The sequence below is a fragment of the Puma concolor genome, chromosome C1 (genome assembly GCF_028749965.1).
Source record: "Puma concolor isolate L17-30 chromosome C1, mPumCon1.1.hap2, whole genome shotgun sequence".
In the NCBI taxonomy this organism is placed as follows: domain Eukaryota; kingdom Metazoa; phylum Chordata; class Mammalia; order Carnivora; family Felidae; genus Puma; species Puma concolor.
The window spans coordinates 157253386-157397564 of NC_141674.1; the positions used below are offsets into that span (position 1 = coordinate 157253386).

Below are 144179 nucleotides of genomic sequence, written 5' to 3' on the forward strand. Positions count from 1 at the left end.
TTCACCTCAGTGACAACAGGAATGCCTTATGTTCTCTATCTTTGGGTTATGTTTCTATCTATGCTTTGTGTTCCATCTTCTTTCCCCTCTTAGGAATTTTACATCATTATTTTTCTGTCTCTCTTCTGTAAAGCCAACCTCTCCATCTCACTAAATCCTTCCAGTTGGCTTTTCAGCATATGCAGTCTCTCCCTTTGAAACTAAACTACACAAAATATGTCTTTGAAGTTATTGCTCTATTTCTTGCCTCCACTTTAACACTAAATTATTCAAGAAGTTATGTGCACTCACTGTCTCCCAGTCAATCCCTCACCACTACAATCTGCCTTCCAACCTTTTCACTTCCACCAAAACCATTTTGCTCAACAGTTTATATCCATGTTGTTAAACTCAAAGGACATATTTAAGTCCTTACCTAATTTATACTCAGTAAGAGTTCAATATTGTTACAGATATCCTTTCCTTCTGATTTTTTTCTTTCTTCTTGTCTGCTTCTGCTCCTCTACCGCAAAATTAAGTGTCAGAACTTTTCAGAGCTTGGTTCTGGATTTGTTTCTTATCACAATTGAAGCAAGTTTATTCACATCCATTGTTTGTGTTTCAATTACCTCTAAAAGACAGGTGACTCACAACTTGCTTGTTCAGTTAGGACTTTTCCTCTAAGCTTCAAGGCTACTTATCCAGATGACTTTTGGACATGTAGATGCCCAAATCATGATCTGTCTTTTATCCCAACCCAGCCTTTTTTGGGTGCTCTGACATTGTTTAATGGTACTGCAATCCCTTTCATGTATTTTTCAGAAGGAAAAATTAAATATTTGCGCACGCTCTCTCTCTCTCTCTCTCTCTCTCTCTTTCTCTCTCTTTCTCTCGCCTTAGATTCAATCCATTACCTGACTTGTCAGTTTTGCATCAGGGCCTTAAACTTAGTTCACTCCTTTCTATTTCCATCACCACTCTGACCAGGATGGGCATTGCTTGCCTGGAACACTATTATAGGCTTCTCACTGATCTTCCCATGTATAGTTTGACCTTCCTTCAGTCTAGCCTACTCTAGAACAGTGTGCTCTCAACCAGGCGTGACTTTGCTCTCTGCACAAGATTTGGCAATATCTGAACACACTTTTGATTGTCATGACTATGGGGGCAGTGCTATTGGCATCTAGTGGGTAGAAACAAGGAATGCTGTTAAACATCCTACAATGCATAGAATAGGCCCCCATAACAAAGAATTATTTGGTTCAAAATATCAATGATGCCAGTGTTGAGAAAAACTGCTCCAGAGGTAGATTGAGATTTTCACACTGCAGGCTTGATTATGTCATGTGTGCATATGCACACATGTATACACATACATATACACTTGTGTAAAATTTTTCAGTAATTCCCTATTTGACTAAGACCACAATAGTTAATATGGCCCTCCAGATACTTCGTATTCTAGCTTCTACCTACCCCTACAAGTCATCCAGCATCTTGTTCTCTTTCAGGCACCATGCTTCAGCCCCATTTCTATCCACTGAACTACCTCCCAATGTAGAGCATTTGCATATGTTGTTCTCTCTACCTGAAAAGTTCTTCACTCAGTTAAGCCCCATTTCTCCTTCAAATATCAGCTGAAGATCTTTTCTCCAGGGGAGTTTTGCAAGACCTTGCTTAGTAGTTTGGTTCCCCCATTTGAGGCACTCAACGTTTATATGTCTTTCTTTTCTGACCTGTGTGTAGTTGCATATTTACATTGATTTATGTGCTGTATTACTCTTTGTCTCCCTCACTAGACTCGAAGCTACAATGTTAGACTTTAGTGACTAAACTCTTTTCATAACATATGAGAAAACTTAGATACATCAAGTAACAAGAACAAGGCCACACAGCTTAATAAACAGTGAAGGGGAGGCTTAAATAGAAGTTTTCCATCATTAACTACTACATGTTTTAACTCTAAAAGGATGGTTTTTCAACATTTTTTTTTTTTTTTTTTTTTTTTTGGGACAGAGAGAGGCAGAGCATGAACGGGGGAGGGGCAGAGAGAGAGGGAGACACAGAATCGGAAACAGGCTCCAGGCTCCGACCCATCAGCCCAGAGCCTGACGCGGGGCTCGAACTCACGGACCGCGAGATCGTGACCTGGCTGAAGTCGGACGCTTAACCGACTGCGCCAACCAGGCACCCCATAAAAGGATGGTTTTTTGTATTTGTTTAAGCCTGTAGATTTTTACTCAAAGTAAATCCTTTGTGGAAACAGTGCATAAAACAGATTAAAAGAGATTAAAGCAGATCACTGCTGTGATTAGAGACAGCTCAATTCAACCTCGTCTAAGAAGATCTTTTATGTCCCTACACAGACCCCTCCTTACCACTTGACATAAGGAACTTATTCTAAGGAACTTGCCACCGAATCACTTGGATTTGAAGGTCGAGGCTTAGGAACAGGTCTACTGCATTCATGTGTTGACTCGCTCTGGGGTCTTTTACCACCTCAGTATATGATGCACTCTTGGTGTTTGTGAATTTGAAGTTGAGAATACCAATATAGCAGAAGTTAGTGTCATCACTGGCTGAGATATTTGCTTCAACCACTTCATCAAATTATATATTTCTGTATGAAACAGAAAGGTGGTCTTTTCATGTCATCAATCGAGTCCATGGACTATATTTAGCATTCCATCTTTGGTCAAAACAAAAATTTTCTGAACAGGAGTCACTACTTTTAGGCATCTTCATTTTCTCTTTATTTATCTTATTTTATTTTTACTAATGCTAGGAGTTGGGTTAAATTGCTAAAACAAAAGCAGATGGATACTGTAACCATTTCTTAGCAATCACTTTACATGACAGCAGGAGAGGATACCAGAATGAACTAGGTGAGGACTCTGCATGTTCACTAGCTAAGCTTAGAGCTCATACTCATGCCATGCATGTCTGCAATTGTGTTTCAACAGCATAAACATCACTACAGTTATGAACCTTTGGGTTTTTTATAATATTTGAAAGCACAAATGTTAAGGGCAATGCCCTGAAATAAAGAAAACTCCTTTTTCCCTGTTTTTCTCCTGTGAATGTTTTTAGTTCCAGTTTAGGTTCACAGTAATGAAGATAGTATGCATCATATATTTGGGAGGTATTTGAAGATGAGATGATTAAATACATACCACTATTGTCTAATTATACATTGATATATATATTTGATTTGATAATGTATATGTAAGTGGGTATGAAAATGAAAAAACATAAGCATGCTAAGAGGTTCTTTCCAAAACCCTTGCCTTTTCATTCATATCATAGACAGAGAAAATGTATCTACTCTAAGAAATGTTCTAGAGTTTTTAGCTGTTTCTCAAACTTATTCTTTCAGTGTATTTTAAAAGTAAAAAAAGTGAAGAGCAATTCAGCACATCAGTATTTGAATTGCTTCTGTTTAGAAAATATAACTTCAGGGGCACCTGGGTGGCTCAGTCAGTTAAGCATCTCATCAGCTCAGGTCATGATCTCGCAGTCCGGTCTGTTGAGTTCAAGCCCCTCATTGGGCTCTGTGCTGACAGCTCAGAGGCTAGAGCCTACTTCTGATTCTGTCTCCCACTCTCTCTGCCCCTCCCCAACTCACATTGTCTCATTCACTCTCAAAAAATGAATAAATGTTAAAATTTAAAAAGAAATATATAACTTCATATACAAAAATATAAAACTTATGAGTAGATATTGAGACAATTTTCAGTATATTACTTGTATATATATACTTTTGCTTCTTGAGCTGTCTTAGATCATTTATTAGCTTTTTACCATTTTTTATGCAAAATGGTCTGATTGACTTGGTTTTATATTATATTAATCCATAAAACAAGGAACACTAGCTTCCTATATTTGAAATACACTTTATCCTTTTTCCTTTGTGAAATGTTTCTCTCTTTGATGTTAAATTACTATCTCAAAGAAGTAATTTCACAATCTTTATGAATTGCCAAACTGTACTTACTATATGGTGGCTAAATGGGTTGGTAATTTGGGAGCTCTGTAATTACTAAGATTATCATTACAGGGTGAGCATGACATTAAAAAAAACTCATTTCCTTCTGTCTTAAGCATATAATGTCAATATTTTGCTATTTTTTTTGAAGTCCCTCACGGACATTTCTCATGTCTTAGGAAGTTGCATCTATTAACATATATTACATTGTATTGTGACCCTTATTTCCACTTTCTGTCTTTTATGAGAGAAAAAAAAAAGCCACATGAAAGGAAAGCTAATTCAGAAGTGGAACTAGTGGCAGGAAAGTAAACTATGTGTCAGATATATGTTTGCAGTTCTTGGCTGAGTTATCAAAATTTTACCCGGAGCATATTAGAAAACATCACTCATAGGAACACCCCTCCTCTCTCATCATTGCCTTCTAAACCCCCTGAAAACCACATCTGTTTCCCACTGATAGCTTTTAACATGTATCCCTTTAATGTCTTCTAACAGGAAGTGGAAATTGAGAGAAGTTTATGTTCACCAAAATTTAAGAGTCATCCTGGGAGCCAGTCCGATGATTCTGTGAATGATTCAGACAAGAAAGGCGAGGAAACATCTTTTGACAAGATGTCACCTGAAAGTAGTCACAGCCACATCTTGGAAGGTTAGCACAATATTTTGATGTGATTACTTGGGATCATATATTGTACAACGTGTTAATAAGAATATATAAAAGCTTCGTTTTAAAAATTAATAAGAAAAAAATGAGAGAATATAGCTCAAGAAACACAATTTAGGAAAAATGGTAGTATAATTAAATGTTTCTATCTCTATTTGCTTTAATTTTTAAAACTAAATAGATTTGGGGCTCCTGGGTGGCGCAGTCGGTTAAGCGTCCGACTTCAGCCAGGTCACGATCTCACGGTCCGTGAGTTCGAGCCCCGCGTCGGGCTCTGGGCTGATGGCTCAGAGCCTGGAGCCTGTTTCCGATTCTGTGTCTCCCTCTCTCTCTGCCCCTCCCCCGTTCATGCTCTGTCTCTCTCTGTCCCAAAAATAAATAAACGTTAAAAAAAAAATTAAAAAAAAAAAAAAAACTAAATAGATTTAATTGATTTTAACCAGTACAAAAAGCATTTTCAGTATTAGGCTTTTTGAACAATGCATTTGACCATCATCTGACTTCTCCTTTTGTGAAAGAAAGGAAACATATTTGTGTCTCTGTCTGTGGGATAATAAAAGGATAAAATATAAGTTACTGTCAGTGGCAAAATTAAAGAAAAATAAAAATGCCTTCAGCATCTCTTTTTTCAGGCAATTAAACTAAATGTGCTTAATGAATTTGGAATACAAAGTGACATGAGAGTGTCATAATTTAGGAGAAAACCTCATAAATTTGATTAATGTTTTACAAATGTCATTAAAAAGTTAATAGCTCATATGTTAGAAATTGCACTATTAATATAATTTTCAACTATGACAGAAGTGCAAAGTATAAATAATTTATTGGAAAATACAGATACCATTTATCATTTCTGATTAGTAACATTCTGGATTTTTCCATTTTAGCCAAGTAATGCATATTATACTATTTGTGATATTTGTTAAAGATCATGATTAGTATAGCTTTTAGAATGTCATTTCATGTGTGTGTGTGTGTGTGTGTGTGTGTGTGTGTGCATACACATATGTATATACATAACTGTCAAGTTTCCAGTCAACATCAGCAGTGTGGAATATAATAGGCAGTTCACAATTTGGGAAAGCCAATAATGCTCTCCTTTAAAACCTTGCTATTAGGATGCCTGGGTGGCAGTCAGTTAAGTGTCCTACTCTTGATTTCGGCTCAGGTCATGATCTCACTGTAAGTGAGATTGAGCCCTAAGTCAGTCTCTGTGCTGACTGTGCAGAGTCTGCTTGGGAATTTTTCTCTCTGTCTGCCCTTCCCCTGTGGTTGTGTGCTTTCTCTCTCTCTCTCTCCCTCTCTCTCTCTCTCTCCCTCTCTCTCTCTTTCAAAATAAATAAACTTAAAAAAAAACTTTGCTATTCAAAGTGTCCTCTGTGAATCAGAGTATCAGCATCATCTGAAGGCATATTAGAAATGCAGAACTTTGGGCCCCACACGAGCCCTATCAAACAATAATCTGCATTTTAACAAGATCCTCAGATGATTCATGTGCACATTAAAATTTAAGAAACTTTAAGCTAGGCCCCTCTGGATAATTTACATATGATTCAGCCCATTCTGATCCCAATTGGTTAAGTATTGTAATTTGGAGTGGGAGGTGAGTGTGGGAAGAATAAAGGGGAGTTTGCTAATGATGAACTGGATGGACATGGATTTCTAAATACAGGTAATTTGGGATCTCAATTTCTAGTTTTCATTTGCAGTTCATTTTTGTATGCCCAGTCGATATCCTCATATGATTAGTATCAATCTTAAGGAATTTATTCCATGTATTTCAGGCTTGTGATTAAACTTTAGGAGCACTCGGCTGAATGCAAAAGAATTAGATTAGCAGAGGCCAGAAAAGGGAATTTTTAGGGATGATTTATGTTCGGATGATGTTGACCTGCCGAGATCTTACCATAGGGAGGCAAATATGAGGTTGGCAAACTGACCGGTGTTACATGAGACAAAAACCTTCACTCAACCTGCCTCGCTTCTGTCCTGTGTTTTCTTAGGTTCTCATGCAGAGATTTTCAAAGCCTCTTTATTTTACACACTTAAAAAGATATTGTGGAAGGTAATCATTATTGAGTATCAAGATATGACTTAAATTTAAGAGTGACCTCAGATTTAAATTTCCCAGTATGTTGAAAGTATCAAGAGCTAACCTGAAAAACACAGGTTGTGAGTACTGTACTGGGGATGAACACAGCAGCTAACTTTACTTTTATCTGTACAAGGCACAAGAACTATATTTCTATGTGTCACTACCTGTAAAAGAAAGAAATTTCTTTCATTATGGGATCCTGTTAATTCTTACATGGTGCCCAAAATTTCTACCTTAGATGGGACGATTATGAACCCTTTGAATGCAGACAGTTAGCTTCGACAGGCTTTATAATAAGCTTGACAAAACCTACACAACTAAAAAGTGTATCGATGTTGCTCTTCTATTGCAAAGAGAATTTATTCCAAGAAGACAAACTTGTGCATCTGAATAAAATGAGGTAACAAATATGTCAGAGTATGTGATTATACGAGTAATTGTGATGGCCTCAAATACTAAACATCTTAAGGAGCCTCAAGAGTTTCATACTTGAAGGCAATATTTATTTAGAGCTCTTTCATAAACAGTAGAATCTTAAAATGAAACTTAAAAAAATCATTACAGTGTAGCTACCTAATGTCCTGCCTTCCTAGAGTTTAGTAAAATCCACATAAATTGATCAAAGGATGCATCTCAGGACTCAAGAATAGCAATGGCTGTGGATTAGTTCCTGCCACTTATCCTCAGCTGCAGGTCCTGGGTATCTGCACAGAAAGGCACTGGGATTCCCCCAGATTTCTTTCTACACTTTTCTTACCAATATATTTGTGTCAAATAAATCGTAGTGCTTCATGTGCATGTTGGTGCATTCCATTCACATTTTCTCTGGGATGTATTCTAATTGTTAGCTGTTCCAATGATGCTAGGAAGACTTGGCTCATTTGAAATTAAATGTCAAGCATGAAAAATCCAGAATTTGACAAATCTGGGTGACGTAATAGATACAAGAGAAAAAATAAATTAATATAAATGGTTTTGATTAATGCTACCACAGTGATATAAAATGTCTGTGAAATTTCCTTTAGATATCTAAAAACCAGTTAAACTGGAAAGTGATTATTGGGAGTCTTAGATACTGATTTACATGGTTTGATCTACTTAGGTTTGATCCACCTGTATGTAAAGTAAAAATTTATTTTTTCTGCAGAAAACTTCTGAATCAAAGGATGCTTCACATAGAACAGGTGATTGGTTAATGTTCATCAAGTCTAAATGTTTTAATGGGACAATTACCTACTTTTCACTTTTATTCCCTAAATCATAAGTTTAATATTAATCTTCTTAGCCATCAACATGTAAAATGCTGACAGATTAAATATACATTAAAGTCATTCTTTCAAGGCTTTTGTAATAAACTATAGAAATTACCTGCTGTTTTCTCTTTTTATTCTATTCCATTAAAGCAGATCCATTCTTTATTCTTGTAATGGCCATTCATCTTCCTTGGTAGATTTTACATATCAAACTGAGGGTCCTGTTTTGTTTTGTTTTAATTTTCTACTACTCTCTGAGTAGTGGGATTTTTTCAGCTATTAATGTTTCTGAAATACTGATGGATGTGCAGTATATGTATTTGTGTGTCAACTATTGTTGTTTATATATCTTATTTTTTTCATTTAAAATCAGACATTTTAGAGAAATATTTTCTGTATTATAAAAGTGTTCCATATGCCCAATGTGCTGAGCACTAGCCACTAACCACTGGTGGCTATTAAGCACTTGAAAAATAGCCAGTGCAACTAACAACTTGTTAATTTTATTGAATCCTAATTAATTTAAATGTAAATAGTCACCATTTTGGACAGCCCAAATTTAGCAGATGTCATTTCTCCAAATAATTTATCTACCCTTTTCATAGGAAGAACTTCAGATGCTGGTTGTTCATTTTAAGTTAACCTTTCTCTGCAAATTTATCTTAATTAAAATGTATGTGAATTGGTATAAAGATAATCCATGTTTGTAAAATAAACAAATCAGTAGCAATAATCCACATATTAAAAAGATTGCCTTCAAAAGATGGTGATAGTCTCCTTTCTATGGTATTTCCTAGTGATAAAGAAAAAAATAGTTTCGCCTGTGTTCCCTTTTCAGCATATTGAAAAACAATGCTACTATCATAGGAACAGATATATCTATGCATTTTTCCATAACATCTTTTTTTAAAAAATGTTTATTTATTTTTGACAGAGAGAGAGACAGAACATGAGCAGGGAGGGGCAGAGAGAGAGGGAGACACAGAATCCGAAGCAGGATCCAGGCTCTGAGCTGTCAGCACAGAGCCCCATGCGGGGCTCAAACTCACAAGCCGTGAGATCATGACCTGAGCCAAAGTCGGTCGCTCAACTGACTGGGCCACCCAGGCGCCCCTCCATAACATCTTTTGTAGGGCTTAATTTTCTTGGGAATATGAATCCTTACAGGTGAGGAAGCACACCATTTTCTTAATACCTAAAGTCAACACAGTTAAATGAAATGCAGTAAGTGGATACTTTAAAATTAACAGAACTGTTCCTTTAATAAAAAGGGGCTTTGTTTGAAAACCTGTAAATAAATCAGGCATTTAGTCACAAAGCCACCCTGGTGAAGGCCATCAGCACCACTTGTTCAGCTCTGACTGACTGTTCTTTCTAATGAGACTCAGACAACAGGCTTTAGACTTAGTCTCTGGACAAACACCACCATGGACCCAAGACTCCCAACCCAGTCTTCTGCTTCCAGACTTGCTTCCTTACCCATCCATACCTTCCTTCATGCCCCAGACAATCTCCTGTAAAACAAGCCATGTTATTTTCATTCACATAGGAGACATTTTTAATTAGTAGAAATGTTGTCAGTGAAGTAGAGTTTAAAATAATTCTGAGATAATGCCCTTTACAAAGTGAAGAATCCTTCTGTCATATGATATGATATGATTGATTGATATGATATGATATGACATGTTTCATCTGTTTACTCAGTTTGGGGGTGTTTCTGTCTCTTAAAGTGGGTTTTACCTGCAGTTTACAATGACTCCCACATGTTCCTGTTAGTTGCTTTTATAGTCAGTGAGTCAAAACAAATTCCAGAGTTAAATCATGGGTTCTACTGGAAGGGGCAGCTGGGAGTTTGCTATTCTGAGGAAATTGTAATGAAAGGTCTATTCATGAGGTCTTTCATACGGAAGCTATAAATCAGCACCTTGGAATGCTGGAAAATTTCTGTTGATTAATAATAAAAATCCCAGGATCTCATTTTGAGCTTATGTATGGTCATACTTAATTTTAAAGCACGATGCCATCAAAGAAAGAGAGCAACAAATATAAATGTCCCTCTTGAAACTCATTCATTCATTTTCCTTCCTTGCAACTGGAAAGAACTGTTATTTTTTAAATATGCTGATTATAGAATCAGAATGTATATCTATTCGTAGAGAATATTTTTGATGTGGTATTTTTATTTGTCCATTTATTCATTCAGTAAATATTTATCGAGTGCCTAAGTCTGCCAGGTACTAGTCTAAGTGCTTGGGGACATCAAAGAATAAAACAGACCAAAAAAAAAGAGAAAAAATAAGAAAAGCTCTGCTCTTGTGTAGCTTGTACTATAACAGACAGAAACACACCATGAACAATAAAAATAGTTCAGAAGTAAATTACTTACCAGAAAGTAATAAGTACCATAGAAACTACAGACTGTGATAGGGTGGGGCACGGTGGAGGTTTGCATTTTCAATTAGAATAGCCATGATCAGACACAACAAAAATGTGACATTTAAACTAAGACTTACATAAAGTATTTTCCCTTTTCCTTCATTCCTAAAAGCACACAAAGCCATATTTTTGGTGTGCTCAAGACAAATATATTTGGGAAAATTTGGGGCAGAATCCTCCCTAGGTGATCTTCTTCCTCATAATTGGAACAACTGTATTGCTAGTTTCTATGCAGTTCCTTGAAGCAGAGGAAGGATATACATCAATAAACCCCTGATACCTTACCACTGTCTCCAATGCCAAGTTATGAAACTATTCCTCCTTTTGTTCCTCAATATGTGCCATGCACATTTGGGGCATATTTATTGCTCTATTCTGTCTCCAGAGGACAGACCCAGACAGGAGGCAAGGAGTTCAGGGAGAATGACAGGGCTGGCTGAAGAGCTGGGAGTCTATACATGGGAGCCAAACAAGGAATTGGTTATTCTAGGGCAAGGGACTTGAGAATTACCTAATAGGTTTGAAATTAGAATGTTAGTACAAAGGTGAAACACAAGAACCCTCCATCTTAAACTGAGTTTATGATTCAATGTGTTTATCCAGGTTGGCACAGCTCATATGACCATCAGTGTTCCAAAATAAAGACAACGTTAGAGGTTCACGAATGCAGTAGGTCCATACTGGACAAGTTTAATGACAGGTGTTGGTGATGCAATCCTAGCTGAGTTTAAGGATAAAACACCCTGTCACTAAGGATTAGCACGTGACTAAGAGAACACATTACTTTGAGGCAATAATTTTGATGGAAAGGGAAGAAGGAAATAAGGAAGCAAGAGTGAGAGAGAGAGAGGAAGAGAGAAGGAGGAAGGAAGTGAAAGGGACAGAGAGAGAAACAGGAATGGAGGAAGAAATGAAAGAAGAGAATGAAAAAAAGAATAAAGCAGTTCTATGAAGATTTTGAGAGGTAGCTAGAATATGAAAGAGCTGTTTTTTGGTGTCAGAAACAAACACAGAGTAGAAGCAGTAACAACATCCATAATTTCAGCAAATATTTACTGAGAAGGAAGGGTGAAAATTCCAGGTAGATCTAGCAAAATCATGAGGAGGCATTGAAAGGAAGGAATCTGGGGTGGGGTAGGGGGAATAGGAGTGCTTTCATACGTTTGATGCTTAGCAATTCAATAAATGTCAATAAATTCAATAAAAAATTGAATAAATTCAATTCGATATCTCCATCAGATGGGATAAGAGAAAGTTCTAGATTCTAAATTGGGAGTAAAACAATTCAGATTAATTACACTCAGCTGCCAGATTAAGAAAGATGTCAGGTTTATATGAAAAGGGAACACTTGAATTTTATTCTTTCAGAGTTGATTAAAATGTTCACTGACATGTTGTAACAATGTTTACAAAGCTGAAGGAATGAAATATTTGGCTATTTTTCACCATGATAGAAAATTAACATTCTAGGGGCAATCCTCTGCTCTAGATATCCCCAGATATGGGAAGAGGGGGAAATACCACTAAGTGTATTGTCTAATTAACAATTTTTTTAAATCCAATTTTCAAGGTAGATGAAATTTGTAATGTTTTTGTATTTTTAGGTTTTGAGCCAAATACTTTTATTAAAAATGTGTATTTTCTCTGCATAATTTTTATGGATATTTAATATTAAAAATACCTATTTACTTGAAATCAAAATTAAGTATACTTAACTTATAATCATAACTTCTTAATCCTGATTAATGCAGCTCCACATGCCCTTTAAAATATATAGTGTCCATGATGAATTATAAGAATAACAACCTATTAATAATAAATGTGAAACACAAATAATAATAGCACATGAAACGTCCTCTTTGTGAAGAGCTACATGTTTCTATATTTGACTTTTTATCCACATCTATAAATATGGGGATGGGGCTAAAATAATATTCTATGAATAAATTCTGCATGTCACAGTTAGGATTCTTTATTTGCAACTTCCAAATTGATGAAATACTATACGACGCCTCAATTAGAAGAGTACACAAAGTCCTAGCCAGAGGGTCTCAGGAATCTTAGACTACCAAAAACTTTGTATTGCCTAAGACAAAGGACCAGTTGTAAAAAAAAAAAAAAAAATCCATTCTTACCAAACTCATTCTGTTTAATAGTTTATTTGTTATAATATTTCAGCACTTAACATTCTAGATACTTCCAGATTATTAGTGTATATATAATCATTCTCCGGGGACTTGGTTAGAACATTACTTTTCATATACATCAGAGAAGAATTCAATACAGCACCTCCAACTATTTTATACCATCAGGTCACAATACTTTTGACTCACTGATTAAATTTCTTTATTCTCCATTCCTAATGCTGACATACTGCACTGTGGGAGATGGTATCAGAACATTTGGTTCATTACTTTTATTTATATTACAGATATTAACATTTAATGTTAATTTATAGTGGATCCATGTTGGTAAATGACTAGTAGAAGCAAAATATAAATCCTCTCTGGAGGCATATAACTTCAACTGGGGCCTCAATAAAATCCCAAAGAGAAAGTTCCAGTGAACATGAGCTTACAATCAAAATCACAAATAGATAAGAAATAAGGTTACATAAGAGCCAGCAAGTATAATAAAGCAGGACTATACTTACATAGATATCAGGTATGACTTGGAGATTCCAGAAAGGGAACTCTGTAACCTATGGAATTTAGTTTGTAAAACATATAGCATTTAAGTTAGTTGAAAATGTATAGACTAGGGGCACCTGCGTGATTCAGTCTGGTAAGCATCTGACTTCTACTCAGGTCATAGTCTCATGATTTGTGAGCTCAAGCCCCATTTCAGGATTCTTTCTCTCTCCCTTTCTCTTTGCCCCTTGTGGGATTCTCCGTCTCTCTCTCTCTCTCTCTCTCTCTCTCTCTCTCTCTCTCTGCCCCTTGCTCACTCATGCTCTCTCTCTCTCAAAAAAAAAAAAAAAGAAAGAAAGAAAGAAAGAAAAATTTATAGTCAGTAAACTAGTACTTGGATAATAGTCTGTCAAAATAAATAAATAAATCCTGTGTTTCATTATACACAAAATCTTTTCCAGATTTTGTAAAGTGCCAAACATAAAACTCAAAATTCTAGGAAAATTATAGAAGTATATATTTATACTTTCAGAGAGAGAAAGGAATTCATAAGTAACACTAAAAACAGAAACCAACAAGAGAAAATATGAGATCAATATCATAAAAATACTTCTGTTCTATGAACAATATATTAGAAAATACTTTAGCATATATAACCAACGAAACATTAATTCCAGGATAGGAAGCATCTACCAAAGAAGAGACAACTAAATTTCAAATTGGGCAAAGCGTGTGAACGAAAGCAAAACTATAAATGGATAATAATCATTTGAAAATGTGAAGAGCACTACAAATAAGAAAATAAAATTAACATAATAAGGATCCTATTTTTCACCAAAATGAAGAAAAAAAGTTGTGTAACAATTTGCGTTTTACGATATATAAAGAAATAGACCCTCTCACGGCGCCTGGGTGGCTTAGTTGATTGGGCTTCTACTCTTGATTTCAGATCAGGTCATGATCTCAGGTTTCGTGAGATAAAGCCCAAGTCAGGCTCTGCACTGACAGCGAGAAGCCTGCTTGGGATTCTCTCTCTCCCACTCTCTACCCATACCCGCTATGTACTTGCATATATGTTCAGGCATGCTCTCTCTCTCAAAATAAATAAATGAACATTAAAAAAGAAAGAAATAGACCCTCTCATATGTTGTTGGTGATAGTACAGAAATGGTATCATCTCTTGGAGAGACAGTTTAATGGTGTTAATTAAAATTCAAAATGTCAACCAAAAAATTCTATGTCAACTTTTATCTATTTATGTAAAAGAAACACTGAGCATGACGATAATGATCAATGATGGAGGAAATTTATTGAAGTACTGATTTTATAAGAGAAAAATTGGGAGTGCCTGGGTGGCTCAGTTGGTTAAGCATCTGACTCTTGGTTTCAGCTCAAGTCATGATCTCACAAATTCAAGCCCTGTGCCAGGCTCTGCACTGGCAGCACAGGAGCCTGCTTGAGATTCTCTGTCTCCTCTTTCTCTGCCCCTCCCCCACTCATGCTGTCTCTCTGTCTCTCTCTCTCTGTCTCTTTCTCAAAATAATAAATAAACTTAATTAAATTTTTTTAATTAAAAAAGAGAAAATAGATACAACTTACATGTCTATCAATAGGGGAATGATTAAATAAATTATGGTTTACCCATACCACAAAATATTACACAGAATTGATAAAAATGGGATAGTTCAGTTGGTACCACATAAAAAGCTTTGTAAGATGTAATTAGATTGTTGTGCTATTATGATGTTTTACAGCAAGAAAACATTGTTTATGTATTCTAAAATAGTTTTTTAAGTTTATTTTAGAGAGAGAGAGAGAGAGCGTGTGCACGAGTGGGGGAGGGGCAGAGACAGAGGTGGGGGAGAGAGAGAATTCCAAGCAGGCTCCACACTGTCAGCACTGAGCCTGATGTGGGGCTTGAACCCATGAAGCTGGGAGTTTATGACCTGAGCCAAAACCAAGAGTTAGTGGGGTGCCCCACTAACATAATTTTTTTAAAAAGAAAAATCCTTAAGAGTGTGGCAACTTTCTGATGAAGAAAATTAAGATATTAAAATTTCTATAGTACTATGATACTAAAATTTTTATAGTCTACATACATATGTGCTTAAGAACTATAAAAACCTGTAAAAAAGTTAAGTTTATATTTTATAATGGCAACATAAACAAAAACTATTATATTAAAATATGTTCATTTGGGCAGTGAAACTGGCCTTTTGTTGTTTTATTCCACATATTTTTATTTTTAGTTTTGAGAGAGAAAGGGCATGAATGAGTGAGGAGCAGAGAGAGAGGAAGAGAGAGAGAATCCCACACAGGCAGGGCTCGAGCTCACCCAAACAGGGCTCCAACTCACGAACCATGACATCATGACCCGAGCCAAAGTCGGATGCTTAACTGACTCAGACACCCAGGCACCCCTCCACTTATTTTTAGAGACCACCGTTGTTTCAATTTCTGTTCAGTTTTGTGGCAGATTTTTAGAGATTTCTCATTTTAAAATAATAGTGAATAAAGTATTTTAGGAGAGGTAATAAAAAATCATATAGCTTGAAATAAAATTTATTTTTGAACACAACTCAATTTATGACTTTGAGTAATCTGAAGGACAAAATCTAGATTCTTTATTTATTTGTAAATGAGTGGATTCAGTGTTTATTCATTTACCACTAAGCAACTTGGATTGGGTCCCAGTGGCTATAGGACTTTGTCTAATTTTTTTGTGTTTCAACTGGCTTCTTAATAAACAATTCAGATATATTAAGTGATATTGGAAGTTGCTAATGGCATAAAGAAGACTCTTATTAAATATAAGCCAATAGACTGAATTTCTATTGAGGCCAAGCCAAAGCATAGGATAAGAAACACTAGAAAATGAATTCTGAGGCAGAAAAAGTTTAACAAAAGAAAATATGTCACCAAAAACAGATTCTCTAGGGAGCATAGACATCTATATTTTGAGGGAGAATGTAAACACCAATTATGTGTCAGGCATAGGCACTGACAATGCAAGGATGCATAAAACATCGTCTTTGAACTCTTAAGTCTTATGATCTGGTCCAGAGTTTCTCAAATCACCCTCCTAGCGGGATTACTAAAATTCAGATTTCTCTGTGCAACCTACAGTATAAAGCAAAAATGTAGCTTACTCTCATTGATTTAGACTGTCTGCATATCAGTGCATTTTAATAAACTTTCCAAGTACTTTCTTTGCACTCTGATCTAGTCTGGTAAACAGTATCATCTTGGATTTTTGTTTGCTAAGGGAAATGCCACTGAATTCTAGCATCTCATCTGTACCAAGATCTATCCTGTTTTTGGAGAGAGGCTGGAGTTGGGCTGGAGTGGGATCAAAGTTTCAAGTTTTGGATACAGGCCAGTCAACATGGAAATAACTAACAATATAAGGCACATAAACATGAAAAAGTAATGTAAAAATTCAAATGAACAAAAAATTTCTTTAGACAGAAATAGGAAAAAACTATTCTCAAGTAAGTCCTGGGATCCTCCCTCTTTCTCCATTATAGTCATTCGAGGACACTCCCATTTTATGCTGGAGTGTTTGTGTCAGTGAAACAATGTTGCAGCATCTGGGTGGAATTAATTCACTTAGCACTAAATAGTTGAATATCACTTTTTTCCCCAAATTTTTATTTAAATTCTAGTTTTATTTAAATTCTATTCTATACATATAGTATAATATTTGTTTCAAGAGTAGAATTTAATGATTAATCACTTACATATAACACCCAGAGCTCATGACAAGTGCCGTCCTTTTTTTTTTAATTTTTTTAATGTTTATTTATTTTTGAGAGAACAGTGTGAGTGGGGGAGGGGCAGAGACAGAGGGAGACGCAGAATGTGAAACAGGCTTCGGGCTCTGAGCTGTGACGCGGGGCCCAAACTCACGAACCATGAGATCATGACCTGAGCCGAAGTCAGATGCCCAACCAACTGAGCCACCCAGGCGCCCTTGACAAGTGCCCTCCTTAATGCCCAAGCCATTTAGCCCATTCCCCCCACCCAAGTCCCTCCATCAAACCTCAGTTTGTTCTCTATAGTTAAGAGTCCCTTACCGTTTGCCTCCCTCTCTGTTTTTTTTTTTCTCTTCCCCTATGTTCATCTGTTTTGTTTCTTAAATTACAGCTGTGAGTGAAATCATATAGTATTTGGCTTTCTCTGACTGACTTATTTCACTTAGCATAATATACTCTAGTTCCATCCATGTCGTTACAAATTTCAATTATACATTCCTTTTTTCTTCTTTCTTTTTTTTTTCTCCCTCTTTGTTTTATTTAGACAGAGAGAGAGAGCTGGGGAGAGGGGCAGAGGAGGGGAGAGAGAGAGAATCTTAAGCAGACTCCACGCTTGGCACAGAGCCTGACACAGGGTTCGATCCCATGATCCTGGGATCATGACCTGAGCCAAATTCAAGAGCCAGATAATCAACCGACTAAGCCACCCAGGTGCCCCAAGTATTCATGATTATGTGTGTGTATATATATATGTATATATGTATATGTGTATATATATATATATATATATATATATATAGTATTCATCAAATATATATCAAAATAGAGTAGTTCTATTTTTAACTTTTTGAGGAATTTTTGAGAAATCTCCATACTGTTTTCCAGAGTGGTTGCACCAGTTTCCATTCCCACGAGCAGTATAAGAGGGTTCCCCTTTCTCCACATTCTCACCAACATCTGTTGTTTCCTGTGTTGTTAATTTTAGCCAGTCTGAAACATGAGAGGTGATATCTTATTGTAGTTTTGATTTGTACTTCCCTGATGATGAATGATATTAAATATCTTTTCATGTGTCTGTTGGGCCATCTGGATGTCTTCTCTGGAAAAGTGTCTATTCATGTCTTCTGCCCATTTCTTCACTGGATTTTTTGTTTTTTGGGTGTTAAATTTGATAAGTTCTGTATAGATTTTGGATACTCACCCTGTATCCGATATGTCATTTGCACATATCTTCTCCCATCCCATAGGCTGCCTTTTAGTTTTGTTGATTGTTTCCTTAGTTGTGCAGCTTTTTGGTTGAGTATCTCTTTAGACTAGACTCAGAAGACACAAATACAAGACTATAATCTTGCTTTCGAGGAGCTCCTCTTTAGGAGAAGAGAGATATGTATACAAAAATATTGACATAAATGCTAATAGAGCTACAAAATCACTATTCATTTATTCAAGCAACCAATTCATGTAATAACTACTGGGTACCAGGCATCAGCTACACCATGGTGAACAAAAACATGGTTCTTGCCCATATGGGATTTCCATTCTGGTGGAGAAGCCAGACAGTAAATACGTAATCCCATAACAAATAGGCAATTATAAACTGTGGGAGTAAAGGAAGAAAATTGGGTGCCTGGGTGGCTCTGGGATTACTAGGGACAAAAGAATCATTTAAATATAGTATTAAAATTCAATTTTGAACTGGATTTCAATAGGATTAGCTCTTGAATCTGTCAAGATATTTTCTGTATTGTTTATGTGTTAGTAAGCTGTCAGATGATTGTAGAGATGATATGAACTCTCTTTTTCTGCTGTCATATTTGTAAATCAATTTACAGCAATTCCTGAAGGAAGCTCCTATGCCTGACACTTCTTGCTGTGAGAGGAATGTTTCGACCATGTACTGTCATTTCATTCAGCTCAAGCTTGCTTTTTTAGATCAGCTGGGTACTATTGCTTATGGTTTTTATACCACTAATTTATATATTTATAATTGTTTACTTCCTCACAGCAATAGATTTGATATGTCTTCTATGCCCAACATACATACTCTGGACATGAATAATAAGAAGATAAGTCAAGCTATAGTTAATCAGGACTGGATAGACAGTATAATAGAAACCTCAGCTCTAGATATGTGAACAGCTATTTCAATAAGAGAAAGTAGTCAGCGGAAAATTGTTCACCTCTTTGATGTCCCCCTATGTAATCACTTTATGAAGTACAGGATTCTACAAAATAGAAAATGCTGAATGGCTTAAAGGAAGATTGGTGTTCTGAGCCACTGGCATTTGAGTGACAGATAAAATGATCCCAGAATGTCTTCTTCTGATGTTCCCTCAAATGCAACCCCTCCCTCAAACGTACAACCTCTACTTAATCTATATGATGATTCTGACATGTTATACACAGTGTTATGATTTGTCTTTTCACAATTATGTATCAATATGTGCCTATATGTGGAGGATATATTCAAAATACTTACTGAATGAATATATTACTTAATTTTGAAATACTTAGAATCATCAAACACAGCTGTAATTTGTGCACATAGGAGAGTATGCTTTTTCACATACAGACTCATGTGATAAAATTGTTGAAAATGTAATTTGGTGATGGGCAAATTAAGCACAAGTTAAATCATGTATTTGGCACATTAAAAATTGTGCAACCTTAAGAAGGTTACTTAACTACTATAGCCTTTAGTTTTCTACTTTTTAATACAATAAAGGTAATAATAGTATTTCTTGGGCATGTTGTGGGTATTACCTGGAATATTACATGAAAAGGATGCTGCAGAGCACTCAAAATGGCACTAGTTTCAATGGGAAGTTTAGAACACAGATTTTATTTGCCAGCTAGGGAACATGCCTTCTATAAAACTTCCATAAGATATATTTATAATTGGAGTGAACTATTTTAAAGCAGCTCTGTAAGACGTTGGTTTCCAAGTTCTTTGAATCAATAAACAACTGTAAGTTAATCAAGTGCAGGGCAAGTTGTGCTTGCCTACTCAGTGCCTAGTAGACGCACAAGGAATGTTGTTTGTGTAAGTACATGATTTCCCACTTTGGGGCAAGGTAATCAGCTATGGACTGTGCTTCTGAAACATAAATTTAGATAATAAGCTCAGAAAAAAATTTGTGTCAAATAGCCACAATATCCCATATTTCTCCAACCTATACAATACTAGAAAATAGTAGAATAAAATTTTTGGGTTTTGGGGAGAGGGGATTAATAAATCTATAAAAAAAAACTGAGTTTCTTATGTATATAGACAACAGAAAAATAAGACATAAAAATATCTGGCCACAAAAGTTCATATACTTGTAAATATGTATTGTCTGATGGCAAATGACAGCATGTATTTGAAAAAATTTAAAGAGGGTTTATTGGGGCGCCTGGGTGGCGCAGTCGGTTAAGCGTCCGACTTCAGCCAGGTCACGATCTCGCGGTCCGTGAGTTCGAGCCCCGCGTCGGGCTCTGGGCTGATGGCTCAGAGCCTGGAGCCTGTTTCCGATTCTGTGTCTCCCTCTCTCTCTGCCCCTCACCCGTTCATGCTCTGTCTCTCTCTGTCCCAAAAATAAATAAACGTTGAAAAAAAAAATTTAAAAAAAAAAATAAATAAAAATAAAGAGGGTTTATTGCTTTATTCTTGTTATAAATCCAGTATTTGATTTTTAGGAGACAGAGAAAGTTAAAAAAAATGACTGATATTCCTACTTAGAGTGAAACAGGGGTATTTCCTCCTAGTTTTTTTCTCTATGCATGTACATGCATATAAGCATATAGAAATATTCATTTTTAAAAACGTGCTCTACTAAATGTGTTGTGGTATTCTATATTCTAGATGCGTTGTGGTATTTGATTATGCTTCTATAGTTACAGTCATTTTTTGAGTTTTTCAAATATATAGTCTTGTGATCTGTGAATGATGATAGTTGTACTTCTTCCTTTCTGATCATTATGTCTCATGTTTATTTTTATTGTCCTATTACACTGGTAAGACTCTCCAGTATGATGCCAAAATAAAAGAGGAGACACCTTTCGGGTTTTTTTTTTGTTTGAGTAAGCTCTGCACCCAGTGTGGGAATTGAACTCATGACCCTGCCATCAAGAGTACATGCTCTACCAACTGAGCCAGCCAGGTGCCCCCATATCATTCCTAATACAGACAGAGCAATTGCTTTTTTGTCATTAAATGTGCTATTACCTATAGGTTTATCTGTATGTGCTATTTGTGAAATTTAAAAATTTTCCCTTTATTTATTTTTTTTGTACACAAATGTTCTTAGCTACTTTATTCAGAATAGCCAGCCCACACTGGAAATAACCCAAATGTTCCTCAACAGCTTAATGGATAAGCAAATGGTAGCACATTCATGCAATGGAATACTACCTAGATAGAAAAGAATAAACTGCTTTTCTTAAAATGAATTAGAGACTTTTACAAATCAAACTTTTGTACTTGGTAGTTGGACAACAAATTACCACAAACATAGCAGCTTAAAACAATACCCATTTATTAACTCAGAGTTCTGTAGGTCATGAATGGGTATTGACTATTGTTAAGTATGTTTCTTCAGTTATTGAAATGATAAATAACTTTAATTTTTTTAATTTTTAATTATGGTGAATGACTTTATTTGCTTTGGTTATGGAAATAGATTTGCATCTTAAGTAAAAAAACAAAACAAAACAAATGTGGATATTGGGTATATAATTCTCCTATTTGTATAAAAATAAAAAGCATATCATTTTATATATAGCATGTATTTATGCATATTATAAACACATATGTATGCTTTTATATACAGAGAACATTTCAAAATACATGAAAATTTTAACAGCAGTCTATTGTGTGTATGAAAAAGCATTGTGTGTCTGAGCTAGGAGAAAGGGTTTATTTTATGCTTAATCTTATGCTGTGTGAAATGTTGACTATATATAACCTTGAAAAAATACCTACTTCTATTTCTTGTTGTTATTTATTGCATTTACACTTAAGTGTTTTATTGGTTTGGAATATATTTTGAATTAGAAGGTGAGACTTTGAAATAATTTTTTTCCCCAATTATTTAGTTGAGTTTCCAAATTCTGTTCAGGAAATATCTTCCTTTTTGTTACACTTACTGAGCTATGTTGTTTGATTCAGAATGGTTATTTTTATTCTAATAAAAGGGATGTTGATTTTAATGCTACTTTTACTGCATTTGAATTAATATATCTTTGTAAATTGTAATTTTTGTTGGAGCTAGTATGCCATATTCATTTATCAAGTTTTTTTTTTCACCTCATTCTTTTGTTTTTCTATTTGTATTTATTCTTCTGATGAAATTTAAAACTTGGTCAACACCTTAAGGTGCTTACCCTGACCACTCAAATTAAAGTGTTTACTTTTCTTTTTCATACTACTGATTTCTTCTCCTTCATAAACATATCCTACTTTATATGTATTTGTATATTTACTTTGGCCCATGGATGTTTTGTTTATCTTATTAACACTATATCTAGCACAGAACTTGACATACAAGTGCTCCATAAATATTTGATGACTTATTCACTCAACAAATGAATGCATGAATGTTTAAGTTCCTCAAACTCAAAAAAAAAATTCAACTCAATTTTATTTCCCTTGCTTCTCTTCACCTTCTTTTAAATTTTTTTTAATGTTTATTTATTTTTGAGAGACAGAGACAGAGCACAAGCAGGGGAGGAGCAGAGAGAGGGGGAGACACAGAATCTGAAGCAGGCTCCAGGCTCTGAGCTGTCAGCACAGAGCCTGTTGCAGGACTTGAACTCACAAACAGTGAGATCATGACCTAAGCCAAAGTTGGCCACTTAACCAACTGAGCCACCCAGGTGCCCCTTCACTTTTGACATTTACAGAATCTATTTTAATCTGTGCTTAGAACCCTGAATTATTACATTCTTAAGATAAATGTCACAAATATAAAAATATATTCTTTCCTATATACATTTTTTCAAACATTTTTTTTGCAATTATATTCAGTTTTGTAACTGCATTTACAATATTTGTTTGGTTTCAATTCAAATAATAAGTACTTTTATACAATAAATTTTCTATTCTTCTATTCTTAACTTTGAATCATCTTTGGAGGCTTGCAGATATGTCTTAGTTTCTTCCCCAGTGAGGATAATATTAAGTATTTCCTTTATCTCAGAATTTTTTTATAATTTGGAAAATATCTCTATTTCCCTCATACATAAATAACAGAATCTTGTCTATGAGGAGAATTCTTCATTCAGATTTATGTCCACCATAAAAACAAAAGCAAAACACCTTATACACAATTATCTACTCTATCACAGTATGTAATGTCTTGGTGAAGAACTTTGAGACTAGCTTGTCTTTTTCTCAATTGTTATTTTTATCTTTAAAATTCAAAAATTTAGGGGCGCCTGGGTGGTGCAGTCGGTTAAGCGTCCGACTTCAGCTCAGGTCACGATCTCGCAGTCCGTGAGTTCGAGCCCCGCGTCAGGCTCTGGGCTGATGGCTCAGAGCCTGGAGCCTGTTTTCGATTCTGTGTCTCCCTCTCTCTCTGCCCCTCCCCCGTTCATGCTCTGTCTCTCTCTGTCCCAAAAACAAATAAACGTTGAAAAAAAATTTTTTAAATAAAAAAATAAAATTCAAAAATTTATAAGGGCATATCCAGGTGTCTTCATGAGCCTTTGGTTTTTGTCCTCTCAGATCCTTCTTCAGCTTGAAAACTTTTTAGGTTTAATTGTATATGTCCTTGCTATTTTTCCCCTTCTTCCTTTGAAACAGTTATGTTCCTTTGATCATGTCTCTGTCCTTCATATCCATCATTATCTAGGTCATCATTTTTCATCTTTTGATTTTGCTCCTGAATACAGGAATATTTCTCAAGTCTTTCTCCACTTCAATGATTGAATTTATTCTTTTCGTAAGTGCTCTTTATTCTCTCAAATGCTATTTTAACTTTTCTCTTAAATTTTGCACTTTTTGCAAACTATTTTAGCCTTCATTTTTTCCCCATTCTTTTGTTTAATCCTATTCTTTCTTTAATAACACCCTGTAACAGCTTTGTAGAAGATTCTCCTCGTGAATCTTTTTGAGCACATCAAGAATATAACACATAAATTCTTCAGCCATTTCAAAAATGAACTAATTTTAAAAGCTGTGTTATCAGTTTACCTCATCAGGTCAGTGCCCCTTATTATCCCCCAGCAGGGCCTCTTTATGATATCTTGACCTACTAATTTTACTTGCATTGTGTTAAGATTGATTCAAGCTTGGTATTTCTTTCAGATAGATCAGGCAACATTTTTTCTACCACCACTGAACACTTGGCCCTTATAATTTCTTCCTTTTTTTTAAACTTTTTTTCTTCTGAACTGTGTCTGAACTCTTTAATTTTTGGTCCTATCCAAACTTGCTGAGTAGTGGTTGAAATTTCTACCCCGTACCTTACAAGACTAACAGGTTGTCAGATAACAATGTGTAAACTTTCTTCTGTATAGCAAAAAGTGTGAAAAATAATACAAAGTTCCACCATGTACTTTCTAAAGTGCTTCCTTAAGAACCTGAGGACCCACTTCATCTTCTCCCTTCTATTCTGAGACACGTGGTACATGTCTGGATACATACCGAGAAGGGTAGGAGTGGAGATGAGTTAGGATAGCTTGGGTTGGTCCAGAAGATCTCTCACATGGTACTGAGGGAAGAACTCATAGTTTTGGTCAGAGCAACATGAGTCAAAGTCATTCTCTGTTATTTGGGAAATCTATGTGTCCTTCTGATTCAGAGGGGGCTCTATGCAATGTGTCATCCAAAACTGAGAGTCATGTTCATTCTCAATGATAACCAATATTAAAAATTCTGTAAAAACTTCAGCATATTATCCCCCCCTCCCTTTCTCCTCCTTTTCCTTCCTTCCTCTTCATCATTTTCTTTTTGTGTTCATCTTCTGTCTTACACAAACACAAAAACTTACAAATACTCTCTCTCATTATTAGCAATTCATACTATTTTGTGCTTTTTCTTTTTTACTATTTTAATTAAAATTTAATAAGAAGTCTATCAGAAATATCTGGTATCCTGTCATTTTTTAACCAGGTAGTTCCCTAATTATAACATCCTTTTTTTTCTGAATCAAATTTTATAGATTCCCTGGAGTTCTGTAATTCATTCCAGTCTCTGTTTAATCTAAATTGTATTTAAAAGATAACAGTGATCCACATGCCAAAATACCTAGGAAAGAACTTTTTTCCCTTTTATGCTGAAAGCCAGGTCACTAGAAATCTCCCTGCATGTGTACTCCAGTGGTGAGTCAAGAGAGCCCACATATGGCTTATTGTTGGGTGATTCCATGTCTGTGTTTTCCTTGAACTGTCCCAGATTGTGCTGTTGTGCTAGCATGATTATTAATAGTGCTCCACTCTCAAAAGCACCCTGGTTTGCATGATAAATCATATGATCACCCTACATAAGACTATGAGATATGATTTAAATATGAGTCATACATGCCTAAAGGCCTTATTCATGGGTCCTTAATGACATAATTTTAAGAGGATTAAAATTGAACAGGTGAAAATTACAGTTAATTAAATTCAGCTACAGTTCAGTTACTAATACCCTAATTCCGTTTTCATGACAACTGAATGGGGCATGTCACCAACGGTATCCAAAGAAGATTGCTCAACCCTAACTGATGGTCTTAGATAATAATGCACAATTTGAAATATATATATATATATATATATATATATATCTTTAACTCTAAAAATTCCAGTATTTTTGTTCTTCAATTCTAAAAATCTTAGATTGATCCCCCCCCCCTCATTTATCCGGGGATTACATCTCAGATTACTGAAGTAGAGTTGTCCCAACTTTAAAGCCTTCACTCACCCATTCTTCTGGTCTCTAGAGTGTCCACTCATAGTTCACTTTGCTACCATGCACAGTGAAGGCCTTGCCAGAGCCTACCCTAGGTCCACTGCAGACCTACCCTATGCCTAATCACAGTATTTATTAGTATGTGAAAGAGGTGATTTAAAGTATATCATCCAACATACATAATAGTGATTGGATAGAACTTTTAGATTAAGGTCAGGATAAATAACATATCCCAAATAATCCAGATATTTAGAATCAACAGAATTGAGTCCAGTCCCCACTTTTGCTGATCCTTAACTTTAATCTTTGGAGGAGTTACCAAACTTCACTCATCCTCAATTTCCTTATGTGAAATGGAGATAACACCAATATCTTGGGGTTGCTGTGACCATAAAAGAAAATAAATGTAAATCACCTACTTAAGTTCCTGGCAGAATTCCTTTATTAAATGTAGATGTTATTGTTAAGGGAGAATTAAAGGAAAAAGAAAGATTCACAAGCTTTCCTTGGAAAACTTTAATATTAATGAACAAGAAAAGAAAGTGAACTGAATGAATTCCTAGATGATGTCTTTTTTTTTATGTCAAAGAGAATAGGCTTTCAGCCACAGATGGTAGTACCAGCAAAAGTAGAAAGGGGAACAAATTCAACATGAGTGATGAGCACATAGAATTTTGAAATCCCTTAACCAGATATATCTTATTTCAGGGTATCAAGAATACTTGAAAATGCAGAAATATAGGTCGACCTAAACTCACATATGAGTTTCGCCTGAGAGGAAGGTCTTTAGAAGTAGTATGACTTTATATATTAGTGGCTCTGTTCTGTTCAATATCCTTTATCATAGACTTAGATAAGACATATATTGCAACTATAAAGAGACAACTGTACTGGATGACAGAAGCAAGCAGAGATAAGGGAGTGGCACTATTGCCATCCACTTAGGCATAAACTAAAAAATACAAGAAACTGTAGATGTGGCTTATCACTAACATATGCAAAAAAGAAAAAAAAAGACTTAGATTTTAAGGGACTGTAGCTGTATGACTCAACAATCTCATATTGCTGTAGAAAATCTAGTAAGCACTTTTTGTTTTCAATATAAAATATACAAACCAAAGCTTTCTATTCCTTACCCATCTGTCTTTTAGATTACTAATCTTGTCATTTGCTGCCTCCAATCTGTTAAACTTTCCACTGAGTTATTAATTTCTCTTAATTGTATTTTTAAATTCCAGAATGGCCATTTCTATATTATTTTGTAATTTAAATCTTATTATAAAATTTTCCACCTCTTCATATACTTTGTATGTTATTTCCTATAATTTCTGAAATATGTCTGTCATTATTATTTTAAAGTTCTTATCTGCTAACTCAAATAGCTACAACATCTTTTCCCTGGGTTGTTCTCTCGGGTACTGGTGGTAATGTTCTGTCTTTTCACATGCCTAGTATTTTTTTTAATTGAAAATCAGTCATTGTGTTTTCAAAAACAAAGATGAAAAAGTTCCAGATGATATTATTTTCATCTGAGAGGTTCAGCCTTTCCTCTGCTAGGTAGACAGAGTGGAGGGGGAAAAGAGGCTGACTACCTTAATTTAGGATTTCATTGAGAATCTGTCACATCCTATATTTGTTCTACTTTTCAAAAGTCTTCAGCCTGGATATTTAGCCTCACACCCTGTGAAGCTTCAAAATTTGATAAATGTCTTGAGGGGGAGACTGGCAGTGTTTGAGTGTAGTCAAGCCACCAATTTTATCACCCGAAGCCTGATCAGGTTCCAAAATCTTTTCTGTTTCATCTGTCTCCTGTCTTCTAGGGTGGAAACAGGATCCTCATTCCATCTCTAGCTAAGTCCATGCTATTAAGCACTTCCAGGGACAAAGAAGTTATTGCAGATTATTTAGAGTCATTTCTTCTTTCCTTTGAGGACTTTCAACTGTCTTGTTCTAGAAGATCTTGTTTCCAAAGTATCATGAAAATGTAGGCTATTCCACTTTACTTCTCTGTATTTGGGCTTATGATGGTAACTTCTATCTTGTGAAATGTTGGAACTTAGCAAATGTCTTGGGGAGAAAACTGAATTTGAGGTCCCACTACTCTCCAGTTTTGTCATTCCAGGCCGGTGTGACTGCCAAAAGTTGTGTTTTCCTGCCCCCCAGCAGCAGTGCTTTTCCTGGGCTGAGCATGGATTCTGAGCCTCTAGCTGCATCCAGAATCAACAAATAACCTCCAGGGGTAGCCTCCTACCCTCAGCTCACATTTGAAAGGTTCTTGCCTTTCTTGAATTGTACTCCCTCTGGTTCTTATTGTTTGGCTGATTCCTGATGCCTTACACATATACATATTTTTTTTTTTTGTAATTGATCCAGCTTTTTAAATCGTTCTCAGTGGGGGCACTGGTCTTATGCTAATTACTCCATCTCACTAGGAGCAACATTCTTATGTAGGTTTCAGTTGAGTACAACACAGGTTTTAATAGGTATAGGTATCTAGGCAGTGTGAAGATAATTTAAAGTGTGTTTGTGTATTGGAGAGGCAGGAAAATTTTCCACTTCAACTTTTTAAGATTTATGAGACAAGGAATCACCTTATGAATCTTTCTACCTGTCTATCTACATCTCATCTATCTACCTATATATCTATCTCATCATCCCTGTTTGTCCCCATTTGTTCATCTGTCTACCCACATGTTCATCCATCTTACTTTCATAGTAATTTCATAATAATTGATTCGATTGCTATCAAAGAATTAAAATCAGTGTCTGAAACAACCAAAATAATAAATAGTAAGAATCTAAGTGCTTAGGGGCACCTGGGTGGCTCAGTCGGTTGGGTGTCCGACTTGGGCTCAGGTCATTATCTTGCGGTTCACGAGTTCAAGCCCCACATTGGGCTCTGTGCTGACAGCTCAGAGCCTGAAGCCTGCTTTGGCTTCTGTGTCTCCCTCTCTCTCTGACCCTCCCCCTGTTCATGCTCTGTCTCTCTCTGTCTCAAAAATAAATAAACATTAAGAACATTTAAAAAAAAGAATCCAAGTGCTTATATTTTCATTGTCTTCATGACTAAAATGAATAAACCAAATTGCATGATAGCTACTTAGTTCTGTAACTGCAAATTTTTGCTTGATCTTAGGTTAATTAATTTATGCATGCTACTATAGATCTTTTTTTCAATTTATTTATTTTGAGGAAGAGAGAGAGACCACACATGCAAGCAGGGGAGGGGCAGAGAGAGAGAGGGAGGGAGAGAATCCCAAGGAGGCTCAGAGCTGTCAGCACAGAGCCTGATGTGGGGTTTGATCCCATAACCCATGAGATCATGACCAGAGCCAAGATCAAGAGCTGGACGATGAACTTACTGAGCCACCCGGGCACCCCCAGATCTGACATTTATTGCTCTTATTCCATTACCAACTATTTTATGATGTTCCACCAAGTTTTCTTTTCTTATCCATTATTTTTTTTTTCTTTTAACAATGTATAATCATTGTGTTTTGGGATGATTATAAGCATTAGAAAATTATAATGAGAAAAATATGAAAAAATAATTTTATTTATGTGCATGCATTTAAATCAAATATATTCCTTTGCTGAAAGGATTAAAAGAGGAAATTTGAAGAAAGGTTATCTTAAGTGAAATATAAAGAACAGTTGAAAAAAATACGTCACTCAGTGGAATGAGAAAGCAGGTAGTTTGGAATAAGCAGGGAAAATGAAGAAGCTATAAGTCACATCTTTGCGGAATTAACAGCATTTGGAAAGAATAAAACCACCATAAGCATCACTAGCATCTATATGCAAATATAAGAGTAAAGTTGACTGTATACACATTGGAGGATCCATCTCCTCATAACTTAAGTCGAACTATTGTGATTTTAGATCTAGTGCTGTTTTAAGTATATAGTGAGATAAAGTAATAAGAATCACTTTAAAATAAATATTTTGTCCTAGATTTAGACTAAGGTAAATATTTTATATATGTTATTTAATCTCCAAAGCAACCATTTAAGGTAAATAAACTTAGTCATGTTTAATCACAGATAAGTGAAGTGAAGCTTACACAACATAGGAAACTTGCCAGGTCAAGAGTTTGGTGAACACCAAAGCTGTGTTGAAATCCTCTGTTCTAATTTTTTTTTTTAACGTTTATTTATTTTTGAGACAGAGAGAGACAGAGCATGAATGGGGGAGGGTCAGAGAGAGAGGGAGACACAGAATCTGAAACAGGCTCCAGGCTCCGAGCTGTCAGCACAGAGCCCCACGTGGGGCTCGAACTCACAGACCGTGAGATCATGACCTGAGCCGAAGTCGGACGCTTAACGGACTGAGCCACCCAGGCACCTCTGAAATCCTGTGTTCTAAATCAGCATTGTCTGTAGGATTTTCTGTAATAATGGAAATGTGCTGTATCTGTACTAATGCATAGTCACTAACCACATGTGGCAACTGAGTACTTAAAATGTGGCTAGTGCGAGGGTGCTTGGGTGGCTCAGACAGCTCAGCGTCGGACTCTTGATTTGATTTCGACTCAGGTCGTGATCTTGCCATTTGTGGGTTCAGGCTCTGCATCCGGCTCTGCATTGACAGTGCTGAGCCTGCTTAGGATTCTCTCTCTCTCCCTCTCTCTCTGCCCCTCCCCTGCACTCTCTCTCTCTCAAAATAAATAAATAAACATTTAAAAAATGCCACAATGAGAAACTGAATTTTAAATTTTATTTAATTTTAATCAGTTAAAATTTAAATGGCCACATGTGCCTAATGGCCACTGTACTGGACAGCACAACTCTAAAATAATTGGACTATACTGGCTCCTGGCCCTGAAGGATCTTGTGGAGCATACAGGGATACCATTTTAGAAGGCTTTTCTTAGAGTTAATTAGCTGGGATATCACTCCTTGACTTTTAATAGAAATCAATATTGCACATGGAAAAATGTATATACTGGTTTTTCTTAGTAAATAATATGAGAAATAGCTCACTTGTAAACATTTTGTACAAAATAAACAGTATATAACTGTTTTCCTTAAGTCAAAGGGAAACATCCTCTCTTTTTGGGTTTGCTGTGATGCCATTAATATCCCACTTAACACTGCACTAGGAAAATAATAGAAGAGAGATAGGGGAAGCTGGTTATTTTATATTTACTTAGGAAGTATTAGGTATTGGCATTATGGAACCAAATAGCAATGCTTGGTGACTTCTACTTTCTTCCAGGTCAGGTCATGCTGAGTAAGTAAGGCAGCAGCAAAGGACATTCAATATTATTATCTCAGGAGCATGTGAGGTGACTCCTTCCCCTGACTGTTCTTCCTCATGCCAAGTGATTTTAAGCTAGAATGTCTTCTTACCCCTTCTTTCCTCACTTTTTTAACCAAAAGAGCACTTTCCTTATTTATAGAAACACTACAATAGTGTTTTGCCTTGCATATGAGACCTCAAAAGGCAAACACTTTCCATATCGAAAAACATTTTCTAAATAAAAGTAATACTTCCTCTTCCCGAGGACACTAATTCCACCAGAATACACTGGAACTTTTTCTACATGGTTTATTTTCATATTCTTGCCTCTTGAAAGATTAAAATTATTTAAACCAATGGGAGTAATTCAAGGCCTTTAGTCCCTCCTTTTCCTCATTGGTGCTGATTATTGTTTAGGCTTTGTTTCAAAGTTGAGAATTGGCTTGATGGCCTTGGCTGCGGAAGGGGTTTTGATTGACTGCACATGTGTTAAAACCATGCATACATTACCGAGGACACTGCGAGCCAGAGTGACCTCAGAGACACACTTCTGAAAAGAGTAGTTGACTCAGGCCCCACCTAGACAGAGCTCAGTTCCTAAAAATAGGTGCCAAGTTGCATCCTTTAGACACGGGGCTAAAATAAATTCAGCCGTCCCATCTACTTGCTTGATAGACCCTTCAGTGGAGCCGGCCTCCACTCCACCGACCGCTTTCAGGGGACTGGGAAATTTGCTGTATGTGAAACAAGGGAGGAAACTCGTCTGTGAAGATACATGACATTTTCACGAACTCGGGGTTAAGTCTATTACCAAAGGTATGTGCAATATAGTCGTTGATACATACCCACTTCCTGGGTTGGAATATGTTACAGATCAGTGAAGACCACAGGTCAAATTGAACTTGTTATAAAAGAAAATATTCAGTTGTATTTTGTTTTTATGACAATATTTAACATTACTTTATATTGTTATATTTAAGGCTTCATATATTACTCTCTGCCAGAGAGTTAGCATGTTTCATATGTAGTGTTGAGGAATAATGAGCCAAACTTGAAACTAAAAAGTCATGAGTGAATACTATAATTTATAGCTAAAAAAGAAAACTGAAAAATTAGTGTATCTTTTATGACTGTAAATTAGTAAAATACACAATGAATATACCAAAAAATATAAACTGTATTTCTTGGAATTTGGTGAGGGGAAGGGAGAATTTAAAATATCTTCGACTGTTGCAGCTTGCTCAGAGGAATGGGTTGAAAATTATTCTTTCTCCAGCGTTAGTTTGATTTTGTACTTCATGCCCGAGCTAGTCTCATCTCCTTTGGGAGCATTACTAGGCGTAAGGATTAAAGAATCAGGTTCTTCGATGTTTTGCAGAATTAAGGAAAGCACTGCCAGTTGGATCTGCCAGCCCTAATTATAGTAACTACAAACTTAAAGAGAGAAGACTGAGATTTTACTTTAAAGGCATCATGGCCTATATACTGTTTCAGATGGATTTTTTCTGTCTTCGATTGCCTGTGAACACTTTAATTTGGTCCTGTTGCGCCTTAAGTGTTTAGATGTTAGAGACTGAAGTGATTTGGGACAGGCATTATAACAGAATATCTTAAGACACCAACTACAAGCAAGGACACTTTAAGATTACATAATACAGGGTTTAAATATAGCCAGCTGGTGCTGAACTGAAAGATATTTATTTTTACCAGAGCTCCATTTGGTCACTGACAAGCTGTAGGTTGTTTAAATTATTGGAAAATTTCATGTGCAAAATGCCAAAGGAGTAAAATATTTACCTCAGCTACATTCAAAGCCATGATTTTTAATATGAAAGAGCACCTGTTTTGAGTTTTTTTTTTTTTAATGTTTATTTTTGAGAGAGAGAGGTTGCAGGCTGGAGAGGAGCAGAGAGAGGGGAACAGAGGCTCTGAAGCAGGTTCTGTGCTAACAGCAAAGAGCCCGATGTGGGACTCGAACTCACAAACTGTGAGATCATGACCTGAGCCGAATCGGACACTTACCTCCTGAGCCACCCAGGAACTCCCTGGAGTTTTAAAGATATCACCATTGAGTGGCAAAAATATTGGATCAGAAATGAAGTCTTGAGTTCTATGCTTAAATATTCCTCTACTTCTCTGCCTCATCTTTGAGTATTTGGCCTTCTTAGTATTAACATGTAAATGAACAACAAGTCCCATTTTTTTTTTAATTTTTTTTAACGTTTATTTATTTTTGAGACAGAGAGAGACAGAGTATGAACAGGGGAGGGGCAGAGAGAGAGGGAGACACAGAATCTGAAATGGGCTCCAGGCTCTGAGCTGTCAGCACAGAGCCCGATGCAGGGCTCGAACTCACAGACTGTGAGATCATGACCGAAGTCGGACGCTTAACCGACTGAGCCACCCAGGCGCCCCAACAAGTTCCATTTTTGAGAGCATTTTGGATGTCTGCAAATTTGGCAGAGTGCCAGCCATTTGGGAAAACTGTAGTCCGGAGTTTGGAGTAAATGTTTCTGCTTTCATCTGATGTTGGGCATCTTTAAGATATAACCTCCTTCACCAACCTGAAAATTAAAAGTAGGCATTCATTCTCCAGTGAACAGAGAGAGCTTTGCTTCAAAAGATGTTCATGCAAAAATGTCATCCCAGGCCTCAAGTCTTCTATAATTACAGAGGAAGAAAGGGTTGGTTGCCTTTCCTCTGGTTTATTTTTGGTAAAAAGCCCACAAATTTCATAGATAATTTACAGTTGTCTACCACTGATAGCTGTCACTATTCAGTCAGCTTCCCTGCTCTGTCTCTCATATTTACCACAATCGAACAACTTATGCACATCAGTATTCTTTTTACTTGTTTGGTAAAATATAACTTATGATGAGATGATTTGGGGTTAGACTCTCCTAGTAAGCTTGGTACTGGGAACGATTTCCTCTCCTCTCTCTCTCTCTGTTTCTCTCTGTCTTTCCCTCATACAGATACACAGCTCTGGGCACTAAGAGACCATTTTGTAAGACCTGTTTCCTAGCTGGGAGTCATGTCTAGATTCAGTAATTTATAGAGCAGGGCAGACACTTAATAAGTTCCTGGCATTGTAATGCCAAAACTTTGATTAAACAATCTGTGGGGGACAGAACTTAATTGACATGACATGGTCCTTTTTATTTGCTTCCCACCTCCTATCTGAAAGCATTCAAAAGTTACACTTTGAAACTTAATTAAGTTGTAATTTGTTTATTGTTTGTTTTGCTTCTGACACAGACACTTCTCATTCAAATTACAGTCTCATCCCTTGCAGAGTGGTGGGTAACTTCAGCTTGTTCTGATTCAGAAACGACTTTTGCAGAACACTGATTTATTCCATATAGATGCATGGTCTTTATAGGACTGTGTAGATATTGTACTGGTTTTTTTCCTGACAACAAATATGTGGTGTTTTCTGACACCAACCAATTCTCCAATTCTCTAAAACCAACTCAGTATACAATTTAAATCAGTTTTCATACTAACTTGCAGAGTTAGAGGAGACCCCAGATTGCCCCCCACTTTCTCCACTAACCCAGGAACAGCCAAATAGAAGCGATGCATAGGGCAAAGTGGGGCAGCAGACAGTGGCATAGAGCACCACACTCTCTCTGGGCTCCATACCTGTCAACACATTCACACACTTGGAAGCTCACCAAACCCTGTTGTTTAGGGATTTTATTAAGATGTCATTGTGTAGGATGATTAACTAAATAATTGGCTATTGGTTATTAAATTCGATTTCTAGCCCTTCTCCCCTTTTCAAAGGTGGGAAGTGGGGTTGAATGTTCCAACTCTCTAATCACTAGGTTGTTTTTCTGGCAATCAGCTCCTATCCAGAACTCATTTCTACTTTCCCCCAACCCCCACAGAAGACCCAGAATCATCTCATTAGCATACCAAAGACACTGCCAACCAAGAGATTCCAAGAGTTGTAGGATCTGTGTGCTAGAAGCCAGGGACAAAGACTAAACATTTATTTTTTATTATGTCACATATGTCTACAAAATCTCTTCTCCTTTGAAATGCTACCTATGAACTCCAGAGTAAAACTTTTATCCTATATACTTTCCTAATCATTGGAATCCATAACTTGTAAATTTAACTAACCTGAGTATTTTTTATTTGTACAGTATAATCAGTAAAAGCACAAAGGACAACAATTAGACAAGGAAAAAAGCAAAGATTTTATTTTCTTGAAAACATTGAAAGTCAGCAAATGCAATGATTACTCGTATCTCTTTAGATACAACAGATGATGGTGTAGCTATATTTAATGACTCTTTATGAGCCTAAATGATGGCATAAAAATAATCTGCCAGTGAGCAGTACAGTAGATAATCCAAATTCCTGGTAGAGTAGCTGTACTTCTTAAAATATTGTCAAGAATAAAATGAATTTATTACACAGAGGACATAAAGAACCTCAGTGACTATTGGTTTAACACTTTTAAGTTCTAGATAAGAAAACTGAGGCAAAGGAACATTAATTAGTAAACTCTTCTTAAGCACAGAGAACTAGAAACCAACTCTTTTGACTTTTATTTCATGCTGTATGTCATTCCACAAAGCTTTATGCCATTAACATCAACCCAATCCCACTCCACCCCCATGACGTGGGATATCTTTCCAGGTATACCTTGATAAAGTCCTTTTTTTCCAACAGTAGGTTTTTGTTGCTTTTCATTTTGCATTTCCTGTTCTCAGAAAATTATGAAAAATTGTGTAAAAGGAGACCTGGTCCACATATTTAGTTAAAATTCAAAATATGATGGCTTTATTTTTTAATTTTACTAAGCATTTAAGTTTGCTCATCCTCTGTGTTAGAAGAACTCTTCCCCCACCCCCACTGTCTTGTCATTGGCACATGATTTTTCACTGCTCTTTTTGGCAGACCTTCAAGTAGATCTGTCTTCTACATTCTTATAATCGTATGCAGGATATATCCTGCTGCCTGGTGAATTGAACACTTTAGATATATCTGATGGTTCAAAAGTAAGTAATTGCCAAATTGCTCTAGACATACACATGATTTAAGATAAATATAATATTAAAAGAATTTATTTTGGGAAATATCTCTGTTTGTACAAGATCCAATAGCATCTTCCTAAAGAATCTGAATAGATCAGCATGTGTATTTCTAAATGTGTCAACGTGGTAGTTACCAACACTGAAGAGCTAAAAAAAAAAATTCATATCACCATTAATTTTACAAGCAAAATCCAGCATTATAAATGATTTCCAAATATGTTCTCAGTGTTCTTCATTGAAAGTTCAATGAATGTGACTTAACATAAACTAATGTTTGATTATCATTTAATGTAATTTTTAATTCATAGGAAGTTAATTGCATTGAAATAAAACGTAGGTAGAATTCACATTATAAAGTGGCTGGGTTTTTTTTAGCTATGTATGTTACATTTTGATAAGTAGAGTCCCATTTCCTGATGAATTACATTATAACCTCCTAGGTGCTTTATCACTGTCTATGTTGTTTACGGTAATTTTGTTTGTTTGTTTTTAGTCTGTACTGTCATAATAAGAACTCAGCTTTACCTTATCTAGCCAGGAAGCCTTTTTGTCAAATAATTCCAGGTTCATAGGGAATGGTAAATAACAGCTTGAAGGAGACAATGAAAAAACTTTTTGTAAAGCTAAGGGCCACCTTTTAATGTATCTGTTTTTTAAGTTAGAATTTTTGATTCTCCACACAAGGGTTGTACTGCTAAGTTGGAATATTTCTGGGAAGGGACAAGAATAAAGTGAGTTTTTTCACGTGATTAAAGGTTGTCAATTACAGCTACAAGCTCTTTATAAAATTCACTGCCTCTGCTTCTGTTGGATCCCAAGATATTTCCCTGCTACAGGGAGGAAGTCTGCTGGTTTGCTATGAGGGTAAAGCCCAGCAGCAGTTTTCAGGTAGAATACAGGGGCTAGAGGTAGGGATGCTAAAGGGGCAAGTGACGGCCATCAGCAGCCAGCTTAGTTCCTTCTGTCCTATGAACCCTTCCAGATGCTTGAGTGGGAACAGAAGCTCATTACAGCCCCACCTTCTTCAGGAGAAACTATGCTAGCCCTCTAAGTCCCAAAGCACTCAAAATCGTATATTTTTAGGAATGTAACTGTATTAGTGCATTCCTGCTTCAGTCACTGACTCATTCTGGAGTGGGAATAATTTCAGGATGCATCATCATCCATCTGTTATCCAGAACTGGACAACAGCCCCAACTTTGACTCTGTAAAATATCAGAGAAATGAAATATGAAAGGAAGGCATGTATTTGTATTTAAGTTACATTTTTTTTCCTGAAAAGATCTAGTCCGGCTATTGCAGTTATCAACCCTAAACTACTATTTATACTTTCTAATAGTCCACCCTTTAAATAGAAGCAATAAATTACCTCAGGCTTCAGTGTTCACCTCTTTTCATTTACCTCACCATTTCAACCCAACTGGCCCCAGTTTCTTGACTGTGTCATTATAGTACGTTATTACCATTTCTTTCCATTATTTTCCATTATGCTCATATTTATCTCTATATATTATTTTTTATAAAGTGTGGTGTTACTGGTGTCTCCATATTTGTCTTCCATTTCTTTCATATTCTTGAAGTGCATTTGGATGTTCAAATAAAGAAGAGTAGTCTTCAGACAAGAACCAATAACCACAATATCATCCAAAATGACATTTCTTTTTACTCTTTGCATAACATTGAACCTGACACAAAATTTTGTAAACATTTGTATCAAGAAAGTGTCAAACATCCTTACGACAACAACAACAACAATAATAATAATAAACATAAACATTTTCTACAGGATACTTCTCCCCTGGATAGATTTATGTTAAAAGTTCCAGGAGCTGATATGTAAAACTTCATTTTTTATATCATCTTTACATTTTAATCAATATCTGAATAGTTCTTGAAATCAGAAAGATTTCTCAAGTGATGCAATATCTTCTCTCTCTTTGCCTTTCCTCTTCCTTCTTTTTTAATCTCATTTCCATTAAAGACCTCTGGAATATATTCCTTAGTATATTATCCTTAAGATGTATGCAGTGCCCTCAGTTTACCAGAATCACAAAAACACCATCTCTGAGGGCCAAAAGAGGTTCCAAATGAACCCTAGATAACACTTTATTGGGAAATCAGAAAATGCTGTCAGGTGAACCCTAATTAGTTGAACACAGACCTTGGAACCAGACTGCCTGGGTTTGAATTCTGGCTCTTATACTTACCACCTGGGTGGCTTTGGGCAAATTATTTAATATCTTTGTGCTTATTTCCTCATCTGAAAGTAGAGACACTATTAATATCTATTTCGTAGGGTTGTTTTAAGGATTAAATAAATTAATATTTGTAAAATGACTACAATAGTGCCTGGTACATGGTAAGTGTTGTATAAGCCTTTGCTGTTACTGTTGTTTTTGTTATTATTATTATTATTTAATATATGAGGCTAGTATAACATAACCATTATCTCTTTCCCAGAGAGGAAGATAAGAAAATAAGGTACCAAGTTTTCCTAGATGCTGAACATTCAGAAAAACACCACACTAAAAACTGTTTCAGAGAGAAAATCATCTACCTGATTTAATAGGTTGTTCTGTTGTTAAAGTCATCCTTACCTTTCAGAGATGCACTTTTCAGCTCAAATTAAATTTCTGTCTTCTCTGGAGTTGTAGAAAGCTGTTAAGTGCCCTCTTTCTATTATAATAATTCCAACACTTGAAACTAATAACCTTCCTATTGTTCTTGATGTCAACATCACATTTCTTCAAGAAATCGAACTCTTCAACTACCTCAACCCTAATGACTCTGTCTCCTTTCTGATAGAGCTGCTCACAGCCACTTACTGGACCTTTTCATTACTTTGACTTAGTTCTTGGACTCTCAAAGTATTCTCTTAGACCACAGTTTTCTCTGTTTTCAACTAAAACTGATCTTGGCCCTCAGCATAATCTTCCTATCTTCAACACATCCTGCCCCTCAGCTTCTCTACTTTTCTTTGCCTCATCTCTCTATAACTTGGATCCACTTGCAGTGTCTGAGTAAAGATGGAAGGAGAACACTCACTGAGGGGGAAGGCACTGAAAGATGGGGCTGTAGGGACCAGACTGTTTATAAAGGGAATCTGAAGCAGCAAAGGCCAACAAGAATCCAATAGCTGAAAAGAAAGCAAAAGATCACGAGCCAATGAAAGGTGCAATGAATCAGATTTGAGGAATGTAGCTAAGCTATTAATAGGAAAAGAAATGGCAAGGTCAGAAGTAAGGTGGACTAGAAACAAGGTGGGATTGGAGCCTGTGATGGACATCATGCCTGCATTTCAAACTAAGGCCCGGAACAACTCAGGAGTGTTGGATACCTGGAGTTAAGGGCTCCTGAATCCAGGCTTCAGGGATAGGTCTAAGATCTTAAAGAAACATGCTTTAGACCTGATGCTCACTCAACTGGGGCCCCATTGTCAGCTGCAACAGTAGAGTTTTCATTGACCCCTCTCTGTTTCATTTGTCCCCACATTCTTGAGCTAAATTTATCTCACCAGAAACCAATTCAACATTTTCCCCTGATGTATTATTTGTACTCCCATTCCCAGGATGCTTCTCTCATTATATAATATATAATACATAATATATAATATATAAATATTGACTCCTTATCACATTTCCCATTATTCCCGAGAACCCCAGATGTTCTCTATTCGAATATACATCTGGAAAATTTGAGAATAGAAACAGGTTTGTGAGTAATGCTTTTTAGAAAAGGGCTATGTTGAATTTTAAAATGTTTAACAACATAAAATTAGGGCTTAGATAGTCACTAGAGATATGCCCTTGGTGTAACAGAGATGTAGCCGAGAGCTGATGGAGTGTGTGTGGTGAGACAAAAACAGAAGACTGGGGATGGAGCCCAGGAAACTAGATATGGTTGGGTGTCGGGAATTTTTCAGGAGACTGAAAATGATAGAGCAGATGCGTCTGGTCTAAGCTACTCACCAACTCCATGCTCAGTTTATAAAGAATAAGACAGAGCATGCTGCAAAGCATCAACATTTTTAATTCCTCCTTCGAGATACTTTCTGTAATGGCAAGTGTCAGGCTTGGTGAGGTTTATGACGTTTTCCTCAGGCCCTGCACTGCTGGTGAATGGGACGTAGGGCTTTCTGTCACATCTGCTTTTCTTGGCAACCTTCCATCTCAGAAGTGCACTGGGACACCCTGAATACCTACTGAGGTCCTTCTCCTAGATCTCAGAAAGCAAATAGGATACCACTTGTGATTAGATGTTCCTCCAAGGAAAAATGTGAGTGTGCATCAGTGTCTGCGTGTTCTGTCTGTAATCCTGCTTTTAGCCCTCTGGCCTGAGAAGGCTAGTTCTTTTCTTCTGGACTGAACTGCGATGGAGACATAAATATATCTGGAATTTTTTAGCTATAAAATTTTTCTAATTGCTTTCTGCAGATATGTAATAACAGAAGAATTCCTGGCAGAAATTGAATTTGGCAGAAAGCCCAAAGTTGACTGGTTTTACTTTCCAAGCAAACATTCTTGTGCAGTTCTAATTTTCACTTGCTCATGCGGTGTCCTGTGGAGCAGTTTTGGTGATGAGCTGGATTTCATTGTGGGAGACTCACGGGTTCACAGGCAAGAAGTTTATTTTTGCTCCCTCCTGGAAGCTGTAATCCCAACTTTCACATCTCCAGGCTGCTTAAATATCTTCTGTTGCAGAATTAGGAACTTGTTTTCTACTCTTTAAAAAGAAGTAAAAGAGAGAAAGTAACAAAATCTATCAACAGGAACTATCGAAAGATGGGCACTGGATCTTGCACTATTATTTCAAGACAAATTCATTTGATAAATGCTTAATGGTCATCCACTGTGTATACATTGTGATGTCAAACGTTAAAACAAACAGTTAGCTGTTTTCATCTCGACTGCCCATTTATGTCTTGGGAATCTAGGAATTTTAGTTCCGAATAATAATAAAAATGCAATAACCACTTCTGCAAGAATGTTAGGACAGGCTCTGCCACTCGTCGTTACGGAAAGCACGAGCAGATCATTCTTAGAAATGCTTTAGACTCCTCCTACTCCCAAAGAGGGCACATAAAGAGCATTTCTGGCCACTTTGTGATGGCCATTTTGTAAACTGATGAAGCTAAGAGAGACTGACTGAAATCATGGTAGATACGGTTATGCAGGCAAACAAAAGACTTAAGAGATGGAAACCGGTGCTGAGCTCCTGGCCAGTGGTTGATGGCCTGCAGTTGTGGTTACATGTCTAAAATTTTTAAAATAGTAATTGCTGACAAACAAGGAGTTGCTTAAGTTTACCGTCTGAGTTCTTCCCTATCAGGTGAGGTGTCCTAATACAGTGGCAGGTCACACTAAGCTGAAATGACTTGTCCATCTGCCCAAGACTTTTGGTGTCTAAAAGAAATAGTCTGGGGAACTTAATCCAATTTAAAGCTTCATATGGAATTTTACAATGAGGCCCAATATATAATTTTAAAATTGCTTCTTACAATTCACTCCCCCCGACTTCCCACCTCTCACCTTCTCTTACACTTGATCTAAAATACCATTGGCCTAGGAAATCTTTTGTTTGCAAGTTTTAATTAAATTCTTTGTTGTTCACAGATGTTACTGTCTTTTTTTTGTTGTTACTGTTTTAATGTGCATAGAAAAGAGCAAGTTTTAATCTGGATAACATTTAAAGAGTGATTTTTACACTTCACCCTTTAAAAACAAGAGTGAGGGGCGCCTGGGTGGCGCAGTCGGTTGAGCGTCCGACTTCAGCCAGGTCGCGATCTCGCGGTCCGTGAGTTCGAGCCCTGCGTCAGGCTCTGGGCTGATGGCTCGGAGCCTGGAGCCTGTTTCCGATTCTGTGTCTCCCTCTCTCTCTGCCCCTCCCCCGTTCATGCTCTGTCTCTCTCTGTCCCAAAAATAAATAAAAAAAAAGTTGAAAAAAAAATTAAAAAAAAATAAAAACAAGAGTAAAATAAAAACAAGAGTGAAATAAGCAGCATAAACTGAGTTGCTCCACTTATGGTGCACTTAGAGGATTAGGTTTTGACTCTAAGGGAAAAGAAACAAATGCCAATGCCAAATTTTTAAAGATAAATAAGTATAAATAAATTAAGGGATGATGAGACTGACTAACTATGTACTTCATGTGTATCTTAAGCAGGGCAGACTATTAAATTACTTCCCCTCTTTGGACTGTCCCTAGTACCTGCATAGCATTAGGAAACTGACATCATCTTTTTCTTTTGAAGTTACAGTCCACATTTATATGCAAAGGGCATGTAGGTCACGTTAATTGTTGGTGACAGAATAACCTAGGACCCGACCGATTCAAAGTTTTGATACATTAAAATTATTACACTTTATAAACATCCCTGTTCTATATTGAAAAGACTGTTCAAAATATATAGAGCATTTTTAGCGCCCCCTACAATTATAGGGACAGTAATGAGAAAGTAGTTGTTACGATACAAACATTTGAACAAGATGCAAATTACCTTTCAATTTACAGCACATTAGTAGAACCTATAGCTTTTGTAAGAAAAACATGGATTCATAACATTTCTTTTTTTTTAATGTTTATTTTTGAGAGAGAGAGAGACAGAGCACAAGTGGGGGATGGGCAGAGAGAGACAGAGACACAGAATCCAAAGCAGGCTCCAGGCTCTGAGCTGTCAGCACAGAGCCTGATGTGAGTCTCAAACTCAAGTTGTGAGATGATGACCTGAGCCGAAGTTGCACACTTAACCTACTGAGCCACCCAGGTGCCCCAGATTCATAACATTTCTGCTGAACATTAGCATTTTTGTCATCTTACCCAAGGTTAAATGATTAAAGCCCACATTGTTTTGAAAGTATTCATTTTCTTAGAAAGTGGAATTTTTCTAAGAACATCACTGCTCTGGAAGACAGAATTTATTTCCAGAGGAGTCAGTTATTCACCAAGCAGTATGTTACATTATTGAAGCATTTTCTCTTTTCCCTCGACTGCTTAGCTTTTCCAAATAATGTTCAGTAAAGAAAGTACGTAGAATTAGTGTGGTTTCCCTTTTTTGATCAAGCCTATCGGCCATTAGTTTTAAAAGAAAAAATAACATATCAAAGGATACTGTAGTTTGTAGACTTAGGCAGAGAAAGCACTTTTAAACAAAGACTTCCTTAAGGTCATTGAAAAGAGTTGGTGTAAATTTGGAACTAAATTTCTGTAAGACAAAGGCTTAAATATATTTTATTACTCAAAGGAAAAGGGTGATTAGTAGGAGAAAAGCTGCCACAGCATCAGTTGTCTAAATTGGTAAGAGTCAGAATTTGATGATTTGGGCTTTCTTTTAATATCCTTTGTCACATGCTAACCTTAGAAGAGAGGTGAGAGTTAGAAAGAGGGCGAAGTATCGGGGAATTCCTAAAAACAGATCCAGAAAACTCTGGCTGTTCCAGAATGCAACTAGCACAGAAATGAGTTAAAGTCATAGTCGGGAAGTAATTAACTTCCCTACCTCTGCCTCCTACAAACAAACCACTTAAAGATGGGCACACCACGGGATGTTTCTCAAAGCTGCAAATTAGTAAAGGTTCAGCATCTCCATTATATTACTGTGGCTCATTTTTTGACCTGTTGAGTGCCCTCAACATACTTGGAACTGAACAAAACAGTTCAGTATACATGAACTAGCTTCATATGGATTTTTACAAAACCAATGAGAGAAAAAATGGACCATTTTAGGGAAGACAGATTCTAAGCTAGTATGCATGACTCATCTCCATCTACCAACAAATTGCTCTGACCTCAGAATGAAGTCACTTTGTGTAATCTGGAGGTCCTGACAGTTTTAGAGGTGCTGATGGACATGTTAACTAGTCTGTTCCTGCACTGCCTTTCAGAGGCACACACATTTGCTGCTAATCACAGACTGACTTTGATGACTATCTCTCTGTGGTTAAGAAGTGATTACATTTGCTTGCCATTTTTCAAGTTCTAGCCTAACTAAAACAAACAAACAAACAAACAAACAAACAAAAAAAAAAAACCAACCAGAAAGAAGATGGAAGATATTCTCTTTACAAAGGTACTGCCCACTAGTAAACGAGCCACACGTAAAGGAGATTTGGAGATGGGCAATCACAGGGAGTTTGTGAAAAGGAAAAGCAGTAATGAAGCAGTGGGAATAAAAAAGGAGTACTTTAGAAAATAGGAAAAGTTGTATCAAAAAGGTAGCAACTCAAGCAGACATGGAATAATGTAGAATGACATGAAATTTGGGGATTTTCTGCAATAGAGACTTTTGGAAGAAAAGGATGGAATTCAATTTAAATAAAAGGAATACTCAAGTAGGAAGAATACCTACATTCAGATTAAATGAATATAGCAACAACTCTATTTAGGGATTATTTAACACCTAAATAAAGGTACTTAGTAGAGGTATTTAGTAGAGGTACATAGCAAGGCAAAGTTACCTAGCAGAGCAACAGTGTAATGGATCACAGGTGAGAAAAATCCAAGACCCTTCTCCTTGCCTGTAGCAGGCAGCCACAGGGCAGCAGAGACTCAGGGAGTGGCTGCATCCTCACCACCTGGCTGGTCCAGACCATGGCTCACTGCACCATGCAAACCGTTCAGAAGTTGCATAGGGAAATGAAAAATGTTAAATAACTGACTGATGGTTTCATGGCTTTACCTAAATTACGTAGAAGAGGGGAAAATGTGGGGAATGTTTTTTTGGAAGGAAACAGTTGATCTGTATACAAGGGTGGTTTTCATGAGCTTTACGTTTTCAGAGGACTGCCTTGTTGCTTGCTGGTGAACCAGTTCATGAGCTAGTGTCAAGATACAGTTTGAATATCATATTCATTGAGTTAGTAATTTCTTCTCCTTTACGTATTTTCTCCATGCCTGTGGCCATATGAGTAGGGTTATGCCATCTTCTTTGCTTGAATCTCATCGTGTAGTTCCATTCCTTCATGATTTACTGTGCTCTCTTTGTTTCAGGAAACGTGGTAGATACCAGGTTTATAAAGAGGAATGGAATATCCCTACAGAAGGCTTTAGATTTAGGTGGATCAGAGTCAAGTCCTATCCTTTCTCCTTATAGCTTTGATCTTTGGGAAATTTCATAACTTTTATTATTCTTAGACTTGTACCAGCTCAGATTACCTGTATAATTACATGCAGGAGATATAATAACACCTAGGGTGACTGGCAGCTAGTGACCATTTATTATTTACTGTGTGCAAGATATTATGTAAACTACTTTATAAGATCTCCTTCAGTCCTCACAGGCAATCACTAGGATCTGTTATCATTCCCATGATAGAGGGAAGAAGAAAGAGGCTTAGAAAAGTTAAGCAATTTGCTTAAAGTCAAAAGTGAATGTCAGAGATAGAATAATATTGGGCCTTCTGGGTCCAGAGTGGATGGTTGATCTGCGTGTGGGTCTGCCTCCTGATGGATAAGAGCCCAAGACAGAACCTGGAGTAAAACAGGTTTACAAAATTAACTTAGCTCTGTCCTGTGCTGGGGGAACTTGCATGTTGGTGGAAGGTGACAGAAGCCCAGTGGGAGGTGGGAGGGTGGGCGGGGATATGGCAGGCAGAGGAACTTCAAAGATACACTAAAATGTAATGTCATGCAAATCGAAGTGTAATTTTTAAGTGGTGGGAGAGCACAGTGGAGGGAGCTACTCACTGCCCAGGTTAAGTGGGGAAAATCTAAAGGGAAATTGAGCCTGTGGTGGGCTACAAGTGGCTCTTTAACCCCATCAAATAGGATTGAGCTTGGTCCATCTTATGTCATCTCCATATAAACAAATATGGTTTTGGGGGTGGGGATGTGGAGTGTGTGCCACCAAGTTCCTCAAGATTCCCCACCTAAAGAGAACTACATTTGGTGTGTCTTCAGTCAAGCCAGCTTCCTTAGCAGGCTGAGCCATCTGGGAGCTGGTTTTATTCAGAAGTCAGCATGTTGAAATGATGCAACCTGTTGTATTGCTGTTTTTAGAGATAAGGCCAAATCAACACTTCTTAGAATACTGTATTTCCTGAGAAGCTCTCTGGTTTTTTTCTTTTCTTCTCTCTTCAAGTAGAGCAGGACTGAATATAATGGTGATTAGGTCATGCCCAGCCTTGAGCACTGTGCTTGGCTCATGGTAGATGGGTGGTAGATGTTTACTAACTGCATGACTAAAGCCTTAGGAAGAGAGTTTATCAGATACTTTTATTGTATACTTGGGATGCAGATTCAAACAAGAGGACACTGTGGTGGAAGCAGGACACCACCTGCCATGCCCTGGAGCAGAATTGATCAAGAGAAAATTAGAGCAGTGGCCCTTGCTTTGCATTTCTCTTCCCTTGTAGTCAAGTCTGTCATTTCCCTGTTTGCGTGGATCGATACCTAACCCCATCTCAAGTTTGATCTCTGTAGTGACCAAAGAAATATAATTGAGGAATTCACTTCGATTTCTAATTCTAAACCCAAGCTTATAAGGATGAAAAAAGAAACAATTAGAGTCATATAAATTCAACTTTATTGGTTTCCCCTTGACTTATCCCTACATGCGCTAAAATAAATGTTTAGAAAGGATTTGTGTATAGATGTTTAGGAAGCAGAAAGGATTCATAGCCTTAATTAAAATGTATTTTATAATAAAATGTTATATTTTAATTTAAAATATTTACATGAGAGACTGTGTAGAGTTGAACAGGTAGTTCAGAAATACTTGAACTCAATTCCAGGCTCAGCCACTTACTAGATGATTTTATCTTTTAAATGTTACTTTCTTCATCAGTTGAATGGAAATAATACCACCGATCAGATACGGTTGCTGTAAGAATTAGATGTAAAATGTAGGTGTATAAGAATACGTGCAAAATGCTTACCACATAATCAATACTCATTAACGGGCAGTTATCATTGTTATAATGCAATATACGTTTGATTATGCTAGGGAAATGTCTAACATGAGACCTAAGTTGTAAAACTATGCACCATTGATAGGCATTTAATGGTTCTAATTTATTTGACCATTTCAAAGAAACTTAAGTCATTTTATTCAATTATTGATTTTTTTAACTGGGCAATTCTTTAACTACACTAAGCAATTAATTTGAAATATTTAATAGCAATAGGATTAAATGTCCAAATATACCCAAAACTGGCAATATTACTGTACTAATAATTATCTAATTTCTGACTAAATTCTATTTGTTCTTAACTGCTTTAGTACCAGAAGTACTTCTTGTGAGACGCTAGGAGCTGCACAAAACAGGACAAGTCTATATGATAATACATTACTACAATTAGAAACGGCAGTTCTTTTACTCAGAGAGATTAAAATCTAAATGGACATTTAAACTTAGTCTTATCTATAAGTAGATGGGCATTTCTTCTTTGGGGCATGAAGAATAACTTCAAAGATGTTTCTATCACAAGGTGGTTTGTGTATATAAATCTGTGTGATTTGGGGGACCTGGAACTAAAATATGACTTAAAAAGGATCTACTGGAGTGCCTGGGTGGCTCAGTTCGTTGAGCATCTGACTCTTGATTTAGCTCAGGTCATGATTCCAGGGGTGTGGGATTGAGCCCTGCGTTGGGCTCCACACTGAGCGTGGAGCCTGCTTGGGATTCTCTCTCTCCCTCTGCACTCTCCCCCATTCATGTGCGCTCGCTCTCTCTCTCTCTCTCTCTCTCTCTCTCTCTCAAATTAAAAAAATAAATAAATAAATAAAGATGTTTAGAAAGAATCTACCATGTAGTAAATTCTGACATGGACAGGTGTATGTACGTGTAGAGTGGATGCTTGCATTAGCTTCCTATTGCTGCTGTAACAAATTACCACAAAAGTAGTAATTTACAATGGCACAAATTTGTTATATTATTGTTCTGGAGCTCCAAAATCCAAAATGGGTTTCACTGGGCCAAAGTGAAGGTGTTGGCTGGGGCAAGCTCCTCCCAAAAGGTCCAGGGGGGTGGAGGGATCTGTTTTCTTGCCTTTTCCAGCCTCTAGAAGCTGCCGACATTCATTAACGCATGTCCTCTGCTTTCAAAGCCAGTAATGTACAATCTGCACTGCCCCCCTCACCCCCTCTCTCTCAACCCTACCTCTGCTTCTGTCATCACCTTTCCTTTCTGACTGACTTTCTTGCGTCTCTCTTTAACTTATGAGAACCCTTGGGACTATGTGGAACCCATCTGGATAATCCAGGATAATCTCCCCATCTCAAAACTCTTAACTTAATCACATCTACAAAGTCCCCTTTGCCATGTAGAATAACACATTCACAGATTCTGGGGATTAGTATGTGAACATTGTTGGAGGACCAATATTTTGCTTTACAACATTGCTGAATCTTCTCTTCTTCCTCTCACAGGCAACTGGATGTACAGGATCTCTTCCAGTATCTGGTGAACTGGGAGAGTACTGGTTAGGGAAGGGTGGAAGGGTTAGTAAGGAGGCAAAAACTAATTCTTTTTCTTACCCTGAGAGATTATCTGTTTTTGTTAATGTATAAAGCATGGTAATCAAATGAACTCGAATGAATGAAAAACTTGGGGGAAGGTGACAAGTGTATACACAACAACACAGTGCATTTGGAGGGAATAGGACCATACGGAGGCTAGTTTTAAAAATGGAATCTGGTTCACTCTGCTCATATACTGGATGGATGCCACAGTACAGTTTTTGTGCTGTCATGGCACACACTTTCACTCGTTTTACTCCTTGCCCTTCCTCTCCATGTATTTTTTTAAGAACTATAAATTAATGCAAGATTGTGCTGTACATTTGCTCTTTCATTTTATTCTCCATCTACTTCTTGGTTTTATAATATTCAAATGAGGGTAAAATATATAAAACTCAAATTGATTACAAATTTGACTTGGCAGCAGCAATATGAATGTTTAAAAGAGATGAATTTTATTATTAGCTGAGGGATATGCAAATATTGAGAATTACAGAAAACTTATTCATGCTAATGGCTGTGAGCCTGTGCTGTGTCCATCAGTATGATATCCTGTACACGAGTCTGAGCTGGATTATAGATCATATGTTGAGATTTGATAGAAGTTAGTTCATCACTCTCCCAATTTAGTTCTAAATCAATTTTCCAAGTACTAAACAGTTGACTTCTTTATAACGCATCCAAAATACAGCAGGAAGGCTATTGATGCATCACTGAAAGTGTGTTTGCCTTATTGAAGCTGATATCTGTGTTTGCACCAGCTTTGTGGGCTTCTTTGTGGCCCACCAGCTCACTTTCTTCCTGGCTCTTAGTTTGGACTAAATAAAGATTTATTGGATTGACTTTAGACAATTGCAAAGAAAAAAAAGTTAACTTCTTGTTTATTTGCTTAAGAGTTCAAATTACTATTAAAACTTGGAATTTCTTTTGAGTCATAATTATATACTGGGTTAGCTCTCTGGGACTCGTTTCTATATGTTTTTATTATATTCGCAATAGGAGTCAGTTCATGACAGAACAGTCTCCTTGTTGTTTGAAGTTCGCTTCACCTGTTTACTGAGAAGGTGAGTGTTTGGGTTTGGTTTTGGTGTTTGGACACGTGTATTCCTTGAGAAGTAGCACAGATTGTAAAGTCACAGAACCTAGAGCCAGACTGCCTGGCTTCCCCTTCCAGCTCTGAAATTCACCAGCCACCTATCTTGAGCAAGTTTTGCAAGCTTCCTGTGTCTCTGTTTCCTTATCTGTAAAACGGAGATAAAAAATAAAAATAGTCTCTACCTCATAGGGTGGTTGAGAGCACTAAATGGATTAATGTCTGACACGTAGAAACCATTTCATACATATTTGCTATCATTTTTTATTTGTGAATCATTCTTTTGAGGCCTTTATTTTCAGTCATGTCTACAATTTTGTTTCTGACTTGTCAGTGTACTTTATTGAAAAAGTAACACTTTTAGCTTATTTATTACAGTTGCCCCTCCACTTTTCCTTTTGTCTTATAATTATTTTTGTTTAAAAGATTTTTTTTGTTTATTTATTTATTTTGAGAGAGAAAGAGCGTGTGGAAGCCAGGGAGGGTCAGAGAGAGAGGGAGAGAATCCCAAGCAGGCTTCACGTTGTCAGTGCAGAGCCCCATGGGGGCTTGATCCCACAAACCATGAGTTGGTGACCTGAGCTAAATCAAGAGTCAGATGCCTAACCGACTGAGCCACTAAAAGATTTTTTTACTTTAAATTTTTTATGCTTAGAAAGTCCAACTGAAATCATTTGCTACTTCTCTAAAGATTTTTTATCATTTTAAAAACCATCTAACTCTTAACTCCATCTAATACTCTGTAACATGCTGTGACATGAGGAACTCTTTGATGCTTTCCACAAAATCATTACCCAGTTTCCCCAACATGATTCATTGGTAATGCTGCTGTCTCCTCCCTTTTGTTCTTCCACATAGTCACATGGCCAGCTCCTTCATGTTTCAGGGCAGATGTCCCCCTTCTGAGGATGCTTGCCCTGACACCTGCTTATTGATACACCCGAGTGGATTATGTCCTCTCCCGTAGGCTCCCAACTTAGCTGGTACAAACCTATTAACTCTTGGGTTATAATTTCCTGCCTCTCTTTCCAACTAGATTGAAAGGTGCATTGTGAATGTATCGTATGCTTACTGTAGATAACCGATAGTTGTTTAATGATAATGAGTAAATATATTAAAATAAGCCTTCCTAATTATATAATGCAAATCATTTCCTTTTGAAATTTCATATGGCAAAGATGGAGGGAGATATGTGAATGTCACCCACAGCAATTAGATTCCCATAAAGCTCTCCTTTTTCTTATTACTGATAAGAAATATGTTTATATTTCTTATTACTGATAAGAAATATGTTTATATTTCTTATTACTGATAAGAAATATGTTTATATGTTGTTGTACTATGCTAGTCAGCATGTAGAGGCCTACAGGGTTACAGCTTCACAGTGGGATTAGTATCTTCTATCTGTTGAATGGCCCTCTATCTCATTTAGTACACTTTGTCTTTAATGTTATTTTGCATGAAAGGAATATAGCCATGATGACTGTTCTTCATTTTATATTTGCCTGTTACATTTTTGCCCAATATTTTCTTTTTAAATGTTGTGTCTTGTGTCTTGTTTTAGGTTTATTTCCTGTGAGCGGCATATGGTTGGATTTATTTGTTTGTCTTTTGGTATGGCGTTTGACCTGTGTTTATTTTCATGACTGTTATATCTGATCTTATTTCTACCTTCTTGTTTAGGTATTATATGGTAAAACCCTTTCTTTCTGACTGACTTTTGTCACATGGACTGTGTTTGACTTTGTGTTGATGCCTCACATGAGTACCAAAGTGGATTCATATAGACTTGAGCTCACAGAACTAAAATTTCAGTAACCAGTATCCAATTTTCTAACTGATTTTAGTGTTTAGCGTTATAAAGGGGGCATCTAAGGATGTCTGAATTTTGTTTTTTCATCACAGAAACTCTTCACATGTCTAGATAATTGTAGAACTTTTCTCTCTCCTTGTAAAACATTCAAGTTTTACAAGGATTTATTGTTATATTGGTGTTTTAAACTTAATTTTATTTCTGGATTATGGTAAATAATTTAAATCTATGCCCAAATTTTTATTTTCAGCAATTTTTCCTCAAATATATATGATATGTTCTGCTTCCTCCCCCAGCCTCTCACTGCAATGCTGTAATTGTAAGGTTTGGATTTTGCTCTCTGTTCTCTGGCATCTCCTTTCACATTGCTATAGCATATATTATTCTATTTACTGCCTTCAGTGTGTGTTTTAATTCTTCTAAACACTTTAATACCTCTGGTTCTTTTCTCATCTCTGACAGCTTTCTTTTCTTCTGATTTTACCTCAGCCAGGTGCCTCCTTTAAATCAGACACAGCTAATATGAGTTTCATAATACCAGCAACTGGTCTGTCAGTGAAATACAGAGGTCAAAGTATCTTAAACTTTATTCTACAGACTTCCACGTAACCCATATTGGGTAGGCAAAAGGGAAAAGAAATAAGGTGACTCACAAAAATTTAAACGGTATTTGTGCAAGCCAGTTTTGAAGCATCTGGTGTTTATATCTATCTTTTATCCAATTATATCCATTATAGTATCATAACATGGTCATCCTTTCCATAAAACTTGATCCACCACTACAGTTTAGGAATGTACCTCTCATATTTTGACAGGAAGAAGAAATATTACATTTAGAAAATGTGCTGAGATGGAATCTTGCTTTAGAAATAAGATCATGACAAAGCACTTGGCTTTGTGAACTGTGCCACATTGGGTATTTCTGAATAGACATTTTTCTGACTTTGACCATATTTTTGAGCAACACACTGATCCCAGCATTATGTATCAAACCATTGACCTTTATCTCCAAGTTCTTACTCTTTGAAGATTTTAGGTTTATATATATAACTTGTTACTTCAGATTTTAGACAATTATTTGTTTAATGGGAAATGAAGATAGATTTGTTATTTGTTAATGTTGTAAGAGCGAGCATATCCTTTTATAAACCACAGAATTCCGAATTTAAAATTTCCTGAACAGCTGGTTAGAAGAATGGTTTATAATAAGTGTAACAATGGCCCTTTTGAAATGTCTGTTAATACTAGCCTGTGCATATTTCTAAGAATTCTTTCACTAATAATAGAAGCTGTGAAATTAGAAGAAAATCCAAGATTGTATTAATTACATTGACTATTTCTCATTGTTTTCTACATCTGACTTCTTAAAGCTATTATTTTACTCCAAGGAAACACAGGATGCATAGGATGCCAAGGATGCATAGTCATCCTTCTGTGACTGACTACAGGCATGTGAATAATTGGTCAAGAAAGGAAGAGCATTCTATCTTATATTGTACTACTTTGCTTTTTTTTAGTGCTTTAAACACGGACTTACCATATAAAGTGGAATTCAAGAAGACATAACAAGTTCTGTAACTGGGCAAATTTTATTGGTTGATTGATTTAGTCACTTTGTTTTTAAAAACCGCAGAGGAAAAGCGCATGTTTGGAGAGCGAGAAAATAGATCTGTAGCCACATGATTTAAGTCTCGTGATTTAAGAAAATAGAAAGTGGATCTATCTGTAGTATATTACAAAAAATAATAACATAAGTATTTTTCCTAAGAACCTCAGAATTCTTATAAAAGACATTCTTATCCTTGGTGTGTTATAGTTTTCATGGTAACACCTCATAATTTTTTGTGTTTTGTTTTCTTCCAAAGTGCTTACTTATTATATGTTCTTTCTGCTTTATAGGATTTATTCTATTATGCAAAGAATGAATATTTGGGGTAGATTAGCAATTATTTTCTCATCAGCAAACAAAAGAAAACATTCAATATTTAGGGTGCAATGGAGTCTATGTCCAGCTATGCCATTAACTCTGGAGATTTGGGAGAATTCACTGAACTTCTTTGAATTTTCATACTCATCTGCACAATGAATTACCACTAAGCCCCAGAGACAAGTCACTTCTAGTACAATGATTTTGTGATCTTAATATTTATAATGCCTTCTAACAGAAATAGTCATTTGAAAAGTTTATTTTTCCCTTCCTTTTTCACAGACCACTTTAGCCTTATGGCATGTTCTTACATAGTCTGATTTACATACTTACAGGTATGCAAATTTCCCCCTATATTTCCATAGGTGTTTTGTGACAAGAGCATCTTTATTTGTTCTTCTTTGTCACCTCTCTCTTTAAAGGTTCCCTAAACTCATTTTACACTGTTCTCCAATCTCAATTGCATTCAAGTCTTCTGAAATAGCACAGTAGGAGATCAGGGGACAAATGTCCCTGTTTTTTTCCTCACTTATCCCTAGGAAAGAAGCTGTCTTTTCAACCTTAAAAAGTTACATCCGCTGTCATCAGTTTCAAGATAGGAGCAGACGGAAACACTGCCTTATAGTACACTGGGCAGGAAGCATCACCTTGATTTTCAGATGAAGAAATTGATAGGTATTAACTTAGAAGGTTAGGAAACAACATGGACACGGTTTGTTAACTCAAGTAAGTTTTCTACTCCATGACTACCTGTGTGGGCAAAGTTACAGATGGGAAGGAGAAATGGAGAGATTAAAATGTAGTATCTTGTCTGTGATCAAAATGAAAGGCCATAAGGCAATGGAATACAAATTTCTTAATAATCAGGTCACTGATTTCCTGACCATTAGTCTTGGGCATTTCGCAGTAGGATGAAAAATGATAAAACTCAAATATTTGAAATGTAAATACCATCTGTAAATTTTAGCAAAAATAAACTGTGACTTTCTGTTAAGATAAATAAAAGAATGACATCTTTTATGAATAATACACAAAATGAAATTTAGGTGTTAATGTGGAAAAACTTTAGGGAGTCATGTTCAATAAAATCTATATAGTAATCATTCACAACAAAGTAATAGTACAGTTGAATATAAACTGAATTTGTCTGTGCAGATAGATAATCCACAGGGGAAAATAGAGATGTATTTTCTTTATCATGTCAAAGACTTTCAGTGGTATGGGAGAATGTCTTCTTATCGGAATCAACTGAAGGAATGTACTTTTGTATGAATGTGAGGTTTTGAATGACAGGTGAATTTCAAAAATAACTGACATTTGTTATGAACAAATCAGTGTTGTACAATCATAGCATTCATAATCACAACTTTGTATTCCTGTATATTTTGTATTTTTGAAAGCATTTGAAGTAAAACATATTTACAATTTTAACTGAAATATATGAAAATGTTTATTTGAATAAGAAGTCTCTGTGGAAAACCAGATACTCAGGGAGCCAAAACACAAACGATTTTTAATTTTTTCTGATCACATAGGTTGCTCTCAACTGCTATTGTATACATAAACCTTAACCAAAAGGATTCTATAAGATGGTTCAATGTGGGAGCTGGGGGAGGAGGTATGAAGAATAGAAAAGAAAAGAAACAGCTTGGTTATCTGTTACCTGGGATTGTTTGGGCCATGGTTTACAGTGATGAAATCAAACCAGTCCAAATAAAGTATACCAATGAGCCCTGTTCTACGAGCTCCAGAAAATACCAGCCCTAAGATGAAAGGCAGGGGGTGCATGAATGAGTAATGAATATATATGCATCCATGCATATGCATGTGTATATATGTGTACGTATATATACACTGATTGGTCCCAGAAAAAAACCCTTGCAATGATTTTGGAATTAGAGCTCTTTAACAGTGAATAGTAAACCATCAAACAAAGAACACTAGATTAAATACGAAAATCTAGTTTTGAGACCAGCTCTGGAACATATAACTAAAAAACCGTGGAGAATCACATAACCACGGAGAGCCCTTGTCTTCCTTTCACATAAGGAAACATTTAGACATGTTTTCCTATGCCAAAAAGGAGCTTGTTAGATTAGGTAAGACTATATGATATTTAGGACCTTTCTGTTTCTGACAACTGTTATTCTGTGATCATGCAATCAGTCTTTTGCTCTGTTTCCAAATATGTAATTCCTGTTACCCTGTATTTTTGTCAAGTAGATGGCTTAAATGGGGAAATATCAGGCCATCTGAAATGGGTGACTGACAAAGCTTTTTCTAACAGTACTATTATTTCTTTCTCATGTATTACAGGTCTCTATGAATAAAGGAAATAAATCCACAGTCTATAATTCTCATGGCAATTGCTTATTTTGGCTAGATCCATCTCCTGAGTGTTAGGGGTGGGGAGACAAGCAAAGAGCAATTTTTAGACATTCTAAAGATTTGGTCCACCCATCACATCTGCCTCTAAGTAATTGTGTGATCATGGGAAAGTTTTTTAACCACTGTGACTCTCCATTTTCTTATCTATAAATTTTAGAAAATAATAGCACCTACCTCATGAGGTTGTTAAACAAGAGAAGCAAATGAGAAAATGCTCTTACTGCATTTAACCTAAATTCAACCCACAGTGCCTCAGGAATGTTCATTATTAACATCATGAAGCTCTTAATAAATCACTGTCTTTCATCAGAATAATCACAGGAGTAGGAGGAGAGACAATATTTTTGTTTGATGTTCTCATAAGCATATGCTTCTGTAGAGGCATTTTGTAGCTTTGCTTGAAAGCCTGAAGAAAAGAGGGAGACTGTGGAACATTGCAAATACAGTGTTGTGAAATGATGCAGTCTGTTTTATGAGAGCAGGTATTTTAAATGCCTTTACTGTTCATAAGGTGATGGTATTTTCTTTTCAAAGCCTGAAACACATATCTGAGCGTGCTACATTTGTTTGCAGTGACCGTTGGCCCTAATAAGCCTGCCAGTGGGTTTGCAGAAGACAGTGCTGCACAGAGCGAGGGTGTGTCAGACCTCCAGGAGGTGGTGTCCTTGAAGGAGCGGATGGCGAGGTACCAGGCTGCTGTTTCCAGGGGTGACTGCCGCAGCTTCTCTGCCAATGTAAGCTGCTCCTGGTGGTTTTGCATTAGGCAATGTGCTTTTTGTCTGCCCTTCGCACACTCTCCTTACACTGTAATTCAAGAATACCACTGGGTGGTGGGATAAAGCAGAGAAAGCACATAGTGTGAATCAAAGGCAAGGATGTGAATTGAAGCTTCAGTGCTGCTACTTACTAGCTGTGTGAATTTGGACTACTATCTTAACCCCTCCCTGAGCTTCAGCTTCCTTAACTGAAAAATGGGAATAGCCATCTACCACAGAGGATCTTAGAGAGAAGTCAAAGAGATAATTTACGTGTAAGCCATAAGGCAGAGTATAAATGTGTTATTATTGCCATCATTATCATTTAACCTATAGCTATTCTCCTCAGGAAGGTTGGGAATTAATTTCAAATTTTAATAATGTGGGTCTGCATGCCGCCCTCCTTGGTCTCATGTATAGTTCATTTAAATTCACTGGCAGTATAAATTTTTTTTTGCTTTTCTCATTTCTCTGTATGCACTAAATCCATTAGGAGTAGCTTAATCAACATAGAAATGAGGGAGATTAGCAATGTAGGCACTCTGCTAAACCAATTATGATTATAGGAAACAGCAGGATTCAGTAGGACCACCAATTTTAGAGCCAAAGCATAATAAAGTCATATTCAAAAGAATTTGTTGGGTTCTATCATCTGTGGCCTTCAATCCACAGGGTTTGATGAGTCATTTTATTAGTAGCAGCTTTATAGCTTAATGGAATATAAGGTTACTCTTTTATAATTATAATCTCCAAATTAGCAAAGTTGTTCATTTAACCAAAAGAGAAAGAGAGAGAAAGAATAGCCAAGAAGGGTGGCGTTCTAAAATAGCTACTCTTAACATTCTTCTTTACAAATTATTTAGAGACAAGGCTGACTGTGCCAAACTCATTAACAATATTGTAATTCTAAATGACATTTAAGTTTTTACATAGTCATTAAAATCCATTTTAGATGCAGCACGGATTTTGAATGAATGTACAGAAATCACAGAAGTAGCTAGATCTCTTCCAAAATAAATAGTATCACTCCAGTGCCTCCTGCCAGTCCTCTTAGATAGCACCCCCTGCTGGATCATTAGGGAACTTTACTACAAATTAGTGTTCTAAATTGGAGAAAAGATTCTTGGGGAAACAGACTGATTTTGAAAGTACCTAGTGAGAGAGGGGTTATTTAGTAAACATTTTTTTTTTATTTTGGAAGACTTTTATCTTACAGGCACTTGGAGAATACACCATAAGACAAATTTGTATTTATATTGTGCTAAAAAACAGAATATTTAAATCGGGCACTAAGAAAACTAAATTATCCCACTATTTAATACAAACACACAAAAAAATGTTAATGCTATTATGAAGGTAGCCTACATATAAAGAATTTAATAACGCTTCTCTGCTTGTTTTGGCTCAGGTCATGATCAGGGTTGTGAGATTGAGCCCTGCATTGGGCTCTGCACTGGGCATGGAGCCTGCTTAAAATTCTCTCTCTCCCTCTTCTTCTGCCCCTCCCCCTGCTCTCTGTCCAAAAAAAAAAAAAAAAAAAAAAAAAATCATGGAAACTGCCATTAACAACATTTCTGTCTACACAAAAAAACCCATTAGTTTATGTGCATAATCTGGAAGTCTCTGATTCAGCCCCAAACTGAATCCATTATATTTCAGTCACATTGAGATCAGTTTTTGATGATCCTAGCCTCAGCCAGATGGCATTTGGTTGAACCTAAATAAAAGTCATGCCCATGGAAAGGCAATGGTGTGCAGAAGCACCCTAGAAGAGAAGGGAGAGGTAACATTTGCTAAGCAATGAATTAAAATGCCAGATTCTGTGCTATGCAGTTTTACTTCCTTTATCTTTTTTAGCACTCACAAGAAATATGTGGAAAATACATTGTTTTCCCAGTTTATAAGAAATAAAACCGAGGTTCACAAACTCTGGTCTAAGGTTTTAAGTGTCAGAACCGGGATTAGAATTACTATTTGTCCAATTCCCCAATTATGTTATTTCTACTATACCCTAGAACCCAAGGCCAGTTCTTTGCAAAGAAAATAAATGATTGTGTAATGTATTCACCTAGGTAAGTGTTAGGTAGCTAAATTACTTTATTATTAAAATAACTTAATTAGGTTCTGTGTTAGGTATTTAAATCAGTTTGTCAATAAAATGGCTTAATTATTATGGGCATACCCATTAGATTCCAAATCTTATTTCTGAGTCTGAGATTAAGAAACATTGAATAAGGATCAACATAAAAATGTTTAATACAAACAATCTAAGTTATGTGGTCATTGACAATAACACGGGTTAGTTGAAATGTACAGTGCATGGGGCCAAACAAGGCAAAGGCACAGGGATGCTCTCTCCACCGGAGCAAGGAAACATCACTTTAGCTCGTGACCACAGACCGCTCCTTGAGCAGGTCCTGCCATCTCACATATGTAAACCTTCATTTACAAGCTGAGCTGAATAAAGAAACCATATCACCACCACTGAACTACAGCTCAACAGACTTCCTCACTTAGGTGGGTGAGTGGCAACAATAGTGTATAATAGTTGTACTCCTGGCAAAAATAACCAACTGTATGCATTTTTGCACATGTAACATGGTCTGATTCCAAAGTGCAATGCTAAAGGAAAGGAATGGGTATATTTGGGGTTTTTTAATCCATTTGGTAGATGAGAAGCAACATGTTCAGTATCAGAACTGATACTTTTGTGAAAATGCACTTACCAGGAAAGTATTCAGTCATTAACATAATTACTGAGGCTTATTAGATTAATTTGCACATGATTTGGACATTGTTTATAGTTGTTGGAAAGAGTGGGCTTTTTCTTAACAATAATTGCCTTAATTTCCATAATTTAATGCTCTTATATTATCTATGTCTGATCAATCAAGGAAGGCCATTTATGTACATTAAATGGCAACGGGGAAAGGTACAAGAAATATCATGGCCTTAAATCACCCTTTCCCTTCTTTATCTTAAATTTCAAAATAGATGCCATACTTTCTCATGACCTTAACATGTATCAAATGGCCGTAACTGGCCGGGATTTATATTTGAAGTTTGTTGCAGAATTTGATAGAATATATACCTAAAACATATAAATATACATTTTTATCCCTTCTTTCCATACAGCAAATATGCATATTCTTAAATATTGGATAGTTCACAGAATTAGGGCAAGGTTATGAACTTGCTAAAGCAGCCACTTGAAATTGCTAGTAATTCAGATAATCCTGAGTACTACTAACTCACTCTCCAATATTTTGGAATTTAGGAAAACCCACGATAATAGTTGTATTTTTAGTATCAGTTTGAGAAACTACATATTTGGGTAGAGATTCCAGGATCCCTGGAGTCCACAGTCCATGTTATGGGAGCCTCAGCTCACAGGTATCCAGTTACTTTCAGGTCTCAAGGCTTCAAGGTTATGTCAGGACTGGGCCAGACCTCAGGAGACCTCCCTGTAGTTTGAAGGGTTGCTGAATCTCTTCCCAGTTTTAAGCAGCCCTCCAAGCTTCCTAGAGGAGGGCTGGTTGGCATGGGGCCTGTTTGCTTGAGAGTTATAATCCCATCTGGGTTAGAGTGCCTGCTAGGCTGAGGAGTGTGTTGAATCATCAAAACCAAAGCCCTTAAGTTTCTACACTTCCCACAGGGGCATGAGATCTGACAAGGCTCCTCAGTGTTTTTCAAGTTGTTCCAAATGATGCCTATTGAGTTAGGCTTTCTATTCTGCAAAATGTCAATGATAGCCTAGAATTTTTCTGACGTTAAACCCTCTGATTCTCACACAATACTAAAAGCTGAGTCCTGGGGTATGCCAGTCCTGGACGAGTTGTTTTTCTGCCTGCTCTTTAGTACTAGTGATTAAGACAAACAGCAATCATTAAAACAGACAGATAGGGCTTCAGATTTCAGCTCCTACACACACCCCAGCTATGAGAACTTAACAAGTTGTCTTACTTCCCCAAATATCAATTTCCTCATCTTAAAATGAGGCTAAATGCCCGTATCTCACAGGAGTTGGAGAAACATCAAATGACAAGATATATGCAAACACATAGAAATCACTCAGCACTAATATTAAGTAGTTGTTATTATTACTGATATTGACATTTTTGCATAAGAGAAAATTATTTTGTTCATGTTTAGTGATTTAAATACATTTTGGAATGAGTCAAATGTTTTAAATATTCTGAATAATGTGTTGCCTATGTAGATGTTTAGGATTTTAATGACAACCTTACTGTGGGTTAAAATTGAATCCATTATTCTAATTTCTACTAGTCTGAGTATTATTAGAGAAATACATTCTACAGGTTTAATCTCCAGATATCAAAATCTATCTGAGATGAGGAGAATTAACTCAATATTTTTAAGTTCCCTCTGACTTTATCAAAAGACTGATAAATGAGAAAACAACACAGAGAGATTATTTTTATTAAAGTTTTCTATAAGGGCCTACTGAAATAACTGTGTATTGTTATATTTTTTAATATACCACCCATCAATAATTGTCAGCTATAAAAAATAATAGCTTGCAAATCCCATCTTGAGCAGATCTAAAACTGAATCTTCCCTTTTCTTAAATCATCTTAGATGATGGAGGAATCCGGAATGTGCACAGTGCCTGGTGGTTTGGCCAGAGTGAAGAAACAATTTGAGAAGGACAAAATTGCTTCTTCTTGTAATACCTTGTCTCAGTACCAATACCAGCACCAGAAAAGATCTGAGCAGGTAATACTACTACAGGTAACGGATAAATCACATAGGGTTGAAGTCCTCTCTTCCAGGGCCAATGTAGAAAGCCCCCTCTTTAGTGGCACATTTATTTTCATTACTCATTAACAAATATTGTAATTTTAAAATGCTTCAGAAAATCATCTTTAAAGCATACCACTGTACTGATTTCCTTACTCGGAGCATTTTTCTAGGGAACCATGCTGGAATATTTTTCTTCTCAGCTTCTAATGTTTCCTGGGTTAGTCAACAGGTAAATAGAAATGTTGAGAGCAAATGTTTATATTGAGCCTCTGCTTCTAGGTTATAATTCATGATAAACTATCTGCTGGTTGTTTGGAAAGATTAAATTTGAAGCATTATTTAGCTGATTATTGTGATGAGTTTTCTGTTTTCCTTAAAATCATCAAGAATTGAGTAGTAGAACCCAGATGTTATATAAAACTGCATAATGCAACTTCTACATTTTATCTGATATAAAAGATTTTTTTTCCCATTTCATTCCTCCATTATCATATATCACCAAATATTGTCATGGGTTATGATGATTTTTGAATGGGAGAATCCCAGTAATAAAACCCATTAGACTTAGCTCAGCACTTTGAAAAACAGTAATTGCACTGTGAACAGCCGTATTTAGGTCCATGTTTTCCACGAGGAAGAGAGTAACTGGGGTACTTCTAAAATTTTGTGGTGGAAGATAAAAGGTTGTTTTTTGTTTGTCTGTCTGTTTGTTTGTTTGTTTGTTTGAAGAAAAATCCCTAGGATATTTGGAGTTACCTAAGTTTTCAAAATGAAGGCAATTGTGTGTGTATCATATGTGTGTGGGGGAGGGTGGAAGAGGTAGGGGGGAATATAACAATAGAATGATTACAAATATGATATGTAAAATAGTATTTGTTTTCTTTTTCTGGCTCTGTCTGAAAAGTAAAAAAAAAAATGTGCAGTCTAAATAGCTCAATAAATTTATGGTATGATTTATTTTAACTTTGCCTAATAGAAACAAAATGTAAATAAGAAATTAACATTGGATATAGTTGTGGTCCAGTATGTAGGCATTGCAACATAGGAGTCTTTAAGTGAGTCAATTGTGTGTTTACTTGAAACTGATCAACGATACAAGGTGTAGTTATAATTAACAACTTAAGTAACAAATTCCACATAGAAATGAATTATGTACAGATCCTTTATTTTGCAGGGAAATATTGTGACTGAGTGTAAGGGCTATGGGACTTAAAGATCTCAGGTTAGAGGCCGCCAGACCAGCTAAGTGACACGGACCTACAGCCACCTTCATGGTGTATGGCCGTAGGTGATTACTCACGGCCCCATTCTCAGAAGACCCCTGCACTTATCTTAACATTCTGCTGTCATCATCTTGAAATTCTTAATAATTTTTGAACAAGGGACCCAATTCTGGCATTCTCATTTTGCACCAGTTCTGGCAAATTATGTAGTCCATGCTACACAAATGAAATTCATCACCTCTCAACTCTCAGTTTATGACCAATTAAGATGGGACAACTGATGAGTGATTTGTCCATCTCATGAGGTTACTGTGGAGGTCTTATATGACAAAGAGCAGCTTCCATGAAAGTATTTCAGTATCCGTGAAACTTGAAATCAGATAGGACTCCTTCATACTGCAAGAGACACAAAGCCCAGCCCAAAGTGTCATACACCAAAAGGAACATCACAGATTCACAAAAATGCAGTCTTGTGGAAGGGAGATTTGGTGTCAGCTCCGGTAGCTTACTAGAGCAGCTGGCTTGCACCAACTCTCTGGTTATTAAATTTTTAGGAATGTTGCAAACCAGATGATATCACGTAAATAGCTTCAAATCAGCCATAGTGAGAATACTTATACTAGAGAAATTGGCAAATGCAACAAATTAGGGGTATACAGTCTTTCATTCTCTCTTCCTTCTTTTCTCTTTTTTTTCTTGAGAACCCATTGTTAAGTATGTATTTCCTTACCATTAATGTAAGGGCCCAACGTATGTCCATAGCATAGTAGCTAAGAGTGGGTCCAAATCCTTACTCCTTCATCTATTAGTTGCATAACATTAGGCAAGTTCCTTGATTATAATGTCAAGATTATAAATGTACCTACCTCATAAGTCTGTTAAGAGGATTAAATGAATTATATTTGTAAAGTGTTTAAGACTGTGCCTGGCCCACTGTAAGCACTACACAGTGTATCACCTTGATTATATTTCTTTTTTTTTTTCTAACCTCACCTCCTCTGAGTTAGCCTCATTCTCACCCAGGTTTCCCTCAGATAATAGTAAAAAAGATGCAGAGAAAAAGTAAGATCCTTTCCCCAGAAGTTTCAGGAACAAATCTTACTGCATCTAATTGGCTCTAAATGAACACTCATGATTTTCTTAGAACTAATTGCTATAGCCAGGGGATGGTGATTGGTGGAAGCCTCTGTACCTGTTTACCTAAATGGAAGTTCTCAGCATTCAGTTATCAAGGGAGAATACGTGGATACTGGGTAAAAGCAAAACCAAACAGCAGCAACATATAAATGTTTTATGGATATATAGATACACACACACACACACACAAGCTCCTTGCAAATGTAATCTGTTATTATAAACTGTAGTCTGGGCTCTAGCACATGAAATATTAATGCATGTGAGTCTAATAAAAAATGTACACTAAAAGGCTGAATATCTGCAGGACTCTGGGCCTATCGTGACCTCTCTGAACTTCAGTTTCATTATCTACTTTGAGACATGCTAATTATCCCCAATAATTCCATAAGGAATGACTACACCTAGGTCATAATGCTACGTAATATAAATAACATAAAGGAAACATGTTAGAATAAATGAGTAAATGTCTTTTATTGAAATGTATGCAAGTCTGTAGGAGGATGAAAGAAAAAAGTCATCTGTACCTCAGAAAATGAAATAATTTATAATCCTTATTATGTGGATCCTGAGAAACTTAACAGAAGACCTTGGGGGAGGGGAAGGGGAAAAAAAAGTTAGAGAGGGAGGGAGCCAAACCATAAGAGACTCTTAAAAACTGAGAATAAACTGAGGGTTGATGGGGGGGGGGGGGGTGGGAGGGCGGGGAAAGTGGGTGATGGGCATTGAGGAGGGCACCTGTTGGGATGAACACTGGGTGTTGTATGGAAACCAATTTGACAATAAATTTCATATTAAAAAGAAGAAATTTGAGATACATGTCAATTTTGATTAGAGAGAGGAAAATGTAGAAAAATCATGTATTAGATACTCACTTAAACTTTTAAAGCCATCAAATGCATTCTAAAACCTGCTTCTCTTATCAGCAGGGATAGAGGACATTCACAGGTAGAGGCAGATTGTTGATTCGGTTTTACCTAAGCTGTTGTCCACCCAGATGTTTTCAGTCTTTGTTTGTTGAAAGTACTTGACATTTATCTCTCTGCAAAATCTGTCCCTGGCCAAAAACAAAAAAAAATTTAGCATGTAAAAATTAATATTAATTTGAAAATTAAGTTTGATTAGAGTTAAAAGAAAGAACATTTATTTTGGATTTCTGACAGTAGTCAGGGTCACAATTAGTAATCCTATAAGGTGTAATAATTAAGTTCAATCTGCCTTTTTCCTTTCTAATGTACTGAAGTCAGATGTTTCAGGGTAATTAGCTATTTGGTAACCGTGTGTCTGAGAAATCAGCAAAGGGGCTAAACAAGTTTAGAAAATTAAAGTGTCTCTCAGATTAAAGATCCCTTCTGTCTGCTAATTGATCAGACTATTTTATCAACCACCCTTTATTCAAAAGGGGTTCTGGAGGCACCTGGGTGGCTCCGTCGGTTGAGTGTCCAACTTTGGCTCAGGTCAGAATTTCATGGTTCATGGGTTCGAGCCCCACACGGGGCTCTGTGCTGACAGTTCAGAGCCTGGAGCCTGCTTCAGATTCTGTGTCTCCTCTCTCTCTGCCCCTCCCCTGCTCATTCTCTCTCTCTCTCTCTCTCTCTCTCACTCTCTCTCTCTCCCTCCCTCTGTCAAAAATAAATAAATTTAAAAAATTTAAATGGGGTTCTGAAATAGAAAAAAAGGAGGTATAAAATATAGGAACATTCATTTCTGCCAGACATTTAAAATTTGAGATAATGTCATATTTAGATATGCTAGATTTGTCATGCTTTATGGTTCTAGCTGTTTAAGTTAGCAGCATCACTGCTAGCCTATGGAGTATTCTTATGTAAATTAGAAAAGGGAGCCACTCTGGACAATCAGACCCGCTGAGTGAGGGAAGCATGGGACAAGGGTTCAGCTTCTCAAAAGAATGTGTTGGGGAAACTTTATGTAATCCATTCCCATATTCTTAAAAGGGTGCCTTGAAATATGCTGGAGAAGGTATTAGAATACATGTGTTATTGGAATGAAACTGCCATCATCTCTTTCTGAGTTCACTTTCACTTGCCCATTCTGTGGTTTCTGTCTTTTCAGGACTTTCTTTTTCTTCTTTTTTTCCCCTTTTTTAACAGCTTTATTGAAATACAGTCTGCATACCATAAAATTCACCCACTTTGTGTGTTCAATTCAATGGCTATTTAGTATATTTACAAAGCTGTGCATTATCACCGCAGTCTAATTTTACAACATTCCCATCTGCCCCCCAAATAAACCTTGGACCTATTAGCAGTCTAAGACATCCCCTTTTGTGACATATTTTCACACTCAAGGTTTGACTTTCATCTTCTCATATGAATTTCTTCTTTGTTTTCTGTCCCCTATACTTATGCAGTACTGAGTAACTCTGTGCTTATTAATTTTGAAGTCCTGGAAGCCTTTACTTTTCTGGGGTTGCTTGGTTTGCTTCAGTTTTGTTTTCTAAGTGGCTTAAGTAGGAAAGAGCAGATGGAGCTCCAAAAATTTTGGAAGTAATCGGTGCAATACAGTGCTTAGGTAATTGCTTTTATGTGAAAATGGCTGCACTAAAATCCATGTCAAGAGTGTGAAGTATTCCTGACCTTTGCTCCCTATGGCCAAGTCTCATGTGGACAGGAGGAAGCTGCAACACAGTGTGTGTCTTTCTACATATATCTGCTGTTTCAAATATCCTAACAAACATTAGCACTTGGTAAAATTATGTGGATTTGGAACAATCCCTAGACAGTTTTAGGCTGACAGAAAACATTTTTGACAGCTTGTGACGGATATAATCTGACATCTGTGTGTTTTAGACTCTTTAAAGGTGACCCATAATTATTTTCTAGCAGACTAAACATATTTTTTATCAGCAAAATGTCCACATTGCAAAGCATTTCTCATATAAGTGCTTTAAAACTACCTTTAGCTTTCTGCCACGTAACAATTTTTCAAGGTCATGGATTTCTATCATCAGTACCAACCTAACCGAGATCTCTATCAACACATAAGGTTGTGATCAAAAGCATGTCTTATATTGTCTTTTAATTGGGTATGCTATTTTTTAAATAACCATTGCAACTTAAAGTAATCTCACTTAAACTGAGAAAGCTTGAGTAACGCTTCAGCCTGCTGGTTCTAGAGCCAGACAGCCCATGTTATCATCCTCAGAGTTAGACATCTGATCTCTTCTATAAAATGAGGATGAAGTAACAGGTGTGTTTTAAGAATAAAATAAGTTGGTCCTTGTAAAATTCTTCCTAAAATGTCTGGCATATATGAATCGTTCAATAAACATCAGCTATTATCATCAGCAGTATTGCCACTAAAGCCCAGAAAGCATAATCAAGTGGTAATTATTCTCAAAGGAGAATATGATTCGTAAACATTTTATGTGCATGTAAAGAGACAAAGGAGAATGACATTGTTCTTTGCCTCACACCTCACACGCCTCAGCTTTTTTTTTTTTTTTCTTCAGTTATTTGGCCCTTGGAGACAGAATCATTTCCCAGGAGCTCATTAATAGTAATTAAAGATTAGTTTAAAATTAACATCCCTCTGAATGCTTTGGGCATATGTTGCTCTGGAGTAGTCAGTAACTTTAGTGCATATTTTAAAAATTGTAATAGCAGGTCTCCTTTTGAGGAAAAGTGCTTAACCCCCACTATAGGAAACGACAAGAGGAGGGGATGTCCTGGAGAGCGAGGAGAGGAGTATGTGTAGAGCATATGTTGTGCAGGTCCGCTGCAGCCTGGGTTGCCATTATGAATAAAGCCTGTGTTTCAAATGGGAACAAATGAAGAACATAACATTTGCTTTGGAAGACTGCTTTATTCGCAGTATTGTGACACGATGTACTGAGAGGAAAATATAATTATTAATATACGAATTGAATCGGGAAAAACAAACAAAAAGACTATCCTGCTTGAATAAATGAGGAAAGGAGAAAGAGTGGGGGCCGTGTTGAGTTGTTCTGCTTCCACGATGGCTGTGATTTCTCAGCTTGTTCTAGCTAATGTGTGGAAGGGAGAGGGAAATATTTGGAAGGGGTGGAGCCTACTGTGTGACATTTTCTGGTTTGTGCACTTGAAACACTCCTCCAATTGTCTGAATGAAGGAAGTATAGCAAGTAGTTTTTTTTTTTTGTTTTTTTTTTTTCACGATACAGTGCTAAGAAAGATCTACAAATACTAAGAAATAAGGGCTCCTATTTGCCAGAAAACTGCTTCTTTCCCTTTGACACCAGCCAGGGAATCATCCTGACCTTTCTCCAAATAGGCCAACCAATACACATAAATTTCCCACAGGCAAACCATTTAAACTATCTTATACAACTCTTTCTCAGGGCCTAGTGCTGAGTGAGCTTTGATAATGAAAAGAACATAATGAGATTAATTTTTGAATGCTGACTCAGAATCAGAAGACTGAGTGTTTGCTAAATAAAGCAAACAATAAAATAACGGCCTCAACCAAGTGAGGTCTGTAACCCACTAGCAGCCAGGCCTGCACAAGCTGGTTTATGCAGAATTCAGTTCACTGGAGTACTTTATTAACCAAAACATTCCAATTCCTGACACCATACAGCAAACCAGCTTTGCTCTACACTAATTACTCAGTTTCCTTTTCAATTCAGCAAGAAGTAGAAATTCAATCTCTGATCCACTTGTGGGTTTGGAATGCATACTTCATAAATGGATTTTTTTTACCTCTACTTTTGCATTCAAAACCCTGTTATGCTCAAGATTGCCCGTTTTATTACTGCTTTTCGCACCTGTGCCCTGGCCTCTGCTGCCTTGCCACATTTCCACTGGTGGCCTTCCCATTAACTCCGTCTCCATCTGCGTCTCGTCTTTTCCTATCCATGTCTTGGGGGAATCCCATTGTTTTTTCCTCAGAAATCGAAGAAAAAAGAATTATATTTTGTAAAAAAATTCCTTGCTCAAGTTGCAAAGTAAATTAACTGCAGTGAGTACTGCTTGCACCAACTCTAATGAAAACAAAAGCAAAAACACAAACTAAACTCCAGAAGAATTTGTATTTCTCAGGATGAAAGAAAGAAAGGCTTTTCCTACAGGCTCCAACCAACCCTGCTTCCATAAGGCCTACATGAGCGTGACTTGTCCAGAAGTGCATCCCACACTCCTTATGAAGCCGCTACTATCCCCGGCTTCCCTCTTTGGGGGAACAGGGATGTAGTGGTAGTGGGTTTCAATGAGTCCTCTGTCTACTGGTTTCTACATCACCCAGAACCAGAAGCAGGGCATCTTTTCAGAGCCCTTGACTTGTTTCCTCCTACCTCTTCTCTGACTAGATAAGGATTTAGAATCACATCATTCTCGCTATTAGGCTGGGCCATGGAACGTCTGAGGGAACTCAGGTTACCTAAGTCACCTAAGTACTAAGGTTAGTACACTGGAACTCCCCAGGCAGCCCAGGTAATTCTGATTAAATTGTTCTGGTGTGTGGTCAGGGATCAGGGAATGGTATAGTTCTAAAAGTGATTCTTTCTTTTTTTTTTTTTTTTTTAATTTTATTTATTTTGAAAGAGAGAGAGAGAGAAAGAGAGAGAGCACGGAAGGGGCAGAGAGACGAGAGAGAGAATCCCAATCAGGCTCCGCACTGTCAGCACAGAGCCTGATGTGGAGCTCAAACTCATGAACCGTGAGATCATCACCTGAGCTGAAACCAAGAGTCAAATGCTTAATTGACTGAGCCACCCAGGCACACCCACCCACCCTGGGTGAATCTGATGTGCAGCAAAGAACGTGGTAGTACAAACCTGGGCCAGGATTTGTTATCCCAGAGATGACTACTCCCCTCTTTGTTTCTCATCGGAGGCTTCTTCTCTGCCCACCTCACTCTTCTGCAATCTGATAGCAGGACCCTCCTATTTATATTGACATTTCTCTTGAGATGCCTACATCTCAAGTCAAAGAACAGAGCAGGGACTGTGGAGAACAGAGAAAGCAAGGGCTGAAGGAAATCATGGTGAATATAATAAATGTCAGCCAAACAACCAATTTACTCATACCGCCAAGTCCCATTAGCTCCTTCGTTAATGGCAGACAATATTGAAATGGCATTATTTGTGTATATACAAAGATATATTTGAATATTTAAAATAACCTAAATAATTTAATGATATAAATGAACTATGGAAAGATATATCAAAACTTTTAAAATAAAATGAATGAATTTATTAGCTTAGACCACATTAATGTACCAATAATTAATTAAAACTGAGACTTAACTCATTACTGTCATCTTTTATCAGAAAATTTTAATTTTACAGGATTATACGCAATCTGTACACCTAATATCTCTTCAGTTTGTGCCTTTGCTATTTCTATACAAATATTATTTTCTGAAAGACACAGGATTTAATTATAAAGTGATAAACTGTGTTAAATAATGCAGTGAACCTACTCATAGTCAGTTTGGCTCCTTACAAAACTAAACCAATGTGTGTTCTTTCCTGAAGACACAAGGAGTGCCCATAAAGTACAATAAGACTATTGTTTGTGATCTACTGACATGAATTGCATTACTTTGGAGCCACACACTATAACTCTCAACCTCTGCTGTCCCTAAATGAAGTTGATGGCAATTGCTAACTGTGCTGAGGCATGACCATAAAGTCTTAGTCATGGTCCCTTTGCAACTTCCAATTTCAGCCTCTTTCTGCAGAATCTGTTGGTCTATGAGTTCTCCTTGTATCACAGAGAGGGTTTCACTTCTCCCTCCCCTGTGGCAGTATTGCAGGACAGGGAAGTGCATCATTATAAAGGGAAGCTCATTCTAATCCCACACTGTGAAGACATTGGCAAAATGTTTGCCTGGGTCCTTTGTGGAAACTGTCTTCTTGGTGAAATAGTGCATCTGTCCAGTGCGTGCATTCGCCTGGGATCCTTTATTATGCTGTTAATAACTAAATGAGCTAATCCCCCTGACGACGTGGAGGGGTTTAGCAATTTTATCATACGGAGGGGGCCCTGGCACTACTTCTCAGGCTGTCAGAGCCTCAGTGGTGAGTAAAAAACCCATAACTAAGACTGAGTTGCAAGCACAGATTCAAGTGCTTTAAAAAAATCCTGACTTGGTTGCTTTTCTTTCTACGATTCATCTTACTCATTCTCCAAAATAGAATTTGTAGGAGCAGTGTTTACCCCTATTATTGGAGTACCATTTCCACAGCTCCTCTTCTTCTTAATGGTTCTGTGGGTTTTCTGTTTCTGTAAAGCTATTTGTTCTTATAGAACCCATTTTCAATTTCATTTGCAGAAGACAAGTGCACTTACAGATACACCCTTCACTCCTTTCAAGTAAAATGAATTGGGATTGCTTTAGGGAAAAGGAGTGGTATTGTTCTTATCTCGGGGCCCAGGGTTGTTGAGGGAGTGTCACCTGGCCCCTTGCCCACAAAACACAAAATCACAGCCCAGAGTTTCATGTTCCCAGTGATCCCCAAAAGTATGTGATGTTGATGAAGATGTAAAACACAGACATATTGACACAGAGGCATTTTATGTTGTCTTGTATGGGAGGTGGTGGACAGGGAGGGAAAGCTGGAAGAAGGAATGCAGTTATGTGGCCCCTCCTTCAATTTGAAGTCTCATATTAGTTTAAAGATAGAAATGTACTCTTTGTATAATTACACTTAACAGAATTCTCAAATATAGAAACAATATATTATAATAGTTAAATTTGCTTTATTTTTAAATTGTTAGAATGGCAAGCTACAGAATTTTAAGTTCATAGATTTTGCTATTTTTTGAGAAGCAAGGAAAATTATAACAAAAGAAACCTTTAACATTATAGAACCATCATGCTTGTAGAACTTTGTAGAAGCTGCAAAATGTTTTTTCCACATAGTCACTTGTATGAAAATGGGTGCTTTCTGTAAGCACTTGGCACAAGGTATTATTCGCTCTTTCTACTTCTGGGCCTAATATTTCTCAAAATAAACCCATCCTCATGAATCTTTGAAAGTGATTAGATTGAGTCAAGCTTGTCTATTCTTTTGCATGTTCATTTATTAGTTTGAAAATTACAAATTATCATAACCCCCACCGAAAAAAAAAACCTGGGAAAATACAAGCCTGAGAAAAGGAAGAGACATTAAAACATTCTGTTCTGAGTACCATGCTCTTGCAGAGGTACTATCTGGGATATTGCTTGGGAAATTTATTTTTTCTAGCTTCCATGCAGATCTCAAGATCACAGCACATGGAGTAAGATTACATCTTATTCTAACAGCCTTTTTTTGTGTGCTTATTCTTTATCCCTCTCTGTCCATAGTCATCTACCATGGATTCATCTCTTTAGGAATCAGCTGAGGCTACTTCATTTCTGACCCAACCAGGAGGACAGGGCGCATTATATACCAGCCACCAGATTGATACCAACAGGGGGAGCCAAGCGCTCAATCTATCTTCTTTACCCTGGTGGAAATACCAGGAGTGCTAAAGACATTATCCTGCTACGGCTTTTGAAATTCATTGTCTTCAGAGTACAAATGGGAAAAATTGAATACTAAAATTCATCATATCACACGATGTTTAGAAATATTTGGGGGAGATTTGGAGGAACTTTGATGAAGTCAGTACTTTAGGCTGGGGTTCAGTTTGTGGGACTTTATCATAAATATTTTGTGCTATTATTCTAAAAATAACAACAGTCCCCCCAATTATATTGTCTTTGTTTTTTTCTTTTGGAGGATCAAACACAGGAATTTTCCCTTTTTTCCCCTCAACTCCTTTTCCTCCAATGTCCTTATTTTTCTGGGCCTTTTTCATTACTGTGGAGGGAATTATGATATTGACAAAGTATACCATCTGAGTAGAGAAAATAGACAAAGAAAAGTAGCAATAATTTGTGGGGAGGAGGGAGTATAAAAAAGTTATCCATGAGAAACTTATAGACACACACAAAACTACTTTTTCTATATTAGAACCAAATGTAAGTATGTTGATTTGTTCCTCTAAAAAGAGTGGTGAGATAGACAATATCATTTCTCACAAAATGCTTGTTAAATCATTTAATAATCACGGCTCTGTGTTTGGCACTTACACTCAGTATAATCTCTCTTCTTATAATCTTGAGATATGTGGTCAAGTATTTATCTTCCAGTATTTCATAGACCACTATACTTGAAATGTTTTAAAGACCTGTCATTCCTTTTTATCAATGACTGTTTGCGTCTCATCTGCCCTGATCCATCCTTACAGAACAAACCTAATCTGCAGTTATGAGCCTCCAGCAAGTGGGTAGGTTTTCTGTCCTTTGCAGTGCACTGGTATTGATAAGTTTAATTGGGAGGAAATCCATTACAGATCAAAGAGTATGTCCTTAAATTTCATTTCATCCGATTTTTTTTCTATAAATTATAGGAGTTAAGTGGCTCAATTTTTATTAGTTGTTGATATTTTTTATGTAAAATGAAACTACTTAAGCATATACTTAAAGAAAATAGTCTGTGGTCCTTTTTAATAAGAACCTCTTTTCAATTTTGAGACCCCTCAAACTTCTGGCATTGATTTTTTTATTTGTTGAGTCTTGGCACTTGATGACCAATATTATACTAATAGAAAAGATGGTTCACTGAATCACCAACCCTAAAAGAAAGGAAAATGTGTAGTTACCTGCTATAGTAGCGAAAAGGAAGTATATTTTAGTGAAAGACCCAGTGGTTTTTTTTAAGAATTAATGCACAATACAAATTACTGCAGTTGATTATTAATTTTTGGATTCTTTGAAGACATCTCAGAATTGTGCAGTTCTTCAGCATAGTTAACTGGTTGAAGATAATGCCTCTCCTTTCTTCTTATCCCTACTTCAAACGCACTCTAAGCACATAATATAAGCAAGTTGAATACATCACTTACTGCTTTTAGGTGTTAAAAACATTGGTTCAAATTAGCTGGCTGATGAAATTCTTACAAAAACACTATATTCATGGTATATGTTTATTGTCTAAAATTTTGCATAGCGTTCTTCCTTCAATCTCTTTTATTACGTTCATGTGTAATCATCATGTAGAATTAGGAATGGTAGAATTTTAAATGACTTAGACATTATACAAGTGTGAAGAGCCTTGCACATTTCCTTTGTGTACAACACTCAATCAATGGTAGCCCTTCATATCTATCTCCTTCCGTGGTTCCCCACTCTCTGTCCAAGCAGACTACAAATGAGGCTTCTAAGTGAGTCTGAAATTAGTTGTGACTTATTTACCTGATTTGTCACTTGAATTGATGACAAACACCAGCCATAATGTAATATTCCTATCTGCCACTTCAATCTCTTTCCATTCCCCATATTGCTAGTACATATATTTACCAGTGAAATTGCAACTAGTTATCCTTTTATTTTTCCCCATTTTTCCTTATTTTGAAGAAAACCCAAATGATCAGAATAATTCATTTGTAACCATAATTAATAATTAACCGACTTTGGGGCACCTGGGTAGCTCCGTTAGTTAGTGTCCAACTCTGGATTTTGTCTTGAAAGTGAAGCCCCATGTCAGGCAGAGCCTGCTTAGGATTCTCTCTTTCTTTCTCTCTCCTCTCTCTCTCTCTCTCTCTCTCTCTCTCGCTCTCTCTCTGCTCCTCCCCCACTTTTGCTCTCTCTCTCTCTCTCTCTCACTCTATCTCTCTCAAAATAAATACACATTTAAAAAAATAAGAATTACACTGCTTTGTTTGCACAGAAATGCAAACAGAAATGCTTGCATCAGAGCCAAATCTGTGTTATTGGGCTTCTTCCTTTTATTTGGAATTTATATAAAAATTTGAAATGTCATTACTCCCAATGAACAAGACTGATGGCTATAGAGACTCAGAGAGATAGTAAAAGAAGGAGGCAGGTTTGTATACCATGAACTCTTTATGACCTCTTAGCAGGCAAATTGTACTGTCTCAAAGTCATCCTACATGTACTTGTAATGTCATATGGAACATACATTGCCAAGAAAGAGGCCCAGTTCTATTCCATTATAAGACATAGTGTTTTCTGTGTTATCTGTTGTCAAAAGTAAATACCTATACTTGTGTTTTTAACTGGTTTCCATTTGGTTAAGAAGACCTCAGTGTTCATAAATAATACTTTTTTTAGCAGAGGTAATGGGCACTTTTCATTCTTTTTGACATCTGAAATTCCTTCTATACTTGGGAACTCCTCTACGCAATGAGGCAGAAGCGGCCTCCACTAGAGAAGCTGCAAATACCATACACTTATTCTCCTAGACTGGCCGGATTCTGGGACCTATGAACTAGACTGCACCAATCAGATACTCCAACTGAGACTTTGCATAAAGAAGTAATGAAATGACATCAGAAGCAGGGACTGTGTTGGAATTAATTTTAATTATGGCTGGTGGCAGGAGATTAGCTACATCCAATTTCAAGAAATAACTATTCTAGAAGCAGCATCCATTATATAGTATTGATAGCTTTGGCAATGAACGTGTCTGGTGTTCAGTGTCAGCAGCATGGGTGCATTCACCAGACGGTTCTGCAGCATTACTCAGCTCTGTTACCATCTATAAAATCTCCAAGTCTTATTTTTGGATATCTTGGAAATTCTATAAATTCCACTCCCCACTTCTGCCACCCAATGTCTCTTTACCAAATTACCTTTCCTGTTTCAATCAGTCAGACTCTGATGGTTGAAACTGAGAGTTGTGATGAGATAAAAAGATATGTAATCTACAAATATTAACATTTCTTAATTTATTCATGAGAGTCATACAACAGGACTTTTAGGAAAGAGTTAAGTGTAGTAAGAAATGAGTAATTGTAGATGAAATCACTATGAACTGACTGTTCACTGGGTATCAGTTCATGAAGATGAACCATAGAAAAACTGAATAGGTGATCACAAAGGCAGTCTCTGGCCATGTCTCTGTAGAGTATTTCCATGTCCTAGCAGCCAGAATGATTTGGCAGAGTCATAATATGCACAGGCACTTTTTGCTTATCTCTCTTTTAATAAACCACCCAAATCCACTATATCTCTGGTGGGGAAAAAAAACCAAACGTATGTATTAGAACTTGTTTCTTCTTTAGTTTCTGGGCTTTGTTCTGTAATGAAAAATTCATGGTGAAGTTCGATGGTAAAATTCACAGAAAAGCCATAGACAACCTACTTTCATCCCATACTTTTTTTTTTTTTTTGCCTTGTTTACTGTGTAAATAGCTGACACAAAGTAAGTGTTCAATGAATGTCTGTTAGGTAAATATAGCACACACTAATGTAGCACTCATGAGCCAGGTGTTCACATATATTAACCTACTTCCTCCTCACAATAACCTTCTGAGACAGGCACTGTTATTATTCCCTTATTAGTCCTTTGTATTTGGGGGTAGGGGGAAGAGGACAAGAAATGGACACACTGAAGATCTAACTAACTTGCCCAAAGAAAGTGAGCAAACGTGGTCCTAACTCAAGAAGAATGACTCTGGAGTCTGTGCCGTGTGTGTGTGTGTGTGTGTGTGTGTGTGTGTGTGTGTGTGTGTGTGTATGTTTTATTCAGCTCATAGTCATTAAGCACCCACCATATGTCAGGCACAAAAATTCAATGATGAGTATATTATTTTGCCCTCAAGGAGCTCACTATATCAGAGAAATAGGCATATAACAAAAATTAAAGTGCAATTATTCTGTGATAGAAAATATAAATGAGGTTTGTTGGGACACAAGGAGGTGACAGAAATTACTCTGAATGAAAGATGGTCAAGGAGGACATGTGAGAACAGAGAATGCTCCTGCTGAGATTTGAAATAATTTTTTCATGAATATAGAATTGCATTCTAGGCAAAAGGAAGATCTTACACAAAAGGTAAAAAGAGTATGATATATTTGTGAATACAGTGAGGCATAACTGAGGCGTGAAGTTGGAGATGCAGGTGAAGCCCAGATAATAAAGAAATTCTAAGTTATGTTAAAGAACTGTTACATTTTTCTAAGACAATCAAGAGCCATTGAAGAAACTTAAATAGGAGAGTAAAATGAATAGATATGCACTGATGAAACATGTTTCTGGCTAACTAAGACTGAAATAAAGGGGGTCAAGTTTAGATGGAAGAAGAAAAGTTGGGAGACTACTGAAATAGATTAAATATAAGGAACTTAAATGGGTCAAAAGTTTAGGCTAAAGAGGGCATGGACTCAAGAGATCATTAAACATAGAATTGGCAGGGCTTATAAATCTCTTGGATATTATTGAGAGAGGGTTGGTAGTGAAGAGGTAGAATTCTTCTGTTTCTTTATTTTGGTTTGCATTAATTAGCAGATACATGTAACCTCTGGTTTTCTTTTTTCTTTAAAATATTTTCATTCTTTTTGCAAGTTTTTTATTTATAATTTCACTGTTCCTTGAGACTCTAAGATTTAGCCTCTTTTATCATACTTTTGTGTTTATTTATATCCTAGTGCTTCTTTGGTTTTAAGATGCTTTATGTCTATGTTGATCTGAAATATTGTATACGTATATATATCTTTAACATACATCTACATAAAACTTCTAGAGGGCATCCTTTACAGTAAATTGAATGTTTATATGTATCCTGCTTTTTGAGTTTGTCAAATAAATACTGTTATTTATATAACTAATATGTTTGATGGCCCAGTTGAGAGTGTATCTTTTATATGTCCTTTTTATGAATCTTCAGCATTTTTGGAAACAGGAATATGGCTCTATAAATAATATTTTTGGAAAGAAGAGGCAGTCAGAGTTCTTGCAGTTAAAGCTGGCATTGCTTATTCAGAAACCTCTTTTTGAAGTCAAATATTTCTACTTTTAAGTGTTTTTCTATTTAAAAAGTTAGGTTTTGCTCTTGGTAGCTAAATAAGACAAAAGCATAATTATTTTCACTGAAAAAAAAGGTGAAATTAATTGAATGATAATACTTCTCCCAGATATTTTTGTAATAAAACTACATAATTCATGCACCTGTATATATTACAAACCTTGCCTCAAGAGAATTTCAAGCTGAGACTTTTTACCCTAATATATGAATATATTTTTATATATTGTACAGATACAGCGATAGATGGATAGATGATTGGTAGACATTTAAGTACATTGATATATAATTATAGAAACTTTTATTAAAACAATGCTGACAATGCCTAGCACAATGTGATGGAGATCATTGGTACTCAAGGGCTGTTGGTTGAATAAATGCATAGGTGAAGCTATATAAAATCAAACATGCTTAGGGATGCAGTGATTTCCAAGGAGAAAGTCACTACCTTATCTTAAAAGATTTTTTTTTAATTTTTTTTTTTCCAACGTTTATCCATTTTTGGGACAGAGAGAGACAGAGCATGAACGGGCGAGGGGCAGAGAGAGAGAGGGAGACACAGAATCGGAAACAGGCTCCAGGCTCTGAGCCATCAGCCCAGAGCCCAACGCGGGGCTCGAACTCACGGACCGCAAGATCGTGACCTGGCTGAAGTCGGACGCTTAACCGACTGCGCCACCCAGGCGCCCCTTAAAAGATTTTTTTAATATTTTGCATTAGGATAAAGTATTGTCTTTCATTGATCATAAATATCTCAGCTTGCTTTCTTCACGTCATAGTAATTCTGCTCAATGTATTCTGTTTCTAGATGATGCCTGACAACAATTCAATTTCATTAACTCAGAGAATACTAATTCACTAAAAATAAATACATCCGTCCGTCCATCCATCCATCCATCCATCCATCCATCCATCCATCCATACATACAAACTAGTCTATTTAGCACCATGAAGATCATTTTATAAAAAGGCTATCTGAGAATATATTTTTCTGTTTTGAAAGGTTCTTTCCCTTTCTGTATGTTTGTTGCCTTTGTGCATTCTTTGTTGTCTTGGTACAGGCTTCTCCTCCTAAGATGCCAAATACTCCTTATGGCATCACAGCACTGCCATGTTCATCCATAAATGTTCTGATCACTTGCAGTGTTACCAAGGGGCCTCTTTCTGAGAACACTTTGTAAAGTGATTGACATGTTATTGTTATACACATCAGCTTCAGTAATTCTACCAATTATGAAATGTTCAGTATCAAAGACTGTCAGCCAAAATACTAAAAAATAAAATCAGAGGATTATGTGGAAAAAGTTTAGAATCTCAATTTTTAAACTAGATTTAAAATTATAAAATTTTTACACTCTTGGAAAAAAATATGACTATTTGCCTATGCACTTCTTGATATTTCAGGGCAAGGGGGGAGGGATCATCTACCGTCTGCCAGATGCTAAACATTGAGATTTGAGGATACAGGAGTTTAGTTCAAGGAGAGATTCATATTATAAAATAATGGCTATAAAATGTGATAGACAGGTAATAAAGATATCTACAGAGAGGATGGAAATACAACAAAAAAAGAAGCAGGAATACGTAACTCTCTATAGAAGTTTTCTAACAGAAAATAATTTTTGAGTCGTGATTTCAAAACTGTATAGTGAATGTGGAAAAGCCTTAACCTGAAGCTCAAACCCTAGGGAAATCAAATTTTATATTGTAAATTTTTTAAGCAAATTTTTATTAAAAAAAAAAGAAAAACTCATGGCAGAAGAAACACATCTGAATTTGAATATATCCAAATCTAGAGAAGCAAAATATATCAATTGAAATTGTTATGCTCATCACTTAAAAGGAAGAACTGATTATTCTTTCAAACCTTGAATCCATTGACATTTTTGCTAACATAAATAGCACATTTTTGGTATTATGTCTGACAAAGATACAAATAGCATTAAAACATCATAACTATTTCTAGATTTATTAAAAATGAGATTAGTGGTGGGTAAAATAGCTAAATTATTGTCATTGAGCATGAACTTTTTTTCCCACCACAGTGAGGCAGTTACTGTGCACTATTTTGCCAAACTTTCATCACATTTTGTTTTGTTGGGTATACTCCTAAAAGTCACAATAATAATGAGTCACCATAAAAAAGTTGGTCCTACTCTTTCTTTACTCATTGTGCTAGAATGAGTTTGAATTTTTAAATTTTTTTTTAATGTGTATTTATTTTTGAGAGAGGGAGCGCAAGCAGGGGAGAGGCAGAGAGACAGGGAGACAGAACCTGAAGCAGGCTCTAGGCTCTGAGCTGTCAGCACAGAGCCCAACATGCAACTCAAACCCATGAGCCATAAGATCATGACCTGAGCCGAAGTCAGAGGCTTAACTGCCTGAGCCACCCAGGCTCCTGAGTTTGAATTTTTATTGGTACAAATGTATGACATTTTTTCCGATAATGATAGTAAGTTGGGTAGGCAGGATGTGATGTCTTTCCTGTGCTGGAGAAATCTCCTTAGAAGAAGTATATATATCAAGGCTAGCTTTTTGTAAGATACTTGTCTAATATGTGAGCCAACATCAGATTGGTATGAGCTATGCAAACATCATATTATTTTGTGGTTGTGCCACATTCTCTTCTTTAAATTCCAGTATTAGAAGACATGTATCATTCCTTTTTCTATAAATGGAGGGATGAAATGAAAAAAAATTAAGTGTAATTTAGTGACTTACCCAATATTATGACATACCCAGTAGAGGAGGGAGTTAGTACAAAGTCCCCATTTCTGATTCCTGGTTAATCCATCTGTGAACAACTGCATTTTTGTCTCTTGCAGCCTGAGCTATATTTGAATTTAATATTCAGGAACAAATTTTATTAATTGTTTTGTGTGAATTTATGTATGGTGTTCTTGCCAGAATTCTTTATTACACTTTATTTGTGTAATTTGATTTCTCCTGAGCATCATGATGACCCATTATTTTACCTAACCCTGTACTTTGTAGACACAGCAACTGAGAAGAATGGAAAGCATATTTAAAATCCAAACTTAACTAGCTGCAAGATATGAAACACAGTAATGATAGAAATAAAATCTTGGCATATTTTAAGATAGATTGGATATAAATTATAGCAACCTGGGGGCAGTAAAATTGATATATGGACAGTAACATACCAAACTAATGTAGCAATTACAGTTCTATTTAGTAATAGTACATAAGTAGAAACTTCCAGCTCTAAACAAAATTTATGTACCCTTGTACTCTTTATGTTGTGTCATCTCTTACAAGAAAACATACTTAGATATGATAGGCATGGATTGTTTTTACTCAAGTAGGTACACATTAAGTATAAAGTGCCCAGAAAATGGTAACTTTCAAAATATTTCAAAATTACATCTATTTACTGTTTTTTACTCCCAGTGCTTGCATTTGTCTTAACATACAGATTCAAATCACCAACTCTACTCATTCAACCTGATGATTACAAGCAAGTATAAGAAGCTAAAATTTCTATAGGTTCCAGGCAGGGTTGTCGTTGTTGTTGTTGTTGTTGTTGTTGTTGTTGTTTTCATGTCAACTTGGTGTCACTTATTAGTGAATAATGTGAACAGTGACCAACTCAAAAGTACCTGTCCCAACTAAAAAGGTTGACCACTACTTACTTTGTTCCAGCAAGTAACTCCCATGTTGAAATGTGAACCCAGTGTTGCTGGATCTTCAAAATTTTCAAAAGCAGGCAGAAATTTTGATTTTTGTAGGGATTAACTAATTCCAGTTTTAAAACACCAATAAGCATGTCTCTGGTCCATAGCTTCTCACCTGGAACTAAGTAGAGACATGATTCTATAGTAATGGATCATGGTGCCCTTCAGTAAGGATCTTGGTACTGTTCAGGTTCCCACTGTCCTTTGCTTTTTCATTGTCTGTTTAATCTGTATCATAAGAAAGCCATAGAATATTTCCTTTAGGGGCACCTGGATGGCTCAGTTGGCTAAGCGTCCAACTTCAGCTCAGGTCATAATCTTGCGGTTTGTGAGTTCAAGCCCCACATTGGGCTCTGCATTGACAGTGAAGTGCATGCTTGGGATTCTCTATCTCCCCCTATCCTGCTTTCTCTCTCTCTCCCTCCCTTTCTCAAAATAAATCAATAAACTTAAAAAAAGAATATTTCCATTATATCTTCATAGATGGAAACGCTTGTCACAGTTGTAAACAATGATCATGAAAAGACCATGCATTTTTTCTCTTTGCAGCCTTCAATGATTGTTATTGTTCCCTGCAGCCCAGTGTTATTGATCTCCTTAAATAAAACTTAATTATGCAGAGCTTCCTATTAAATCAAATTTTGATTATTTGAACTTAATGGAAAGGATATGGATTATTTATTTTCTATACTCCCTCTTGAGAAAGTAAAGTACATGATTTGTTTGTTGTTCCATCTCATTTCTAGGACATTCTCTGGCAAATAGAGTGTTGAATGAAATCAATTTGTTAATATAATTTTGTGATTTTAGTCATTCATTCATTAGGTAAACTTTTCCTTAAGAATATCCAAACTTTTTTTCTTAATTCTCCTTCCTAGAAAAGTAAAATAAGATTGGATCATGCTATATATCTCTAGGCAGATGTCTGATTGCTGCTTGGTTAATCAGAACGTTTACCCTGTATACCAAATACCCTTACAGGGAAAAAGTCCACTAGCAAAAAAACAAAAACAAAAGAAACAAGTTAAGTTCTCATTAATTAATTATAAACTTATTTTTGGTCTAAAGGATTAGAATTTGACTGCTCAAAACTATTTAACTTTGTGTAAAAAAAAATTAGTGCTCATATTTGATGAAAAATAATGGACCTTGGCTCACCTGACTATTTTCTACAAAGACAAATTTTTAAAAATTAGACCTCAAAAACAGTATTTGATGGTCATGTAGATATCAAGATAAAAGTGAACTTCCAACTTCAAACAAGTTCAAATTCATGTGTTCTTAGAATCTCTTCATATCCTTATTTTTTGAAGTTAAGATTTTTAGCAATATGCCAAATGACTCATCATATCAATCAATCAATCATATACTTATGTCAGATCACATTCTATAGTAACAACAGGGCTGGATCACCAAAATTAATAGGAGCATCAAAGTATCTGATTCAGCCAGGGTCGCCTGTGATAACTTAACCAAAATCAAAAGTTGCCCCATGCATGGAGAGAGACATACATACTAGCATAATATGGTCTGTTTATGTTGGTTACATTTAATGGTTATATTCTTCATTTGAACTCTGGATGTGTCATCAAACTAGATGGCAAACTTGGAGACTAGAATGTCTTTCTGTAAAAAGTTTGGCTGAAAAGTCTTTCTGAAAAGTTGGCTGATAAACAACAAAATACATTTGTTTTCCATAAGGATTTGCATTTTTGTTTTGAGATTCATCTTTCTCATATTATAGCTTACTAAGGGTAGTAAGCAGAATAATGGCTCTTGAAGATACCCATGTCCTAATCTGCAGAATCTGTGAATATATTGTTATATGGCAAAGGAGAATTAAGATTGCAAATAAAATTACAGCTGCTAATCAGCTGACCTTTTGACAGGGAGAGAGTCCTGGATTACCCAAATTGGCCCAATGTAATCACAAGATGGAACAGGGGATTGGAAGAGAGAATCAGGAATGGAAGTGTGAGAAACCTGAGCAGGAACAGGGCCGTGAGCCAAGGAAAATAAGCACGCTATCTAAAACTGCAAAAGCCAGGGGAATAGATTCTCCCCTAGCGCCTGCAGAAAGGAATGCATACCTTCTAACACCTGTCACCACCCCCAGTGATATCCATTCAGGGATTCTGACCTATAGAACTGTAAAATATATTAAATTTGTGCAGTTATAAACCAATCACTAAGTTTGTAATAATTTGTAACAGTAGCCAAGAAAACTAATACACTGAGGAACTTTAATTTTTTTCAGAAGACTGTCACTAAAATTGCATTAATAAAAAAAAAAGTTAACATTTTCAAACTTTTATTAAAACACGGTGTATTTCTTCATTCATTTCCTTTCAGGAGATAATCCACAGCAGCCAAGTGGACATTTCAAGAAGCAGCCAGGAAATGGAAAGAAATGAACAAGCAGCCTCCAAAGCACACAAAAGTGACGTTCCTGAAACAGAAATGGTAACTACTTAGAAACACAATACTTTCCCATTTCCAAAACTGTGTGGAAATTCTAACCTCATTGTAAACAATTGCTTTTAATGTCCTTTATGTATTTAATACCAATATACATCAGCATCTATTTCCCCATTTTGGCACTGATGTTCTTTGAAAAATAAAATGATCATGCTAAAATTTTAAGTGCACTTTAGTTGTCAATTTATATATGTTCTGTTATACCATGAGCCCATGTATTAAAACAAGGGATAGAGGGGCACCTGGGTAGTTCAGTTGGTTAAGCATCTGACTCTTGATTTTGGCTCCCAGGATCATGGGGTCACGCTGAATGTGACCCTGCTTAAGATATTCTCAATCTCTCTCTCTCTCTCTCTCTCTCTCTCTCTCTCTCTCTCTCTCTCTCCTCTGTCCCTCCCCCCTGCTTGCTCTCTCTCCCTCTCTCTCAAATTAAAAATTAATTAATTAAGGAATAGAAGTTTAGTTAGCATCTCTCAAAGTGCACTGACTTCTTGAATGAAAATCACTGTGAAATGAAGAATATATATGCAGTACTAAAATAACTGACTTCTTAAAAACATTTATTTATTTAAAATTATCTTTAAACACAGGCCTCTCATCTTGAAAAGCACACTGAGGAAATAAACCAAGCTTCTCAGTTCCATCAATGTGTTCAAGAAACAGGTGAGAATCTGGTATTATTTGACCCCAGTATGCCTTTCTCCTACTCATGTGTCTGGGTTTGAATGGAGGACTTCCAAAGCATAATCCCTCCCACTAAGTACATTTAATAACTATGACTCACAGTCCCAAAGGAGACAAAGTAGTATTTCTATACATAATTAGGTTCTGCCTATGGTAACAGATGCAATAAGCTTCTAAAATAGTTCACTGCCCATCAGTCTTATGAATTCATCCTAAAAGCCTAGAAGGTGATACGCCAGTCATCTCTGAATTGCTTTTTGCCTCGGGCACCTACAGTAAAACTTAATGTTTATCAAGTTCCCTAAGAACAGAAATGTTATCTAGATTGTATTACTTTCGATAACAGATTTTAACACTTCTAAATTCAGTTTTCAACCTACATACATGAAATTAAACTATAGACAAATCTGTACGAGTTTGCATAAGACAGGTACAGGCTGTCTTGCCCATGAAAGGGGAATGAGAAGTTTTGTTGCCTTGAAGAGCTAAAAGGGAAGATTTAAGCCAATTGTGACCCAATCATTACTTGAGTCTGTCTGTATTTTGGCTTTATTTTGGTTTTGCAAAGGAAGCAGGTATTCCTTTTCTGTCCTTCTGGTGTGCTTTTCTTGTTTTATAACTTATATTATTTTTTCCTAAGCATGAAAGTAAAACATGCTTGTAGAAAACTTGAAAAATATATACAATTAAAATAACAGTTCCTTCAATTACGACTTCTCGTCTAGAAATAACCACCACCATTGTTCTCCCTATATTTCTTGACACTAACTTACATAATGAAATGGTGCCATATGCATATATTTGTACCTTGAACCTTTTCATTTAACATATATTGTGAGAAGCTTCCTTCTCAAACATCATGTTTATTAGTTACATAACATCCCTGGTATTCTTTTCTGTTTGCAGTCATTGATACACCTGAGGATGAAGAGATTCCAAAGGTTTCAACAAAGTTTTTAAAAGAGCAATTTGAAAAGTCTGCCCAGGAAAAGGTCCTTTATTCTGAGAAAGAGATGACCCCAGCCAAGCAGATTAAGGTAAAACAATATCTCTATATGGAAACATATTAAGTGTAAAACCAGATGTAAATGCATAGCATTTTAAAATTATTGAATGTTTTATGTGGTTTTTCAACTAAATCTGGAGCCATTACTTTTTTTCCCCCATAAGGAGAATATTATTCTACATGAGAAAAGCAGTAGAGTTAAAACTTTTCTCACTAAAAAAAAAAAATAGGGAAGAAAAAATTATATATGCTCTAAAGTTTAATAACTAGCATTAGATAAAATAATAAAGTCAATTTTAAATGTCAGATACTCTGCTTAAAATTCCAAGGAAAACAAAATAATTCTCAAAAGTACTTTAAGACTTTTACTGTTATCCCTCTAGATTACTCAGCACAGTATATTAAGTAAAGGAGGAAGAAAAATCAAGATTATGTGTAAATGTTAAAATACTGACTTGTTGATGTATTGAATGGGGAATAGAACCCTAAAAGCACAAATGAATTATAGGAAAGATAGTAACAAAACTGAATATTGCTTCTAAGTAGGTCTTTAAAAGGAGTCTGTCTTCTGCTGTTTCCAAAGGAGATATCATAGCAAGTGGACAGGTAAGGGACAGTGCCTAGGAAATCTTCACCACTACACCCATTTTTATAAGATTTGACTTTCTTTCCCTTCAAGATTGAAAGTGAATATGAAGAGAGTTCAAAACCATCATCAGTTGTGGGTCCCTCTTCTACTTCTTGCACTTCGACCAGCCGGAGGAAGGAAACATCAACCACAAAACATAGCACCCACAGTGCCACTTCCTCAACTCTAGCACAAGTTAATGCCACCCCTACGGGAAAGACAGAAGAATTTCCTCCTCCCCCACCTGAAATATTTCAAGCTCCAATAGATGCGACAGCATTTTCCCAGTCCCCTGAATTCCCCAACCCTCCTAGAACACCACCAGTACCCAAAGAATTATATTCTAAGCAAAGAAATTTGTACGAATTAAACCGTTTATATAAACACATCCATCCTGAGTTAAGAAAAAACTTAGAAAAACATTATATCAGTGAGGTTTCTGAAATTGTCTCTAGTCAAGTGAACCCAGGGAGCTCAGTTTTAGCAGATGTGCAACAAGCCCGGTATGTTTTTGAAAATACAAATGACAGTTCTCAAAAAGCTCTAAACTCAGAAAGAGAACACTTGGAGTGGGATGAAATTCTGAAGGGGGAGGTGCAGTCCATGAGATGGATCTTTGAGAATCAGCCATTAGATTCCATCAACAACGGCTCTCCAGATGAAGATAACATCAACGGGGGCATTGCTGATCAAGAAATCATTGCTGGTGGTGATGTGAAATATACAACGTGGATGTTTGAAACCCAACCCATAGATGCACTGGGTGATCATTCTTCTGGCATGGAAGAAAATGCTGAGAAAATTCCTGAACTAGCCAGAGGAGATGTCCGCACAGCCCGGTGGATGTTTGAAACAAAGCCATTAGACTCAATGAATAAAATGCACCAAGGTCAAGAAGAATCAGTGGTAACCACCATAAAGGACATCACCGGTGGGGATGTCAAGACTGTGAGGTATATGTTTGAAACTCAACATCTGGATCAGCTTGGACAGCTTCATTCAGTGGATGAAGTTCACCTTCTGCAACTCAGGTCTGAACTCAAAGAAATTAAAGGAAATGTGAAGAGAAGTATAAAATGTTTTGAAACTCAACCATTATATGTTATTAGGGATGGTTTAGGTCAAATGCTAGAAATTAAAACTGTTCACAGAGAAGATGTTGAAAAGGGAGATGTGAGAACAGCACGTTGGATGTTTGAAACACAGCCCTTGGACACAATTAACAAGGATATCACAGAAATTAAAGTTGTCCGAGGAATATCCATGGAAGAAAATGTCAAAGGTGGGGTGAGTAGGGCAAAGTGGTTATTTGAAACTCAACCTTTGGAGAAAATCAAAGAAGACTCAGAAGAGGTCATCATTGAAAAGGAAACAATAATAGGTACAGATGTCTCCAGAAAGTGTTGGATGTTTGAAACACAGCCATTAGACATTCTAAAAGAAGTTTCTGATGCAGATCCTCTAAGATCTGAAGAGATAATAGGGGGTGATGTACAAACTACTAAGCATCTATTTGAAACACTTCCAATAGAGGCTTTAAAAGATAGCCCTGATGTAGGAAAACTTCAAAAAATTACTGCCTCTGAAGAAGAAAAGGGGGATGTTAGACACCAAAAATGGGTTTTCGAAACCCAACCTCTGGAAGACATTAGAGAAGATAAAAAAGAGTACATACGAACAGTGAAACTTGAAGAAGTTGACAGAGGTGATGTAAAGAATTACACACATATCTTTGAATCAAACAATTTAATTAAATTTGATGCATCACATAAAATACAGGTGGAAGGAGTCACGAGAGGTGCTGTAGAGTTAAATAAATCACTCTTTGAAACAACACCACTATATGCCATTCAAGATCACCTTGGAAAATATCATCAAGTAAAGACAGTCCAACAAGAAGAAATCCTAAGAGGTGATGTACGGAGTTGTAGGTGGCTCTTTGAAACAAGGCCCATTGACCAGTTTGATGAAAGCATTCATAAATTCCAGATAATTAGAGGAATATCTGCTCAAGAAATACAGACTGGAAATGTGAAGTCTGCTAAGTGGCTATTTGAAACTCAACCTCTTGATTCAATTAAATATTTTAGTAATATGGAAGAAGTAGAAACTAAAACTGAACAAGCTACAGATATTGTTAAAGGGGATGTCAAAACTTGTAGATGGCTTTTTGAAACCCAACCAATGGAGTCTCTTTATGAAAAAGTTTCATTAATGAGTGACTGTGAAGAAATTCGTAAAGGAGATGTCAAAGCCTGCACTTGGCTCTTTGAAACTAAGCCTCTTGATACCATAAAAGATGACTCTGAAGCAACAGTCAAATTGCAAACTGTAAAACAGGAGGAGATCCAAGGTGGGGATGTTCGTACAGCATGTTTTCTTTTTGAGACAGAAAATTTGGACAGCATACAAGGAGAAGAAGGAAAAGAAATCAAGGCCATGGAAATGGATATCCAAGCCGGAGATGTCTCCAGCATGAGGCATAAGTTTGAAAATCAGTCCTTAGATTCTATAAGTTCCAGTTCAGAGGAAGTTTTGAAAAAGATCAAAGCCCTAAAGACTGAAGATATTCAGAAAGGCAATGTTTTAAATTGTAGGTGGCTTTTTGAAAACCAGCCAATTGATATGATAAAAGAGAGCCAAGAAGGTGATGAATTAGTTAAGACAGTGACAGACATACAAGGTGGGGATGTAAGGAAGGGGTGTTTTATTTTTGAGACTTTTTCTTTAGATGAGATTAAAGAAGAATCTGACTGTATCAGTACCAAGAAAACAATTGCTGAAGAAGTAATGAAGGGTGACGTAAAAAGCTATAGAATGCTCTTTGAAACCCAGCCACTCTATGCAATTCAAGACCGAGAAGGGTATTATCATGAAGTGACAACAGTTAAAAAGGAAGAGGTGATTCATGGAGATGTACGAGGAACGAGGTGGCTTTTTGAAACAAAACCATTAGACTCAATTAATCAGTCAGAGACTGTGTATGTTATTAAATCTGTCACACAAGAAGACATTCAAAAGGGAGATGTTAGTTCTGTCAGATACAGATTTGAAACCCAGCCATTGGATCAGATTTCAGAAGAATCACGTGATACCGTGTCCACTGTAGACTATATTCAAGGTGGAGATGTAAAAACAAGTAAACAACTTTTTGAATCTGAAAATTTTGATAAGAATACATATATAAGAACAGTAAGTGTCAATGAAATACAAAAGGGCAATGTTAAAACATCTACTTGGCTGTTTGAAACGCACACTATAGATGAACTGAGAGGAGAAGGGTCAGAATATGAAAATATCAAAACCGTCACCCAGGAAGATATACAGAAAGGTGATGTTAAGCAGGCAGTATGGCTTTTTGAAAATCAAACTTTGGACTCTATTAAGGAAGCAGATGAAAGCACCACAAAAATCATCAAGGAAGAAATCCCTCCTTCTGATGTCAAAACAACTACATGGCTCTTTGAAACTACACCCCTTCATGAATTTAATGAAAGTAGGGTAGAGAAGGTAGAAATTATTGGCAAGAGCATTAAGGAAACATTGGAAGAACTCTATTCTCAAAAAGTTATTGAGGCTCCTGGAATTATCATTGAAGCTGATGAAGTTGGGGATGTTCGAATGGCAAAATACAAGCTAATGAATCAAGCCTCTCCTGAGATACAGAAAGAAGAAATTATTAGGGTTGATCTCAAAAATATAATGGTGAACCTACTCTCCAAACGAGACTGTACAAAAAGGGAGATTTTGGTTAGTGAAGAAGAGAAGGGAAATGTTAATTTGACCAAAACTCAATTATTAAACAGATCAACAGAATTTCATGCTGAAAAAGAAGAAATAGTGAGTGGTGATGTACAACAAGCAATAAAAAACCTGTTCTCTGAGGAAAGATCTGTAAAGAAAGGCATTTTAATTCAAGAAGATGAAAAAGGAGATATTAACATGACTATCTATTGTCTTCTTCATGAAAACACTGGTGACACAATTGAGCGTGAAGAAGTAATAGGGGGTGATGTGAAACGTACCATTCATAGTTTGCTATCTTCCATATCAAACAATAAAATATCTGAAAGGGCTAAAATCGATGCCTCTGAGAGGGGAAATGTTCAGTTTTTCACAACATGCATAGAAATTGGAGCTTTGGATTATCTTAAGCAACTCCAGACAGGGTCAAATGAAACACTAACAGCTGGGAAACAAGAAAGAGAGGAAGAAATAATTGGTGGTGATGTGGAGGGCACAAAACTGTTACTGAAGAAAAGGCAATCTCGGGTTGAACGTACTGTTAACGAAACTGACATCATCCCAGGAGATGTGCAGAATGCAGTTAAGGTTTTTATGACAGAGCCTCAGACTACATTTTGCAAGACACCCAAAGAAGAAATTATAAAAGGTGATTTGAAATCAACCCTAAATTCCCTCAACCAGGCCATAAGTCAGAAAACAGTAGCTAAAACAGAAGAAATTATAAAAAGTGACATGCTGGCCACATTCAAGTCACTTAAGGAATCAAGCCACCAATGGAAAGAATCTAAACAACCCAATGCCATCCCTGATGATATTGAGAAAGCTATTGAATGCCTTGAAAAGACTGCAAACACAAGGACAGAAATCCTGAAAAAGGAGCTTATCCGAGATGACCTTGAAATGTCATTAAGGAATCTGAAAAAAGCACAGAGAGCTTTTAAAGACATGGATAAGAAAAGTGTAATGAAAGAAGATGTGAAGGCGGTGATGGTAGGTTCTTCAGAAGAGCAGAAAACAAAGATTCATCAGATGGCCGAACAGAGGGACAAAAAAAGTGTTCTTCAGCCAAGACCAGGACCTTTTGAACCAGCAGCCAGGTGGCAAGGGGGAACAGATACTTCCAATCAAACTACAGGCAAATCTTGTCATGGGAATTTAATAGAAGAAAGAACTGAACTTAATCTTCCAAAAGCCCCAAAAGGCACCATAAAGATTGTCATAGATCGTGAACAAAACAACGACGCTCTTGAGAAAAACCTTAGAAGACTATCTAATTCACACCACAAAGCTAGTAAAAATGTGTTGGAATCAGGGGACAAAATGGGTGTCTGGATGGATACCACAGCAGAGCAGCATTTTGGTGATGAACATATGAGCAGACGATTGACCTCAACTGTGTCAGCTAAGGAAAATCTAAAAACTAAGGAATCAGAGACAGTGAGAGAACAGAAGAAGGATGCGGTCTTTAACTCTACCCAATCTGTTGATAAAACAATTGGAAGGCAACAGACTCAAACTTGCGAACTGAGAAATGACCACCAGAAGATTGAGTCTTTCTCTGTAAAGAGTCCAAAAAATACCAAACAGACTAAAATATCAACAGATAAACAAAGCCCTAAGCCCAGTCCAACCCAGAGTCTAGTCAACAAGACAGTTGTGGAAACTTGCGAAGTTTCGGAGGACTTTCAGAAGCAAACTTCGTTAAAGCAAGAAATACAATGTTCTAGTAAAGGTATAAGGAAGAACATGAACCCTCAGCCAATTTTGCCTATAGATCAAGATATATCAAATACAACAGAAGTAAAAGTCTCCCCAAAAAGCCACAGTAAATTTAAGGCAAGTGACAAAAAGCAGGCTGATGTTCATCTGAAGAGTCAGGACTTTCTAATGAGGACAAATACTTCCACAGACTTAAAAAGGGCAATGGAAATGTCCTTTAATTCAATCAGCTTTAACCCTGAAAATAATTTAAAAGAAAGTGAGGGTTCTCTTCCACCTCCATCTCCACCTCCTGCTCCACCTTCCAATGCGTCGTCCGAAATTGAATTTCCTCTTCCTCCTCCACCTCCTTTAATGATGTTGCCTGAAAAAAACGTTTTTCCTCCCTCACTGTCCACAGAGATGATAAAGGCTGAATTTGAAAGTTTCCCAGGCCTCCCTCTTCCTCCACCACCAGAAGATGAGAAATCTGAATGTCTGTCAATGTTTCCGCCACCTCCCCCTCCTCCAACCCCATCTCTTAAACCATCGCATCTCCTTCCCTCCTCTGTTCAAGAAAAGCGAAGTGGAGCAATCATACGATATTCCCAAGAAGAAGCCTCAAGTTCGCAGCAAACTCATTCTCAGGCTAAAGTCCTAACAGGAAAATCGGGAGTAATTTTGCCACCTCCCACATTCCCCAAACCCAAATTTTTCAAACAGATGGAAGATAAAAAGAATCATGGTTCCCCAAGAGGTGAATTGGAAAATTCCCCACCAGATATGGAATGTAAAGCCACTCCCTCGAAGGATCAGAAAAAAGTAATAATGGTGACTAGCAGTGAACACACAGAGATGAAGCAGAACTTATCTAGAAATCTTGATGAAAGCAAACAATTATCTATGGACTCTAAAAGATCTCTCTCACAGACAGTTCCAGAAACTTCACAACCCAAGGAAAACACAATAGCACCTCTGGTAAAATCACATTCATTCTCAGCAGGCTCAGGACAACAAAGTCCAAAACCTTATATGAGAAAATTTAAGACACCTTTAATGATTGCTGAAGAAAAGTATAGACAACAAAGAGAAGAGCTTGAAAAACAGAAACATGAGAGTTCTTGCTACAAGATAGTCAAAACAGAAAGCTCAAATCAAAATATGTCAGAGTTGAAAAAGGAAGTGCTGTTACAAAAAACAAATGAGGTGGTTCCCCTACCCGGAATGGACTCTCAAAGTCATTCTCAAGTACTGGGAGTGGGCGCGGATAACCCGCCTTCCACAACACCAGCGGTGACGGTTGCTGCCGAGGGGCGCCAACATACTCTACCAGCCTCAGAAGACAAAGATACCATGGAAAAGGAGATTTTACAGAGCTCGAGGGACACGCTACAATCTATATCAGCTTGTGAAATTAAACAGAGTCACCAGGAATGTAAGACACAACAAGCACAACAGAAGTATGTGGAGGAGCAGTTGTACTTGCCCCAAAGAAAACCAGTTTCCCCAAGTTTCACAGTTAAGAGTACCAAGCTTCCAACTGCAGATCACAAATTAAATGAAACAGACCACATCTATGAAAGCCATAAAAAGCAATCTGAAGTTGATGTTCAAACCATTAGCAAACGACAGTACCAGAAAACTGAGAAAACTGAAGCAAGCACTGAATATAGTAATAAGCAATCTGTAGCTGAAAAATATTGTCAATTACCTAAGAAGGAGAAAAGAGTAACAATCAAATTGCCTACAGAACCCACAGGGAAAAGCCATGAAAATAAACTCAATATAGTTCATGAGAAGCAAAGAGAATATAGAGAATCTGAGAGCGGGAAACTTCCAGGAAACGAAAGAACAAATCAGGAAGCATCAATGACTGGTCCAAAGGAAGAGAGACTAACAGTGGAAAGAAAACAAGAACATTTGAATAAATCGGCACAGAAGGTAGTCAAGCAAAAGGTTACTGATGTACATCTTGATTCACAGACACAGAATTTTCAGCAAACACAAATACAGACTTCTGAAAGTCAAGTTGAACATAAAAAATTGCCCGAGCCGTATAATAAGCTGCAGGAAGAAAAATGTCTTGGAGTCAAGGGCATACAACAGAAACAAGTCTTTTCTAATACTAAAGATTCAAAGCAAGAGATTACACAGAACAAATCTTTATTTTCCTCTGTGAAAGAATCCCAGCAGGATGATGGAAAATGTGCTATAAATATATTGGAATTCTTGAGAAAACGTGAAGAACTACAACAGATTTTGTCTAGGGTAAAACAGTTTGAAGCAGAGCCAGATAAAAATGGCCTTAAAACATTTCAGACACTGTTAAATATTATTCCAGTATGGCTATTAAGTGAAGAAAAAAGACAATATGGAGTTTGCATTGCTATGGAAAATAACATAGAAAAAATCAAAGAAGAAATAACGCATATTAAAACTCAAGCAGAGGAAATGCTTATGTCCTGTGAGGATATAATTCAAACAGCCATGATATCCTCCAAAGCAGGAAAGCAGAGGCATAAACCCACCAGCCTTAACGAAACGTTACCTAAAATGCCTAATGTTAGTGAACAGCAAGAAAATACGATTGTAGAAAAAACAGAACACTGCCAAGTAGCAACTCACCATGAAGCAACTGCTCACAATCATGTGAAAACCCATCAGGAAATTAAATTAGATAATAGCAAGATCTCTCCTCCCTCCTTAAAAACACGCCCACCGTCACCAACTTTTATAACAATCGAGTCTACTGCCCGGCGAACAGAAACCTCTACTAAGGATGAGCTCTCTCAGTCCCCTAAAAAGGACAGTTTTACTGAACCATCGCCAAGAACTCCCATGGCACAAACATCTAGAGTTGGCAGAGCAGATGCGTCCCCTCCTCCGCCCAGGAGTCGCTCTGAGCAGCTTGTCAAACTCAAAGACACCACTGCAAAGCTGTCCAGAGGGGGCGTCCCGTGCACATCAGGAACCCCGGTTCCGATTGTGGAGAAAAGGTCTGAGATCATCGCGTCTCCTGCAACACTTCGTCGTCAAATTAAGATAGAAACCCGTGGTAGGGACTCTCCACCCACAATCACAATACCTATAAGTGTAAACCATGTAGATAGTGGTTCCTTCAGAGGATCCATGGAAGCTCAAGAGGAAGTTAGGCAAGTGGAGAAAAGGGCGACTTACTTTCACAAAGACGCTGGGAATTCCGCGCAGCGCCTCCTGCCGGACACTGAAAGTTTTGACGCGGTGGAAGTCATCCGCAAGGTCGAAGGGCCCCGCCGCTCAGAGCACACGCAGAGGTTTGAAGCCGCCAACCAAACGGTCCAAATGGCTGAAAATTTCGTGAGTGACCATGAAAATGAAATAAACAGATGGTTCAGGGAATTTGAAGATGGCCCAGCTTTTGAAGCAAAGTCAAATCGAAGAGTTTATACCAATGGAGAAACAAACCATAATATTAAACAAGAAAGTCATTCGTTTTGTAAGGAGGAATTTGGATTAACATCTCTAGAAAATACGAGTTTTACAGGCTTTTCTTGCAACCGTCCTAGAGAGCTACAAGAAAAAATCTCTGTCAAGCAGCCCAGCGTCCGCTCTGAAACAAGGACGCTAAGTGAACATTTCTCAGGTGTGGATGCATTTGAGGGCCAAGTTGTTGGGTCGAGGATGACGGTCTCTTCATCACATAGCTCAGAAGCTGGCAAATCTGGCTTTGACTTCAAGCATGCCCCGCCAACCTATGAAGATGTCATCGCTGGCCATATTTTAGATATTTCTGATTCACCTAAAGAACTCAAGAGGAATTTTCAGAAGGCATGGCAGGAGAGTGAAAGCGTTTTCAAAAGCCTGGGCTGTGCAACCTCAGATGCTTCTGCCACTGAGATGAGAACCACCTTCCACGAGGACTCTGCATTTATCAGTGGTAAATGAGAGTGTGCAGAGTGTGAAGATTAACCCGCTTAAAGGCACATGTTCCATAGCTAGGATGGCTTGCAGTTAGAAGGGTGCTTGGCAATAACCAAAAACTAACAGCTTTCCCTGGTGGAGGGTCTCCTTCTCTTTACAATGCTCGCTCGCTCTTACTGCTTTCTTTTCACAAAAGCATCTAACACAGGATTCATCTGCACTGTGTGAGAATAACAACATAGATTGATTGAGACCTGTATTTGTCAAGGTAAATAAGACGAGGTAGAGCAGCAGATACAATCATTGTTGCTGTGATAGCATTGACAAGTATATGTAACAGTGTATTTATTAATAACGGTACACACATAGCACATTATTTATATTTTTATTAAAAGTTAATATTTTATCCACTTGTTTAAGACAATATGAGGTGATATCTATTGGCCTACTATTGACATATTTTTAACTGCCAGATTTGAGTGGTGTTGTGTTTGAATTCAACACAGCCTGCTAATAACCCAAGAAACAATTTATACCCTTCATGTGTGCTTTCATGATTTGTATTGATTGATATCTTTGATGAAAATATACATATGGAATTAGACCTTTTGTATATAGAATTATTGTTATTAAATTGGATGAGTTAGTGTTTTCTAATGGCACTATTTTTATTCTATAACTAATTTCATTTCATCTTTCTTAAACTCCAAATGATAGTTCACTTGGCCTCATTCACACATGAACATGGACAATACATTTTAAAAATTTGACTATATTTAGAAGGAGGGAAATTCAAAACACATGGAGTTAGTACATATTTTTAACATCAGAAACACTTTATTTCTTTTTATTTATCTGCATTTTACAATTAATGAGGCTTTACAATAAAAAGATTTGACATAATTAATGTGCACCATTAATGTAGTCCATTCTTTTAAACAGATTGAAAGGAATAGGAAGTTTAAAAATAAAAACTGCTGAAACCAATAATTATCCCTCTATCATATTTGCAACATATGTGTCTAGTTTATCAGATTAATATGACTTCTTAATGTGCTTGCTTCTGGCATAATCAAGCAAAGCTGTCCAATTAATTTCAAATGCTCAGTTTCTGTTAAGATAGCTAAAAGCATGTAGAAAAGACAAAAAAGGAAAAATAAACCCACCCCGTGTTAAATATAGAAATATGTGTCCTACCGAATAAACAAAGGAGATCTCTTACTAGCTCAAATTGAGCATCGAGGCTCTAAAATACACACTTATTTGTAAAAGGAACCCTGAACATATATGCCTTTATATATAACTTATATGAAAGCTTAGTTCGTCTCATGGGATTGTAGGGAGGATCAAAACAGTACTGAGGTGAAAGTTCTATGTCAGTTTTGAACCACTGTCTAAGCACTACTGTGATTCACAGGAGCTGGCATCCACCTGAGCACCGCAGCAGGGGGCCACAGGGATGATATAGCCAGGGAAGAGGTAGGGAACATGTAAAAGGCAAACGTGAGAATCCCAAAAGCCCTACAATCTAAAGCCATTTAGATTGAGGAGAAATGGCCCTGAACGTCTCAACATATTCAGGAGTCTTGCTGTATTAAAGTTAGGAAAAGGTGTCACAGAGCCAACACGAAGTCATCAAGGAAATTATTTAAACAAATACAATATCCTCAGCTTTAAGAGCTACGTAGGCACTCTGGAGAACTCTCTCCAGGATGTTTTAAAATGTGAAAATGTTGGGCATTGATGTTCCAGAACCTCACACCTGATGGTAGGATAGTTTCCACAGAAGCACTATTAGGACAGGAGTCTTACGAGCTTTTACTTTAACTGCATGGCTAGTCAATATACTGTTATTTGTTTTGGTTTTGCAGTGTGATTGAAGACAGCATCATATAACCTTTGGTAAATTTTTATTTTTAGAAGCTGCTGCTCCAAGACAAGGCAATATGTACACTTTGTCAAAAGACTGTTTATCCAATGGAGTGCCTAGTAGCGGACAAGCAGAGTTTTCATAAATCCTGCTTCCGATGCCGCCACTGCAACAGTAAACTGAGGTAAAATGTTCTGAGGTCTGTGGCACAAATGCTGGAGGACCCTACAATATACTTATAACATCATGTCTCTAGAAGATACAACATTTTCTAGATCTTGCTGTCATCAGTTAACACAACTACAAAAGGGGGTGTTGTTGGGTTCTTTTTTCTCAGGATGGCAGTGACCTTTTCCCTTTTGAAATATTGCTTTCTTAATCAAATCCAGAAAGCTTCCTTTTGTCTAAACCTGGAGATCACACAGATGAGAAAAATCAAGAAATTCTGTACAAATAGGCATTTTTGAGTTACCACTTGAGTCGGAAGTCTGGATTCTACTTTCAATCTTATTATATTTTACTTGAAAATATATTTATTAAAAATGTTTTTAAGTTTTTTTATTCAAAGAGAGAGAACACAAGCAGGGGAAGGGCAGAGAGAGAGAGAGAGAGACAGAGAGAAAGAGAATACCAAGCAGGCTCTGCATTGTCAGCACAGAGCCCAATGCAGGGCTCGAACCCACAAACCTGTGAGATTGTGACCTGAGCCAAAACCAAGAGTCGGTTGCTTAACCAACTGAGCCACCCAGGTGCCTCATTAAAAAAAAACAAAAGTAATGTTTATTTATTTTTGAGAGAGAGAGACAGAGAGAGAGAGAGAGAGAGAGAGAGAGAGAGAGAGAGAGACAGAGAGAGAGAGAGACAGAGAGAGAAAACGGAGGATGAGCAAAGAGAAATAGAGATAGAGGACCCAAAGAGAGTTTCTACACTGACAGCAAAGAGCACAACAACGCAGGGGTTGGACCCACAAACTGTGAGATCATGACCTGAGCCAAAGTCAGATGCTTAACTGACTGAACCACCCAGGCGCCCCTTATTTATCTATTTTTGAGACAGATAAAGTGCGAGAGGGCGCGGTGCGGGGTGGCATAGAGGGAGAGAGAATCCCAAGAAGGCTCTGTGCATCACAGAGTCCAACGTGGGGGCTCAATCTCACAAACTATGAGATCATGATATGAGCCAAATTAAGAGTTGGACACATAACCAACTGAAGCACCCAGGAACCCCCAGCCTTATTTTATTTTAAGTAAGCTCTGTGCCCCACATGGGACTTGAACTCAAGACCCTGAGATCAAGAATTGCATCTTCTACAGACTGAACCATCCAGGCACCCCTTAAGTCTAGATTCAAGATCATGAGTCAGAAAACTTGTTCTGTAAAGGGCCAGATAGTAAATGTTTTCAATTTTATAGGCCATACTATTTCTGTCACTACTCAACTTTCCAGTTGAGTGGAAAAGCATCCACAGATAACTAAATGAACAAGTGTGGCTGTAAACTAATGGGCCCAGTTGTATTCCAGTAAAACTTCATATACAAAATTAGGTGATGGGCTAGAGTATACCTATGTCTGGGTATTGTGTCTAAATAAAAGAAGAAAAAATAAGAATGTAGAGTATTGTCAGTGTCAGGTAAGATATACTAGGTCTTTTTTGTCTTTTGTTTTTTGTTTTGTTTGTTCCTGTCTGTTGCAACAGAAGCACTGTATCAATACAGTAACAAATGCATTTTAATGAATGTGGCATTTGGTGTGGCTATAGTCTGAGATGCTGAAATTGTAATTATTTTGCCAAATCCAGTGTGTATCAGGCTATATCTTTCCTGACTTAAACTGACAATGTCAAACACCCTTTACTGCAATGTTCTTTTTCTTTGGTTTCCATGATGCCAGAGTATAATAGTTTCGTCCTACCTTCTGGGTGTTCCTTCTCTGACTCCTATGTGGGTGACTCTTTTCTGTCCATTACTGAAATGTTAGAGTTCCTTAGGATTCTGTTATGGCCATTTATTCTTCTGTTTATATTCTTTATATATATAGTTTACTGCATCCACTTCCATGACTTTAATCATCATCCATGTAGAATAACTCTGAAATCTGTACAGTAGCCCAGTTCTCTTCTCTATCAGATGCTTATATCTCAATGACTAGCATTCATCTCCAATTAGATTTCTCACTTGTACACCAAATTCAATATGCCCCATTATTTTTTCTGTCTTCTGAAATTCCTTCCTTGACTTCTGGTCTGTATGCTAGTCTCTCAATAAATGACATTAACACTAACTCAATGACTGAAACATGAAGTTACCTTTCAGTCCTTCCTCTTCTTCATTCCCTATACCCAAGCAATGACCAAGTCCTATAACTGATATCCCATAAATGCCTCTTGAGCTGTACATTTTCCTCCATCCCCACAGCCCAGGCATCTTCCAAGCAAGTGTCGTCTCTCACCTGTACTAATGCAACAGTCTTTCTAGCAAATTAGCCTCCCTGCCCCCATTATCTCTTACCTCCATTACTACCAACAACTTGCCCCAGTACATGCTCCATGATGTAGTGAAAATGATCTTTCTAAAATGCAAATCTGTTTAAAACATATGATGGTTACCTCTGTCAAAGTAAAATTATCATCTTACTATGAATTAACAGGCAATTCAGAGTCTTACCCTAGCTCCTTTCCTAACACCCCTTCCTCCCATTGCATGTTACTTTTCATGAAATCTGAATTTCAGTTCCTCAAAATCATTATCTTTCTCATATCTAGTTGGTCCCAAATGTTATTTCCACTCCTTGTAGGAGTTTTCCCATGCCCCCTCTCCAGCTCTTCACCAGGCTAATATCCACTCATTCTTCAGACCTCAACTGAGACTTTATATCCTTGAAAAACCCTGCTTTGATCCCCACATATGGATTCAAGTGTCCCTCCTATGTGCTCCCGGAGCATCCCAGTGCTTGCCCCATTCTTAACACAATCTAATGTAACTGCTTTCCAGCTGTAGGAAATGTGTTAATGTTTGACTCTCACACCTAGTAAAGCTCTGACATTTAATAAGGACTGAAAAATATTTGATGAGTGATATTTTTAAAAATTTTTTTAGTGATTATTATTTTTTTTTTTGAGAGAGAGAGAGAGAGAGAGAGAGAGAGACAGAGCGTGAGTGTGGGGTGGGGCAGAGAGAGAGAGAGGGAGACACAGAATCTGAAGCAGGCTCCAGGCTCTGAGCTGTCAGCATAGAGCCTGACACAAGACTCAAACTTACAAACCATGAGATTATGACATGAGCCAAAGTTGGATGCTTAACAGACTGAGCCACCCAGGTGCCCCCAGTGACTAATATTTTTTAAAAGTCATTATACCAAAAGCCACAAATATAGAAAAAAACAAATCAAATGTATGATTTAATAAATTATTATAAAGTGAGCGCTTTCTAACTAGTACCAAGGTCAATAAATAAACATTGCCAACGGTTCCAGAAGCTCCTTCCATGTGCCTCACCCAAACACAACCAGTTCTCTCTCTCTGAGTAAATAGTATTCTTTTTAATAGTTTCTTCCTTGCATTTTTATAGCTTTTTTATCCAAATATGCTTTCTTGGATATTATACTTTAGTTGTATTCATTTTTTAAAACTTTGATATGTCTTTTACATTTTTTAAATCTATAGGGTTTTCTATCCATTTCTTTCATTCCTTACAATTTATTTGTGAAGAACCTGGAATATTTGACCTGTAGAATTATCCAGTCTGGATTTGCTGATTGCTCACTTATCATGTAGTTCACATACTCCTTTCTCCCCTGTGTTTCTGAAAAACTGTCAGCTGAATCTAGATTCTGATTTAAACTAAGATTTGATACCTTTTTCAAGAACATAGGGAGTGTTGGCAAGAATATAGTAAGCACATAGTGTCTGCTCGTGTCTGGTTTTGCAATCATAGCAAAAATGAAATCTTAATACCTATATGCATTAATTGATATTTACAAAATGTTCATATTCTCATTTTGTTCTTTATTTTTCATTATTAGCTTGACTACTTTTACAGGTGATTCTTCCCCTCATCTACTATGTGGTCACTTGGTGGTACAGTTGGTGAAGGAAAGGCAGAATAAATACATAACTTTTTCCCTTTGTTTACCTGTTTTGCCAATGTATCAGTTACTTATTTAACAATGTAATGAAATGGTTCCTTATCTCCTAAGAGGTAACGAATTTTAAAATATTCATGATATATTTATAAACTCATAGACTTACATATGTTTGCTTGGTTTTAATCAGATGCAGTTATTATCATTTCTGAAGCTCAAATCATTCTATCCGTGACCTCTTCAGGTTCTCTCTTCAATCCTTTTGACAAGACCTAAGTACTCTCTGATAGTTTTCTCATTATCTGGTAGGACTAGATGTTCCATACTCCTTTGATACACTTACTTCCTCCAGATCCAGGATCAGTCATTTCCTTTTTACTTTTTTTTTATTTGTGAGAAATGGCATTTTAAGATTATAATCTCAATGCTCTTTCTACTGGGTTAGTTACTATTTTGAAGCTTTCTTAGTGTTAAGAGCTAGTAAATGTTTATATATAAAAAAATATATCATGAATTTGTAGGAATATCTCAAATTGAATTCAAAACTGCATTGCTTTTGCCATAGCCTCTTTTCTATTCCACGTCTGCCTCCTCGCTTTCACTTCAAGACTTCCGGTTCTCAAAGACCAAGGAGAGGAAAGAATTAGAATATCCCATATTCAGGGGCACGTGGGTGGTTCAGTCGGTTAAGCAGCCAACTCTTGATTTCGGCTCAGGTCATGATCTCATGGTTTGAGAGTTCGCGCCGGCATCAGGCTCACTGCTGTCAGCACAGAGCCCACTTGGGGTTCTCTGTCCCCTCTCTCTCAGCCCCTGCCCCGCTCATGGTCTCTCAAAAATAAATAAAACATTGAAAAAAAAGAGTATCCCATATTCACTTGAACAACAGTTTTGGAATAGCAAAACTATCAGCACCCCTAATTTGATTAGGAAAACTTAAATGGCATTTGCTCCCCATTCATCCGCATTCCATTCTTTTTTAATTGTGTTATGTCTTCATTGTCATATTAAGCAGCCATTACATATCGCACCACCTCCCTCATTGCCATCATTTCATCTTTAGTTTATAGGCTTTATATTTATATGTATATAATGCTTGCAACAGATGTTTATGTTGATACTTCCGTAGCTATTCTAGTTATGCAAGCTTATTTTCTAGTAGATTCCTCAGAAAGGCTGTTCTGTGATCTTGATAATGGAAAGTCAGTCTTGCTGAAAGAAAAATCATTGACTTACACTTTCTTTCACTGAATATTTTAAATGCATTATTCCATTTTCTTTTGGCATAAAGTGTTGGAAATGACTGATAATAATCTAATTTTTTCTCTTATAAATCATATGCTTTTCTTTTCTTTTTAGATAAACACAAAGGATTTTTTTTCTTTTTATTTAAAGTCCAGTGATTTTACTAGGATATTTCTTGATGTTGGTCATTCTGGGTCAAATAGTCTCAGTTACCTAGTGTGCCTCTTTCAATACATAGTTTCATACCATTTTATATGAGGAAAGTTTCCTTAAACTATAGCTTTTTAGCATTTAACCTATCACATTACTTTATTTTCTTCTTCAGGAACTTCTGTTATACCTACATGGATATTTTGTGCCTGTCTTTATTAATTGTTCTTCTCTCAAATCATCTTTTTTTAATTTCTGGTTGTAAGTTTTCATCCTCTTATTCTCCTATTTCTCCTCTTAAAATATTTTCTATTGTGTTTATATGCTCTTAATTTCTTTTAGTTTAGTTTCTATTCCTGATTTTTTTCTTTTATTTCTGATTTTTCCCCTGATTTCTCACACCTCACCTCATTTATGACATTTTTCTTTTTTTTTTTAATTTATGACATTTTTCTAATTACAATTCATGCTAAACTTTCAAGCCTTTTTATAATGTTTAATGTCTTTTCACTCATTTTTAAAATTTTGATGTTGAGAACATGTTTTTCTAGCATGTTTTCATTGTCTGTAGTGATATGAAAAATTCTCCTTACTCTTTCATTTCTTATAATAAATCTGTATGATATTTGGCCTTAATACTTTTCTGTGGCTCATTTTCACATGGCATTAGTTTTCCCAAATCTTAGGAGGAGGCAATGTTTAGGATGGTTTTCCCAATTTCCCAGTACTACCAATTCCAGTTTTCATACACTGTCCAAAAAACCACAATGGCTTGAATTCTGGGATTTCCTGCCTTGATTCATCTCCCCCATGTTAGTCGGGACCTTCTCTTTCATTTCTGTCATCATTATCCAATTACGTTTTGATTCAATTCCCATATTTTTGTTTTCAGTGTAAAGTGTTATCCTAAAAGGGGATCTCAGTTGGTCAATTTTGAGAGCTTTAACTTCTCTGGCAGACTTCCCTGCTACAGGGCCCTTGCACTCACTGGCCAATGAAGAAGGTAAAACCCCACCCAGTTTCAGCTGCTATTCTCTGACATGTGACACTTTCCAGAAAATACTGGCTATTTTGTGGTTTTATATTTTCTGTTTTTTTAGACACCTTCCTTGCTTCTTCTGCTGTCACTCATACAGATGCGACTCTCAGGCTAGTCTTAGAGTTTTTGGTTTGTTTTTACCTCCTTATATTTTGGGTTTGGTGAGGATACCTTGTCACTTACTTTTGTTGCTGTTTTTTTAATGTTTATTTATTTATTTTGAGAAAGAGAGAGCATGAGTGGGGAGGAGCAGGGAGAGAGGGAGAGGGAGAGGATCCCAAGCAGACTCCATGTTTGGCGTGGAGCCCAATGCGGGGCTTGATCTCACAACCATGAGATCACAACCTGAGCTAACATCAACAGTCAGACACTTAACTGACTGAGCCACCAGAGCACCTATCACTTAGTTTTGTTATAAACTTTATCCATGGGCTTTAAGTTTTGGTATCTAATTCGTGTATCTGTATTTATGTGGAGACTCAGTGATAACTAAAAAAAAATGATGCCTCTGACTAAATTTGATTTTAATTTTAACAGGCACTCTATTTGTTGATCTCCCCAAAGAGGCTAAATAAACAATTGCATAGGCAACCTTTCCAATACATTCAAAATCTAGTTAACAAGGAAATTTAAATGGTTGATTTGTGTGTGTGTGTACTCTTCAGGATTTATTGAAAAATGCAGCCCCCGCATAAACCACTGAATTAACAAAGGTTTAGTCTTATCATTTTACACCATCTATATCCATATATGTATTATACTATAATAGCTATTATACCAGTACTTGACATACAACATGAAATTCTAAATACTAAACATGAAATTCTAAATAAGACATGTATCATGTTGAATGTTAGCAGTAACCATTATCTAACAAGAACGTTCAATTAATAAGTACATTCCTATTGCCAGTAAATTAATTGTACTGAATCTCTGACTCATTCTTGAAATAATTAATTTCCTAATTCCCTATGAATTTACAGTATATATATGGAATGTTAAACATTTTTTTCTTTTTTTTTTTTTTTTTTTTCTTTTTGGCAGTTTGGGGAATTATGCATCACTTCATGGACAAATATATTGTAAACCTCACTTTAACCAGCTTTTCAAATCTAAAGGAAATTATGATGAAGGTTTTGGACACAAACAGCATAAAGATCGATGGAATTACAAAAATCAAAGCAGCTCAGTGGATTTTATTCCGAATGAAGCCACAAATATGTGTGAAAGTAGTGTGGAAAACACTGCCTTACTTGGAGATCTTAATAAACAGTTAGATGATAGTAACAGTAGAGGACAAAGAGATGATTTGAAAAAATTCAGGGAGAGGGGAAAATTAAAAATCATTTGGCCCCCTTCCAGGGAGATGCCTAAGAAGACCTTCCCCCTTGAGGAAGAGTTCAAAATGAGTAAACCTAAATGGCCACCAGAAATGACAGTCCCTACATCCTCTGAATTTAAAAGTGAATCACTAATAGAACCCGTTAAAACTCTGGGAAATAAAGGGCAGGAGCAAGATAATGTTTCTTTCCTGCAGCCATATCTGCAGTCCATCCATATGTGTCAAAAAGAGGATGTTAGAGGAATCAAAGACATGGACATGTATGAAGCAAGAAAAGATGAGACGAAGGAAGGAAATAAGAATGTGCAAGATAAGCTGAATGAGGCTGAAGATACAAAGAATAAGAGGAGAAGTGAAATGGATCTTAATGACAACAATAATGTGGTTGTGCAGAGTGCTCAGAAGGGGAAAAATGAAGAAACTAATGAACCTGATGGTGCAGAAGTTTTACAGGTTGCTAACACTGATGATGAGGTGGTGCCAGAAAATTGTAAAGAGAATTTGAATAAGAATAATAATAACAATTATGTAGCAGTCTCGTGTCTGAGTAATTGCAGGCAGAAGACATCTATTTTAGAATTTCCTAATCTATTACCATTGTCAAGGGAAGCAAACTATACCGCAAGTGAATTTCAAATTGAAAATTTAGCAAATGCATCTAGAATCTCAGAGTTACTTGGTATATTTGAATCTGAGAAGGCGTACTCGAGGAATATTCTAGCCATGGCCCTCGGGAAACAGGCTGACAGAGCTACTGCTGGCAGTCCCGTGCAGTCTGCCCCCAAACTGGGTCTCAGTGGCAGGTTAATAGTAAAGGAGGAAAGATCCTTAGCCTCTTCTGATACAAATATCTTAAACACCAAAGGAAACCATGCAAATAACAAAAATCTACACTTCCTTTTTTCTAATCCTGTGAAGATCGCTGCTTTTTCCAAAAAGAATGAGAACATTTTCGAACGTGACTTAATGGAATCTGTAGATCAAATTAAAAATATGCCATGCTTGTATTTAAGAGAATTTGGGAAGGGCATCAAACGTGGGCATGGTGAAGCAATAGTAACAGCCCAGGTTAATGGGAATACAGGTTGTGATGCTCCAAGCAGTGCATGTGCAGCTAAGCCTTCATTTCCCAGAGTGGAGGTCCAGTCTGAACAACTCACCGTGGAAGAGCAAATTAAAAGGAATAGGTGCTACAGTGACACTGAGTAAAACATCTCTGCCCACTTGCAGTTCACACTCAAGTCTGAGACACACTGATGTCTGAAATAGACTTCGATAACCTTCTGTTGAACTTGTAAATTTGATGTTCAGAAATTTCATGTCTATCACAATGGAATTTTCCTTGCATTAAGCTATACAGTGTTTTCCATAATCGGTTTGAATCTACTTTTATTCTGAATGTAATGAAAAGATGAAAAAATATGGCTCTGTGTTCCTGTCAAATGGCACTTAAGTATATCTCTGTTTTCAACATGCCAGATAACATCACTGGCGAGATTCTGTGCTGCTGGTATTTATTATAATTCTTATACCTTCTCTATAATTTCTGCTGAAATAAAATTAAATCACCTGAGATGCGAACCAAAATACTTGTGTAACTTTTTTCCAAATATATTGAGATTTTAAGTATATATGTTTTCCATAATTTGGAAACTGTCTTTTCAGGGGCAGGAGGTATTTAACACACACACACACACACACACACACACACACACACACACACAACCCTGGAAAAAATAAAATACTAAATCAAAGCCACAGTATTATCAGAAAATATAAAATTTCATTCTCTTGTTTGCTCTGTATTTTTAAAGATATGATGATTATGTTTTTTTTAAAATAATTGCCTATATTAAACTATCATGGAATGTCTATAAACATTTAATGAAAAATATCAATTTTTCTTCAAAATAATGTGGAGTCCATTCTTAGAAATCAACTGAATGACAAAGATTTTAGAAGTTACTTAAATAAATTATGCACATTGCATTTTTATTGCTTACCATATGTAATCAATAAATATACAAATCATATTACTACTACATTTTGTCAGGGTTTTTTTTTTATCCTATTGGATGGATATTAAGTTTTTCCATTGTAAAAACAAACTTTGAAAAATTTGTCTTCTGAATTTTCTGCTGATTTTGCCTTTTTGCAAATACATTTAGTGATGCTTAGAGGAAAAAATAACATGAATGTAAATAACTGGCTTCACATTAATTTGGAGTGTTCATATGCAAAAACAGGTCTTATCCCCTATTCTCCATAAACACAAACCACTGACTTTCTATTAAGTATGAAAACAATGTAATTTTGAAAACTACTTTTTCTTATCAAGTATAACAAATATTGCTAGTATGTTGTCAACAGATATCAAAGACTTACTATTTTTTTTAGGGCTGCCATAACAAAATATACACATTGAGTGGCTTAAGCAAAATAAAGTTGTCTTCTCATAATTCAGGAAGTCCAAGATCAAGTTGGCAAGTCAGTTTCTTCTGAAGCCTATCTACTTGACTTTCAGATGGCCATCTTCTCTCTGCACATGGTCTTCCCTTTGTATGGGTCTGAGTCCAAAGTTCTTCCTCTTATAAGGACACTAGTCATTTAGATTAGGGTTCACCTTAGTGACCTCATTTTATTTTAGTTACTTCTTTAAAGACTATCTCCAAGTATAGTCCTATTCTGAGATTCTAGGGGTTAGTACTTAAACATATTGATTCTGGGAGGGCACAATTCAGCCCATAACAGCAAGAAACCACATTATACTTTTAGGATTCTTTTTTTAAACATATGCCTATTAATATTATGAAGCAACTTCTCAATTATTTTTCACTTGGGATTATATTACAGAACTATGTCATATCTATATTTATGCTATAAAAATAATATTTCCAGGAAGACAATTCTTTTCCAAAGGAGTGAAGATAGGCCCATGATGGACCAAATGCTTTACCAGAGGAGGCTATGTAGTGGCAGAGCTTGGCATGTAAGGGGCTTTGCAATATTTATTTGAGCCTGGGCCTTCCAATGAATCTTGTAAAAATGTTTTATCCCCCAGAAAATTGTGCTGAATTGTCTTTTGCAGCTTCCACACAATCAATCCTTGTGACAGATATGGGGCTTTGGGCAGCACATTTTTTTGGATTAGAACAATGGTTTTCCCACAGTGCAGTAAAACTACAGAATGCACCTATTCCCAAATGTGCAACCAACATGTACATCTGGCAATTTTCTATGAACATCTCTAGAGTAATTTCTAAAGGCACATTAATTTTTTAAGGACCTGAAAGACAGAAAAAAGAATACTTTCTCTGCTCTCTTCTGATAGTTTACTGACTACTGGTGACTATCCAATTGAGGAGGAGAAAATTTTCCCATTGCCAAGAAAATGAACTTAGAGAAAGATTATCACAGATGTTGAAGTGAAAGAGAAGTGAAATGCTTTTTTTTTTTCTATCTGGAAATGCTATTGAGAACCAAGGGTGATTTCCAAATCTAATGTAAAAGTTTAGAAATCTGCAGGTATTAACAGTAATGTGAAATCTTATTTTATAAAAATCGAATTTACATGGAGATCAGAAATAGGCAATGGACATAATACTCAGATTCAAAATAAGAGCTTTGAGAGCATATGAGAGGTGCTGATCAGTACAGAGCCTCAATCCCCCGGAAATTAACTCTAATAGAAAACAAAAAATATTTTTAGATAATCTAAAAGTAATTTAATCTCAGCTTTTATAGAGTCCTTTGGAAAGGCTAATTTAATCTATTTAACAAGGTCCATTTACTGTGGATGTTTTCTCCTAAAATACTGTGAGAAATTTTTAAGCTTTAGGTATTTATATGCAAATTAAGTGGTAGAGGACAATTAATAGTAGTAGAATATCTACAGTATGGTCATCATCTTTTGCTATACTACCTTTTTGTAGAAAGTAAATTAATGGATAGAAAGCCTGACAAACACTGTGGTATCATCCAGTCAACAACAACTCAACAAATATGGAGCCCTTGGTATTAGTTGGCAGAGTGATTTAAAAAAAAAAGGATATATCATGGCATCTCCCATATCATCTCCCAGACTATAAAAGGGGCATTCAAAAAAAATTAATCACAGTTGAAACTTATGGATGCAGAAGGGTATCAATACAGGAAATCTATAGCCACAAAGAGTTCTCTTAAATTGGAAGATTTCAAAATAATAGTAAATAAATAGGTGAAAAATTTCCGGTTTAAAAGCTAAATTGTCTTCATTTTGCCATAGTCACAATTTACTTAGATGTGATTATGTGTTTGTAAATTCTATGATGCACAGTCAAGATCCTCCTTCAGGAACAAAGGAGTTACTTCCCCAGATACCAGAAGCGCTGCCCACAGAAAACCCTCAACTTTCAGCCCCCTACCAGGATTGCTTTAGCTAAAGATACCACTTACCCCACATGGACTGTGCTCAATAAGTGATCAGTGAAAGAAAACTCAGCAGAACTCCGAAGGGTCACGCCAGTGTCAAATATCCCTGTAGGGTTGGCTGAGGCCTCCACGGAGACGCCATCACCATCAACTTCTCTTATATCCAACCCTGCTTTGTTCGTATCCCTTCCTTTCCTTTGATACCAAGAGCACACCCTGAAAAACCTCCTTCACATTAATCTCTGTCTCAGAATCTACATCTTTCAGAACACAACCTGGACAAGCTGGACTCTTGGGAGTGGCCTAAGAAAGCAGATACTGGTATATTTTAGAACTGAACTATTTGCTACCTGGCTGACAATGGGCATAAGATGGCTGTGCAGTTGTTAAAATTCTCAGCTGTCATAAACTAGGATGCCTACATTGAAGCAAATGCATAGCTGGTGCCGTGTGTCAAATATTTGAGACATGTAGAAGAAATAGCAATTACAATGAAAATTGAATTGAGGGGCGCCTGGGTGGCTCAGTCGGTTGAGCGTCCGACCTCAGCTCAGGTAACGATCTCGCGGTCCGTGAGTTCAAGCCCCGCGTCAGGCTCTGGGCTGATGGCTCAGAGCCTGGAGCCTGCTTCCGATTCTGTGTCTCCCTCTCTCTCTGCCCCTCCCCCGTTCATGCTGTCTCTCTCTGTCTCAAAAATAAATAAATGTTAAAAAAAAAAATTAAAAAAAAAAAAAAGAAAATGAATGAGTACCAATTGCTAACCCCTATCACTCTGGGGGGAAAATTAACAAAAATATGGAAGTGTTAATCAACAATTAAAGCCTAAATATAATTTAATTGTAAAAGTTGTTTAGCTCCATAGAAGGATAAAATCCCTTGTATGAGATCAAGCCCCACATGGGGCACTGATCTGACAGTGTGGAGCCTGCTTGGGATTCTCTCTCTCCCTCTCTCTCTGCTCCTTTCCAGCTCATGCTCTCTGACTCTCTCAAAATAAGTAGATAAACATTTTTTTTAAAAATCCAGCCCCTTCTAATGTGTTGGTCCTCCAAGCCTGGTGGATCCAGTCCACAGGCAATGTAGAAATTTTGGCTGTGGGCACCCTACTTCATGATGCAGATGGACCCCAACCCTGACCTCATGGAGTCTAAAGTACAGAAAGCCTGTGGAGGGCCCAAGAGCCATTTATGCACTTTAGCCAAGGAGTTACAGGAAAAGTTTACATTTGCCAGATACAGAGGGAACAGGGATGTTTGTACTGGTTTTGCTCTGAGCTCTTTGCATGCAACGTGGTTTGTGAGGTTGCCAGCATGTCCTTACCAAGCACAGGTTCTTTTCAGGAACAAAGGGAAGGTGTCCAGCTGTGCTTGGATCCATCCATCTCATTATCATTTTAACTTAACATTGTTTTTGATAAACGATGATTTAAAACGTTCAAAGACGCGGTAATTGGTAATGACCACTACTGTGTCCACCCTCTAATTTACTGCATGTTTTATAAGATGGTGGCAGATGTTTATTTATTAATTATCATGATGTTCCTTTCATCCCCATTAAACCATTCCCTCTAGGAGAAAGACTGATTAAAGGATATTTCTGTTGAACACATCTTTCCATCATCTTTATTTGCCCATATAGAAATTTTATCAAACAAATTGATTAAAAGTGAATTTCAAATTAATTTACTATTTCCTGAACTCTATCCAACCTAAAATATTTATTGTTCAATAAAAACTTCAATGATTTAGTAACAGAGATGATATATAAAACACAATGCCATCAATATCTGAGAACAAATAATGAAAAAAATGTATTAAATGTTATGCCCTAGTTCATTAATTGATTTCTTCTAAGTTTTAATTTCTACATTTCATACTCTAAGTTTCTATGTTTGTATGTGTGAATGTTAGTGTGTATGTGTTTAATAGTTAATGTTCAAATTATGAAAACACCAATGTCAGCAATTTTCAATGCTGTTCAGGCTGTTTTTAGAAAGCCAACATGTTCAATTTTAACGCCATCAAAATCATCAACTCTGCATACATATTTGTCATAAGTTAATAACAACATTAGTTGGATAAATGTTTATTATCAAATGGATAGCATTTATGTTATAAGTTGTAATGTTCAGATTATGCATTTTATTCCTCTGAATTTTGTTAATACCTGCATTGATCTGTGGTTGTTGATATAGTGCTTATGAACAAATGCACATCCATTTACATAATTTCCTATAACCATTTACAGTTTCTCAAAATGTTTGCTAATCTCTTTTATTTCTTCATCTATACTATTCCTAGTAATTTTATACACGCCCAAGACTTCAATTATCTTCATAATACCGATGACTCCCAAATGTATATCTAGCTCTCCTCTGAAGCTAGAATCATACAGACAACTACCTGATAGTTTCTCTTGGACATTTAAATGGTACCTTAAATCCAACACCTCCAAATCAGAGCATTACTCACTCCTCATTTCCAACCTCAAACTTGGCACTCTTCTAGCAATTCATATCTCAGACACCATTATCCATCCAGCTACTAAAACCAGAAAACTAAGAGTATATTTTATATCCTTATTTCTTTCACCCATTCCCAATTAAAATCTTTCCCCAAATCCTGTTGACCTTTACTACTTAAATATTTCTCTCATCTTTTGTTCCTTACACATATCACATTTGCAATTGTACGTGTTTTTGTTATCTGATTAGTGCCCATGGCACTCTATCCCACATCACCCCCCATACTGACTGGAAGCTTTACAAAGACAGGCACTGGGTCTGATTTTACTCCCCATGTTTTCCCAATTCCCAGCAAGAAGTTTGACATATGGTACGCATTTGGTAAATTTTGTTGAAAGAGCCAATCACCATATAAATCTAAAATTTGAGCCACTGTACATGAAGTAACATATAAAAATTGATAAGGGGGGCGCCTGGGTGGCTCAGTTGGTTAAGTGTCTGACTTCGGCTCAGGTCATGATCCTCAGTCCGTGGGTTCAAGCCCCACGTCGGGCTCTGTGCTGACAGCTCAGAGCCCGGAGCCTGTTTCAGATTCTGTGTCTCCCTCTCTCTCTGACCCTCCCCCATTCAAGCTCTGTCTCTCTCTGTCTCAAAAATAAATAAACGTTAAAAAAATAATAAATAAATAAATATTGATAAGGATATCTTCTGGAGTGATTTTTGGATTATATGCAAAGTATCCACCACAGACCATGTTTAGATAACATGTAAAAACAATACTTGGAAGAGACTGCAGTTGTGCTCCCAAATTGCATATCTAGATGCCAATGACACCCTTGGGTATATGTCTAGAAAAATGGCTGAATGGGTAGGTTTCATTATTACAAATAGGATTCAGCAGATGTTACAGGAAAACGTATTTATTAAAGATTGACAAAATTAATCCAGTACCTAAGGACAAATTCATTCATATAAGTACACACGTACAAATACATAGACAAGAATCTCTATTGGCCTTAAAATGTACATTTTCCCAAACATTAGAAGTTAAACTTTTCTGCACAATAATTTCTGTAGGACATTAAGGTTGGATAGTTAAAACCAAGATGTGTAGACATTGAGTTGCCCAAGATCACATGTTTAAGTATTGTGACCCAAAGACATAATAAAGAAGTCTCATACCCTTTCCTCCACCCAAGTAGTCTTTGTGAAAGTATTGTGATTGTGCTATCATGCATTTAATTTTTATTTTCTGGTTTATTTTTATGCTTTTTCATTTATCATTGTATATGATTATACTGTTTATATATATGCATATATCTTACTTCTACATATATGTACACTTATGTGTGTGCATACACATGTATATGTTCTAGAACCAAATGAAACATCCATTGCTTAATTAAGGTCCTACTCATGATTTGGCTGAAAAAAAATAAAATTTGTTAATTTTTGCACGTGAAACATAATTTCAGTATATTTAGAAATTTAATATATTGATCATTTTAACAAATTTAGATAATCTGTAGAGTTCAGTGGCTTGGGAAGGTTTTTAACAAGAATTAGCAACAACAAGAAAAAAAAGAGCTCTGGATTAGGCATTAATTTAACCAGAAATTACAGATAAGCAGGGAACCAATTGCCATTAATTAGAGAATGGCTACACATGTCTGTACAAAAACAATATAAACTAATGGCAGGTAACGTTCATCTTTTGCTGTGTTCCAAGATCACCGCAAGGGTGAGCACCGTGGCCCTTGATCTCATTTAACAGTCCCAAATACCCCATGGGTACAATATGAGATATGGTTTTATTATCCCAGGTGAAGAATCTGTGGATTAGGGAGTTAAGTTACTTGACTGAGTTTACCAAGTTACCCAGCTTTTAAGTACTGAGACAGGGACTGAAATTATTCCTAACTGACCCAATAGCTCATTAGATATGGTTTTCCGCATCTTTCTGGCTTCCCAACACTTCACTGTGTGTGTAAAAATATATACATGAAATGTTCACATATATACATATAAATATGAGTAAGTAATGCACCTATGACTGTATTATACTGAAGATGCATAGTCATAATGTATACACACATATTTTTTCTGTGTGAGTGTATGTGTATACATATACATATCTATGTGTATATGTATGTTTGCACACAGTCACACACACATGCTTGCATGTATATTATACCATGAGTACGACCAGGTACCTATGCCCATACGTTCCAAAGACATTTATAATGCAAAGTAGGAAACAAAAAAATAAGATTATTTATTGAAAATGTCATCAACCGCAGGGAATGGAAGTGAAAGAAATACATCAATCCTCCTGCCTACCTTAAAGGCAAGCAGAAAGCAGAACTGCTCTTTTTAAATCAATGAAATTAACAAAAGCAATTGAATGTGGCAGAGAGGAGATGTCAGGTAGGAATCAGCACATGTGGGACCTGAAGACTGTGAATAACTTAGAGAAAGACATCAATGCCTCTGCTGCTAGTGATTACCTCACTCTCCGTGTGGCTGTAAAACATGGCAGCACTTGTCCCGGTGCCAGAAAATGTCAGGACATTAAAGGTTCAGCCCTAGTTATGTGAAACAGGACAGCGAGTATTTGCCCTAAATACTAAGCCTTTTAATTTTCAAAGTTCTGAAATATTTAAGCTAGAAATACTTCCAACACTGGAAGATGTTTAAATGGCTACTTTATAAAGAATAAAGGAAGAGCATGTGCCTATTTTTTAATTCATAAGAAAAGTATTAAATCACTAGCATTTCAAAGAGCCCACTTTCAATTACCCATGAAGAGATTGCCTACAGAAAATATTAAATTCCAGGCTGGCGTCTCCAACCTACCCAGACCACTGCCTTGCTTCCACCTTTACCTGTGTCCTCAGGGAATAAGAACGAACTTCAATATCAGCAGAAGTAAAACATAATGGCCACATTTACCGAATAATTTCCACTGATATTTTTATTCCAAGGCAGGAGGAAGAGAGTTGTAGCACAAATGGCATACGGATTTCGTCTGCTTCGACTTTCAATGGCAATCTTCGACAAGATCCAGCTGAAGACTCCCCCATAAGGTCCTCCCTTTCATCCTTTCATCTCTCTCCTGCCCTCAGGGTATGCAGCCACTTATACCCTCCCTCCCGCCCCCCACCAGTTTTTCCAGCTTTTTTTCATTAGTTAAGGCATCCTGTTTCTGTCTTCCTTACATTAGCATAGGATGAGTACTCAATGAATACTTGATAAATGAACGAATGAGTGAATGGCATAAGTTCCTGTAGGCAGCAAATGACAGCACTTTGCAGAAACATCTTCAGTCCCTCATCCCCAAACATAGCTAATAATAGAGGGTAAGGGGATAAGAAAAAAGGAAGGAAAAAACTTATAAAGAATGCTTACATTTTGCCAAAGTTCAGGTTTTTCAAAATAAAGATCTGTTAACATCCATTTGAGACATTTTAAAACAGATGAAATACCTCTTAGTATCATGATTTTGTAATCGAGGTAACTGATGTTCATTTGGCTTGACAACACATTTCTGAGAGGTCATCATCTCTAGGCAAAGAATTTATGTCTTGAACAGGTTTAACTATTTTCCCAAGGTTACCCATTTAGAAAATGGCAGATTATAGTAAGTTGTGAGAGGCCATGGGGACACTGGCCAAAAATTAGTGTGCCTAAATTAATCTGGGAGATTTGAGAAGTAGAGATATATGGGGAGTAATAAGGGAGAAAATTATCCAGAGAAACATCTTAAAAGGATGTTTTGATTTTTGTGTTTGTTTCTGTTTTTGTTTTTTATTTTTTCATTTAAATGAAGGTGGTAATGAACAGATGCAGGAAAGTAAAGGGCATAGCAGCATAACTGGAGCTCCGTCAATGAGGATAGGTAAACAGATTAGTTCAGATTCTAGCACTGAAACCTCAGAAGCAAAGAAAGTAGATGTAATGCATTGGTAGTAGTAACTCTAGGTGTAACAGATAACCCCTGAAATCTCAGTGGTTTAAGACAAGAAAATTTTAGTTCTTGCTATATCATAATCCACAGTGGGTTGGTGAGGACTCTCCTCCATAAAGTCCTTCAAAAATGAGGGTTCTGTCTTCCTCTGAGGCCCTGGAATCCCCTCATATGATGGGCAGAGAGTGAGAAGAGAATGAGGTTCACCAGTGGGCCATACCTAGCAGTGAGGTACTTCACTTTTCCTATCTGTCATGGTCCAGAATTCAGTGGCATGGCCACACCTACCTCAGGAAGCCTGAGAAATAGAGCCAAACTCAGGCCCAGGAAGAAAATTAGAATATGCATGTAATTGAACCACTGCCACAATGGAAATCCAGACTTTCAGACACCTGACCACATCTGGTTTTAAATACCTTTTTACTGAATATTATTCTTCAAAATTTATACTTGTATGGTTTAAGCTTTTCATTTAGAAATCCCCTATAGATATTTTTATATGTGTTAATGAGTCTAAGTTAAAACAAACATGTAGACAATATCTGGGAGGTTCAGCAATTTGTTCAAGGATATCTCAAAAGGCCAGCAGCACTCAGACTCAGGAGTTAGCATCAGGCAGAGACCAAGTAGGCAGGCACTTCACAGCACAGAACTTAAGGGTAAGAATGCAGGCTGGGAGGTTTCAATCAAACGTGAGTCCTTGGAAGACCTGAGAGTTCAAAGCAGCCCCCAACCATAGAAGGGTCAGGAGGCTGCCCAGGTGGGAGACACGTGGTAGGAGAGAGTCTACAATAATGACTCAGCTCTGAGAACTTAGAACAAGCCAAGATAGCCCCAGTGAGAGCCCTGGGGATAAGACTGACTTGGTTACTATTCTGAGTCACTTGCAGGAGATTTGCAAGATGCCATGCTGGAGACTGGAGAATTGCTGCTAAACCTACAAGAATGCGGAAAGCAGAAAAATGGAGACAATAGAGAATGGTTGGCAAAGAGATAGCTCTAGCTCCAGATTCTGAGGGAAAAGGGGACAATTTCCAAAAGTCGATCATTAGCATTTTTAGATAAATGTGCTGGGCAAAAAGCCTTCTAAATCCAAACACAAATGGTTTGGCATTGGCAGTATCTACTGCTTTGCATTAGCTGTGACCTCTGCCTTTTTGCTGGAGTAGATTATGAGAAATTCCACATTTTTGGAGGCAGGCAATGTTGTATGACACACCCATGGATCACACAACATGTTACCGCAGTTACCACCAACTGGCTCTGTCCCTTCCTCCTTCAAGGATGGATACTTCTTGGCCATCTAAGACAACTGAATTTAGCCCTATAGTTTTCTCTGTATATTTTGTGTGTTCCCCCATATTTTTCTTGCAATTATTCAAATCTGGTGCCTCTATAAGCTTATGGATACAAAAATCTGGGAATACTTTGGCAGGTATGGCCTTTACCTTCCATGCCGGGCTTCTTGTGTGTCAAAAGATGATTCATATTCTGTTCTTGTTAAGAGAACGAGAAAGCGGTCTCTTAGAGCCTGGGTGCATGGAGCAGAATATAGATAATGTTAACATATAAATGGATAAATTATTTTTTTTCTTTCAAGTATTGAAATGCAATTATATTTATAGAGAAACCTGGCTTAGATGCCTAATCAGACACAGGTGTTTGCTAAAGCCTACTTGAATTCTAATTGTTGAAATACACCTTGAACATATTAACTAACAAGTTAATTCAATTCTGTTGGATATGAAATTACTAGCACCTACTCTGAGTAATAGATTGAAAGAATTTAGGGAACACAAAGGAACAAATACTTCCTATTAAAGAGGAGTTGTTTATTTTTCCCCATCAAATAAACAAGTGACTTATGATGCACTAAATAGGATATATAATTAATAGACTCAGGTGTCACCTTATTATAGAGTTGACTTTTTCAAAGCTGATTTTAAAAATAAACTGTTGATCTGTCATACCAAATGAGCTTAGATTTTTGAAAAATGTGTTGCTCTGTATCTATAGGTGTAAAATGTGTTGTATATAAACTTCTCTAAATGCTGCAACAAGTCTCTCATACTACACTTTTAAATGTTACTTAATTTCATCATTATTATGGACAATATACAGGAAATGCAAGTTTCTCTTTTTCTTCTTTCCCCAATATCAAAAATCTCAGAAGCTAAATTATTGTTGAACTTTTTTCCTTTCTTCTGGATTTCATCCTCCTGCCTCTTCAGGGATCTTGCTCCATCAATTATACTTCCTGTTTCCCAGGACTTCTATCTGTCCATTTTCCCATGTTCTGATCACTTCTATCTTAAAGGAAAACCACACTTTCTAATGATGCATCCTCCATTACCTACATTGTGTCTCCTCTTTTTCATAATGGAGCTTCCCTAAAGCGTATTTTTTTAGTTGCAGTTTTTCCCCCTTATTTTGCATACAGAGCTCTGCCAACTATAAACTGGAATCACGCGACTCTCACTAGTGACATCCTCATAATGGAGCCTAAAGACCACTTTCAATCTGTCTTTGATTATTTTTTTTTTAATTTTTTTTTCAACGTTTTTAAAATTTATTTTTGGGACAGAGAGAGACAGAGCATGAACGGGGGAGGGGCAGAGAGAGAGGGAGACACAGAATCGGAAACAGGCTCCAGGCTCCGAGCCATCAGCCCAGAGCCTGACGCGGGGCTCGAACTCACGGACCGCGAGATCGTGACCTGGCTGAAGTCGGACGCTTAACCGACTGCGCCACCCAGGCGCCCCAATCTGTCTTTGATTCTTGAAGCTTCGATACGGCTCTGTTTCCAGGTCCTATGAGTTCTTTTCTTTGTCCTCCTGGCTCAATAACTGTATTTTCATACCCTTTATTGACCTTCCTGGATGTGGTGATGTTTTTCATTCTTCCCTTGACATTTGGAACCTTGGTGCCTTTCCTGGTATTTGGCTTTACCTCCTCTTTAATGTTGGAGATCTTTCCTTCATGCAGGGTTCACTGACTTCGTCCCCCATCTGTGGACCCTGAAATTCTTCCCAAAGCTGGTTATTTCAAAGTAGCACTGAAATAGCCTGGATCAATTCACTTCATTTTGCTGCAGTATCTGACACTGTTTACTATACCCCCTTGAAGCCATCTTTGACCTTAGCTTTGCTGATACACATCTCTCCTGGTTCTCTTGAACTCTCTAGTGGTTCATTCTCTGCCTTTTCCATGTGCAGCTTCACGTCTGTCTGCGGAATTTAGACTTTTCTTTTTAGCCTTCTTGCCTTCTGTCATTATACATTCTGCATGTTCACCTTGTATGGATAATCCCAGAGCTATGTCCCTAGCTCTAGAGGCTGGACCTTCCTCTTGAGCTCTGGCTCTTTGTTTTTAATTGTTTGCTCTTCCACAGAGACATAAAATACAGCAGGTTGAAGTTCTCCACAAGCATTCCCCTTTTGTGTATGTTTGTATATCCACCTATTGTAATGTGTTAATTGAGGGGGATGGCCCCAGACGGAATTCAACAAACTCGTGATCATCTTTAATTTCCTTCTCTATTTCTTTATCTCTATGTCTTCTCTCTCTCTCTCTCTGTTCTCCTTTTGCTGTCTCTGGGGCTCTGAGTTAACTCATATCTCGTATGTGTCTCTTAAGATCAATTCAAGCATCATATCATTTTGAAAGCATTCTTCTCACCACCTTGACTGACTAAGGTGCCTGTCCTCTACACTTCTTATTGCCTTCATGCATGGAAATATGGCAAATTGTCAAATATCTTGAAGCTGGGGAAATGTGTCTTTATCATGTCTGTATTCTCAATTATAAGAATATAAGCAGGTAAAAGCTAGACCAGAGGCACTGACTTGGGATTCATCTACACAAAATGGATATGGATATGGATGAAATTGCCTAAGCAGAATATATAAGGACTGATGAATTGAAAATATCAGGATTGTGCATGAGCAGGAAAATATGTTAAGTTTTCAAAATAAATGATTGAATTTTGTACATAGTACCTATGAGCCCAGGATTTAAGATGCTTGATGCTAACAAATTAATAAACAGCCAAAACCAAATAAAACAGAAGCATGAAAATAAATGCTCAACAAGTAACATAAGTCAAAAAGAATAAATACAACCCAAAGGCTTTCCAAGATTTCTGCTCTGTTTTCACTCTCACAAAATAAGAAACAATATTTGGGGGAAATATTTAGATACAAGAAGAGGAGAGTTAGATAAGATATTGGAGAGGGGGAATAATGACAGGAATATGATGTTGATTATGAAAATTGGAATGGGATAATCAGATAAAGAATAACTGTGCTGAGGTAAAGGTGCCCAAGGCATGTGGGACCAGGATTAAGACAAGAGTAATCAAATTTCCAAATAATACAGGAAATACGATATTGCTTGTGGCATGTTTCCCTTTCATTTTTATGTGTAGACCATGAATGTTATGAAGTTGTATTAGTTTTCCATTGCTGCTCTAACAAATAACCACAAGCTTAGTGGCTTATAACAACACAAATTTATAATTTTACATTGCTAGAGGTCAGAAGTCCCTAGATGGAGATATTCACAGGACAGAGTGGCACTACTGACACTAGGATAGAATCTCCTTTCTTGCCTTTTCCAGCTTCTAGAAGCCTCATACAATCTTTGACTCATGTGTGTCAGCATAGTAACAATACAAGATAATTACACCATCTCAATATCTTACATGTGCAAAGTCCTATTACCCATGCAACATAGTTAGGGGGGCTGAGGATAATGTGTTTGTCTTTGGGGAGGACATTATTCTGGCCAACTCAGATAGTCAAAAGGCAATAAAAGTTAGCTAAATGCCTGAATTTCATTCATTCACTAACATTTGAGAGTCTATTTTTCATTAAAATAATCCCTTACATTAAGAGCTTCATGTTTTTTAAGGCATTTTCACATTCATAATCATACCTGAGCCTTCATAACTCTGTGAAAGATAGGGGAGGGAGCTATTATATTCATTTTATAGATAAGTGTATGCATGTGTTCATAAGAGTTTAGTGGGTTGCCCCAAGACACACAGCTAGTGAATACCACTTGCTTTTTTTCTAACTATAAACCTAGTGTTCTTTCCATTACTCTGTAAGTTTTCCTTGTGAATAAAAAAAATAAATACAGAAAAATTCCTGGATTCACCAGACATTTTATATTTGACACACAAAAAATAAATAAATAAAAGGTAATTTAGATGTTGATCCATCGTTCCCTTTTTCCTAAGTATATTCCTCATTTGAATGAAACTGCATAAGTTGAACGCATTTCTGCTCCTTCCAAATTTTGGACTTAGGACTGAAGCACAGAGTGACCTAGGAGGCACAGGAAATAGCCACTGTTGTAGACTTGGTACTCTGCTTGTCTCTCTCCTATAGGTCTAAAAATGCACAAAAAGGGGTAGCAAACACAAATGCCCATGAAATCAAGCAGGACTTCTATATATGATCAGGATTGATTTCAGAATGGAAGCTCAGTCATAAGTAGTAACCGACACTCACCTTCCATGACAAGGGAAGAAAGGGAGCCTGTAGCAGACTGGAGTGTGCCTCATTTATCAGAAGGGGCAACTTCTTCTCAGTATAAGACTACTATTGTTTTGGAGAATGTGGATACAGTATTGACAGAGAGTCCTCTTTAAAAAAAAAAACAGATAAGCCAGAAATTTGAATTTTTATATTAAATCTCCCAAATATTGGGGTTAGCATTTTAAATTGTTTTAAAACACTGAATGACCAGAGAAAACATGTATGAAAACCAGAGAAGGTCCACAGTGGGTTTCTAGCTTGACTTCTAGCCTGAGGATGTTGATAGTACTAGACTTATCTGCTCAAAAAGTGTTTGGAAATGAAAGAATGAGAAGGTGCTTAGTGCTCATCAGGAGACACAGAAAATGGAATATTGTACAGATTGCCTTTTGCACTTTTGAAAAACTGGTATCTGCTCCTTCATATCTCCTTTTCTAAATTTTATTGATGGAAACGCCAATGGTAGTATTCATAATGATTTCAAAACAAAACAAATACAAGAAAAAGGATGCAGGTGCAGCAATAAGGCAATATTTTTTCTTGATAGTTTTCTAAAAAAGCACTCATAAAAAATGGCAGAATTACCTAAAAAGGTTTTGGTCTTAACGATGTGCCGAACAATTCTGAAACTTCAAATCCTTCACTGGAGTAGCTGTGTATTCTAATGTTCCAACCCAAACATCCGCATCATTTTTAAGAGATAAGAGCAACATAAAAGAGAAATCAAATGAATTCTATACACTAAGCTAAGAGGACATTTAGAATTGAGTGAGGATCCTCCCTGCCAGAACTGCTGGGCAGTCCGGGCGGATCAGAGCAGGGAGGCACCCAGCAGCTCAGGTGCCAAGGAAAACGTGGATGACCTTGGCAACAGCCGTTTGCTCCTATGCAGCAAAAGCAAGCTAGAAGCCTCGTAAGAATTTAGTTGGTAGATAAGCGACAATGGCTTCAGGTGGCAAGAGCTGGCAACTTGTAGGAAGAGGACCATTTCCTGGTTTGTAATTTTTGAAGCTGTAGACAGAAACGAGCGAGGTGTGCAGTACTTCCAGCTGTGGAAGCTAACTTTGAGTGTGTTGGTCTTGGTGAGCAAGATGTTCAAGGTGCCATACTTCAGTAACAGTGGGGTTGGGAGAAGTCTCCACAACCCAGAATTTTGAGTAGTAGATGTTGTATAAATCAAGAAATGCCTCACACAAGATTTAGAATTGTATAATGGTGCCCATCCCCCCCATTTTGATATAATTAAAATAACTTTCTTTAAAAAGTCAATGCAATTTCATAATCAAGAGATAATATTTGCTATTTCCAGGTGTAGAGTTCTATAACTTTCATCTCAGGATTCATCATCCCCCCAAATGATTTCTTTTTAGTTTCATATACTAAGGTTTGCTCTTTCTGCTATAAAGTTCCATGAGTTTTTATAGAGAACAAACCGATGGTTGCCAGAGGGGAGATGGGTGGGAGGATGGGTTAAATAGGTGATGAGGATAGAAGTGCACTTGCTGTGATGAGCACCAGGTGTTGTATGGAAGTGTTGAATCACTCTATTGTACACCTGAAACTAATATTATATTGCATGTTAGCTAACTGGAATTTAATAAAAACTTTAAAAAAGTTTTATGAGTTTAAAAGCATTTTGCCACACAGCCACCATTGTACTGTTAAAAAAATAGTTTTACCAACCTAAAAAGTTCCCTGTACTTCATCTATTCTGCACCCCTCACCTTGAACCTCCAGCAACCCCTTACATATCTGCTTAATATCTCTATCATTTGTTCTTTTCTCAAATATCATACAAATGGAATAACACAGTATGTAACCTTGGCAGACTGACTTCTTTCACTTGGCACTATGTATTTAAGATTCATCCATGTCTTTGTTTATCTTGATAGCTCAAATATTTTTACTTTTCCTCACTGAATAATATTCCATTATATGGATTACTACAGTCTGCTTATTCACTTACCTATTGAAGTCCCTCTGGTTGCTTTCAATTTTCGTGATTATAAATAAAGTTACTACCAACATTTGTATGTGGGCATAGACATTTTGTGTGAGCATGACTTTTCAAATCAGTTGGGTAGATTCCTAGAAGCCTGTTGGTGTGGTTTACCATACCACCTAACAAAGCATAGCAATGTTTACCCTTGTAAGAAACTTGCCAAACTGTCTTCCAAAGTGGTTGAATCATTCCATGTTCCCACCAGGAATGAATGAGAACCATGTTCTTACCAGCTATTTTTGGATTTTAGCCATTGTAATATACGGGCTTTCACAAAGCCTACAGTAAAGTGTTCTTCATTGCTATGGACTAGCGTCTTTGCAGTATCTCCCATTATTCTCATTTCTAAGAAGGTAGTTTTTAAGTGTGCCATTGTTCACTGGATTTGAGGGCGGTAGATAACTAATGAGAACATGCAGCACACATATATCTTGGTTTTGAGGCAGATGCACTATCTGGTTGGGAATTAGTTTATCTTCCCGACCATAGTGAGGGTTGAGTAAAACTAAAGAAGGGAAACCTGTGGGAGAAACTGATGAGCTGTATACTAAAAGCATTTCTTTTTCCTCTGGGTGCCCAGTTGGACTGCCATTCCCAGACTCTCTTGCAATTGGTGTTGCAATGTCATTGAGTTTTGGCCAATAAAATGTCAATGGGAATGACACATGATACGCCTGAATAGTCCTTCTTGTCTCATATTCCATCTTTCATCTGTATGTTGATTCCCAGAATCATACATAGCTTTTGAAAATTCTGTGTTAAAAATGAAAGACACTGAATGACTTTCTGGAGCAAATCCCTTTGTTTCTCTGCTTCCCTATACCAACAGGACAAGAATGAGTGAGAAATAAATTTCTGTTATAGTAAGCCATTGATATATTGGAATTTATCTGTTGCAGTATAGCTACCCTAACAAATACCCTACTGAAGACTCCCATAGGAAAAAAAAGAAAGAAATTGAAATGGTTCCTGAAATTCACTTGCAATGAGGTAACATATCTGCTTTAGTAGGAGAAGTATGAGCAAAAACTGTAGGACTAGGTCAGTCTTTGAAAGAATGGATGGAAGTTGAGGCAAGTCAACCACCTAAATTTTGTGATAATTTTATGATAATGCTGCTTTGTTGGGGATTTAATTAATAATAATGATAATTATCTATATAAGTAATAAATATTGAGCCATTATTTTCCAGATACTAAACTAAACACTTAGAATCTATTATCCCATTTAAATTTCAAAGTCCCTCTAAAAACTAGATATTACTATTATCTCTATTTTACACAAGTGAGGAAACTAAGGCACAGAGATATAAGTAACTTGCCTAGGTCACACATCTCATAAGAGTAGACCTGGAATTTCAACTCACTGTTAAAAAATAGTTGTTGTGGGGGCACCTGGGTGGCTCAGTCGGTTAAGCGTCCGATTTCAGCTCAGGTCATGATCTCACAGTCCGTGAGTTTGAGCCCCACTTCGGGCTCTGTGCTGACAGCTCAGAGCCTGGAGCCTGTTTCAGATTCTGTGTCTCCCTCTCTCTCTGCCCCTCGCCTATTCATGCTCTGTCTCTCTCTGTCTCAAAAATAAATAAATGTTGGGGCGCCTGGGTGGCACAGTTGGTTAAGCGTCCGACTTCAGCCAGGTCACGATCTTGCGGTCCGTGAGTTCGAGCCCCGCGACAGGCTCTGGGCTGATGGCTCGGAGCCTGGAGCCTGTTTCTGATTCTGTGTCTCCCTCTGTCTCTGCCCCTCCCCCGTTCATGCTCTGTCTCTCTCTGTCCCAAAAATAAATAAACGTGGATAAAACTGAGAATCGTTTTTTAAAAAAATAATAAAATAAATAAATAAATAAATGTTAAAAAAATTTAAAAAAATAGTTGTTGTTTCCCTAAAATCCCCATTAATTACTTCATTCTATTTCTTAGAAAGTAAAACACTTTAGACTTCCCTGCCATTACCCATTTGACATAAATTAAAACATGTGTGGAATGATTGAGGTTTTTGTGGTTGAGTTTTCCAAAATGATCCAAACCATCCTTTTGTTAAACGCACCTTCCATTGATCACCCAAACTAGTACACGTCTCGTAGTACTACTATTACTTAATGTCCAGAAAACCCCATAAAATCTCTTACTTGTGTTTATGTCTTTATATACTAGCCACTCCTTTCCAGTGAATATAGACATACAGATTAATGACTTTGTGGCTAATTTTGATTAGTTTCTCATTAAAAGTCAAACAAAAAAAGATACATGCACATATTTTGGTCTTTCTTTTCTTCTTTTAGCTGATCTAAAACTGTGCTTCATGCAATTATCCTATTACTCTTGAGAAAATCATGATGTGCTTCCCCCAGAAGTTAAAGCCCAACAAAGAGGATCTATGGTCTAGTGCCAATACCAGCTGTTGGAAATTATCTTCCAGCTCAGATTCGATCTGTTGCTTTTAGATTACAGGGTCTCCTGTTTAATTCTCAGAAATAACATTTTTTTTTCAAAGACTAAAAAGACACTAATTCGTTACATTACAGTACTTGATTTAATGTTCTGTTAAGGGATTTCCAAGTTGTTACAACTGCTTGAAACTTTATGTAACACCTAATAGGTTGTCCTGTTACAATATCTTGGTATACTTGACCAGAGGATGTAACCCTGTGGTGCTGTTAGAGAGGATTAAGATTGCATGTGGTTTAGCACTGGATTTATTCAAGGAGATTTACACTACAGACTTAAAAATCACAGGTCAGTGGCTTTATGAGACTTGCCCACCCAGAAGGCAGTGGGGGAGATAGTTAAATACAAGCAAAATAAAATATGTTGTCATCTATCTTTCTTATATATATTAACACTAATTCTAATTTAACATTTCTAGAGTACCTAAAGGCTGATAGAGATGTTACAAATGTATCATGTTGGGAATCTGACTTATCTTACCCTGTACAGCCATGCTTTGCAATGTCCTTGTTATAAATATTTATAATTAATGTCTCAATTAGAAAGTCCTTGATAATAATGAGAATTGCTTCTCTAAGAATGAAGTCCTCGAGTCAAGTACTGTATACGTCTAACTGGTGAGTATAATGAAGGGAAAAATGAATATAGGGCATACACATTAAATCTCAATCAAAGTACTGAAGGATACAAAAATAGAAGCCACTATTATTATAAGTTTTTTAAATTAAATGGATTTTTTATTTATAGACACTCCCATAAACTGTTAACAATTCATATTTTGGGGGTGAGACAAATTGTCTATAGAAGAATAGAGCTATAAGTATTTTAGAAAGGACTGCGACATAAAAATCTAGACTATAAGATTTCTAATATTCTAGTTTATGTAAGCTAATTTTAAGAAAATTTTGAAACGTGAAACCGGAGTTCTACTTATGATTAAATTAATGCTAATAAGGAAATCCGGGTTTTCAATCATTAAAATTTACTTCCACTTTCTCTCTCTAATCACATGTAGAAGTCCTTTCTGCTAGAAGCTAAAGGCAAATGGGTAGGACTGAGTCCACATGCAAAGGAACTTACATTCTGTGGCATTAAGCTCATAAACACATGCTCTCAACCCCTTGATTCATATTAAAGCTTCAAAAATTCTTGACATAGCAAGGGCAAAAAGTATTTTCTTGGGTATTTTTATATAAGGCTTTTGACACTGAAATGGGCAAGTCTATTATATTATTCCCTGTGAATGTAAAAGTGTTCCATTGTGCTCACTGGTCTCCGTGTAATCAACATGCAATAAAACAGAAGTAGCAATGGCTTGCATGCTTCACTTACCAACTAAACAACACAGCCCACCTGCCCCAGAATTGCCAGGTAAGCCAGTATACTAGCAGATTGCAAAGAAAATATTGAAATATGCTTGTGACTTAGTGTTGTAGACAGACATTCAGAGCAGTGGATTTAAAGTATCAATCCTGTTATGAGATATTATCCCACTGTTAAACACACACCAAAGGTTACTGAATATAAAGTATGCATGCAGCCAACTTCCGGAGTCATGAAACATCGAGAGAAAAAAAAAAAAAAAGGATAGCTAAAGGAAAAACACTTTCAGTTTATCTTGCACTATAGGTACAAAGACTAAGGCAGGCTTTCAGAACAAAGAATCAGTTTTTAAGAAAGAAAAAAAAAAAGCTTTACAAACTTAATTTCTCGAAAGTAATTATCAAGCTGCATGGTAGCATAAAGTCCTATTGATCCAAATTTCTCTTTCTGTATGAACTTCACAGACTTGCATGACTTGGCATCAGTAAAAGCTAATGATGATTCATGCTATTAGCTTCAGCAGCCACAGTCCCTAGGAACTGGGCTTTGACCTTTTATTAACACTTTTCTCCCAGCCAGATAGGAACCTTCTCCAGACACACTTCCTAATCACCTTAAAACACCTGGAGAATTAGTTAAAAGCCTGACTGGGTGAGGGGTCTGGATGCTAAGGGAAAATGGAAATTCAGTGTAAGGAGAGGACACATTCTATTGTGTAATCTGACCAGAAGCCCTGGGAACCCTGGAAAATAAAATTACATGTTAAACTTAAAAATAGTCACAGTTACGAGAAGGATGTTAAATGTTACCAGTGGGTTTCAGCTGTTAGCAGCAACCCCCGCCCGCTTCTCCCCCCAAAATCCCCATGCAACATTTATACTTTTTTTTTCTTTTTTTAACGTTTATTTTTGAGACAGAGAGAGACAGAGCATGAACGGGGGAGGGTCAGAGACAGAGGGAGACACAGAATCTGAAACAGGCTCCAGGCTCTGAGCTGTCAGCACAGAGCCCGACGCGGGGCTCGAACTCACAGACTGTGAGATCATGACCTGAGCTGAAGTCGGGCGCTTAACCGACTGAGCCATCCAGGCACCCCCATTTTTTTTTTCTTGAGCAAACATTTATTCAGCACTATGCTAGGCATCTAAATAGCATTTTGTTGTGGTAAAGTAGAAGTAATTAATTTTTTAAAATTAATTTTTTTAGTGTCCTCTAAGTGGATTCTGAAAGAAGCATTGATTAATGAAACCATGGAGAACTGCCACACAAATGACTTGAAATCTCTACTCCTCTCCTTATTTTTCCCAGCTCCTACTGCTCCTACCACACAGCACCCACGTACTTACACACACGCACGTTTCCTTTCCATTTTTCTACTCCACAATGGACCAATATAATATACAGCTGCTCTTCAGTGATTAAGGTTAACAGGGAAAAAAGAAACTCTTTATTAAAAGAGGTTGGATTCTCTTATTCAAGCAAATAGCCTACTTCAAAATCATAATAATTGAAAAAGATGGAATCTATAGGGTATTTAAATAAATATCTTTTCTTCAATTTTGATAATGCCTTGATTTCTACAACATACATACTCATTAAAGGATTGCATATCTGCAGATGATTTTGTTTTAATAATAATAATAATAATAATTTAAGACTTTGTCCACTGCAGTTCTTTATGTAGCCTTCTGCATAAATCAACTCTACTTCTATTTCAAAATACTGAACTTAAAATAGCATAACTTTTTCCTAAAATATAAAAATACACCCACTGGACTACTCTTTCTGTGTGGAACCAATGGTTTTCATCCTAATGCCCCTATCATAACTGTCCTTTCAAAAGAAACCAGGATCTCAATTAATCCATGATCTCTTGTCAATACTTATAGTTAAGTTGATGTAATTCAACTTTCAGTCTTTTAACAAACTTATCTTTCCTTGGATTCTACAATACAAATTACTTTTTATTGTCTTCCTAGATTTCAGATTAAATTTTGCCACCATCCCTCCCCCTCCCCACCCCCCAAAATCCTTACTTTCTCTTAATTATTAATGGTCTCCTAGGCTTGTTGATCTGTCTACATTTTATCGTTGAATATCTTTTACATTCTCTCAGTTTCAGTGACACCCTCTATATTGACATCTCCCAAATCTCAGGAGAAAGGTATCATATGGTGGGAAAAGTATTGGGTTAGGAATCTGAACATTTGTTTGGTTTGGAGTCTCTGTTCCCTATAAAATTTTGATGAATGACTTTATTCTATTTACGTGTGTGTGTGCGTGTGTGTGTGTGTGTGTGTGTGTGTGTGTTTGTGAGAGAGAGAGAGAGAGAGAGAGAGAGAGAGAGAGAGAGAAAACTGGTCCTAGTATAAAGTATATTTATATTTTTAAAACTGTACTAGTTGTGATGAACTAAATAGAATCCAATCCATTCTGGGGTTTTTGAATCTTGATTTTGTTTTAGTCTTTTAACACAAAATATTTAAATAGTCATCTTTTAACATAAGTATGGGCAATATCCATTGCTATAGATGGTTTAGAATTTTAAATATGAAAAGAGACTTTATGTGGTTTAAAAGTTCTCTAATTGATTACATTATTTGGGGAAATAGCTTTATCCCAGTCTCAGTTGACATCCAATATTAAATGATGGGTCGTCCTTCATTTAAATTAAGGTACCGGCCTTTAAACTTGCACATTTCAACCATATTGGAAGTGGCATAGTGAAGGAACCATGGGAAAAACATTCCTCTTGGACAACATCAACAAATAAATGAATGTACCTGATAGTCAATTTATCACAAAATTGGTAAAATAACCTTTTTGGAACTTAATATGTTTCTCTGTAGAAATAGGTATCACATATCCATGATGAATAGGCCATCGTGAGAATTAAAGTAAGCTCCATTGGAGAGAGGGTAATTACATCATTAAAGTTCAGTGCTCTACCTTTTGGGAAGGGCTTTTCTGAAGCAAGCCACATTGTGGCTTGAAGTTTCAATTATAAATCAATCCTCACATCTGGGAAAGGCAGCTATACATTTGATTTTGTTGTTAATCTCTATTCTACAGATATGGAATTCTGGGAAAGTTTCAGTGACCGACCTGCAATCACCTAGTCATAACCAGATCTGAAACTAGGCCGATTTCTTTCCTTTTTATCCAGTTTTCTGCCTGCTAGATTTAGCTTTTGTCAGAACTACTCCAATGAAGTATTCAGTTTCTATTTTTTTGATATAGATTTTTGCATGAATTAATATGAAATTATTTTATGTATATCAAGAATAGGTAAGTGGTTATTGATTTACAGAGTGCCCAAATTTCTTCCTCCACTAACAAGATGAGTGAGTTCTCTCACTGCATGAGGAGAAAAACAGACATACATAAGTAGGCAAAAAAAAAAAAAAAAGTAAATATAATTTATTTAATTCAACATAATTAGATAATAAAATGGTCATATAATTAAATAACATTACACTTTCTATCCAACACATCTCCTGAAATTCATAGTAATGCATAAACCAGCATCAGCAGGGATTCTTTTAGCTACTTTAAATTTTTTTCTTAATTTTTCTTCTGTATAGATTTGAAATATTTCATGTTTTTCACTGTTAGTAGGTTAAGTGTGCAGGTTTGTTTTGCTGAGAGCTGCTTATTCATCGCACTATATTCATAGCAATGAATATTGCTATTATTCATAGCATTATGAGATAGTACCTTTATGTCTGTATGCATGTTACTGATTTTAACTTTTTTGCTTCTGTAATATAGTCATTTGATGATCTTAATCACTAAAGAATATGGAATGCAGGGCCTGTATATTTTTAGGATTAACACTGCACAATACCAGATAACATGAAAAAATAATATACTTGAAAAATAGTATATGTGTCAGGGTACAGAGAAGTGGTTACAAAAGTTATGTAAATATTTGTATATGCACATCTCAGGGTTTCTAAGTAGCACACAATGTTCTAAAGTTTGGTAACATCTTAATATTTAACATTCTTTGGTCAAGACTAGTCTTTTGATTGAACATAATTCTAAACTTACCTTCTATCAGAGATATTTCTTAACTGCCATTACAATTTTCTAATTTTAATATTTAAGTTTTAATAATTCTGCATTTTGCAAATACCAACTCTCTTTTCCACATGAAGTTTGAACAAAACATTTATTTTATTTTTTCTTTTTCTACCAGACTTCAACTCCATTGTGTTACTGACTACCTCGTGTGGTTGATGGGGGTGTTGAGTTTTAGTTACACAATAATAATAACAAAAATAAATGATAACAAATAATTATTTAAAAAAACTAAACAATAACAACTACAAACATTCTCTAGATTAAAAATTCACTGTGACGTAGTACATATTTCTTGGTTTAGCCTAAAAAATAAACATCAATACCTGTTTTAGCACAGTTGGTTCCTTAAGAAGAAATGGTCTAGCTCCCAGATTAGACTGGCCTAATGACTGAAGGTGGAGCAGTGGAGGGGGGGAAGGCGCACAAGAAAACTGGGAAAAATAGTTTTGATATGCATACATTTTCAGTATACTAAAAGATGGCAAAACACAACTCTGCAATCAAATTTTCCTTCTCATAAAAATTTAGGCAGGGTTTATTTTGGGAATCACAGGATGCATGGAATTATCTTAAAAGGAAGGTAAATGAAGAAAGGAGTGATTATTGCAAAAAAAATCACTTAAAATATAATTAGAAACAACAGCAGCGTAGCTAATACATACTGATTCCAACTATTTGTCAGACAGTCATGTAGCTGATTCATGCACTTGGTTTTTGACCTTCATGACAACCTTGTAAGAGAGGAGTAAGAAAAGTTCACTTGAGGAAAGACCCACACCTATTCAAGTCTTCATGTAGAACTTACTTCCTTTTTTGTTTTGTTTTGGTTTTTTTACTGCAACATGGACCATTCCGATGTATTTGCACAGAAGGGACTTAAACACTCCACAAAGAAAGACCACTACAGTTTTTGTGAAAGAGTGGTGAGAAAAAAGATTTTGCCACCTCCGTTTTCTTTTTCTTGCCTTGCTAAACCTAAATGACATCATTTATCTGGTGTTTGTGTCACTCACACACATACATATTGTATCATTCGTGTGTGATTCTCCAAAGAAAAAGAAAAAAAAAAAAAAGGCAAACCAACTAGGTTGCCTTTTTAAACTCTTTTTTGCATTGCTTCTCGAGGTGTTTTGTTGAATGGTGGGAAGGTGGGAGAGTTTATTTGGAGGGAAGATCGGGAAGGTCCACTCTACCTACAACTTTGAGAACATTTCTCCCTGCGCCTCTTGCATAGCTCAGGCACACTTCTGGGCTGATCACTATTTGGAGCGGTTCGGAGGCTCACGGGTACCACTCTTCTGCTACCAAAGCTGCCAAAGGGAGAAGGACGGGGGCGCTGTCTGGTGACTGTTCGCGTGATTCCTTCAAGGCGGCGACCACCTCCAGGGATCCGTTGTCCCGCAACGCGGGTCGTACTTGGGTCCCACGACCGCTACACGGGGCTGCCAAGACGCTGTACGTCCGGGCCGAGGCTCTGGGGACAGAGTCACCCCGGGGCGCCCTTTGCGGCCAAATCACGGGCTCCCGGCAGTCCGAAAACGCCCCAGGCCCACCTGGGCGGGCCCGGCCGTCTCGCAGCACCTAGGGCTCCCAAGCCAGGAGTCCCCCACCCCACGCCGCTCGCGCGCCTCCCCCATCCCAAACCCCAGCAGCTACGCCGCCGCTCCCGGAAACAAGCCTGCTGAGCAAAGGCGGAGGAAAACCTTGGGCCTTCCGCTCTGATTGGTCTCCCCCCGCCGCGCGGGGCGAGGCAGCGATTGGCTGCCGGGCGTTGTCAGTCGCCGAGGCCAGAGCCTTCGCCGGGGAAGCGCAGCCGGGCTCGGGTGCTCCGGCTGCCGCCGCGGCTGCTCGAGCTGGTGCAGCTGGGCGAGCTCGTGCGGGCGCCGCCGCCGCCGCCTCCGCTGCTGCCCACCCCGCCGCGCCGCCGGCGCTGCCGGTCCTGCAGGCGGCCGCCGGGGAGGGGCGGCCGAGAGAACAGAGCACGAGGAGGCGGAGGCGGCGGAGAAGTGATGCTGGCACCGGGGATCCGGGCAGCGGCAGCGGAGCAGCAGCATCTCCGGGACCTCGGCTGCAGCGTCCCTGTGGCCCGCGGGCCAGCCAAGCGGCGGGAGACCTCGCGCCCCTCGGGTAAGATCCGGCCCGGCGGCGCCCGCGCGCCCCCGGGACCGCCGGTGTTGTCTTTGGGGCTTGCGAGGCTCGTGGTGCCCGGGGCATCCTGGCAAGGGTGTTTGGGACCCGGACAGCGAGTCCGGACGCACGGCTAGGCTGAAGCCCGCGCCGGTGCCACTCCTGTTCGTGCGTTCTCCCCTCGGCGCGGACACACTTTGATAGCGCGGGGATGGCATTGTGTGTGTCCATGCGTGTGTGGGCGCGCGCCTTGGGGCACTTGGCAGGGAGCGCGGTGGGTGTCCGCTGACGTGAACCCGCGTCCTTCAGGGAATGAGGCTGGGATGGAGTGAATAGGTTTGCCTCCCCGCTCAGCGGGAGGGAGAGCACGCGGAACGCACGGGGAAGTCCACGATGGCTCGCAAAGAGCCGGGCAAATTGAACTTTACTGCCTTAATGAAAAGAGGGAGCTGTGTTCCGGCGCGCCAGGGGACAGGCGCATTCACCGAGGCTCCCCAAAGTCCCACTTTGCGCCGGGGACTTCAAAAGGGACCGGAGGGGAGGGGAAAGTAACCCTGAGTCCGCCTCGCTCAAGAAAAGGACCAAAGAAAAGGAGGGATGCAACTAGGCTTGGGGAGTGGCGGCTTTTTGTCTGGCGCTCCTTCTGGGAAGCTCGCTACACTTTTCGGGAGCGCAGATTTGGGGGTGGAGAGAGTCCCGCTTTGAGGGGCGGTCAGAGGCTGCTTCTGGCCGGCGCCGGCTTGGGGCACGGGTGTCCGCGACCCCGCTGGGCCGCCGGAGCGGGGCGGGGCTCGAATGCGCGTCCAGGTGGAGCCATTGCCTCCCGGGGCTGCCTTGGCCCGGCTACCTTCCGGGGTTGGGACCCGGCGGCCTGCAGCACCCGGGGCAGCTGCGGACTGCGGGCGGCTCGGTTCTCCGAGAAAGTTCCGGCCGGCTGCGATCTGGGCAACCCGACCTAGAGCACGTTGACCACGAAGTGTAACTAGGTTTACGTACCCAGCTTCCTCCAGTGCCGACGCTGCTTTTGTTTTATATTAAATTATTTTTATTTATTTTTTGTAAAGCTAGTGGGAGTTGGACCCTCGCTGCGAACCTTTCTGTAAAAGGCGGATTTTATGCGCTGCTGTAAATGTTTGGTGCTGCTGGGCTAAGTCCGAAACTCCGTAGCTCGGTGTAGTGGTTTCTCCATCCCTCTTCAGGACGCACAAACTTAGTCTTGGCGATTGTTTTGTATGTGGCCTGTGTCTCGGTAGGAGTCTCTGCTAGGGAAAGTTCCTGAAATATCTCGGCACTAAGGAACTGTCCCCATGCTGACGCAGATGGAGAGAGGCTGTGGTCCTTTACAGAGGCGATGGGGTTGCAGCGGGAGATGGAAGTGGAGAGGGCAGCTCCCAGCTTGCCACCTAGAATCTTTGGAAACACATAAATTGGCTCAATACAGGGAGCCGGATCTTGAACTGAGAACAGCACTTTCCCTGTTATGTAGCTCCTTAATCTCTTTCACTGGCAGAATCTGTCGCCCCCAAACACAACACAACAACACAACAAAAATAAAACCCCAACCCAAACAGCAGAAACCACTTTGGTCGGGCTCATTTCTGATTTGGTAAAGCAGAGAAAACTAAAGTAAGATACCTAATTAGAAATACTGTACACAAATCAGGAGGGAGCTGTCCAAAATGTCAGCACTCTTCACGTTTTTAATTGTGAAGATTCCATTTTCATCCAATTTCATAATGTAAATTATTGTGTAGAGGGTGAATCACTTACTGGTGAACTAACCGTGATGTTAGTTTTGTGTCCGAAGATGGTTCCACATTTTTCATCACTTAATTCCTGAACTGCAAATGGAAATTTTAATACCTGTAGTTGAACACACTTATACATTACATTTGGGTTAGTAGGAAATTGGTAGTAAATATTTTCTCCTTAGTAGTCATCACATGTGGTTTAAAAGACGAGTTTTCTGATATAATTCAAGAGTGTATAGCTTGTGGTTTTGTGTTTCAACACAAATCTACCTGCTGCCAGGTGATTATTTCAAAGTTGCAATATTTTAGTTGTTGTAACTCTCAGGACTTTATTAAGATTCTTCAGCACATTAAGGAGTTGGTTTTAGCTTTGTGTTTCATTTATGCAATGCTATGAGGTGGTAGAACTGTTTTCCCCTGTGGGTTGATATGGGGGAGAGAGGATTAAGATGCATTATGAATTATTAATAATTTTAAAATAAGATAAATCAAAGCCAAGTTACCAGTAATAAAAGTAGAACTTTTAAGGAAAATTTTAACTACTTAGCTGAGAAGATGGTTTTTCACATTGCTGTCAAGTAACATCTTGTAAATTCACTGCATTATGTATTGGGGTAAGCCACAAGTCTTTAAACAGAAACAGAGCTTTTGTACTCATTTTTAAGGAGTGCATGTGTGTTTTTAACCAGGGGCACTTTTATTTGGGGACATTCCCCCCCAAATAATTAAGTACATTTTTTAAACCATGAGGGGAAAATGTAATCCAATGCCGAGAAATATATCAAAGAACATAAATATTAGAATGAAGCAGTAGGGTCTGTGTTTGACTGAAAGCAGAAATGATGTGAGATGCTTGTGTGGTGGGGGAGAGGCTTACAGGAGGTAATAGTGCTGGCCACTTAGTTTATACAAGCGATTCAGGTTCTGCCACTTCTGCAAATTCACTTCAGTTTTGACTTGTTTTGCTGCAGGGCAGCCCATAAGCTCAGACTGCCATCTTTTTCACACGGATTTTAGTAACTTAGGTAAATGTCAACTTGTCAAGACTCTAGGCCAGTAAATTCACTTTTTGACCTATGCCAGATTTTAATTTCAACACTGCATAACTTTTCTAAAAAGATCCCATTTACTATACATAGCAATGCAAAAACACCATGATCTTATTAAATAAACATATTTGATTTGTCCAAAAGAGTCATGATTAGAGTTTCTACATTATTAGGTAAGATAGTGAGGTTTATTTAATTTTATTAATAATAATTTGTTTTCATTTCAGTAATGAAATTACTGTTTTCTATTGAAAACTAACATATTTAGGGGAATTAAATACCTCAGCCAATTAGTTTATCAGAAATTCATTGCATTATCTCTCTCTCTCTCCCCCCCCCTCTCTCTGTCTCTCTCTCTCTCTCTCTCTCACACACTCACACACACACACACACACACGCACATACACATATACTGGAACCACTCTCAGGAGGAATGTAACCACCTTGCATTAGAAACAAATTAACCAACTGAACCTGAATGATGAAAAAGGTACTTTATAAGACAAAAGTTCATCCTAATTATGATACTGTTTTATTCACTTAAAACTTAACAAATTGTACTGTGTTCCTACTAGGTGCAAGACACTGTTCTAGTTGCTTTGACTATATTAGAAAATAAATCAGACAAAGACCCTTGCCTTCATGAAGCTTGTATTTTACTGGAGTGAAATAGATCATAAACAAAAAATATAATAAGTAAAAAAGCTTGAGGAATATTTCTCTCTCCTCCTGATCTATTTTTTTCTAAATCTCCACCCCATGGTCCAGTCTCTTCACATCTTATTTTCTTTCCAATTAATACACACCTACCCCCACACCTACACAAATATACTCGAATTAATCTAAGAACTGGAAAGTAATAGTGGTGATAATCTAATACATGTTACTCCTGAGTTGATAGATCCGAAAAATAACAGCACTATATGAGGAAGGTTAAAGGTAAGAGAGGGGTTCAAAGATGGTTAAGCAATGAACTGACAGAATTGTCTGTCCTTTAAAAATTCTTTAAAATCAAATTATATTTTTCAGAGGAACTAAAATGGGAAACATTCTTTAACAAATTTATTTCAAATTAACAACATCTTAAAAGACATTTGTAAGTACCCAAGATCAAATCTACATAACCTCATTTAAAGGAGATGAATGAATTAGAAGTAGTAAGGAAAGATCCCAAAGCATAATTTTAATGCGAAAACTTCTTCCAAATTGAGAGTGACATATTCATGTACCTCTGTGAAAGTTGATCAAAAATCCTAGCATCTGAGGTCAAAGTTTCCCTAATGTATTTGCATCAGAAAAAAGACTCATAATCTGATTCTCCAATAAGAAATGGCAAAATACTTCAAAAATTTCAAAATAAGGTTGTCTTTAATTCAAAATCAATGTGGTTATCCAATCAGTCCAATTATAGATGAAACTTTGTGATATTTTCCCAAGTTCTATTATGCATAAAACAGTGTGCAGCTATAATTCAAATTTCACTTTTTGTGCTTTCCATGTAGTTATTTTCTTTAGAGCCTTGAGCTTACATCTCCAAAGACTTGTTATTTTTGTTTTGACCCTCATATATAGAAAGTCAAGAATCTAGCTTGACTTTCAAAAATTGGTTCATGAACAATTTTTTCATATTGGAGAAAGGCTGAAATTGTATGCCCAAGAAACCATACTATATACTGAACTAATGCCAACTTAGTCACAAGTTCTATTATGACAAGATATTAGCGCTGACACAGTACTAACAGTCATTTCTGAGTGGATTTTCATCATTTAAGAAAAATCTTCAAGATTGCTGTTAACAATCCAATTTTAGGAGATGGGAAAAAGTCTCCTGATAATACTATCTCAACATTTTATTTATCTAGATTTAAGAACGTATATATTACCAGCCTACACCTTTACCTTTTTTGCCTGGTTTTGTTCTGTTCTGCCCCAAATGCAAAACTCATTTTAAAAAGGCAAGGAAACCAACCAGCAGTTATCATACCTTGCACACAAGCCAGTTCTGGGTGATTATAAAAATGTTGGGTGAGAGCTAAGCAAGAATCAGATATTTAGACCTGGGGAGAATCTAGGTCATCAGTCCAACCTCCACTAAGTATAAGGAAGAACTGTGCTCCAGGAAGTTGATAATTGCCTAAAGTCAGTTGAAAGTAGAGCCAGATCTAGAAACACCCCTTGTCAACTACTAGGTGTCTAAGTTCATTCACTCCATGTCAGTTGCCCATTAAACAGCTCTGTATTTTGTAAAATAGTAATGTTAAGAAGAAATGACTGTACCTACCAATTTGTACATCTAAGTGTTTTAATATCTGACATAATACTGCATTATATTAATATTATGTTGGGATCAAGAAAATGATAAATTGGATTGCATTTAGAGATGTCATCTAAGATTTATAGGGCTAGAGGTAAGTTTGCATGTAAAATATTTGTACTTTATTCAGCTGTTGTGTCTATGGAATTCCTTTTAAATATTTATGTCTCTAGCATAGGATTTTTTTTTTTAATTTCCAAAGGTCTGTGGGCCTCAAAGAGATCCAGAGGTGAGCTTTAGGGACTCTAAGAAATGCCAAAATTGTTTGCAAGCTTTTTGCATTCTCGAATGTTCCATAGTAAGGAAAAAATGTTAAGAAAAGCTTAAGAGCTACTGCTCTAAGTTAGCTTAAAACAAAACAAAACAAAAAAATACAAACAAAAAAGCAGGTGGAAAGGGGAACTTGTATGGATAGGGAGAGGACTTTAAAGAATTAGTACTTTCCCCACTCAAGAAGAAAAAAAAACCCTCCTGCCAGACTCCATCAGAAAACAGCTTCCACAGTGGTGTGAAGAGACACTTCATTGTCCTGAAATGCAAATTTGCAACTGAAGAGATGGTATAAATCATGTACTTATAAAATGGTACTTGGTTTTGAGTTAGTTATTGCACTTAGCATTTTGTTTGGTCTTTGAGTATGAAGTTTTTTCATGACATACATAGATTACATCAGGGCTGAATCAGTTCTTCACCCGACAATAAAATGTGTGGGTGGTTTTCCCCAGGGCCCTTAGCACTTAGCAGTCAAAAACAATGGCCAGAAATAGTTTGGTTGTAAACAATTAGTTATAATGTAAATGCTATTAGACAAGAAAAATTACACTAAATGTACCCAATTCATTATGAATAGGGAATATGATCTAATAGACTCCACTCTACATTTGTCTGTGCCAGAGTGCTGGTGAGTTCCTACCATAGCCTAGCCCATCACTACTTTAGTTTCTGTGTCTGTAAAATGATAATAGTATTACATACATGTATACACATATATAGACATTCACATATCTAGATAATCCAAATTAAAAGCCAAAGAGATTATTGTAAGATTTAGAGATTCTAAAGTTCCTATGGAATAGCAAACGGAATAATGGAATGTGAAAAATATACACTCCCTATCTCACACCACATTCCAGAATAAGTGACAGATAAAGTGAAGGGTTACTATAAAGAAATTCTGAATCAAGTTAGAAGAAAATAAAGACTTCACAAACACAAATATAATGGGACAAATATAAAGATATGACCTTGTAAAATTTAACAGTTTCAAGTCAGAAGCCAAAAATAAACCAAGAAAATATTTTGAATACATATTGCTAATAACAGTTTCATATTCACTGTTACAAAAACCTTTCGGTGTTTTCTTCTGTTAGAGGACTTACCTCAAAATATTGTGATTCCTGGCTCATATCTATTCCCTTTATCACCTGAAAACTTCTTGGAAAGAGAGATTTATGTTCATCATTTTCCCTAGTGCCTTGAATATATTTGGGGAGCAATAGGCATAGTTATTGACTATTAAAAATTATAAGTATACCAGTAGAAAAAAGGACAAATCATAATTTATAAAACAGAAATATATAAGGTTAATAAGCATCTAAAATTTTAACTTCAAAAGTAAAGGAACAAATATTTACTTTTTTTAATTTTTTTTTTAAATTTTTTTTTCAACGTTTATTTATTTTTGGGACAGAGAGAGACAGAGCATGAACGGGGGAGGGGCAGAGAGAGGGAGACACAGAATCGGAAACAGGCTCCAGGCTCTGAGCCATCAGCCCAGAGCCCGACGCGGGGCTCGAACTCCTGGACCGCGAGATCGTGACCTGGCTGAAGTCGGACGCTTAACCGACTGCGCCACCCAGGCGCCCCAAGGAACAAATATTTAAATGATAGTACTTTTTAGCTCATCAAAGTAGCAAAGGTTACAAGTGAAGTTTGGCTCATTTAACAAAACCTGTTTCTCCTAAATTTCTGGTAAGGCTCTTCATTGGTGTTTACAGAATTCTTCTGTTGCATACTACAGAAATTAACTATGGCTAACTTAAATAAGATCCACCCCAAAGGAAGGTATTTGGTAGCTTACAGAATCAAAAGAGAGGAAACAGAGTAGCTACAGAAATCACAAGAGAAGGTGATGAAATCTTTGCCAGGTACCATCACTGGGATGAATGAGCATCAGTCCTTTTCTGTCAATGTATCAGTTTGCTCCAGAACCAGATTCCCGGAATGAGAAATATGACCTAGCTTAGGTTTTATGCCTACACTTTAGTCAGTGAATCACTGGGCAGTCCTATCAAGAACACATTCAAAGGAAAATCAAGGCACTCTTACCAGCAGAAGGGAAAAAGGACTCTGGACAGGTAAAACTAAAAACAAAACAAAACAAACAGATTTCCACTGTGTGTATCAAAAGCCTTAAAAATGTTTCCTTTGCTTCAGTAATATCACTTCTAGGAATTAATTCCATGTAATTAATCAGAAATACACAGTTTCATTAAAATGCCATTTGTAGTAGTTTGATAGAAAAAAAGAATCTATTTGGCCAATAATAGAGTGATTCAATTATGGTATATAATCATGATATTGAAAGATTTTGAAAATAACTTTAGAAAATGTTGATGAAATAAGTGAAAAATACAGAATGTAATATTATGAAGGAAGAACTGACATTTGCATATATAAAAAGGCTTAAATAAGATATGAACATTTGTTTTGGGGGAATACTGGGATTATGGGAATTTTACTTTTAAGTATAGAAAAATATTTTTTGCCAGGAGCAGGCACTGCTTTACTAATCACACAAAAATCTACACTAAAACAAACAAAAGAATAATTAGAGGAATGATAGTGGCTTTGGGCGTCCATACAACTATGTTGGAAGCAAAACATTGGACTGGTATATTTATTTATTTTTTTTTTTAAATTTTTTTTTTCAACGTTTTTTTTTATTTTTTATTTTTGGGACAGAGAGAGACAGAGCATGAACGGGGGAGGGGCAGAGAGAGAGGGAGACACAGAATCGGAAACAGGCTCCAGGCTCCGAGCCATCAGCCCAGAGCCCGACGCGGGGCTCGAACTCACGGAGCGCGAGATCGTGACCTGGCTGAAGTCGGACGCTTAACCGACTGCGCCACCCAGGCGCCCCTGGACTGGTATATTTAATTTTGAAAGGAAAGGAGCTAATTGTACAATACTCCTTTTTCCACATTGTTTGTTACTATCAGTGAAATTTGGCTAGGTTTCCTACTTTGATAGTCAGGAGTCATTTTGGACTTTGCTTCTCAAATCTTTATCTCTGTAATAGAATTGAAAATGTATTTGCATTTTACAGGTCAAATGAAAAATTCTTATTGGCATAGCAAGTTAACAACAGAATAAAAGTGATTACATGTATTGATATGTGTGTGTATCTCATCAGTTATTCTGATAATCCTCATTAACTTGTGCTTAAATTGAGACAATATGAGCTATTATAGCTTAAGATAAATTATAGGCTGCTCCAGTTATTTATTAAGTACCATGAAAGATTCTGTTAAATATCATTACAATAAGACAGAAAACCATGCTTCCATATATAAATCAGAAAGCAAATATAGCTGAATATTTTGATTTTTTTTTTCTTTTTGGTTCATACCTACAGCTCAGAAATAATAAGTGAAGAACAAAGGGGTCCAGATATGGCAGTGGGTGGAATTTTCTTAAAAGCCTAAGTGCATTGTAATTATAATACATTTTGGAATAGTAGTTTACTTTGGCATTATTGGCTGAGCTCTGTACAGAATGACTTTGATGATCTCATGAATTATACTTGAACAAATAATGCAATTATTTGAAAAGAACAGAAGAGGAAGAAGAATTGGCTGATCATTTGTTCCCTCTAATAGTCACTGCCTTGTGGTTCATGGGAATGTGCAATCTGATAGCTAGTTCCATCCCAGCATATAAGATAGGGCCAATTTTGTTGTTATGTTCTTTTGTTAAATGATATATCTAATTTTTGAATGGATAATATACACATGGTTCAAAAAATACACAGTAAAAATTCTCTCTCTCTCCTATCCTTGCCCTGTACACCCAGTCCTCATCACCCCAAATAGGTAACCACCTCATTTGTTTCTTAGTATCTTTTCAGAGATTGCCAAGTGCGTGCAAACACTAAACTTTTCAACTTTTTTTCTTTTTTTCTCAATTTTTATACAGATGGTAACATTTTATATACATGCTTTGCTTCCTACTTTTTAAACTCAATAATCTTGGAGGACTGTCAAAGTAGATACGTAGAGTTTCCTCATTCATTCTTTAAACTCTATTACATTTGTCGGAAGTACTATAATTTATTTATTATTTTACATTTCCCTCCTGATGGTAAAATTTTATTTTCTCAAATGTTTTGGCTAACACAACCATTGCTGTCATGAGTAATCTTGTACACATTATTTCACGGGTATGAGAGTCTATAGGACCTAGAAGTGGAGTCACTGGTTTCAGACATATGTGTGTTTGTTTACTTTGAAAAATGTATGTTTGTTTGTTTTCACATTTAATTATATTGCTTTTCTTGTCTTCAATTGCATGATTAATAATGCTGAATTAGCCTGAACCAAAGACATCAATTCATAACATTTCCCTAGACACTCCCACCCGGGTTTACACTTCTCTATCAGCATGCTCTGGAGGTATGCAGTTTATCGGGAACTCATCTTGTTTGGTGATCTAGCATGTGCATAACTGTCTTGATCACAAAGAGAGCCCCCTAAAATGGGGAGATTTTGTCAAGTTGTTCCTTAATGTCAGGCATTCTCTTTTCCTATCTCTGGTCTTCTAGACTAATAAATTATATGAGCAATGTGAGCACTTCCTATTCATCTACTAAATGACAATATTAAAAATAATCATGTCCCATGTTGGCAAGGATGCAGTGAATTTGGTGCTTTCAGAAACTGTTCGTTGCAATTAACATTGGCACAGCCGTTTTGAAAAGCAATTTGGCAGCATATAGGGGGAAAAAAACTACAAAAATATTCATACTGTCTGATCCATTAATATTCCTTCTGGGATCCTATCCTAAGGAAATAGTACAAAATATGGAAAAGGTCTTATGTTTGAAGATGTTGATAGATATATTATGTAAAATATAAAATCAGAAGCAACACAAATGGCCAATAATACACTTAGGCATGTACAATTGAGGGTAACATACAGCCATTAAAAGTAGAATTGAGGCTTATAATAAAATAAAAATACATATGCTATCATGTTTCTTGGGGAAAATGGTACAGAATTACATATGAGTCCTATTATAGCTATGTAAAACCTACACATATGGACACTGAAATTATAAATGTGTTATCAAATGGTGGGAAAATAGGTGATTCCTTCCCTATCTTTTCATCCCCAGTTTTCTAGAATATTTTACAACATTTTAAATTAAAAAAAAATGAAAACCATAATTAGATTTTCCCTTTTGTCTTTGATATTTTGCACTGAATATGAATCAAAGCTTTTGATGGTTAACTTCTTTGCCACTATTCAGTGATGTGAGATTTTTCGTCTTTCTTATACAGGTGAGTTCATCCTAGAGTGTGCAATGCAATGCATGTTGTTTTTAGGAGTGTTCTCTTACTCCTTTCTGTACATCAAAAGACATCTTAATCACTAAACTTCCTTTCAGTCTCATTCCTTGTGATGGATAATTTTTTCTCTTTGGGAGAAAAATTCAAATATTTTGAACAGTCTTGAACTTGCCTATTGCCTACTTCTTAGACTTAATCTCCTAACATTCTCCCCTCTGCTCACTAAGCTTCTATCATGCTGATCTTTC

At 37.0% G+C, this 144179-nt stretch overlaps 1 protein-coding gene across 2 annotated transcripts; it reads left to right on the forward strand.

Annotated features, from left to right (window-relative positions):
- Window positions 1-31501: 31501 nt before the first annotated feature.
- On the forward strand, window positions 31502-104721 carry LOC112872106 (xin actin-binding repeat-containing protein 2). 2 transcript variants are annotated; one of them, XM_086718815.1, is made up of 9 exons: window positions 31502-31732; window positions 56216-56376; window positions 60997-61134; window positions 83365-83475; window positions 84081-84153; window positions 85081-85211; window positions 85860-95169; window positions 97074-97207; window positions 104582-104721. In XM_086718815.1, exons 2-8 carry the CDS (start codon window positions 56320-56322, stop codon window positions 97166-97168), a joined length of 9915 nt encoding a protein of 3304 aa, XP_086574941.1. In that variant the 5' UTR covers window positions 31502-31732; window positions 56216-56319; the 3' UTR covers window positions 97169-97207; window positions 104582-104721. The 2 variants fall into 2 exon arrangements, with proteins under 2 accessions (XP_086574941.1, XP_086574942.1); XM_086718816.1 differs by having other exon boundaries at window positions 56216-56327.
- Window positions 104722-144179: the final 39458 nt, after the last annotated feature.

Excerpts from the sequence above, each read along its gene's own strand:
- LOC112872106 (XM_086718815.1), top strand. The coding sequence starts at position 56,320 with ATGGCGAGGTACCAGGCTGCTGTTTCCAGGGGTGACTGCCGCAGCTTC. Across the intron at positions 61,135-83,364 it reads ACCAGAAAAGATCTGAGCAG|GAGATAATCCACAGCAGCCA; the intron begins GTAATACTACTA and ends ATTTCCTTTCAG. Across the intron at positions 83,476-84,080 it reads ACGTTCCTGAAACAGAAATG|GCCTCTCATCTTGAAAAGCA; the intron begins GTAACTACTTAG and ends CTTTAAACACAG.